At 43.1% G+C, this 137,881-nt stretch overlaps 1 protein-coding gene across 2 annotated transcripts; it reads left to right on the forward strand.

The window, feature by feature from the left end:
- Nucleotides 1–1,173: 1,173 nt before the first annotated feature.
- Nucleotides 1,174–89,501, forward strand: sugt1 (SGT1 homolog, MIS12 kinetochore complex assembly cochaperone). Of its 2 annotated transcripts, XM_055664842.1 has the most exons (14): nt 1,366–1,412; nt 2,270–2,316; nt 2,463–2,503; nt 5,995–6,085; nt 6,560–6,629; nt 18,888–18,958; nt 25,971–26,024; nt 28,450–28,484; nt 32,645–32,679; nt 59,156–59,252; nt 61,996–62,103; nt 75,070–75,154; nt 84,839–85,020; nt 89,154–89,501. In XM_055664842.1, exons 2-14 carry the CDS (start codon nt 2,283–2,285, stop codon nt 89,253–89,255), a joined length of 1,005 nt encoding a protein of 334 aa, XP_055520817.1. In that variant the 5' UTR covers nt 1,366–1,412; nt 2,270–2,282; the 3' UTR covers nt 89,256–89,501. The 2 variants fall into 2 exon arrangements, with proteins under 2 accessions (XP_055520818.1, XP_055520817.1); XM_055664843.1 differs by lacking the exons at nt 2,270–2,316; nt 2,463–2,503 and adding an exon at nt 1,174–1,274 and having other exon boundaries at nt 1,364–1,412.
- The last annotated feature ends 48,380 nt before the right edge of the window (nt 89,502–137,881 follow it).

Genomic DNA, 137,881 nt, shown 5'->3' on the forward strand with positions numbered 1-137,881 from the left:
GTTTTATGTGTATCCCCATTGATGGCTGATGGTCGGCTTTCGCCAGTACCGGGGATGTTGGTCGGCGGCCGCTGGATGGGGCGGGGGGAGCGTGTCCCTCTGGATTTGGAGCGGGAGTTGGGCTGGAATTGGCGCTTCTTCTCCGCGCTGGCTGTGGGCCTGGGGCCGCCGGTGTCTCCGGCCGCCCCTTAGGCGGGTATGGGACACTTGGGAGGGACAGGGCGGCCCAGTGGCGATTCGGTAGCGTTTGCGGAGCCAGGGACCCGGGTTCAATCTTGGCTGTGGATGAGGCACGGATCTGTGTGCATGCTCTCCGCTGTCTCCCACTCGCATCTGCCCCCTCTCTCTTGCTTGTTACTGCCCGCTCTCCCGCTACCTGGCACCCAGTTCCTCAGATTAAATATATTTTTACACATAAATTATGAATAAAGACAAGAATTTATACTCAAGTTGATACAGCCAGCACTTTGTTCGCCTTTTCTTTATGGCGAATGACCATTGACAAATCCCATGATTCCTTGCGTTTTTCGGGATACCGAACTCGCTTATTCAACGGCAATAAAGTCCTTCCTCAAATTAGGAGACCAGTTATATGCGGTGAGCTCTGCAGAGTAATGAGCCCCCACTTACACATGGTACACGACTCTTTCTGAGCCAACTGTTGCCTCCCCTCTGTGATTCCCCCGTCCCTCTACGGAGAGGGGAGAGAGAGGGATGGGATGGGATGGGGGGAGAGAGGGATCGGGAGAGAGACGGGGGAGGGAGGAGAGAGACGAGGGAGGGAGGAGAGAGACGAGGGAGGAGAGGGGGAGGAGGGAGGAGAGGAGAAGGGGTGGAGAGGAGACGAGGAGGGAGGAGAGAAGGGGGAGGAAGGGGGAGAAGGAGGGGGAGGAGGGGGGGGGAGAGAAGGGGTGGAGTGAGGGGGGGAGGGAGGGAGGAGAGAGAGAGAGAGAGAGAGAGAAAGAGAAAGGAAGGACGGGTCAATCCTCTATCCAGCGGCCCCCGGCTCCACTACAAAACGGCCGCCGGCAACCCTATAAAGATGGCCGCCGGCACCACTATAACGACATCCACCGCCACCTCTATAAAGATGGCCGCCCGCTCCTCTACAAACATGGCCGCCGCCACCTCTATAAAGATGGCCGCCCGCTCCTTTACAAACATGGCCGCCGCACAGTAGGCTCAGCAGGTCCTTCCGCGCGTGCGCAGCGCTTGTGTTCTGGCTCCAGAAGTTTCCAATTCGTCGGCGGCGGCGGCGCAATGGCGGATGAGCGGTGAGTGCTCTCGTTTGGCCGTTTGCTCTGGCAGGCCCGGCGGCGTTGACAACAAGTGCTTTACTTTCTGACGTTTCTTCTTTTGACAGTGTTTTTACGGACGAATGTGTAGCCGAGTGCCCGGAGAAAGCTGTGGAGGTGAGACACCGTCTTGTGTGGGAAGGCGAGGGCCTCGGGCTCCAGCGCAGCTGGGGTTGGCGGTGAACACGGCCGCTGGCTCTTCCCATCTGCCAACTTGTCGAGGAATAACGGCCAGTCCGCATTCGGGGCAGTAGAGTTACTGGATACAGTCTGAAGAAGGGTCTCGACCCGAAGCGTCACCCATTCCTTCTCTCCAGAGATGCTGCCTGTCCCGCTGAATTACTCCAGCATTTTGTGTCTAGTCTTCCAGTTATTGCGAAGATCTCCTGCAGTGTTTCCGAGTTGGAAATTCCAGAATTTGGACTTGGGGTTGAGTGTGACTTGAAGGACTAATAAGATAGACACAGAATTGTAGGTAGTGGCGTTTCCACATGTTTAACTACTTTGCTTTTGGTCCAGTGTTTAATTGTCATGAACAAAGCACAATGTACTGGGGAACTAATCTGGAGAGAATGGTAAAACAATGTTTCTGTCTGGGACCCTTCTGATTATAGGGTGATTTAACCAAATGTCAAATGAGCGTAGATCCCCCCTCACGTGACCGAAAATTTTAACTGGAGGACATATGTCAGTTCGGTACATGTTAGTGAATGGGGAAACACGCACTTTCCCACCCGATAAAAACATGGAAAACGGCCAATTTTTGGGGGCGTTTGCTCGCTGAATTTCATCATAAGTAAGTTAATAATGCCTTACTTTTGATGAAATTCAGCGAGCAAACGTGATAATTCCCGATATTTTGGACCTTTAAATCTCCACGGCAAATGTCGGCTGTTCACTTCCGCTGTTTTCTACCTTCAGTTCCCTCTTGTAATTACCTTACTTTCTATCTTTTTTTTTGCCTGAAAATTTAGGTCGCTGTGCTTCATGGTCACCCCGACTAGCACAGAAAATTTCAGCTCAAAAATCGGCCGTTTTCCATGTTTTTAACGGGTGGGAAAGTGCGTGTTTCCCCATTCACTAACATGTACCGAACTGACATATGTCCTCCAGTTAAAATTTTCGGTCACGTGAGGGGGGATCTACGCTCATTTGACATTTGGTGAAATCACCCTATAGAGAGAGCGGTGGGGGTGGGACAAACTCTGGTAAGTGATGAATGGATATCTGTGTGGATCCAGGGGATGACTGGCAGATGCGTGGAGTATGTGGCAAAGTTAGAGGTTAAAAAAAGACAAAGATATCAGATAAGGAAAGAAGAGGGAGGGATATTGGTGGAAGGCAACAGGGAGGGAAGAAAGGGTGATGGAAGGAAGATGAGTAACCTGTGGATGAGAGATTAATATTATGAAGGAGGCAAAGAGAGCAGGGTGACTGCGCTGGGATAGTGGGAGAAATGGGGGAGAAACTGGAAAAAGGAGGGGGATTGTTACTTAAAATTGGATAATCCAGTGTTCATACTATTGGGTTGTAAGCTGCCCAAGTGGATTATGAGGTGCTGTTCCTCTAGTTTACGTATGATCTTGGAGGAGGCCAAGGAGGCGAGAGTAGTTAAAATACTTAGCAACTGGGAGATCCAACAGACCTTGGCGGACATAGCATGAAACTGTTCAGCGAAGCTGTCACCTAGTCTAAGCTTGGTATCATGGATGCAACGGAGGCAACTTTGGTAGTAATGAATGCATAGATGACATTAGAAAAAAGTGCACTTTAAAACTGTCAGAAGGACTGGTGAGCTCCCTGGATGGAGGCAAGAGGAAGATGCAGGGATAGGTGTTACATTTCGTACAATTGCAAGGGAAAGTAGCTGGGGAGAGGGTGGGTTAGATGGGATGGAATGAGTTAACCAATGAGTTGAGGAAGGAGTGGCCTTTGCGGCAAGGGTTGGAGATGGGAAGATGTGATTGACGGTGGGATCACTTTTCAGGTGGCAAAAATATTGGAGATTAATGTGTTGGTTGTGGTAAGATTTCAGGAGGTAAGGTTTGCTACTTGCATTGGAAATCTCTGGATTCTTAAGATCTCTTTTCAGGAGATGGATTTAAAGTTGCCGTTGCTAGTACATGCTAGTAAGGTGGTGGTGATTACTAGCACCACCATAGGTCCACTCATTTTGGCAGGAAGGACAGAAATGGCCCAAAGGCAAGATTGTGTCCTTTAAGTTGGTACTCTAGTAAAGTTTGCATGTGTAACAAATGGAAGTAATTAATCCCTTCAAATTGGTAGCAAGATAATAATTTTACATTATTAGATAAGGTGTCTGATGGGAGAAAGAATGTTCAATTTACTTGTCACTTTACCAACCTGACCGAGAGTCGATATTTGCATCTTATAATTTGGTTCTGTTGGGTTGGATAAACCGGTATATTTTGAAATTTGAGCTTGGTATGAGATTCTGTAATTACAACCACAAATGTTGGTATCAATCAAATTATGACGCTAATTGATTGAAATGGACAATTGAGCTTAGTGGGTCTGCTTGCACGTGAATGGGGTACTAATCTAGTTTGCTTGAAGCTACGTTTTCTACGGATGCACCTCCCCACAAAAGAAACTGAATTTCTTGACTTGGTGGATACTTATGGACAAGGGCCACTGTCCGAAAATAAGCGCTCACCATTTAAGAAGCTTTCTCCGAACATTATGCTTCTTTTGGGGCATTTTTACTTTGGTGATCTGTGAAAAAAGAATCTTTAATGCAGATTTTATTTTAATTGAAAGGATGAAATGTGACAAAGGAGTTGAGATTGTAGTCAAGTCGGACATCATTTTATTGAATGGTACAACCGTTTGAGAGGCCGAGAAGTCTGCTTCTGGTTCATATGTAAGAGGAAGTGATTGATGGCTTTGCATATCAAGGGTAAGGCAGGGGAGATGAGAGTTGGAGTTGTTTCTGTACTTGGATAATATTGCTTGTGAATTTGTGCTTGATGGCATTTGAAATTGATGATTCTTCCTGTGACTCCCCGAGTGCCGGATGAAAAGGGAATTATAGAGCCTGTTGATAGACATATGGATACATTTTGATCTGTAAAAGCTCTTGATGGCAAAGCATCGAGTTTCCATTATGTAGCCATGTAAATCTACATTCCATGTTGGCATCATGGTCTTTGAAGATGACTATCGCTATGTGGAATGATGTGGAACATGCAGCTTTACTTTGCAGTGAGCAATTGTGATGGTGGTGGTATTGTAAGTAGTTCTCGCCCTTTAGTCTCTGTTACTCGTATTCTAATAGATCCCTATGTGTAATATCTCTGCCACAGTAGCTCTTTCATATTTTGATTTTTTTCATCCGCCTCATTTATCAATCTGACGATGTATTGGTGTTTTAATTAATATCTCCTATTGAAGTTGCATGGATGCTTCCACATAGTATAATTGTTGCAAGGTTTACATAGAACATAGCATAGCACATCACAGTGTGAGATTCAAAAATCACAAATACTCTTGAGACAAATTCAGACAAAGAAGTGTTTTTATTAATTTCATATTCTGCAGAATAGGTGCCTCTCCTCGGATGTCCCCTAGAGGCACAACGAAGATGGAGATGCTTTCTATCTTTATACATTTCTTTACTATGGTCACTACCTTGTGTCTCCCCATCGAGCTTCTGCCAATCAGAACACTAAGGTTTATATTCCCACGAGAACGTCTCGGAACGTCTCCTGACGTCAAAGACTCCTAAGGCTTCTCCTTAAGTTTCTATCTGTTTGCTACTTTTTATCTAGAATTTCTCTCTGTTCTGTATATTGTTACTTTCTTCTACAAGCAGTCTGGCTTCTGCTGACATCTTATTTCTTTCTAAGTTATATTTTTCAGAGTTCTAGTATAAATTAACCATCCCTTTTAACCCTTTTCTCACAACAGGAACAGGGCCTTCAACTCACAATGTCTGTACCGAACATAATGCTAAGACTAACCCTAGCTGTCTCCACTTAACCCATATGCCCCATTTCTCTGCATATCCATGATTAGATTTTAAGGAAGTTGGGAAGTGATGCTCTGGTAAAAGATTAGCTATGATCTTATGCAGATGATGGGTTTAGAGGTATGTGGGCCAAATGCAGGCAAATGGGACTAGCCCAGTATGCCAACTTGGTCGGTTTGAACTAGGTGGTTCAAAGGGACTGTTTCTGTGGTATTTATCTCTATGAATGGCAGAGTAGGCAATAGGGACTGAAGGGTCTGCTCTTACCTTTCAATTGACTTTCAAAAGCTTCAGCAGTGGGTTAGTCATCATGGATTATCAAGTCATTATGGAACAAACTCTTTTAAGAAAGGCAAATACTCTTGCTTTGTTGTCTAAATTCAGGAGCCTGAATACTATAACGTCCATATTCTTATTCCCCACAGCCATTAGACAATTAAACACTACAACCTCCAATAAGTTCTGAACTACATAGACTTCATAGACTATTATTGCACTGTGTATGTGTGTGTCTGTGTGTCGTTTATTATATTTACAGTGCATTTCATAGTTCTATCTGGAACATATGATAATAAAACACTGTTGACTCTTGAAGTTTTATGTTAGATTTTTAATTTGGCAAGATTTTTTTTCATGCTAGACCATTAGGATTTTGTTTACCGTGCTGTTGCTAAGCTACATTGTTCATGGATTTGTTTATTCTTCCAGGCGTTGAATGCAGCAGTGGAACTGGATTTGAATGTTGCAGAAAATTATTGCCAAAGAGCCTATGCACATATATTGCTTCGGAATTTCAAAGGTGTGTTTAATATATGATGAAGATTGCATCCTCACTAAGGCTTATTGATTAAGATGGTCTTTTGGTGAAGGGCAGGGGAGAGACAAATTACATTCAGGGTGTCGATTTATAGGCTGGCCTCCTTGGATTTTATTGCTGTTCAATTAATATGGATAGCGATATCAAGTGGTGTGCCACAGGATTGCACATTGTTAATATGTTACTGGCACCTATTTTTAGTCTAATTAAAAACCAGCCAATGACATTAAAGATTGTTGTGATAAATTCTTGCAATATGGACATTTTAAAACTGCTATTAAGAAAACAAAATAAATAGGTTTTCTTTGTTTAAAATAGCAAAATGCTGCATCTATTCTCAGTCCAAATAGCCTGCAAAAATAGCATTTTCAGGAACATGGCTTGGACTTTTTAAATTAAAATGATAATTGGAAAAATAAATGAATGTGATATCAAATTGCCTTTCTTGCTTTGTAGAGGTTGTGAAAGACGCCAGCAAAGCCCTCGAGTTGAAACCAAACTATGCTTTAGCACATCTTAGGAAAGGGTGAGTATGTTTTGTTTTGCATACTGCTTAACATTGCTACTTTATATCACATCCCACTTGTTCATCTGAACTGTTTGGATGAATTGATGCATTGGCATAACATGGTAATTTAATGTACTTGGAATGTTGGTTCTACCGTACAATAATTTCCCTATTTACAAATGCTGATTTAAAAATTAATATTATGCAGTCAATACTTTGAGGTGTGTATTTTCATTTTGCATAGTTTTTTTAAACTTTTAATACACTACACACTGCATGCTCCCTGTGCAGGAATACAGTGTATTGAAGTGCCATTAATGCGTTTCTACCATAATAAAATGCTCAACAATGATAAACATGCATGGCTGTACTTAGAATCAACTGATCAAGTGCGCATGATTGTTGAATGTAGGCATTTTTTAAACTTAAAGATAGAATGGAAAGGATTAAAATTTGTCTCCGAGAGAAATTGCTGGTGGAGGTATGTCAGTATAAATTTAAAGAAACAAACAGGAAATGATGAACAAAATGAATAAAAAGTTATCTTGTCAGAGAAATACAACTTTTTACTGTGACAGCCACATTACTTATAATTTAGCCAGAGCATGCTGATAGTGATTGATGGTTGTTCAGAGAACTGCCAAATGGCATCAGTGCATGCAGCAGCATGTTGTAGTTCACATGTGGAAAGGTCCGGAGCCTGCAGGTCTTGAACCTGTTGGAGTTCAAATCTGCTTATCAGCCATAGCTGCTGTAACAAGCATTGCCCTATTCATTTTAGTCATAGCCAACTATTTATTTGAATAAGTTAGATAGCTTTTTAAATTATTTTATTTTTTTAATTCTTACTCAATATCCTTGTATTTTAACTTGCTATGATTTTATTGTTTTAATTTGGACTATATTTTTGAACTATTTTTGAATATTGATCCAGGCCAATTATATTTGCTTGTGGTAGTCACTTATGAGCACAAATTGCTTTAAAATTCTTATTGATATATTTTAAATGTTTAGAAAGCCCAAGGTCTCTTTAATGCCTGACCTGATGAATAGAAAGCATTTCTATCACTATTATTTGGAGTTTTCCTTGGATATACTAGCTATCAAAAACAAATTGAGTTGATTTGCTTCGAGGCTTGACTAATTGTGAGTCTTTAGGTGGATGTGGTGTTTCATTTAATTTATTGGCATCAAAGATTTGAAGCTTCTATTACTTGATATGCTCAAGTGATTAGTCTTCACTTTTTTGTTTAGTTAAAGTGATATGTTTGTAGCCAGCAAGATCAAATTTCAGTCCTTTGAGAAGATGGTAGCGAGATGCTTTCTGAACCACTGCAGTCCATGTGAAAGTACTTTCACAGTGAAGGAATAGGTACAGAAAATCAAGAACACTACAAATGTTAGAGATTGGAAATCTGAAGCATAAACAAAATGCCAACATTAAGCAGGTTAGGCAGCATCCATGGAAGAGGAAGCAGTTAACATCTTAGGTCATAGGCCCTTCAACAAAATTTTGATTGTTTCTTCTTCCACAGATTCTGTCTGACCTGAGTTTTTTTCCGGTTTCTATTAAAATAATATTTAAAATGGCTTTAATTTGGAGAATTGGCAGGTCTCCTTGATGCCTTTTTATTCCTGTCCTTGTGCATATGACAATGTGTACCAGTAACTGCTCTAGTAGTCAGGAGTAAGAAATGTTTGTAGAAATATGTAATATCTAGTCAACTGAAATCTATATGGTTCACACCAAAGCTCTGTAGGTCCTTTGAAAATGCCTATATAATATTTTCTATTTTAGGAATTATGTTCTCACTATGAAATTCAGTTCAGTACAAAAATTGGGCCCTGGGAAGTGAGTTCATCCTTCCTATAAAATGACATTGTGTTATTATTTTTCTTTTTCTGACTATAGTATTGATCAGAGAATTGTAATATTTTTCTTTTTCTGACAATAGTATTGATCAGAGAATTATATCACAAAAATTTGGAAATCTTGTGCAGTTTGGAGTAGTGAGAGGATGGCGTGGACCAGATAGCAGGGATCATTGATGATAGATGCCACTTTCTTGAAGCAGCACCGCATGTAGTTGCATGGAATGGAGTGGAGTGTTTTACCCACATTGGACCACTCTCTGCAGCTTCTCTGGGTCCTTGTGAATTGAAATTGTAGTACCAAGTTCTAATCCAATCGGTCAGAATACTTTCAACAGCTCATCTGTACAAATTTGTTAGAGTATTCGGAGACATGCTCCAAGTAGAGGCGCTGTGGTTCAGTCTTCATGATTCCTCAATAATTTCTCCATAACGTATATTTCCATACCTGTGCACTAATTTTTAATAGCCATATTATTGGGTCATCGATTGTTCTCGCAGTATGACGATTGACATTTTGGGTTATTCGCATCCCTTTGCAACAGGATCCTCGATTTCTTCATCAACAGAATGGCATTGGTACGAATTGTCTACAATAGTTTCTCCTCGACAACTAACAGCACAGGCAACTCAGGGCTGTGTGCTCAGTCCCCCGGTCTACTCGTTCTATACCCATGACTATAGCCGGTCACAGTTCCAACTCCATCTTTAAATTTGCTGACTATGTCTCTATTGTTGGACGAATTATAGGTAATGTTGAGTCGGATTGTAGGAGGGAAATCGATCATTAGATGGGTACCGGAACAACAACTTTGCTGTTAACATCAGCAAGACCAAGGAGCTGATTCTTAATTTTAGAAGTGGAAGGCCGAGGATCCACGAACGTGTCATCATCGACAGGTCGGTGGTGTCAGCAACTTCAAGGTCTTGGGCGTGCATATCTCGAAGATCTGTCCTGGACCCAGCACATTGATGCAATGATAAAGAAAGCCTCTACTTTCTTAGAAGATTGAGAGATTTGATATGTCCACAAATCCTCTCTTAAACTTATACATGTGTACAGTAAAGAGCATATTAACTGTCAGCATCGCGGCAGGGTTTGTCAACTTGAATGCCCAGGAATGTAAGAACATCCAGAAAGTGGTGGACACTGTGCAGACCATCACAGATATTGTCTTCCTCGCAATCAAGGGGAACTACCTCAAACAGGTAGCCAACATCATTAAGGATCCACACCACTCTGGCCACACTTTCTTTTCACTCCTGCCATCGGGAAGAAGGTATAGGACTGAAAACCTCTTGGTTCATGAACAGCTTCTTCCCAACAGCCATCAAACTACTGAATGCTACAAGCACCAACAGATTTTTGAACTACAAACTCTTCATTGCACTAGAGACTTTGGGTTCTTGTTTTTTCCACTAAGACCTCTTATTTATTTAACTTTTATTGTTTGATATTTATGTTATCGAGTACTGTGTTTGCAGACCTGTAATGCTGCTGCAAATAAGTTCTGTTTCAGTACATATTACAATTAAACACTCTTGACTCTTAATTCAAACTACCTGTATCCACCTTAAAGGATGCGCAAGTGTCAGACCTGCAACCACCAGTACAATTTTCCTTGTATACAGTTATAGGCTTGCATCCACTTGCACAACACCCCTTGTTCAACCCTGGTCATTCCTCCTCCTTCCTGCTCCCAACTTGCAGAATCTTTAAAGTGCGCACCATCAGACTCAAGAACAGCTTCTTCCCCTCAGTTATCAGGCTTCTGAACGGTCTTTCCATAAGCTATGGCACTGTTCCATTTTCCTCTACCCCATTGCAGACAATGGACTTTGTCTATGGAACTGATGTATTATAATGCTAAGAACTGTGTTCTGCATGCTGCATCTTCCCCTTTGCACTACCTATAGTACTTGAGTTTGACTTGACTTGATTATATTTATGTTTAGTATCATAGAAACATAGAAATTAGGTGCAGGAGTAGGCCATTCGGCCCTTTGAGCCTGCACCGCCATTCAATATGATCATGGCTGATCATCCAACTCAGTATCCCGTACCTGCCTTCTCTCCATACCCCCTGATCCCCTTAGCCACAAGGGCCACATCTAACTCCCTCTTAAATATAGCCAACGAACTGGCCTCAACTACCCTCTGTGGCAGAGAGTTCCAGAGATTCACCACTCTCTGTGTGAAAAAAGTTCTTCTCATCTCGGTTTTAAAGGATTTCCCCTTTATCCTTAAGCTGTGACCCCTTGTCCTGGACTTCCCTAACATCGGGAACAATCTTCCTGCATCTAGCCTGTCCAACCCCTTAAGAATTTTGTAAGTTTCTATAAGATCCCCTCTCAATCTTCTAAATTCTAGAGAGTATAAACCAAGTCTATCCAGTCTTTCTTCATAAGACAGTCCTGACATCCCAGGAATCAGTCTGGTGAACCGTCTCTGCACTCCCTCTATGGCAATAATGTCCTTCCTCAGATTTGGAGACCAAAACTGTACGCAATACTCCAGGTGTGGTCTCACCAAGACCCTGTATCTGATCTAATTGGATACCATGCAAAGCAAAAATGTCACTATGTTAGTACATATGGCAATAATAACCTAAACATATTTACAATGTTGGCTTGTATCCATCCGTGCTGTAGTTATACAGTTACAACCTCCATCTAACTGTACTGTACTCTGTGACAGAGGCTCTGCGGTCTAGAGCTAGAGATATCAGTATAGAAACAGGCTGTTTGGTCCAACTTGCCTATGCCAACCATTATGCCCCGTCTATGCTAATCCTACCTGCCCGTGTTTGGCTCGTATCCCTCTAAAACTTTCCAATCCATATTCTGTCCAAATGTCTCAAATGTTGTTATAGTACTTTCTCAGCTATCCCCTCTGCAGGCACGCGCCGTGAGTAATTACTCAGGGTAGGCAGTCAGTCAGCTTAAAAAAAATCATAAACCGCGCATGATTGTTCTCTCCGTAAAAATAAAAAATAAAAATAATAATTCAATTTGCCCAAGGTTTCCAAATCTCCTTCATTTTTTAATTACTGAATGGGTGGGTGATGGAGGATGAAGGCAGGTGGAGAGATGGTGGGGAAAAACGGGAGCACACCGGGACAAGTTGAATCAGTTGTCATCTTATTGAATGACAATACTTGTTCAAGGGACCAATTGGAGGGAGAGTTCCTTTCACAGCGTGTGGAGAGTCTGTGCCAGTAGTTAAAGTTGCGGGGAGGCCGGAGTGTTGAGAAGGAGGGGGTTGGAGATCATGTCAGTAACTTACTCACCACTGCCGCAGCGCTCCGGGCGCGGACAGCAGAACTGGCCGCCACTTCCGGGGAAGGAAGCAGCTCGGGTGGCTGCGAGCGGCCGTTGGATCTGGACAGCAGAACTGCCCGCCACTTCAGCGCCTTCTGCTGGCCTGCTCACCTCTAGCAGTGCTCTCCGACTGAACATCTCTCACCTGCTGCTCGCCGGCTTCGCTCATGTCAGCAGCTTCCTGCAAATCCTTAAATTCCCACAGCCGAGTGATCTCAATCGCACATTCGGAATTTAAGGATTTGCGGGAAGCGGGTGACATGAGTGAGGCCGGCGAGCGGCAGGAGAGAGGTTTTCAGATGGAGAGCATTGCCAGAGATGAGCGGGGACCGGCAGAAGGGGCTGTCCGGTCCCGGCGGCCGCTCGCAGCCACACGAGCTAATTCACTCCCCGGCAACAATGCGGTGGCACCGTGCCCGGTTCTTGATTCCTTGGGTAAATGACTGAACATTCAACCTATCTATTTCCATCATGATCTTATATCTGAACGGTCCTGTAATATCACCCCTCGGCCTCATGCGCGCCAAGGAATAAAATCGTAGCCTGCTCAACTTCTTACAGCTCTGACCCTCAAGTCCTGGCAACATCCTCGGAAATCTTCTCTGCCCTCTTTCCAGCTTAACAATATCCTTACTCTAGCAGAGTAAAATCAGCCAGGAGATTGGACAAGACATAACAGGTTCCCGTGTCCCAAACTCACTTTGGTCACTGGTCATATAGAGTCATACAATGTGGAAATGGGCCCTTCAGCCCAACTTGCCCATATTGACTAACATGTCCTATCTACACTAATCCCACACCTGTATTTTGCCCATATCCCTCTAAACATGTCCTATCCATGTACCTGTCTAATTGCTTTTAAACGTTGCAATAGTCCTTGCCTTAACTTCCTCCTCTGGCAACTCGTTCCATACACCGACCACCCTTTGCGTGGAAAAGTTACCCCTCAGATTCCTATAACATCCTTCCCCCTTCACATTAAACCTATGCCGTCTGGTTCTCGATTATCCCACTCTGGGCATGAGACTCTGCATGTCTACCTGATCTATTCTCATGATTTTATATACCTCTATAAGATCACCCCTTATCCTCCTGCGCTCCAGGGAATGGAGTCCCAGCCAGCTCAGCCTTTCCCTGTAGTTCAGACCCTTGAGTCCTGGCAACATCCTTGAAGATCTTCTCTGCACCTTTTCCAACTTAACAACATATTTCCTGTAACGTGATGCCCAAAACTGTACACAATACTCTAAATGCAGCCTTACCGACATGACCTCCCAACTTCTATACCCAATACTCTGACTGATGAAGACCAATATGCCAAAAGCTTTCTTGACCACCTCGTCTACCTGTGACCCACTTTCAAAGAACTATGTTACCTAAACTCCTAGATCCCTCTGCTCTACAACACTCCCCAGAGCCTTGCCATTCACCATGTAGGTCCTTCTCACATTAGACTTTCCAAAATACAACTGTTATTTCTGTATTAAATTCCATCAACCATTCCTCAGCCCACCTGGCCAACCAATCAAGGTCCTGACGCAATTTTTGACATACGTGATCTTTATCTGCAATACCACCCACTTTTGTATTATCTGCAAACTTGCTAATCTAGCCACGTATATTCTCATCCAAATCAATGATAAAGATGACAAACAGTAATGGGCCCAGCACCGAACCCTGAGGCACACCTCTAGTCACAGGCCTCCAGTCCGAGAAGCAACCTTCCACCATCACCCTCTGTTTCTTCGATGAAGCCAATTTTCTATCCATTCAGCTATCTCTCCTTGGATCCCATGTGATCTAACCTTCCAGAGTAGCCTACTACATGCAACTTTATCGAATGCTTGCTGAACTCTATATATACTGCATCCACAGCTCTGCCCTCATCAACCTTTTTGGTCACGTCTTAAAAAAAAAAACCAAATCGGAGTCGTGAGACACTACATCCCACATGCATACGCTCGCTCGTGTGTCAGACGACGTTCTGCTATTGCTTTGCCACAGCCAGTGCTACATCTGTGCCTCTGCGAAGATTGTCCGCAGTGCATGCCTCTCCGCCACAAGTCAGTAGGTGGGCCATTGGCTGTACCTCTCCACAGTTGCACTTGTCAGAGTCCGAGAAGCCCCACTTCTTCAGGTTGAGTCCGCAACGTTCCACAGTTTAGGGCTTTCCAGGTAGTATAAGGCAGGTGGTGTCCTGGTGCCATCTGTTGTTTGGTTTTGCTGCCTGGCACGATTGGCTCTAGTTCCATGAAGCTGTTCCGACTCTTCAAGCGTTTCTTGGCATGTTGGCTTGGTGGTTGTGCAAGGGGTGACGGGGGTCTGTGTCCGCATTGAAGCGTTCTACTGCAGCTGCCTGATCAAGTCTTCGAGATGGTTCGTCGATGCCTGCCAGCTCGTACAGATGTTCAATCTTTGTCAGCTTCAGGCATCCTGTGGTTTTCCTGCAGGCAGTGTTGAGTGCAGAGTCCACCTGGCATGCATGTTTAGAGCGGCTCGTTGTTCGACGACAACAAAGCCATGCTAACTATTCCATATCATCGAAATGCATGTATATCCTATCCCTCGGAATACTCTACAGTAACTTTACGACTACAGATATTAAGCTCACTGGCCTATAGTTCCCAGTCCTTTCCCTACAGCCCTTCGTGAATAGAGGCACAACATTTGCCTCCGTCCAGTTTTCCAGCACCTTTCCTGTATTTAATGACGACTTGTAAATTTCAGCCAGGGTTCCTGCAATTTCCCCTAGTATCTAATTCTGCCCGGGAAATTTGTCTAACTTCATACATGTCAGGACCTTCAGCACATCTTCGACTGTAACACTGACTGCTCTTAAGACCCTTCCATTGACTGTCCTGCTGTCTTTTTCTACTGTAAAAACAGAGGAGAAATACTAATTGAAGGCCTTGTTCATCTCCTGTGGCTCCACACAGAGTTGACCGTTTTGATTCCTGAGAAGTCCCAATCTCCCTCTGGTTACTCTTTTTTTTTTCCTTTATGTTCTTATAAAATAAAATAATTTGTGATTATCCTTAATGCTATCTCCTGTCCCCTTTTCGCCCTACTGATATCCTTTTTTTAGATTGCTCCATAGTTCCCGAAACTCCTCCTGGGATACACTTCATCCCAGCTGCATATGCCTGTCCCGTGACTCGTTCTTCCTCTTGACCAAAGTCTCAATTTCTTCGTCATACAAGCTTCCATTTGTCTGCCTGCCCTGGCCTTCACTCTAACAGGGATGTGCATGTCCTGAGCTCTTGTCAGCACAGTTTTAAAAACATCTCACTTTCCTGACATTTCTTTTCCTTCAAACTTGAGCCAGTCCCTCCTCATACCATCAAAATTGGCCTGGTGCCCAGCCCAATCTGGTTCTGGATCCAGTTTTGTTTTCACGGTGTTTCTGATTATTCTCTTGGCTGCCATACGTCAGAGCCAAGTTCCTGCTTTGGATTTCCAGCCTCTTCCAGAGCTTATTCTAATCATTGTGTGGTGCTGGTTGTTTCAGTTTTCAATTACCTTGGCAGCAACGCCATCAGATACACCTTTTAAGGTTTTGGGGTAGCCCTGGAGAATCCCATCTATGCTCCAACAGTGTTTTGTTGGATGTACGAGTTAAAATAGGAGTCCCATTTCAAAATGATGCAGGATTGTCAATTTTCCTTTGAGGCAGACATTTCTCTGTCATGTGGATTATTGCATTATCACAAGATGGAAAGCATGCCAAGGCCATGGACTTGAATTGAGAAAACTACGGTAGAGACTTGATGCAGTAAATTATTATAGACATATACTGATCTAAACAAGAACATTATGACCAGGGAAAATTCCCAAATAAATAAAAATCTAAATAAAATCTGTACATTCCTTTAAAAGTCAGTGAGCTAGATTTTCTTTTGTGGCAAACTACCCAAGATTGAAATGGTAAGTGTGATCTTAAACCTTTCTGGAACTCTGGTTAGCCTGCTCACTTAAAGTGTCTTGATCACACAAAAACGCATTGGCAGTGGGTTAAGATACTCCTCGACACCCAACTGACTGCCAACGCTGTAAGGACTAGAAAGACTTCTGGATGTCTCTAAAATTCAGAAAAAGCATTACCATCAAACTCAATAATTAAAAAATAACACCTATGTTTGTGCTAAATAATCAAATACAGTGCACTCCATAATGTTTGGGCCAAAGACCCATCATTTATTTATTTGCCTCTGTACTCCACAATTTGAGATTTGTAATAGAAAAAAATCATGTGGTTAAAGTGCACATTGTCAGATTTTATTAAAGGGTATTTTTTATACATTTTGGTTTCACAATGTAGAAATTAAGCTGTGTTTATACATAGTTCCCCCCCCCCCCCCCCCCCCCCCCCCCCCCCCCCCCCCCCCCCCCCCCCCCCCCCCACCCCCCATGTCATGCCACCATAATGTTTGGGACACAGCAATGTCATGTAAATGAAAGTAGTCCTGTTTAGTATTTTGTTATATATCCATTGCATTGAATGACTGCTTGAAGTCTGCGATTAATGGGCATCACCGGTTGCTGGGTGACGTCTCTGGTTATGCTCTACCAGGCCTGTATTGCAGCCATCTTTAGCTTATGCTTGTTTTGGGGCTAGTCCTCTTCAGTTTTCTCTTCAGCATATAAAAGGCATGCTCAATGGGTTCAGATCGGGTGATTGACTTGGTCACTCAAGAATTGACAATTTTTTAGCTTTGAAAAACGATTTTGTTGCTTTAACAGTATGTTTGGGATCATTGTCTTGCTGTAGAATGAACTGCCGGCCAATGACTTTTGAGGGTTTTTTTTTTTTAACTCGAGCAGATAGGATGTATATACACTTCAGAATTAATTCTGCTACTGTCATCAGCAGTTGTATCATCAATGAAGATAAGTGAGCCAGTACCTTCAGCAGCCATACATGCCCTGACAATAACACCCCCACCACTGTTTCACAGATGAGGTGATATGCTTTGGATCTTGGGCATTTCCTTCTCCTCTTTGCTCCATCATCCTGATATAAGTTCATCTCTCCTCAATACTTTGCTCTTGCCATCACTCTGATACAAGTTAATCTTTGTCTCATCTGTCCACAAGACTTTTTTCCAGAACTGTGGTTGATCTTTTAAGTACTTGGCAAACTGTAACACAGCCATCCTATTTTTGCGGCTAACAAGTGGATTGCATTTTGCAGTGTGGCCTCTGTATTTCTGTTCCTGAAGTCTTCGGCAGACAGTGGTGATTGACAAATCCACACCTGACTCCTGAAGAGTGTTTCTGATCTGTTGTTGGTTTTAGGTGTTTAGGTTTTTTTCTTTAATATAGAGAGAATTATTCTGTCATCAGCTCTGGGGGTCTTCCTTGGCCTGCCAGTCCCTTTGCGATTAGTAAGCTCACCAGTGTTCTATTTATTCTTAATGATGTTCCAAACAGTTGATTTTGGTAAACTTAAGGTTTGGCTGATGTCTCTAACAGTTTTATTCATGTTTCTCAGTCTCATAATGGGTTCTTTGACTTTCATTGGCACAACTTTGGTCCTCATTGATAAACAGCAATAAAAGTTTCCAAAGGTGACGGAAAATCTGGTGGAAAGACTAGGTGCTGAGAGCTCTCTTATACCTGCATTAAGGAGGTAATTAAACACACCTGAGCAACTACAAACACCCATGAAGCCATGTGTCCCAAACATGATGGTGCCCTGAAATGGGGGGGACGATGGATAAGCACAGCTGTAATTTCTACGTGGTGAAACCAAAATGTATAAAATTGGCCTTTAATAAAATCTGACAATGTGCACTTTAACCACTTGATTTTTTTTCTGTTACAAGTCTCAAATTGTGGAGTAGAGAGGCAAATAAATAAATGAATTTGTCTTTGTCCCAAACATTTTGGAGGGCACTGTAGTTTAATTAGTTACTCAGTTAATCTAAATAAAGTCATGTTGGACAACATTGTCCCTATTTGTTTTGTCCTTCCATTGAAATGAATTTACTCATACAGGAAAACATCAGCAAATTGTGCTTTATCTGTTCATTGTTAAAATGCAGGAAGTTTAGTTACTTACACTTTTGCACAGGAAATGCACACTGAATAAATTAAATTTCTGAGCATTTAATAGAATTAGACTACTATTTCATAAGGCAGCTGACTGACTTTAGAATGACATCAAGTAATGCTGAATTTCGCTAGAAGTTTCAGGGCTTGTGAATAATATTGACCTGATCTTCTGACCAAATGCTAGTAATAATACGGGTCTTCCCCATGGTGGCCCCAATGTCCAGTGTGGGATCAACATATACCAATGGTGTAAGTTCTTGCCTTCTGTGTTGCTGGCTGTAAATTATTTGCACCAGTGGATGAATTATAAAGCCCAGTGAGGCAAGGCAAACTTTGGCAGGCTTCCCAGTCAAGCTGGAAAATCTGCCTGCTATATTTGTGTTAAGTCAAGTCTGGAGCAAGTAATGTGGTCCTATTCAAATGATTTGGAGAAATCAACTTGTAAGAGGTAAATTGATCTTTTTAAAAATTTGCTTAAATATACTTTACGGTTCTGTAATTAAGCTTAATTTATTTATTATTTAAGCTGGCTCTCAATGTTTTGGGATGATTTAATTTTAAGACCTTCTTTAACTTTGATAACTTCTGCTAACAGCTGGTGAACAAAGTGCCATTCCTCACTGGCTGTCAAAGCTATTATGTGAGTGCAGGTGGCTGCTTGTGCTGAGACTGTATGGGCCACGTGTAACTAGCAAGCAACCACCCAACAATAGAAAATCTGTCCTTTGTTTTGTAGGGTACAAACTTGTAATTGTGTAAAAAAAAAATGATGTTAGAATTACTTCAGTGTCTTAAGAGTTAGATGAATACTGGAGGGTTAACCAAATCCAACTCCAGTCAGATCTCATTTACAAAAGCCCCTCTCTTCAGAAAGATGCATTGAGACAGTGTTTTCTCCATAATATCTCTGATATTGCAGGAGCGTTTTTGACAATTGATAGTTAAAACAAAGTTTCAGCAGTAGATGTTTAGTTGATGAATAGTTTTTTCTTTAACTGGCACAATTTTAATATATTTATCTTTATTTAGAATTGCAGAATATCACTTAAAAATGTATCAGTCGTCACTGGAGTCTTTTACAAGAGGACATGAGCTAGATGGTAGGTGTTTTAATGCTTAATTATCTTGATATTTTGAGTTTGAAATGGGTATCTAGTAACCTGTGCCTTAACAGTATTTCATTGATTGAAAGTCACTGGATCCTTGTCGATTAAATATTATTTACATTGTCTTTCCTGATATCTGCTAGATTTGTAGTTTGATTTATGATTTGCATAAAGTTGGTTTGCTATGACAGTTAATTCTCATTAATCTCACTTCTTTGATCTATTTACCCTAATGATTTTTATTGATGTGTAGTGTGGCTTGCAGAATTGCAATATGAAAAGCTTAGCCAATTTTGACTAAGAGTAGCCAGCAATGTCCATGTTTGGAGATGTGGGGTGATAGAATTGAGCTAGAACATGACACATTGACCAAGTGACTCCCCACCACATTGTATAGGCTTAAGCATAAAGAAAAGTTGCTTGGATGGGGAAAATATGTTTTCTGTATAAGAATAACAGCTGCTTGAAAGAAGGGAATCACCCGTCCTCTCTCTCCCCAGCCAGTTCCTTAAATCATTTAGCTCCATTGAATGCAATAATATAGTTATGGGATTATACCTTTCTGATCAGTGTGGTCAGGTCGTGGATAATCCTTGGCCTCCACTCCACCCCTTGCTGGATTGTAGTCATGGAGGGCGGGGATAAAGCTGAAAAAGAGAGGCTGAAGATGGGACAAAGACTGGCAAGTGACCGGTAGATGCGTGTGTGCGCATGCGTGTGTGTGCGCGTGTGTAGTCGATTAGCAGATGGGTGGAGTAAACGGTAAAGGCTGGAGGTGAAAATGAGAAAAAGGTGTCAGGGTGACCTCTTATTCTGCTTGGGTATCTTACAACAGTGGTATAAACATTGAATTCTCCAATTTGAATTAATATACCTGGACTGGACAAGCTAGATGCAGGAAAAATGTTCCCAAAGTTGGGCGAGTCCAGAACCAGGGGCCCACAGTCTTAGAATAAAGGGGAGGCCATTTAAGACTGAGGTGAGAAAAAACGTTTTCACCCAGAGAGTTGTGATTTGTGGAATTCCCTGCCACAGAGGGCAGTGGAGGCCAAATCACTGGATGGATTTAAGAGAGAGTTATATAGACCTCTAGGGGCTAGTGGAATCGAGGGATATGGGGAGAAGGCAAGCACGCGTTATTGGTTGGCGACAATCAGCCATGATCACAAGGCCGAATTGGCTCGAAGGGCCGAATTGCCTCCTACCCCTATTTTCTATGTTTCTAGACACCCACCTCCCTCTGTGTGAAAAAGCTGATCATTAGATAACATTTAAATCTTTCTTCTCTCACTTTAAATGTATCCCCTCTTGTTTTGTATTCCCCCATCCTGGGAAAAATGTTTGTGACTGTTCACCTTGTCTCAGCTCCTCAGAATTTGATAAACCTCTCCGGTCACCTCCTTGGCATCCTACGATTGAGGAAAAAAAGCCTCTGCCTCCTGTTTTTGCTTATAATCAAGCCCTCCAAACTTAGTATCATTCTTGTGAATCTTTTCTGCACCCTTTCTAGGTTAATTACATCTTTCCTATAGCTAGATGAGCAACTTGCACACACTACTACAAGTGAGAAGTCACCAATGTCTTGGCAATTATAACACCACATCCCAACTCTCGTACTCAGTGACCTGACAGATGAAAGCAGGTGTGCCAAGCTCCACCTTCACCACCCTCTCTGCCCGTGTTACCACTGAGGGAACTGTACATGTACCCACAGGTTTCTCTGTTCTTCAACATTCTCTGGGTCTCCATCATTTACTGTGCGAGTCCTGTCCTCGTTTAACTTATCAAATGTAGCACTTCACATTTGTCCAAGTTAAATTCCATCAGCCAATGCATGATCCACTCTCCCAGTTGATTTAGAATCGGCTATAATCTTAGATAATCCTCCTCATTGTCTACCATAGCATCAATGTTGGTGTAATCCACAAATTTGCTAAACATGACAGTATATTCTCATTCAAATTGCTAATATAGTGCTAAGCTGTACTGGACCCATCACTGATTCCTGCAGGACACCCCTGGTCACAAGTCTTCAGTCTGGAAAAACAACCCTACTGCACTCTGACTTCAACCACCAAGCCCATTGGTGTCCACTTGGTTAGCTCGCCCTAGATCCTATGTGGTCTTGCTTTCTGTTCCAGCCTGTCATGGGGGACCTTGTCAAAGGATTTGAATTCAATGTAAACGCCATGCCCTTGTCAATTAACTTTGTAACCTCTTCATGAAACTCTTATCAAGTTTATAAGACGAGATATCCCATGTACAAAGCCATGCCGAGTATCCCTGATCAATTTTTGCCTTTCCAAGTGCTTGTAAATCTTGTCTCTCAGAATGTGCTCCAGTAATATTCTCACTACTGATGTTAAGCTTGCTACCCTGTAGTTCCCTGACTTATCCTTGCTGACCTTTTTAAAGGCACAACATTAGCTACATTCCTGTCTTACCTTAACCCTAAAATTGCTACCGGTGGCTAGCAATGATACAAATACCTCTGTCACAGTCCCAACTGTCTCTTCCCTAGTTCTAGTCGAATGTCTCTTACCCTGCAACCAGACTCTTCCGTAAATCATTGGAGCAGTATTAGGCCATTCAGTCTGAAAAAATCTACCCTTTCATTCAATCATGGCTGATATATCTTTCCCTCTCAACCCCATACCCATGCCTTCTACCCATAACTTTTGACAGCCTTTCAATCTATCTTTGCAAGTTCCTGTCTAATGTAATCAAAATTAGCTTTCCCACAACTTAGGACTTTAACTTTAACAGCGCTATGCTTTTCATTAACTATTGTAAAACTAATAAACTTGTAGGCACTGGTTCCCAAAGTGATCCCCCACTGACACTTGGGTCTCTCCCTGCCTTATTTTCCAACAGGTGGGTCCAATATTGCCCCTCTCAAGGCAGGCATCTATATAAAAGTTGAGGACATTTTCCTAGACACACTTAATTCTGCCCCACCCAATCCCTAGCACTACTGCGTTTAAAAAAAAATTAAAGTAATAAATTGCTTTTTTTTTTTTTTAAGACTTCCTAATATTGCAAAACCAGGTAAGCTTCAGTGTAACATGGAATCTGGGACCCTGGTGAATGGGAAGAAAGCATGGCAAATATCTGGTGAAACATACAAAATCAGGTGCAGGAGTAAGCAATTTGGCCCTTCGAGCCAGCACCGCTATTCAATATGATGGCTGATCATCTAAAATCAGCACCCTGTTCCTGGTTTTCCCCCATATCCCATGATTCCTTTAGCCCTAAGAACTAAGTCTCTTGAAAACATCTAGTGAATTGGCCTCCACTGCCTTCTGTGGCAGAGAATTCCACAGATTCGCAACTCTGGGTGGGGGAAAAAAAAAAATCCTCGTCTCAGTCCAAAATGGCCTACCCCTTATTCTTAAACTGTGACCCCTGGTTCTGGACTTCCCCCAACATCGGGAACATGTTGGGGGAGTCCAGTACCAGGGGTCACAGTTTAAGAATTTGGTGAGCCAAATATCAAACCATTGGGACTTTCGAATCATTGGCTAGTACATTATTAGCGGTTTGCTCAAAAGAGGTAGAAGTAGTTGTTGTAGTGAAGGGGTGAACAGGAGGTGTAAAGTTAATGTAAGGGTCAGATACAATGTGTAGTTGTGAATGTTTTTCATTTGAGGGCTCGTATATGGTGTTTGAAAACATGGGAGTCAATTGGTTTAATTTTCCCAGTATTGGAAGATATTTCTGTTTATGGAAAACTGATTTTCACATCGGCAGAACAGATATTGTTGAAGTCGAGAGCAGTTGTGTGAGAGGGTATGGAACGTTGTTAGCATACTTGGTTTGTTTTCAGATGGCAACGTGGAAATTAATGCCCTCAGAAATCTTTCCAGAGATCGCAGTGCCTGAATGGGAAGATGAATGATTATCTGGGTATAATTGGATGGATCACTCCACCTCCAACTGGAAGACTGAGATATTTAAGTAGGAAGACTATGAGATGGTTTTTAGTTTGTGTAATCAATACTGGTTAGAAACGTGGAAATTATTATAAATCTTTCCAGAGATCGCAGTGCCTGAATGGGAAGATGAATGATTATCTGGGTATAATTGGATGGATCACTCCACCTCCAACTGGAAGACTGAGATATTTAAGTAGGTGTATTATGAAGGATGATGTGGGTTTAGTTTATTAATCAAATGTTAGGAATGTCATTATAAACCTTGAAGAACTTTTCATAAAGTCATGAAGAGATTTGGAAAAGTGAGAATTTTAACCTCTGACTATAAACCTCATTGGATGAAAGTGGATATAATTTCAGGATAGATGGGCATGATTTAAGTAGCAGTAGTGTGTTTGAAGGCATTGAAAGAGCAGCGAGGGCACCCTACAAGTCCATTTGGATTAAGAGTTGGTTTGGGGGGGAAGTGGTTAAGGCAAGTCTGAAGGGGAGGGGTAATAAAGGTCTTTAGGATTGGGTTTATTGTTGTCATGTGTACCAAGGTACAGCGGAGAGCTTTCTTTTTCATGTGATCTGATCAGATAATATTATACATGAATAGAATCAAGCAAACTTGAGTACAATAGACAAAGCAAAATATTGGATACAGAGTGCAGAATATAGTTCTCAGTGTTGTAGGGCACAATTTCCATAGACAAGTCCATTGTGCGCAAAGGGTGAAAGGTGAATTAGGCAGCACCCCAGCTTATGGTAAGACTGTTCAGAAGCCCGATAACAGAGGAAAAGACGCTGTTACCGGTCTGGCAGTGAGCACTTTCAAGCTTCTGTACATTCTGCCGAACAGGAGCAGGAATGACCAGCTGGGACAAGTCTTTATGTTGGCTGCTTTTCTGAGACAGCATAAAGTGTCACTGGATTCAATGACAGGAAGTTTGGTCTGTATGATAAACTGGGCTACGTGTACATTTCTCTGCAATTTCTTGCGGTGTTTGGCAGAGCTGTTCCCAAACCAAGCTACAATGCAACCCGACAGTATGCTTGCGTTGCTGCTTCTTATAGAAGTTTGCAAGTGTCATTGGAAATATGCCAAATTTCCTTGCTGCACCTCCTTGGCTGTCGCCTTCTTGACGGATCACAGGTAATATTAACGCCAAGAAACTTGAAGCTCTCGACCATTTCTACTTCGGCACCATTGATGCTGACTGGGGCATGTACTCCACAATTCTTCATGAAGTCAATAACTAGCTCCTTCATCTCCCTGGCATTGAGCCAGAGGTTATTTTCCTGACACCATGTTACTAAGTTTTCTCTCTCCTTCCTCAATGTTGTTTCATCGTGGTTGGTGATCCAGCCCACCACAGTAGCGTCATCTGCAAACTTGTAGATGGACTTGGAGCCGATTATGGCCGTGCAGTCGTGAGTACAGTCGGATACTGAGAACGCATCCTTATGGGGCACCGGTGTTGAGAATTATTGTCCTCGCTGATCGTCAATGTTGCCTCTCCCATCTCCATTGTCACCTGCAAGATTTATGGATCTCTTCAAATCAAGGCTGAATCTTTATATCTCTATCACATACATGAACACTGGCCTACAATTCATTTCTCTTGTTCATTCAAGAGTATGGGTGTAGATTCTTAAATCTTCAGTCCCCCCACCGTGTCTTTCTGCAAGTTCATCTTATCCACAAGTTTCAAACCTGTAAAATTAATACTTCAGCCTTCAGAACTGCTGTTACAACTTAAAAAATGCCACTGTGGACCTTTCCCATCTTATAAACTGCTGCTAACCCTGTCCCTGCCCAATACAGGTTAATTAAAGTCTCCCAGTCCTGCTTCTGCTCTTGACTAACACCATACTGGCTTTGTTCATAGTCATGAATGGCCTTGGTGCACAAATCATTTCTCTCTGTGTCAGAATTGTTCAGCTGCGATGCAAGGTCATCCATTTCCAACAATAATTCCGTTTTTGTTCGCTCTCCACAGATACTGTCGAATGGGCTAGGAATTTCCACCATTTTCTCAGATTTCTAGCCAACACATTTCTTTGTTCTTTTACTATGATCAGCACTAAAAATATTTATGTTGCAGGGACAACCTTGGCCTTCCCTGTCACAGTTTCCTCTTTATTTCCATCTGGACTTTAAAACATGCTAGTTTTCTCACTGTTCCATTTCTGAATAAGTCACTGACCTGATTTTTGTAAGATGCTGCTTTTCCTGTTGAACGTTTCTAGTATTTCATGACCTCTAATTCGAGCATGCCTACCTGAGCACAGAACTTTCTTTCCTACCCATTATTGACCTCTCCTAGTTTTTTCTACATGAAAGCAGGTAGCAAAACAAATGTTTTCACGAGAGAGCTTGATTTAGCTCTTAGGGCTAACAGAATCAAGGGATATGGGGGGAAAAAAGCAGGAGTGCGGTGCTGATTTTGGATGATCAGCCATGATAATAGTGAATGGCGGTGCTGGCTCGAAGGGCTGAATGGTCTACTCCTGCACCAATTTTCTATGTTTCTATCTCCAGCCAGCTTCCATCGAAGAGGACTGGTAATATTGTATTGATGCCAGGATGGTCTAAATAGCCTTTTATTTGTTGTGTATTGAGAATTTCAATCCAGATTAAGTTATCTATTCAAGAGTTAGCATTCTGTATTCCATTTTGGCTGAATTATTTTTTGATTTTAGTATTCGGGCCTCAGTGGCTTCATCGTATCTTATTACTTGGATGCTGTCTACGATTTATGCAATCTTAGCATTTTCTTCATTTTTATTAATAATACCACTGTGACCTATGACTGATATGATGTAATAATTTTATTTCATTGTGTTGCTTGCTAGTATTCACCTTACTAATTTAAGCAGTTCCTCTTGTTACGCTCTAAATTAACATGTCTACAGTTAATGTGATAGAGGTTTAGATGCTTAAAAACCTGTTGGAATAGAAAGGTTTCTCTTGTTCCATAAGCTTTGATTTTGAATAGGTCCCATGTTAAGTCATTAATGTTTTAGTGTGGTATCCTACAACATGTATTTTAGGATAGTTAACTGTTTCCTCTTGTATATTACAGCTGAAAATGACAGCTTTAGCTCTTGGATCAAAACTTGCAAAGGACACATGGAATGTAAGTTTAATTCATTTGTAACCTCTAGTAATTAAAAGAACATTGATCATATTTAAATTGTTGGTCTTCTGTTATCACTTTGTAATGTCTAAAATTACGTTATTTATTGTTAATTAATGTTTTGTTGCTGTTTCTATTATCTTAATACTATATTTGATTAATTGTTTTGATGCACAGCCTCAGCTTCTAATCTTGGGTGCTTATTTATTGAGTTTCCAGATTCATCCTGTGACTATGTGGGATTTGCTCTGGTTTCCTCCCACGTGTCAAAGATGGGTGGGTTGATAGTTGAGTGGTAGAATCTTGACAAAATAGGATTAGTGTAAATGGCTTCTAGACGTTCAGCACAGGCTTTATGGGCTAAGGGGCCTCTTTCCAGTCTTATGTCTGTCATGAAGGCATAATTCTACAAAAGGCTACAGGTTTTAAATCATAACTTTCTGGATTTTGGCATCACGAGCAAGGCCAACATTTATTGCCCTTCCGATGGAAACAACCTTGATCCATCCGAATCCTTCTATCGAAGGTACTCTCGGACAGTTGATGGACAGTTTTGATGGATTTTGACCTAGTTATGTGGCAGCATGGGTGATATATTTGCAAGTTAAGATGGTACATGATATGGAAACAAACTCAGTTCTCAGATACTGAGATATGCCAGGAACTGTTATTGGCTAAAAATGTTATTCATGCTATTTGAGGCTTCTGTGCAATTCCAGCTATTATGCCTGGAGCAGTTGAGAAAAATTATCTATATTACTAAAAGTAAGATCTTGACCACTTCCCGTTTTTCACTCTCTGTGGTGCATAACACTAAACACATGTCTACTCAACTGTGAGTGCCCTTAATCTGGTTTGAAAATGTGGTTGCTTTGAAATGCTGCACTGCAAATGGTTGTTGGTGGTGGTAACCGCTTTGAAATGCTGCACTACAAATGGTTGTTGGTGGTGGTAAATACTTTGAAATGCTGCACTGCAAATGGTTGTTGGTGGTGGTAACTGCTTTGAAATGCTGCACTGCAGATGGTTGTTGGTGGTGGTAACTGCTTTGAAATGCTGCACTGCAAATGGTTGTTGGTGGTGGTAACTGCTTTAAAATGCTGCACTGCAGATGGTTGTTGGTGGTGGTAACTGCTTTGAAATGCTGCACTGCAGATGGTTGTTGGTGGTGGTAACTGCTTTGAAATGCTGCACTGCAGATGGTTGTTGGTGGTGGTAACTTGACAACTTCCTGTTTGCACTGTATATTGATTTTGGATAAAACGCTACCACTTACGGCTGTGACATTTGGCCATCTTACTAAGTCCCCCTCCGCCCATCAGGTGCAGAGGATTCTTCCCATGAATGAAAAATAAAAGTGTTATTAGTGTTTTAAAAAATGTTGAGGATCTCTTTCCTGTCAATCATGCCACGTAGGCCACAGCCCTTCTGGGGGAGGGATTATAAAACCCAGAAGTGTGGGTGTGGCTCAGTCTCTGCGAGATGGGGGTGGGAGAGGTCACGACTGTCTGAGCTGTGAATCAACTGAACACACTGAATGTCTATTGAATTGTGAGTGTGGTGTTTCTGTGGTGTTTTGTGTGTTTTTACGGTGGTTTCACACTGCATGAAATGCTATAAAACTGCATTTGAATTTGGTGGCCTTGCACCCTGCATGAAATGGTATGAAACTGCACTTGAATTTGGTGGCCTTGCACCCTGCTTGAAATGGTATGAATCGGCACTTGAATTGCGTTGGGGGACCAGCCCTCCTGTGTGACCATAGGCTACTTAGTCTATTCAATTATAAAAATTAGCAGTTTAAAGCACTCCTTGCCCTAAATGTTGCACATTCACCTGCTGCCAATGTGCCATAGTAGTTGCTTGTTTTGGTCATGGAGCATTTAAAATTGAAGCTAAGTTTTGTACGGCATTTGTAGTAATTGGTGATGGCGAATCTTTACATATAGTTACTAAACTATTCATGATATTTTAGTTTAGTTTGGAGATTCACTTCGGCCCACCGGGTCTGCGCCGACCAACGCTCCCCACACATTGGTTAGGAATGTCAATATGTTGGGTACTGACAGTTGTTTTGGCGTGCCCCTTCCTAAATTCCTTGATTCGGTTTTAAAGGCAAAAGTGCGGCTGCTTTGTATTTTAAAGCTATATGGCAATGTATTGAAATTGCATTTGAAAAATATTCTTCTCAATGCTTTACTTGGAAAAGGGAAAATGTGTCTTTAGTATTAGAAGTGATCTCAAGTGTTCGAAATTGGAGGTAAAGATTTTAATTGATATATATATTTAAAATATCACACGTATATATTATTTATACACATTTTACTTCCAAAATACCAAATATATTTGGTATTAAACAGAAGCTTCAAAATTTCAAGTCGTCAGTAACTTGCTATCTTAACAGATATTCCGATTTTAATTTCAGCAACGGGGCAACAGGATGGAAACAATGAAGAAGAGGTACATTTCAGATAGTTTAATTAATTTTTTTAAACAAACGTATTTTTTGCAAAGCAAGGTTTTTGAAAACAACAAACTTCAAATTTGTATTAGCATTAATGTTCTCCGTTTAAAGGAATTTTGGGAAGAATTGGAACTGAAAGCTCTTTGGTTATCCCTTTATCTGACCTATCTATTCACAGTTCCTATTCTTAATAGACCCATTTGACTATTTGCTTTGGACCCATATTTTATTGAATTTGTGAATTGCAATTCACTTGATCTTCATATTTGCTTCTGTGAATTAATTCCAAAGCTCTTAACCCATAGTGCAGCAAATGTAGGCAATCCAGCACCCAATTGTTCAGAAATCTTCATCATTCCACATTGTCAGATTTTATTAAAGGCCATTTTTAATCATTTTGTTTTCACCAGGTAGAAATTACAGCAGTGTATATACATTGTCCCCCTCCCCCCCCATTTCAGGGCACCATGATGCTTGGGGGACAGCAATGTCATATAAATGAAAGTAGTCATGTTTAGTATTTTGTTGCATATCCTTTGCATGAAATGACTGCTTGAAGCCTGCGATTCATGGACATCACCCGTTGCTGGGTGTCTTCTCTGGTGATGCTCTGCCAGGCCTGTATTGCAGCCATCTTTAGCTTAAGCTTGTTTTGGTGGCTAGTCCTCTTTAGTTTTCTCTTCAGCATATAAAAGACATGCTCAATTGGTTTCAGATCCGGTGATTGACTTGGCCACTCCTTTGTTCCTTTAGCAGTATGTTTGGGATCTTTATCTTGCTGTAGAATGAACCGCTGGCCAATGAGTTTTGAGGCATTTGTTTGAACTTGAGCAGATAGTATGTGTCTATACACTTCAGAATTCATTATGCTACTACCTTCAGCAGTTGTATCATCAATGAAGATAAGTGAGCCAATACCTTCAGCGACCATACATGCCCAGCCCATATCACCTCCCCACCACCGTGTTTCACAGATGAGGTGGTATGCTTTGGATCTTGGGCATTTCCTTCTCCTCCTTTGCTCTTGCCATCATCCTGATATAAGTTCATCTTTGTCTCATCTGTCCATAAGATCTTTTTTCCAGAATTGTGGTTGCTCTTTTAAGTACTTCTTGGCAAACTGTAACCCGGCCATCCTATTTTTGCGGCTAACCAGTGGTTTGTATCTTGCAGTGTAGCCAATGGATTCCTGTTCATGAAGTCTTCTGCGGACAGTGGTCATTGACAAATCCACTCTTGAGTGTTTCTGATCTGTCGGACGGGTGTTTGGGGGAGGGGTTTGTTTATTATAGAGATAATTCTTCTGTCATTAGCTGTTGAGGTCTTCCTTAGTTTGCCAGTCCCTTTGCGATTAGTAAGCTCACCAGTGCTCTCTTTCTTCTTAATGATGTTCCAAACAGTTGATTTTGGTAAGCCTATGGTTTGGCTGATGTCTCTAACAGTTTTATTCTTGTTTCTCAGTCTCATAATGGCTTCTTTGACTTTCATTGGCACAACATTGGTCCTCATGTAGATAAACAGCAATAAAAGTTTCCAAAGAGGATGGAAAGACTGGAAGAAAGACTAGGTGCTGAGAGCTCTCTTATACCTACATTAAGGAGGCATTTAAACACACATGAGCTATTACAAACACCTGTGAAGTCATGTGTCGCAAACATTATGGTGCCCTGAAATGGGGGGACGATGTATAAACACAGCTGTAATTTCTACAAGGTGAAACCTGCCAGTCTTTGTCCAGCCTCTCTTCCCTTCCAGGTTTTTCTTCTCCCCACCATCCTCTTTATCACTCTGAAGAAGGTTCCTGACTTAAAACGTAGCCTATCCATGTTCTCCAGAGATGCTGCCTAACCCACTGAGTTACTCCAGCACCATGTCTCTTTGTTTGGAAATTCGCATCTGCAGTTCCTTGTTTCTTCAAACATTTAATAACATTGCTTAAAAATAAATTGAGATGTTGATTTGTGCGATTTCTTTCCATGCAAAATCTCATCTTGGCAAATTCCAATATGCATAAATATCAAACTACCAGCAAAAATGAAGATTTACTGAAAAATGCAGCTTTAGGCCAGTATGTATGACCAGTGTCTAATGTGGCAGAGGCTTTTCATAGAAACATAGAAACATAGAAATTAGGTGCAGGAGTAGGCCATTCGGCCCTTCGAGCCTGCACCGCCATTCAATATGATCATGGCTGATCATCCAACTCAGTATCCCGTACCTGCCTTCTCTCCATACCCCCTGATCCCGTTAGCCACAAGGGCCACATCTAACTCCCTCTTAAATATAGCCAATGAACTGGCCTCAACTACCCTCTGGGTTTTCATGGGTATTCCTCTAAAATCAGCAAGTCGATTCATCAACATGTACCACAAAAGTCCCATAATTGGAATTGTATGAATGCTCATAAATTTGCAGGATGTTGTTCCTATTAATCCCCAACACGCCTTTACATATCACAAGGTATTATAATCCATTTTCCAATAAAATCTGAAGGTGTGAAGAGAAGTGCAGGAACTGGTACACCAGTTAGTTTTTAGGAACACAAGTTTAACAGAGTTTGACTGTGTCTTGCCAAGTCAACATGTCAGTCATATCATATCAATCTTGCACTTTCTAATGTGAGAATGTTTCTAATCAGTTTTGCTAGCGGGAAGGTTACACACTTAAATATTTTCCATCTCAGCAATTATATTATTCCTCCCATTCCTGTTGTAGAATGTGAACAGGCTAATTTTAGCTGTATTTTCTTGAATGTCAGCTTTCAACAAATTTTTTTAATTCTCCTTCCTTGTTTCAGTTCTTGCTCGAGAATCTTCCGTGTGGTCCTCAAATGATCATTGCTTAAACAAATTCAGGGATAATGTTCTCTTCTTCCTCGTGCTTCCTTTACATTGTAATTTACTTTGTGGTAACCATAGATGGATATCTTAGATGGATGAGATTACGATAGATGAGATGGATATCTAATTTTTATGTGCGATACACTATGTCAGTTGATGTCAGTTGATCTGAATAAAGAGATTTTGTTTTTAACTCCACAGAATGTTAGTATTTTTGTAAGCACCGGTTTCGGTGCATAGCTATTATTCAAATTTAAATGATACAAATTTGAAATATGTGCATTATTTGAATTTAATTACCCTGAGGGAAAGTTGATGTATCTTATTAATTGAAGTTTTCAATTATGTACATTGACTATTTCGCCAGACAATAACAAAAACCAGAGAAGCACTCTAGAACTGAACTAATAGGATAAAAAAATAAAAAATCAAGCTCAAGTAGAACAGGGATATCATTGCATGTGTTTAAGAAGGAACTGCAGATGCTGGAGAATCGAAGGTACACAAAAAAAGCTGGAGAAACTCAGCGGGTGCAGCAGCATCTATGGAGCGAAGGAAATAGGCAACGTTTCGGGCCGAAACCCTTCTTCAGACTGGTTACTTTAATTACGGGGTTCATTACATGTCTTTGGCACAGCATTTTAGTAAAAAGTTCTTACAAATTAATTGTGTTACTTGAATGTATTTTATGTGAGGAAAGAGTTAACAGACATGGTTGATTTAGACTAGGGATAGAAAAATAACTTAGAAAGAAATAAGGCAGAAGCCAGACTGCTAGTAGAATAGAAAGTAACTATATAAAGAACAGAGAAATTCTAGATAAAAAGTAGCAGTAGAAAGACTTCAGCAGGAGATAGTAGAGAAATTAGAACGAAGGGGAAAGGGACACGAAGTCACGCTCAACTACGCATGCTTGATGAGATTACATGAATATGTACACACACCCACTATGACAAGATGCCTAATTTAAATGCACATGCGATGCATGATAGGGGAGGTGTCTTTGTAGTTGTGTGGGCATTCCCAGACGTTCTCGTGGGAAACGGCTTTATGTTATGATTGGAAGAAGCTCAATGGGGAGGGATGAGAATGTGATAATAATGAAATGAAATGTATAAAGATAGAAAGCATCTCCATCTTCGGTGTGCCTCTAGGGGACATCAGAGGAGAGGCACCTATTCTGCAGAATATGAAATTAATAAAAACACTTCTTTGTCTGAATTTGTCTCAAGAGCATTTGTGATTTTTGAATCTCACATTTTATGTGTTTAAATTTTTCTCTCTTGCAAAACATTTGGATGGCTTTTGGAATATAGACACACAAACATCCGATGACAACACGCCAAATAAAGTAAGTTAGCTAAATAAATGTATTTAACCAAAATAACTATTTCACCAGTGTGTGAAGATAAATACCTCCATTGAGTTGGTGCTTAAAGTATAGATCATGGTGTTTATAAAATCATAAATAATCTCACTTAAATATGGCTTGATTTTCATACATTTGATTAAGTCTGCTTTTGACAAAGTAGCACATTTAGTACAGTTGTGAATTGCTGTGACTATATTTTTGATTTCATCATTGTTGCATTGTTGCATCTATTTAATTCCGGAAGCTGATGATTTAGCAGCGGAATTGTACTTGACCTTCTGTCATCATTTAATGCCATGCTCCATTCTTTATCAGTTATTCCTGCCAGCCCATGAGACTAAACCATGTAACAGTATGATATTGTGGCAGAATCTACATTTTCTGTTTCCGACTTGATGTGCACACCTGCACAAAAAGCCAGTTGCTGTGTTGCTCGAGGTACAGGTGCACAACCTTTTATCCGAAGATCCAAATAACGAAAACCTCCGAATAGCGGACATTTTTTCAGTCCTTGAAGAAAGGTCCTTGAAAACGTTCACCGAGAGCGGCCCGCAGAGGTGACAGCGGAACCTCCGGTCGGTCCTCGAAGAAAGGGGAACTAAATCCCCATTCATAAAAGAGGTGAGGGTATATTGCGCGGGAGGGTTAAAAATTGACAATATGCTGCTGTCTGCCCGCTGAGTTAAAAAGTTCCCACGGTAGACTCACGATACACAGTGTATCATGAGTCTTGCGTGGGAACTTTTTAACTCAGCGGGCAGGGAGCAACAGATTGTCGCTCCCTTCAGTTTCACCCCACCTACACCCCTCTGCTTCCCGGCCATGTGTGTGACCCCTTCCCTCCCCTCTCCAGCTCCCCGCCCATTGCACCGGCGTGGGGGCTTTGCACTGGTCTTCACGTTGGCGATGCCAGCATACGATGGCAGCATACAATGCCAGTCACCGGAGACGTCAGGACCAATGGGACACCGACCCCCAGGCCCACTGCAAGCACAGAGATCCCAGAGACCCACAGCCAGCAGCAGCCCAGCCCCGTTCCAACTCCAGAGGAAAACTGCAAACTAGCGGGAGACATCAGGACCACTAGAAGCCGCTCCCCGATAGGCCGCTACGGCGACAAGTGGCAGTTCGCCCACAGCCCGAGCTGTGCCCCCTCATCGGGACACCGACCCCCAGGCCCACTGCAAGCACGGAGATCCCAGATCAGCAACTCCAGCCTAGCCCCGCTCCAACTCCAGAGGAACACGTAGCGGCAGAAGCTGATGGTGTGCAAGGTGCATCTTGTTCTTGGGGTCACGCAGCTCGGGCTGTGGGCGAACTGCCACTTGTCGCCGTAGCGGCCCATCGGGGAGCGGATTCCTCTGGAGGGGGAGGGGGGTATTGTGCTGTTTGATCGCCCCCTGCTATCCCAGGGACAGGGAGACAGAACGTTCACCGAGGGCGGCCTGCAGAGGTGACAGCGGAACCTCCGGTCGGTCCTGGAAGAAAGGGGAACTAAATCCCCTTCATAAAAGAGAAGTGGAGGGTATATTGCCTGGGAGGGTATATCGCCTACCTGGAAGAAACCGGACATTTTTTCCAGGATGTCGTCTGCACACCAAAGCTCACGTTTGGCGCCAAACGCACGTCGCCTCTGCTGCACACGGATATAAGAGTGTGAAAATGTCGCCTTAGGCCGCCTAAGGGCATGTAGCCCCGCTAGGATGACATGAGTGCGAGAGGTGATTCAATGCTGCGGTCACATTTACAAATTCAGGAATTCATTCAACACACTGCATTTCATACAGACATTTATTCTGCAAGAAAAAACTACATTGAAGACTCAAACTCGCGCCCGAGGAACTGCCGGGATCAAGGCGCAAACTCGCGACCTTGCGCATATGAGCCGAGCACTCTACCACTGAGCCAGCCATTAAAATCTTCGCTAAAAAATTTCATTCCGAAGGCCGACAAATTCCGAATTATGAAAAGTGTCTGGTCCCAAGGCTGTCGGATAAAAGGTTGTGCACCTGTATAATATTTTTCTCTTCTTTCACAATCCTCCATCCCTTTTTCCCCTCTTTTTTTGTCCTGTCCCTTTCCCTCGGATTTTGCATTTGTCAATTAGAACACATTTTCAGTAGGCCCTCATCTATCTGGGTGAGGCAGAAGAAGCCTTACCGATACTAACAACACCCATCCATAACCTATCAGTTTTATTTGAAGTATAATATTGGGATCTTGGAGGAAACTTTACTGATACTTTACTAAATTGGAATGTAACCATGAACATCGTGTGTTATCAGCTCTAATATGTTTTTTCTTACTGGTGAGTGTGGCAACTGTGCCATCATTGGGATGTTTATCTCTGATGCAAGTGAGAATGGAATAAATTGGAAAAAGTTCTGAAATATTAATGTACTGAAAATATTAACTGATTATTAAAAGATGAAAGGAGTTTTTAAAAATGTAGAATTATTGTTCATGTTCTCATGAAATGTTTACAATACATTTTTCTCCATTATTTCTGATAACTAAATTTCTTTTTTCAGTGCTTTCTACATTTTGTATGTTCCCTTGACATGCACGTCCAGACTTTTGCGTCTTCCTTTGCTCTTGTATCTATGCTTCATCTTCTTGATCTATAATTTCATGCATTCCCTTGCATTCAACCTTGTTTACCAGTTTGTCATTTTGCAATCACTTCCAGGCGTACTTGCAGGGCATGGACGAAGTGAACGTTTTATACAGTATGAAGTGATTGGTTACATAGTAGCAATGTTACAAAATTTTGAGATTTAAAAAATCAAGTCTGCAATTTATCCCATCAGATAAAGCATAACAATAAGTTTAATTTGACACCTAATTCACTTTCATATCTCAAGTAATAAAAAAGTTATGGCCATTTTCATACTCGGAAATTAGCATCTTGTTCCCTATTGATTTTCTATGGACATAACAAAAAAGCTGTGATCGTGGACAGTCAAAAGCCCATAGCCTTCTTAAAAATTAAGAGAACTGAATGAAATGTTCAGTTATCATAGATTGAAGCATTCTGAAACAAATATAAAATAATCTTACTTGGATGACCTGAAATTAAAGCATATAATTAGTTAGTTACCCAATTGTAGCTAATTTCAAACTTCAATTACTAGATCTAAACATCTATCCATTTCTTAATAAATGATTAACATTTTTAAATAGCCCAAGTGTCCAAATAATATTCACAAATAATTCACAATAAAACATGATTTTTAAATCTCATTTACATCAATTTATAGGCCAAATGGAAGGAATTTAGTGTTCAATTGCTGTAAATTAAAGTCAATTTTAAATCGGCTTTCTAGTGGGTTCCTGTGAACGCGCTGGTTTAGAACGTTCACATTGCGCTGGATTTGTGCCCTCAAGTGCCCAGAAAAATACTGCGGGATATAAAGAGCCCAAAATGAACTACTCACTATAGAAAACTTTAATTACAGGGTTATATACAAGCCCCATTTAATGTAAAAATAAGGTACATACCTTTAATTGTTTGCTTTATAAAACCCTGGGGCTGCGAGAGGTTGCGGAGTGAGAGAGTGATTTTTAAACTACTATAACTATTATACAAGGCCATAAAAACTAATAATACCTTTTGCGACGGGGTCTTTCAGCGATTTTCCGTTAATGATTTACTAGGCTGAACATTTTCGATTGCAACAGCCTAGTAAAAATCGCGTTTTAAACCCACCCCCTCTAAACAGCGCCAAAATCGCGCACACGGGGTAGGGCAGATGCTCAGCCACGATTCAGGTAGGTTTTGTAACATACCTATACATTGTATAGAAAAGGGCTCTTCAGTCCAACTTGTCCATTCCGATCAAGTTGGCATTCTGGGTTAGTCCCATTTGCCTGCATTTGGCCCAATTGGCAGCTTTCCTGTTCAGCTCTCCATGGCTTAACCCCTTTTCCTTATTTTTTTCAGTTGTGAAGTCACTTAAGTATTTGAAGTTTCTTGTTTAAGCTTATTGTTGGTCTCGTAGAGATTATAATTAGGTAAAATGCATAAACCATTTTTCTCAAACTGAAGATTTTGGTCTTAAACTGTTGAAAGGAACAAAATGATCATTCTGAAAACATAAGAAACTGCAGATGCAAAAATGTTGAGCACAAAATAAAAGGCTGGAGGTACAGGGACGTCAGGTAGTATCTGTGGAGGGAATGAACAGGCAAGATTTCTGGTAAGGACCTTCCTTGAGAGTCTGAATAAGGGTCCTGACCTGCTGTGTTACTGCAGTCTTGTGTTTTTGCTCAAGTTGATTATTCTGCTGCATGGAGCTGTTTCTCTTTCTGTCTATGATGCTTTTTACTAACCCAATGTGGGAATACATCGTATTACAGTGAAATGATTGTTATAATTGTTTACATTACCTTATCGCCAGGTTTAACTTAAATAGCATACCTCTTCAATAAAATCCCACTGAGGGCCACACAGTGTGTCAGCAGTAGAGTTTCTGCCTTACATCGCCAGAGAGTCCAGGGTTCGATCCAGACTACGGGTGCTGTCTATACTAAGTTTGTACGTTCTCCCTGTGACCATGTGGGTGCTCCAATTTCCTCCAGGACAGTGCTAGTATATGGGGTGATTGCTGGTCGGCGCTGACGCGGTGGGCCGAAGGGCTTGTTTCCTCGCTGTATCTCCAAAGACTAAAGTCCAAAAGTTTAACATAGATAGTGGAATTAATATTTATAGTTTGGCATTATAATCAATTTAAATTAGATCTCTGAAAATTGTTTGTAAAATTATTTGGTTTTCCTGCATTTTAAACATTAATCGGCTAATTTTTTAAAAAAGATCACAGAAACTGCTGTTCGAGCTAAATAAACTATTTGTGTGGCACTTTTTCCTCATATTATTTTGTGTTTAAAATTAAAATGTTATATGCTTTGTTACTTGAAGTGGTGTTCAAGTAGTGGATTTTTGTTCCTCGTCTGTTCGACGTTGTTGGAAAAAATAAGAAACTACAAATCCCTTGGTCATACTAATTTTTTTAAGAATTTCAGGCAGATTCAACATCTTTCAGAGACTGAGGGGATTAAATTAGTTTTGAACTTGATGACGCTATTTGTACTTCTAACAGTTGAAGGTTGAAGGCTGATAAAGCATATTTTTTCAACACAGCATCCCATTAATCAAATAGGGATGACAAAATCAGCCAGTTGTGCGGCCTTGTGAGAGCTAGATTTAAAAATAAAATAAAGATAGTAAGACAAGTGAGAGTGAACAACTGTAGGCATAGACTTTGAACTTTTTTAAGTATCAGGTTTTGAAAATATGGATGTGATATAAGGTGAACATGTGTGCGAGAATCCATAATCAGGCAGTGAAGTTCGAGAAAGGGATTGGGGATGCATGGTAGTGGAGGAGAGAGAGTGAGGTAACATAAGTGAGCGAGATTACCACAGTTTAAAAAAAAATGTATCTGAACATGGATGACCAGGAACCAATATAAGGTTTTTGTGCAAAAAAAAACAAAGTGCTGGAGGGAGCATCAAGAATGGACATGATATTTTGTGATTGGACACTCCTTTAGACTGATTGGATAGTTATGGGGAACAAAGTTGGAAAGGGAGGAGAGGGTGGGTCAAGGCCTGGCAAGTAATGGTTTAGAGTTCGGTTTGGAGTTTGCATGTAAACAGGCCTTTCGGTCCACCAAGTCTCCACCTACCAATGATCATCTATACACTAGTTCAATCCTACACACTAGAGACAATTTACAATCTTTTACCAAAGCCAATGAACCTACAAATCTGTATGTCTTTGGAATGCGGGAGGAAACTGAAGCACCCGAAGAAAACCCATGCAGTCACATGGTGAACGTACAAACTCCATATAGACAACACCCATAGTCAGGATCGAACCTGGGTCTCTGGCGCTGTAAGATAGCAACACTGTCACTGCGCCAATAGGTGAATATAGGTGAGAGATACAGGTGAGAGGGTGTGGGGTGGGGGGGGAGGTGGTGATTGCCAAATGGTTGGAGTAAGCAACAAAGGTTGGAGTTGAAAAGGAGATGAAGGGGTGTCCAATGATAAAAGAGGGGTTGTGAAATGTGAAGCTGGAAGGAAGAATATGGGTGACAGGTAAAAGGGATGGGAGAATAAAAGGAAACTGGCACACAAAGATGGGAGTTGAGCATACATTGGAGGGGAAATTGTGTCTGAGGTGATGGGAAATAGTGGGAAAAATATGTGGGCCACTGAAGTGGTGTGGGGGCAAGGGGAAAATTTGGGCATGGGGGATGTATTACTTGAAATTGGAAAATAGATTTTTAATACTTTTAATTGTAAGCTACCCAGCATGCGTAATATTAGGTCCTGTTTGCGTGTGGCCTCACTGGCAACGGAGAACGTCAAGGACTGAAAGGTCGGTATAAAAATGGGAAGGCGAATTAAAATGCTTTGCACCCGGGTGCTCTCGCAGGCCTTAGCAGACCAAATGCAGGTATTCAGACACCCAAACTACACTTGGTCCCGCTAAAGTAAAGGAGGCACATCGAGATCATCAAAGACACGAGACGAGATTGGAAGAGGTGCACATGAACCTCGGTCTCAGCTGGAAGGGCTGACTGGGATCTCCTTTTCTTTTCACTATTTTTCTCTCTCAACTTTCTGGATGGAAGTTTTCTATCCTTTACTATCTAACCTCTTTTTCTTATTCTCATCTTTTTTCAGGTAACAAAAAAAAAAAAAGATGTAGGAAAATATATATTAGTTTGGTGCCATATGCATGCTTACTTCTAATAAAATAAATATGCCTGTAGGGAAAGGTGCACATGAACTGGTCTCAGTGGGGGTCTGCTGGGGTCCCTGATGGAAGTGGGGAGAAGATTAGATGAGATGAGTCGTAAAAAGTGCCTGAGGGGGGCAATTGTGGAGAGCGAAGTAGTTTCCATGCACATCGTAAAGGGAAGTGGATGAGAAGATGTGACTGGTGGTGGGATAACGGTGATCATTTTCCAATGTTCTATAGATTCAGGATCAGTTCCTGTGGATTGGAGGGTAGCTAATGTTATCACACTTTTTAAGAAAGGCGGGAGAGAGAAAACACGGAATTATAGATCAGTTAGCCAGACGTCGGTGGTGGGGAAGATGCTGGAGTCAATCATTAAAGATGAAATAGCGGCACATTTGGATAGCAGTAACAGGATTGGTCTGAGTCAGCATGGATTTACGAAGGGGAAATCATGTTTGACTAATCTTCTGGATTTTTTTTTCAGGATGTAACTAGGAAAATGGACATGGGAGAGCCAGTGGATGTAGTGTGCCTGGACTTTCAGAAAGTATTTGATAATGTCCCACATATGAGATTAGTGGGAAAAATTAGGGCACATGGCATTGGGGATAGAGTGCTGACATGGATAGAAAATTGGTTGGCAGACTGTAAACAAAGAGTAGGGATTAGCGGGTCCCATTCAGAAAACGCAGGCAGTGACTACTGGGGTACCGCAAGGCTTTGGTGTTGGGACCACAGCTATTTACAATATACATGAATGATTTATATGAAGGGATTCAAAGTAACATTTGCAAATTTGCAGATGACACAAAGTTGGGTGGCAGTGTGAACTGTGAGGAGGGAGCTATGAGAATGCAGGGTGACTTGGACAGGTTGGGTGAGTGGGCAGATGCATGGCAGGTGCAGTTTAATGTCGATAAATGTGAGGTTATCCACTTTGGTAGAAAAACAGGACGGCAGACTATTATCTAAATGATGTCAAGTTGTTAAAAGGGGAAGTACAACAGGATCTGGGGGTCCTTGTTCATCAGTCAAAGAAAGTAAGAATGCAGGTACAGCAGGCAGTGTAGAAAGCGAATGGCATGTTGGCCTTCATCACAAGGAGATGAGTATAGGAGCAAAGAGGTCCTCCTGCAGTCGTACAGGGCCCTAGTGAGACCACACCTGGGCTTGTATACTCTGGAATTTAGGATGAGAGGGTGTCGTATTGAAACATTTAAGATTATTGAGGGTTTGGACAAGCTAGAGGCAGGAAACATGTTCCAGATGTTGGGGGAGCCCAGAATCGGGAACCACGGTTTAAGAATAAGGGGTAAGCCATTTAGAACGGAGATGAGTTGTGGAATTCTCTGCCTCAGGGCAGTGGAGGCCGGTTCTCTGGATACTTTCAAGAGAGCTAGTTAGGGCTCTTAAAGACAGCAGTCAGGGGAAATGGGGAGAAGGCTGGAACGGGGTACTGATTGTGGATGATCAGCCATGATCACATTGAATGGTGGTGCTGACTTGAAGGGCCGAATGGCCTACTCCTGCACCTTTTGTCTATTGCCTATGTTTATTGAAGATGGCAGAAAGTTCAGAGAATTATATGTTGGATGTCGAGTCTGCTGCTGTGAAAGGTGAGGACCTCGGAATTGTATCGATATTCCATCTGAGAGGAGAGGGTGAGCGAGTTTAAATTCCACCTCCAGTTTAAATTCCATTTGGAATATTTTGGAGGACCAAGAAAACAAGAACCAAGAGAGCGAAACTATGGGATGCAGAGATAGTCCAAGTAATTTGAGAAGTAAAGTTGATGAAATCAACTCGTTCTGCACAGGTGCAGGAAGCAAACCCAATGTATTTGTCTGAGGAACCGAGAAAGTGTTGGGGAATGGTACCTCGGTCCATTTGGAACATGGCGCTCCAAAAAATACAGGCACGTTGGGGCCCGTGCAAGTGCCCGAGGCCGCACCATTTTACTTGAAGAAAGTGAGAGGAGTCAAAAAAGAAGTTCTTACAGGCAAAGACAAGTTCTGCCAGGCACAGGACCTTGTTAGTTGAGGGGGAATCGAAAGTTATGGAAGTGGTGAAATGTATGAGGCTTCTCGGAAGTAGGTCATTAGGGACTGCAGAAGGGGGGATAACAAGGAATTGAGGTATTTGGAATGAGTTTGGTGTGGCAGAAACTATGGATCTGACAGGGCAGGCCTGCATGTGGATTTTGGGAAGGAGATCTAAATGGGTAATGCATGGTTGGGAACTATAAGGTGGAGGGGAGATCACTAGAGGTGATATGCTTTGGGCGATGGTAGCCTGGTGTTTGTCTGAGGAGTCATGGTAAAGGGGCAGGTATGAGGAAGCGTCTGAGAGTTGACATTTGTCTTTAGCGTGGTAGTGGTCAGCCTGCCAGATTACAACTACAAGGCATTCCTTTGTCAGTGATTTTCATGGTAGCGGTCAGCCCTTCCCGAATTCTTATGGATTTAGGGTTTTTGAGGTCAGGGTGATAAGAAGATGGGGCTGGTCCGGCTTGCTTGACTAGCAGAGCAAGGAATGCACTGAAATTTATGAACAGTACATAAGAGAAAGCTGCCTGGACGACTAGCACAGCAGCAAAATTGAGTATACTAGTTTGAGCAGTAGGTGGGCTAAAGTGGAGTGTCACTTCATTGTAAGTGGAGTCTCACTTCATTGTCTTTAGGATGGAAGACATTTGTCATAATTTAAAACAATATTGATCGTAAAATAGAATGCAGAGGTTAAAAATATCCCAATTAAGGCTGCTGCGGTGGACAGGACAGGTTAATGTAAATGCAAAGGCATACACAAAATAAGTCTACCACATTTCCAGTGCTAAAACACAGCATGTCAGGTAAAAAAACACTCAGTGGGTCAGGCAGCATCTCTGGAGAACTTGGATAGGTGACGTTTTGGGTTGGGACCCTTCTTCAAACTGATAGGGGGGCAGGGGGTCATGCGGGTAAGAATGTTTGAAGAGAGGAAGAGCATGACAAAACCTGGCAAATATTAGTTGAATGCAGGAGAAGGAGAGGTGGAGGACTTTGATAGGCAGATGGACAAAGGCCAGGGATGAAAAGACCGTAGGTGTGAGACAAAATCATTGAATTGTGAAGTGAAAGAATGTAGTTGTAAAGGGAGAGGGAGGTGAGAAATAGGTGTGATTCCAGGTGGGGCACAGGGTAGAAGGGGGTGGGGAGAAACTCAGGGGTGCAGCAGGGGAGCGAAGGAAATAGGTAACGTTTCGGGCCGAAACCCTTCTTCAGAGAAGGGTTTCGGCCCGATACTGTTGCCTATTTCCTTCGCTCCATAGATGCTTGCACCCGCTGAGTCTTCCCAGCTTTTTTGTGTAACCTGATTCTCCAGCATCTGCAGTTCCCTCTTAAGGCCCAGGGTAGAAGGGGGGGGGGAAAATGGGAGTGGTTGGTATTCAAATTGGAGAGTTCATTGTTTGTTGGCTTGTAAGCTACGCAGGTTGAATACGAGGTCTTCCAGTTTGCGTGAGGCCTCACTCCAGCAAAGGCCCAGGACAGAAAGCCCAGTATCAAGAGTGTTTTATTGTCATATGTCCCAGATAGAACAATTAAATTCTTACTTGCAGCAACACAACAGAATATGTAAACATAGTACAGTGTAAACTCTTCAAAGTAACATTAGCAAATTTGCAGATGGCACAAAGCTGCGTGGCAGTGTGAACTGTGAGGAGGATGCTATGAGAATGCAGGGTGACTTGGACAGGGTGGGGGAGTGGGCAGATGCATGGCAGATGAAGTATAATGTGGATAAATGTGAGGTTATCCACTTTGGTGGCAAAAACAGAAGAGTAGACTATTATCTGAATGGTGGCCGATTAGGAAAAGGGGAGATACAACGAGACCTGGGTGTCATGGTACACCAGTCATTGAAAGTAGGCATGCAGGTGCAGCAGGCAGTGAAGAAAGCGAATGGTATGTTAGCATTCATAGCAAAAGGATTTGAGTATAAGAGCAGGGTGGTTCTACTGCAGTTGTACAGGGTCTTGGTGAGACCACACCTCGAGTATTGCGTACAGTTTTGGTCTCCTAATCTGAGGAAAGACATTCTTGCCACAGAGAAGGTTCACCAGACTGATTCCTGGGATGGCAGGACTTTCATATGAAGAAAGACTGGATAGACTCGGCTTGTACACACTAGAATTTAGAAGGTTGAGGGGGGATCTTATAAAAACTTTAAAAGTTCTTAAGGGGTTGGACAGGCTAGATGCAGGAAGATTATTCCCGATGTTGGGGAAGTCCAGAACAAGGGGTCACAGTTTAAGGATAAGAGGGAAATCTTTTAGGACCAAGATGAGAAAATCATTTTTTACACAGGTGAATCTGTGGAATTCTCTGCCACAGAAGGTAGTTGAGGCCAGTTCATTGGCTAGATTTAAGAGGGAGTTAGATGTGGCCCTTGTGGCTAAAGGGATCAGGGGGTATGGAGAGAAGGCAGGTATGGGATATTGATTTGGATGATCAGCCATGATCATATCGAATGGCGGTGCAGGCTGGAAGGGCCGAATGGCCTACTCCTGAACCTATTTTCTATGTTTCTATGAAATGTGTTTCCGATATTGGGGGAGTCCAGAACCAGGGGCCACAGTTTAAGAATAAGGGGTAAGCCATTTAGAACGGAGACGAGGAGACACTTTTTCTCACAGAGAGTTGTGAGTGTGGAATTCTCTGCCTCGGAGGGCGGTGTAGGCCGGTTCTCTGGATACTTTCAAGAGAGAGCTAGATATGGCTCTTGGTGGTAGCGTAGTCAGGGGATATGGGGAGACGGCAGGAATGGGGTACTGATTGGGATGATCAGCCATGATCACATTGAATGCTGGTGCTGGCACAAAGGGCCGAATGGCCTACTCCTGCACCTATTGTCTATAAACAATATAATAAATGAGAAAAAATGTTCAATGTACGCACACACGCACACGCCCATGCATACAGAGCAAACAATAATAGTGCAATATAACAATAATAGTCTATAGTTCAGAGCTTATTTGAGTAAGACTGAACTGCATATGCTGGTTTAAATCGAAGGTAGACACAAAATGCTGGAGTAACTCAGCGGGTGAGGCAACATCTCTGGAGAGAAGGAATGGGCGACGTTTCGATAAGAGATCCTCCTTCAGAGCTTATTGAAGTTGTAATGTTTAATAGCCTAATGGCTGTAGGGAAGAAGCAGTTCCTTAACCTGGACGTTACAGTTTACAAGCTCATGTACCTTCTTCCCGTTGGCAGGGGTGAAATGAGTGTATGGACCCTGATGATGTTGACTGCCTTTTTGATGCAGCATCTCTGGTAAATCCTTTCGATGGTGGGGATGTCAGAACCTGTGATGGACTGGGCAGTGCTCACAACGTTTTGCAGTCTTCTTCGTTCCTGGGCATTCAAGTTGCCGAACCAGGCCTTGATGCAACCAGTCAATATGCTCTCTACTGTACACCTGTGGAAGTTCAAGAGAATCCTCTCTGACATACCGAATCTCTGTCATCTTCTCAGGAAGTAGAGGTGTTGATGTGCTTTCTTTATAATTGGATCATTGCGCTGGGTCCAGGAAAGATCTTCAGAAATATACACGTCCAGGAATTTGAAGCTTTTGACTCTCTCCACCATTGTCCCTTCGATATAGACAGGTTTATGGGTCCTCATCCTTCCTCTTCCGAAGTCCACTATCAGCTCCTTGGTCTCACTGACATTGAGAGCCAGGTTGTTGTGCTGGCACCATTTGGTCAGTCGATCGATCTCACTTCTATACTCTGACTCATCACCATCTGTAATGATAACCAACTTGGAGGGGATAATGGTATTGACAGCCTGACATATGTGTTTTTATTTATTTTCGAATGGTAAGAGGACTTCAAATGGTTAGCAACCAGGAAATTGGAAACCAGGCCATAATGACTTTCGACCAATGGCTCTAACACCCATAGTAATGAAGTGCTTTGAGCGACTGGTTATGCAGCATATAAAAAATAGTCTAGCTGCTGACCTAGACCCACTGCAGTTCGCCTACAGAGCCAACCGATCCACAGAGGACGCAGTCTCAACAACACTGAACCTCGTACTGTCACACCTTGATCGGAAAAATACTTATGCCAGGATCCTCTTCATAGACTTCAGCTCTGCTTTTAATACAATCATTCCGCAGCAGCTGGTGGAGAGGTTGGAGCTATTGGGGGTTGATGCTGGCACATGCAACTGGGTCCTGAACTTTCTATCTTAACGGCAGCAGACAGTCAGGGTGGGCAGTAGGACATCAAAAACCATAGCCGTGAGCACTGGCTCACCCCAAGGCTGTGTCCTAAGCCCCCTGCTGTTTAGTCTGCTGACACATGACTGTACTGCTAGACTCAACAACAACTTCATCAACAAGTTCGCTGATGACACAACAGTGGTGGGTCTCATCAGTGACAATGATGAATCGGCGTACAGGATGGAGGTGGAGCTGCTCACAGGTTGGTGCAAATCCCACAACCTCATTCTCAACGTGGTAAAAACTAAGGAGATGGTGGTTGACTTCAGGAGGGCGGGGAAACAACACCATACACCTCTGCACATCGATGGAGCTGATGTGGAAAGGGTCAGCAGCGTGAAGTTCCTAGGACTACACCTGTCAGATGACCTGACGTCCACGGCCAACACCACAGCACTGGTCAAGAGAGCCCAGCAGCGACTACACCCTCTCCGAAGACTACGTAAAGCAGGTCTCCCCACTACACACCTACGGACTTTTTATAGGGGGACAATCGAGAGCACATTGACCTACGGCATCACTTCCTGGTTCGGGAGCTGCAAGGCGTACGAACGGCACCAACTAGACAGGATTGTGAAGACCGCCAGCAGGATTATTGGTGCTCCACTCCCTTTCCTGCTGAACTTATACAGGAAGAGATGTATCAGCAGAGCCATCTCCATCATCAAAGACCCCTACCACCCATCGCATCACATATTCTCCATCCTGCCATCTGGGAAGAGGTACAGGAGCATTAGCTGCAAAACCAGCAGGATGCTCCTCAGCTTCTTCCCGCAGGCTATAAGACTGCTAAACGGACTTTGCCCCCTGCCAAAGTATCGCGAACCAACCACCAACCTGGACACACTGCAGCAGAGCCACTGTTGTGCCGCTGCCGATCAGAACGCCTGTTGAATGTTTAGTAGAGTGTTAAATTTGTTCATGATATATGTATTTTTATTTCTATTTATTTTTAATGCACACCGAATGGACACTGGTTGAGCAACGTTTTTTTGTTTCCTCTGGGTATGTGAATACTCAGGAAATGACAATAAAGATATACAATACAATACAATACAATATACAATACAATACAATACAAAATCCAGGATGCCTTGGCAGACTGAGTGCAAATGTTCAGCCAAACTTGTCAAGTAAGTAGTTTGATAGCATGGAGACAGTAAAGACAATTTGACAAGTGATAGAAATTGCCACAGTTGGCAGTGACCAAGTTTTTCAATGTAACCGATGGGAATCATGTAAGAGGCACCAGGAGTTTGTTCTTGCTGAACATGGATTGATAGAGATTAGTAAAGTGAGAAGATACTTTAAATACAGATATATAGTTAATACTTAAACTCTAAGAATAAGCACTAAATAACGAGATGTCAGAAGGATATGTAGCTGACTTTGCTGAGTGCAAAATGCAGCATAATAAATGCATTTACAATCACATTGGCAGAATATGGGAATAGGGAGTATTTACTGTTGAATGAAAGCTGTTGAGAGTTATTTAAGCATGGGACTGAAGGAAATGTGCACATATTTGAAAACCAGCATTGTATTTTTGGTGAAGTTTAGAAAATAAATAAAATTGTGGATGGGTTAGGAATTGTTAGATCAATGTGTTGAGGAAATGTTCTCCAAGAAGTGAGGGAACTTTCAAAAGAAATAATGTCTGAAGGAAATGACTAATTCATAATTCTCAGCAAGCAATAAACTGGGGGAAATATTAAGGGGCAGAGGCAGATCTTTTGAGTTGAGAGAAGACAATAAGCCAAGTGGTTTGAAGATTTGCATGAATGAATTGAGAAGCTAGTTACCAGAATAACTGTTGTGAAAATGAGAACAACCCAAACTCAAAGGAATTTAATGAGTTAGATGGTAGTTCCCTCTGGGATGTTCATAGAAATAATTAATCCAGTCGAACCTGATGTAAAATGACCAAATGTAGCTTCTGATATGCTGACATTTGCATGATCTTTGAGAGTGATGGGGCATATTTCAGAGGGAATAATGTTTGGTACATCTAAGTTGTAAGTGAAGGAAAATGCTTGAATGAACTAACAAATGTAGGGGAGGTTTGGTGAATGGGGGCACAAGCAAGCTAGTTTATTTATATAGCACATTTCAGCAACATTAAAGAGCAATCAAAAGCAATTACAAAACAGTAATTAAAAAGAATAAAAAATAAAAACGAACTAAAATAGAATGACAATTATAAAACACAAGAATAAAAGTTACAGCGCAGTGTAAGAAATGAATAATTATTTTATTTAATTAAAGGCAGTGTCAAACAAAAGTCTTCAGCCTTGAGCTTAAAAGAGCTGAGAGTTACCTTCATTTTTCTGGAAGTTTGTTCCATATATGTGGTGCATAAAAACTAAATGCTGCTTCTCCATGTTTAGTTCTGAATCTGAGGACAGAAAGCAGACCTGTCCCAGATGACCTCAGAGTTCATTATGGTTCATAATGTAGCAGAAGGTCAGAAATGTATTTTGGCCCCAGTCAGTGCTTTAGGAACCAACAGTAATATTTTGAAATCAATTCTTTGACAGACTGGAAGCCAGTGTAAAGACCTCAAAACTGGAGTGATGTGATCCACTTTCTTGGTCTGAGAGAGGACTCGAGCAGCAGCGTTCTGAATCAGCTGCAGCTGTCTAATCAATTTTTTTGGGAGACCCGTGAAGACAGCATTTCAGTAGTCAAGTTTTTGAAGTTAAATGCATGGACACGTTTTTCCAAACCCTGCTGACCCATAAGTCCTTTAACCTTTGATATATCCTTAAGGTGATAGTAGGCTGACTTTGTAATTGTCTTAAAGTGGCTGTTGAAGTTCAGGTCTGAGTCCATGACCACCAGGAGTTCTGGTATCGTCTGTAGTTTTTAACATTGCCGATTGAAGCTGAGCACTGACTTTTAGTCGTCCGTCTTTGGCTCCAAAAACAACTACCTCAGTTTTGTCTTCGTTTAATTGAAGAAAGTTTTGGCACATTTGTACTCCCTGGCTTTTGACCATGCCTGAGGCTTTGCTTCTGTTTGTGGTGTTTTTGATGTTTCTTTATTTTACTTGTCTTTTCCTACTATTTCTTTTGATTGTTATTTTTGGTGTGTATTAACTTTTTTGTCAATGATTAGTGATGTACAGCACTTTGTTGCAGCTATGTTTGTTTTTAAGTGCTCTATAAATAAAATAATATTATTATTATTATTATCCAATCGTTGATTTGAACGATTCACTTATTCAGTATTCGTACTGGACCATAGTCCCCTGGTGATATGGTTATGTAAATTTGTGTGATGTCTGCATAATTATGTTAACTTATTTTGTTGTTTTTGAAAATCTGAGCCAGTGGTAGCATGTAGATGTTAAACAGAAGAGGCCCACAATGGAGCCCTGGGGAACTCCACATGGCATATTTGTTCGCGCTGATGTGTAATTACCTATGGACTACTTTCTTAGCCCCTGTAATTTAAGTAGGATTCAAACCAGTTTAGTACTGTGCCAGAAAGTCCAACCCAGTTTTCCAATCGGTCTAGTAATATGCTGTGGTCGGCCGTATCAAATGCAGCATTGAGATCCAGTAATACTAAGACTGAAATGTTGCCACTGTCTGTATTTAAGTGGATGTCATTGAAGACCTGAACAAGAACAGTCTCCGTGCTGTGGTGTGGTCAAAAACCCGACTGGAAAACATCAAAACTGTTGTTTAGTGACAAGAAGTTGTTAAGCTGTTGAAAAACAGCTTTTTCAATGATTCTACTTAAAAATGGAAGGTTTGATATCGGCCTGTAATTGCACATTAGTGACGTGTCTACATTGTTCTTTATTAAGAGTGGCTTGATGACTGTAGTTTCCAGGGCCTTTCGGACGACACCTGAGAGAAGATACGTGTTTACGATTTGTAGGAGATCTGAGGCCAAATAATTTGAAACATTTTTGAAAAAGCCTGTTGACAGAATATCAAGGCAGCAGGAGGAGGATTTCCAATGTTGTATAATGTCCTCCAGGTTTTTATGGTTGATTGTACAAAATGGCATTTAAATTGGTTTTACATGGACACACGGCCGACACATATCCTGTACCTGATATGGAGGCACTGACTGCTTGTCTAATTTTCTGAATTTTGTCAGTGAAGGAGGTAAATCCATTGCAGGCCCTGGTGGAAAGAAGTTCATAGGCTACTGACACAGGAGGGTTTGTTAGCCTGTCGACAGTAGCAAACAAGGCACGTGCATTATTATTGTTTTTGGCGATTATGTCAGAGAAGGACTGCCTGACATTTCTCAGCTCCATGCTATAAATGCAAAGTCTCTCCCTATAAATGTCATAGTTAACCTGGAGATTTATTTTTCGCCACCTACGTTCAGCTTTTCGACACTTCGTGGCATTTCTCCATGGAGATATTTTCTAACTAGAGACAGCCTTCACCTTAGTGGATGCAATGGCATCAATAACATTTGTAATTTTGGAATTGAAATGATCTACAAGCTGAGACCCAAGATGGGGCGGGAAAGGGAAAAGCTGAATAAATGTTTCTCTGGTGTTTTCAGTGATATACTGTTAAGCAACTATCTCTTTTTGAACATTTGTGTGCAGGGATATAGTGCTGTCAAAGAAAACACAGGGATGATCAGAGAGAGCCACATCAGTCACCACAACCTTAGAAATGTTCAGACCCTTGGAGATAATTAAGTCCAGAGTGTGCCCCTTGTGTGTGGGCTCCGTCACATGCCGAGTCAGTCCCTAGTTATCAAGAACACAACACAGTTCTTTAGTCCCTCTGTCCTGGGGGTTGTCAACATGAATGTTAAAATCACCACACAATCAAAGTCAATACAGGTTATAGACAGCAGTTCAGTAAACTCATCAAAGAAGCTGGCACAGTATTTGGGTGGCCTGTAGATATTTAGGAACATAACTCCTAGAGAGAAAGCAAGAAAATCACTCCTGTAACTGCTGTAATTTGAAGAGAATGTGCTTGCACCAGTACGGAGAAGGGATGTGGTGGTTAGTGGTAATAGAGATGAAATCCATAGATAATTGTAAGTTACAACCTGTGATGGGAATTAATATGTGGGATTTTAAATTGGAGTGGAAGCTTGGAAAAAAGAGGCTGGCAAATCTAGTGATGAGAGAAGAATGGTTGAGAGATTCTGATAAAAGTCGTATGGTCATTGTATTGCTGTGATTTCTATTTTGGTTGCTTCAACTGTATTCTCACAAAAGCAAAAATTAGCAATATTGTGTGAATTATATGAGAATATCTATATAAAAGTCAACTGAACTAGTTTTTCCACTAAAATGCAGATTTTTAATATTTAATTTACATCAGTATTGTAATTTGTCTTGCAACTCATTAGTATGAAAACATTAAAACAAACTATTCATGTGATTTATAAAGCCATTACATTTTATGAACCCCCGTTCAGTAAAGGAAGCTTAAATCCCTTGTGATAAGATTGTCAATTTTTGTAGACTGAAGTTAAATGAACCAGTGCTTTGGAAACAGTATTGTAAGATCGATATCTTTATTGTAATTGTGGCCATTAATGTAAAATCTGCAAGGGTCTAAGTAAAATTCCTACATTTGGATGTCGAAGTACTGTAAAACACCTTTGCAAATGCTCGAAATACTCAATATCCTGGGCAGCATATCTGAAAGATAAAATGTCAATATTTGAGACCTTTTATTGGAGCTGAAAATAACCTTGTACATTTGCAGGGAAGGCAAGAGATCTCTGACAGGGTAAAACTAGGGTGACAAGCTGCAAACATAGTTATCTGATAGTTAATAGACAATAGGTGCAGGAGTAGGACATTCGGCCCTTCGAGCCAGCACCGCCATTCAATGTGATCATGGCTGATCATCCCCTATCAGTACCCCGTTCCTGCCTTCTCCCCATATCCCCTGACTCCGCTATTTTTAAGAACCCTATCTAGCTCTTTCTTGAAAGCATCCAGAGAACCCGCCTCCACTGCCCTCTGAGGCAGAGAATTTCGCAGACTCGCCACTCTCTGTGAGAAAAAGCGTTTCCCCGTCTCCGTTCTAAATGGCTTACTCCTTATTCTTAAACTGTGGCCCCTGGTTCTGGACTCCCCCAACATCGGGAACATGTTTCCTGCCTCTAGCATGTCCAAACCCTTAACAATCTTACATGTTTCAATGAGATATCCTCTCATCCTTCTAAACTCCAGAGTGTACAAGCCCAGCTGCTCCATTCTCTCAGCATATGACAGTCCCGCCATCCCGGGAATTAACCTTGTAAACCTACGCTGCACTCCCTCAATAGCATGAATGTCCTTCATCAAATTATGGGACCAAAACTGCACACAATACTCCAAGTGTGGTCTCACTAGGGCTCTGTACAACTGCAGAAGGACTTCTTTGCTCCTATATTCGATTCCTCTTGTTATAAAGACCAACATGCCATTCGCTTTCTTCACTGCCTGCTGTGCCTGTATGCTTACTTTCATAGATTGATGTACAAAGACCCCCAGTCTGTAGGGGGCACTGCTCTGGCAGCAGCCATGTCAGCAGCGCGTCAGTTTTTTCAACCTTTTTTTATTTTTTAGTATGTTTTAAAGTATGTATTTAATGTTCCTTCATGTGTTTTGTGTGGAGGGGTAAGGGGGAAACCGCTTCGGTCGCCTCCTCCATGGAGAGGCGAGTTTTTTCAGGTCGCCTCCCCCGTGGCCTAACATCAAGGATCGGCGCGGCCTTTCCCGGAGACGCGCCCGGGGCTTCAGCGGCGGGCGCAGCGTGGACTCTCGTTGTGGAGCGGGTGAGCCCTCGCTGGAGGGGAGCGCTCCGTTTCGCTGGCCTGGGGCTGCCGGCAGACTAAAGTCGCAGCCTGAAGCCGCGGTCTGCAGAGCTCCAGCTGGTGCGGCGTCTACAGTTCGGGATCCCTCATGGGGGACCCGGGGGAAGAAGAAGCCATCACTGCCGGCCCGCGGCCAACTTCTACCGCGGGACCGGCATGGACTTACCATCACCCCTGGAGGGGAGCTTCAACCGCCGGCCCTGCAATCTACGGTGCTTCTGGCTGCGGCGGGGACTTTAAATCATGACCGCCGGCCTGCGGCCTACAACAACTTAAAGCCGCGGTCTCCGGTGAGGAAGAGCCGATCCTGGACTGATTCTGGACTCTGGTCCTGTCCACGGGGGGGAAATGGTGGAGGACTGGCCAAATTTTGTGCCTTCCACCATAGTGATGAATGCTGTGGTGGATGTTTGTGTTACAGTTTTATTGTGGTTGTGTGTTCTTTATTATTGTACTGCTGCTGACAACCCAAATTTCCACCGACCCTGGTTGTGTGGCAATAAATTATATCTATCTAAATTATATCTATCTATCCCGTTGTACTTTCCCTTTACCCAACTTGACGCCATTTAGATAGTAATCTGCCTTCCTGTTTTTGCTACCAAAGTGGATAACCTCACATTTATCCGCATTAAACTTCATCTGCCATGTATCTGCCCACTTCCCCAACCTGTCAAAGTCACCCTGCATTCTCATAACATTCACCTCACAGTTCACACTGCCACCCAGCTTTGTGTCATCTGCATGAATGGAAGCAATTGTGTCAATGGGAGTCATTGTGTGAATGGGAGCAATTAAAAGGTGAGAACAGATAAAATAACTTGGACCACAGTAATGTTGGATATATGCCCTTAATTTCCAGAGTAAAAAAAATAAAGAATAAGCAATCTAAGCTAATATTGAGGATATACTTAAAACAGTGCAATGCTACTTTTGCCAACCATGTGTTTGAAACCATGGTGCCAATCTTAATAACTCCACCTGCTTGCATGTGGTTGGTATCCCTGTAATCTGGGCCTGTTCATGTGTTTGTCCAAATGCCTCTTAAACATTGCTAGTGTATCTGTTTCCACCACCTTCTGTGGTTGGGTGTTCCAAGCGTCTAACACTCTTTGTAAAACAAAAAAACTTGACATCTACTTTAAACACACCCCCCCCCCCACCTTTAACTCCCTCTTACCTTTAAACATCCCGCCCCTCACCTTTAACCCCCTCTTACCTTTGAACAGTATTTGACGTTTCCACCGTGGGAGAAAGCTTTAACTATTTACCCAACTATGCCTTTGACCATTTTGTATATTCCTATCAAGTTACCCTTCAACCTCTGACATGGTTAAATGATAAGATAGATGGATAGAGATAGATAGATAGATAGATAGATAACCTAGATAGATAGATAGATGATACAAGCAATTTACCTTTGGATCCCTTGAGGTCCAAACGAAATGACGTTTCTGAGCCTGCTGACATACTGACACATTTACAGCATGTTTGGGATGGCCAAAAAAACGTATCTCTCCATGGCAGACAAAGGAGAGGCTGCAGAGGGTAACCATGCAGGTCGCACACAGGGTTCTTGATGTTAGAGCCCCCGGCGTGCGCTCGCAGAGTCCCGCAGCCATTCTAAGCCGCGCGGGGGCGGTGCTGTGAGGCCCTGCTACAGGAGCTCTCGCCCCCGCAACTCGGCGGGAGAAGTCGCCTTAGGGAGCCCTGAAAAGCGGTCTCCCTCCAGGGACCCGGGCTCCCGGTGCCGCCGTCCGCCAGACCCGCAGTTGCAGCCTCCGAATCTCTGGAGGTCGGGCCGCAGACAGCGCTCAACCACTGCTCCACCCGTTTGGACTCGTTCGCGACTGTGCTGCCCCCCGTCTTGCTGTTGGAGGCCGCTATAGTTGCATCCCCGACGACATCCAGGACAAACAAAAGACGGGTCAGGAATAAAAGTTACCCCCTTTCCGAGAACCCCACCCCCCCTACTATACCCCATTCAAAAACTACATAAAAATATAGACAAGAAATAATAAAAACGCAGACGGGCTGCAGAGGCCGCTGCTGACGAGAGTCGCGCCGCCTATCATTGTACATGTACTTTGGAAACTATTGTAAGATCGATACCTACACTGTAAAGTCAATTATGGCCATTAAGGTAAAATCCGGAGTCAAATCCTTATCAGGTTACCCTTAACCTCAGGGATGTAATGCTGCAGCTTCGTAAGGCACTGGTTGGACAACATTTGGAGTATTTTAAGCAGTTGTGGGCCCATATCTGAGGAGGGATGTGCTGGTGTAGGAGAGTGTCCAGAGGAGGTTTGCGAGAATAATTCCGGGGATTACGAGGTGATGAGCATTTGATGGTTCAAGGCCTGTTCTCGCTGGAGTTCTAAGAGGGGTTCTCAATAGAAACTTACGATGTAATGAAAGACCTGGATAGAGTGGACATGGAGAGAATGTTTCCATTAGTGGGAAAGTGTAGGGCCAGCGAACACAGCTTCAGAATTAAAGGACACTCTAGAAAGGAGATGAGAGGAATTTATTTAGCTAGAGGGTGATGAATCTGTGCAATTTATTGCCACAGACGGCAGTGGAGGCCAAATCTTTGGGTATGTTTAAAGCAGAGATTGACAGGTACTTGATTAGTAAAGGTATCAAAAGTTACAGGGAGAAGGCAGGCGAATAGTGTTGAGAGGAAAAGACAGATCAGCCATGATTGAATGGCAGAGTACACTCGATGGGCCAAATGGCCTACCTCTGCTCCTATAACATATGAAGTTATGACATTCCAGCAAAAACGGTCCAGTTTGTCCAACCTCTTATAGCTAATATGCTCCAATCCAGGTAACATCCTGCTGAGCCTCTTCTGCACCCTCACCAAAATTTCCCTATCCGTCCTGTAATGTGGCGCACAATACTCAAAACAAAAATGTGGCCTAACTACAGTTTTATACAGCTGGGACATCTTGCCAGCTGTAATATTCATTGCCCAAATCGATTGAAGGTAAGAATGCTATTCGTCACCTTTACCAACCTATGCACATGTGTGGCCACTGTCAGGGAGCTATGGCCTTGTATCTCAAGATCCCTATATATTACTGAGGGTCCTGCCATTTATTATATACTGTTCCCTCATGCACACCGAGAAATCAAGTTGGCTAAAATTATCAAATTCAATTTGAGTCCTGAAGTTTGCAACATGCCCAGATGAAACAGTCTACAATTTAAGACTTGTGTTAGATTTTTATTGTACCGCTGCTGGCAAGTTCATTTCACTGCACTGTATGTGCAAGTGACGAATAAAACTTGACTTGACGAAGTTAAAGTTCTTCAACTTGAGGTAATTTCATTTCTTGAAGTGAATTTCTTGAAGTGAATGTGCTTCATTTCTTGAAGTGCAATTTAAAATGTCTTGAAGGTGCAGCCTGACCTGCAGCTCCTGCATTCTTTTGCCAAAGTTTTTGTGTTTATGTTCTTGCCCTCTGACTGCTCCCATTCACTCACTAACCAGATACCCTTATTTACGGCTTATCCCATGGTCACCCTGGTTTTATCAGAACTGAGACAGTCCCATCACCAACCCCTTTCCAACTTTGATAGATTTTATCTCCATTTCATATCTGACGGCGTCTCTGACGTAGTGTTGACTCTTCCCACAGATGTAGCCTGACCTGCGTATTTCCCACCTTTTTGTCTAGAAATTGCCGTAGCTATAAATGATCTGCATCTTTTCAATGTGCCAACTTCAACACCGTGATAAATAATTGTTCTTTTGCCCTGCGAGTAAAATTGCAACATAAAATATGTACCTGCATAGTTTAGATGATTGGGCGCGCATTATTCTGTGTTATGCAGAATATCTGTATGCTGGACTTTTGGTTGTAACTTGACTGTCTTTTGGATAGTATCTTTTCTAATCAGACTTTTTTTCTTCTGGGGCTTAAAAAAATTCTTATAAAAAAAGTTCCTGGTAACCTTTCAAAGTCATAGAGCATGGAAACATGCCTTTCAGCCCAACTTGTCCATGCCGACTAAGATGCCCCCTAAACACCACTCCCTCCTGCCCGTGTTTGGGGCCAACCAAAATGCCCCATCTACACCAATCCCACCTGTCCGCTAAGCCCATATCCTTCTAAACCATTTCTATCCATGTACCTGTCCAAATGTCTTTTTAAGGTTGTTATTAGTACTTGAGCCAACTACCTCTGGCTTGTTCCATATACCCACCCACTCTCTGTGTGAGAAATCTGCATTCAGTTTCCTATTAAATCTTTTCCCTCTCATCTTAAACCTATGTCCTCTGGTTCTTGAATATCCTATTCTGGGTAAAAGACTGCATTTACCCAATCTATTCCCCTCATGATCTTTTACACTTCTATAAGATCACCCATCTTCCTTCTGCGCTCCAGGGGAAATGTCTTAGCCTGTCCTCTCCCTATCACTCAGGCCCTCAAGTGTTAACATAATTCTTGTAAATCTTCTCTACATTTGTTCCAGCTGAACAATATATTTTCTATAGTAATGATCAAAACTGAAGCATCCAAATGTGGCCTCACCAACATGTACAACTGTAACATAACCTCCCAACTTCTATACTTAATATCCTATCTGATGAAGGCCAATGTGCTGACATCATTCTTGACCACCCTATCTACCTGTGATGCAACTTTCAAGAAACTATGCCCTGCATTCCTAGATCCCTCAGCGGTGCAACACTCCCCAGAACTGTGCCATTCACAGTGAATGTCCTGCGATGTTTTTATTTCCCAAAATGCAACACCATGCACTTATCTGCATTAAACTCCATTAACCATTCCGCAGTCCACTTGCCCAACTGATCAAGAGCCTGTTGTAATTTTTGATAATAATGTTAAGGAATAGGATCACATAAGATCCTGCTGTAGAAATATACATCATCGAAACACCCTTTAGCCCAAATTGTCTGTGCCGATCAAGTTGCCCAACTGAGCTAGTCCCAGCTTTCTGTGCCAGGCCCTTCTCTCTCCTAACCTTTCCTTTTATGGACCCATCTTTTAAATGCCTTTTAAATGTTGTAATTATACCTGCCTCTACACTTCCTCTGGCAGCTTATTCCGTATATGCACTGTTCTCTCTATGGAAAAAGTTGACCTTCAGGCCGCAATAAATATTTCCCCCTCTCACCATGATCCCTCTAGTTTTGGACACTTCTACATGCACTCCTAAGTGCATGAACTCCAAGGTCCCTTTGTCCTACATCATTACCTTGGGTCCTATTGTTCGCTTGTGAAATCCCTACCATCGTTTCACTTCCCAAAATGTTGCAATTTAGTTTATTGTAGTTTACAGATACAGCATGAAAATGGGCCCTTCGTCTCACCGAATCAACGCCTACCATCAATTACCCCGTGCACTAGTTCAATGTTATCTCAGTTTTGCGTCCAACACACGAGGGGTGATTTCCAGAGTGAAGTAACCTACAAACCTGCACATCTTTGGAATGTGGGAGGAAACCAGACTACCCGGAGAAAACCTACGTGGTCACAGGGAGAACGTACAAACTCCTTTCTTAAACTGATGAAAACAGATACTACATTTGATCTTGAACAAAACAAAAATCTTGGATAATCTTAACTGACCAGAATACCATCAATTTTGGTCATCAGCAAATTTACTAACAATGCCACCCACATTCTTATCAAATTTACTAACGATGCCACCCACAGAGACGCTGCTTCAACGGCTGAATTACTCCAACACTTTGTGGAATTTTTGGAAAACAGCACCCTTGTGTCAACCAATATGAACTTTCCTGTTCCGTTGATACAAATTTTCTTTCAAATGACCTTCACATTTTAGCAGATTTTGTAAATAGGTATATTTGTAACAAACCAAGGCTCTTGGTTATGCTGCATTTGGCTTGGACCCATTATTTTTTGTGGACTTAATTTCAATTTTAAATTGATTTGCTGCTTCATAAAAATATAATTAGTCCCACATAACTAATTTTATAGAACTGAGATGATAATAAGCATTTAATAATTAAAATGGTTTCTGATAAATGATTATTTAAGATTAATCTATATTTATTGCACACAGAAATCTACAATATGCCTTGTTTGAACTGCACTGAACACAGGTTTTTGATCCATGAGAATTTTTAAATATTCCGTGGCAAGAAAATATGAGTTCAATATTATTGTCACTGCCCTCCATTGCTTAGCAACTGGCAATCTCCAACTCTGCATTTGCAACATAAAACATTTTATCTGTTTTAATTTAAATCGTCTACATGTGGAATAATCCCTTAATAAAATTGAAGCGTTTCATAACTGATGGTATTCTGTCCAAAAATTTGTAGGAAATTGAATTCAACAATTATAGCATAGAAGCAATAGTATATTGTGATAATTCTTTAAATTATTTTCTAAAACACTAAAGAAAAGTATGATCAATTGCTGCTTCCATGTAGCTTGTTAAAAAGTGTTTGCCTTTACCAATTAAACAAATGCTTTGTACAATTAAACCGTCATACTTTGTTTGCTGGTGCCGCACCTACATGCAGGCAAAGATTTGAAATATAAATTAATTAGCTATATTAATTTCCTGTAACTGTTAAGTAACTTAATGTTATTAATTAAATATTCCATTTTATTTTAGACATGATTGGTACCAGACAGATTCTCATATTATTATCACAATAATGATCAAGAATGCAAACAAGGATGATGTGAAAGTTGAATTTGCTGAAAAAAGCGTAAGTATCATGTAACAATGAAGCACTATATTTCTATCTTCACTGTGACTAATAAACACATGAACTAAAAACACATTTTATACCACTGATTTTTCTCCAGCGTTGCCACAGCAGTATTTGGAGAGTGATATAAATTCCTGAAAATGCAGGGTCAATTTTGGATTGTTCTCATTCCTACGATGTCGTGTACCCATTTTCTCGTAAACTATGTAAAATAATGCTGATGCAAAATTCTTATTTGTCAGCCTTGATCAAAACCTAGAAAAATCTGTTCTACAGATTGACATGTCACACTTTGCTCACTCAAAAATGTCATGCAGTGGAAAGGTATGTTTGCTATGTCATGCAGTGGAAAGGTCTGAACGTTTATTGTTGAAAAGCTCACTGGAAAAGATGTTGAGTGAAAGTGAGAAAAATTGCTAACCTTATGCATAGAAGATGATATTTAAGAAGCGTTGATTTTACCCTATTCTGTGCGCCTGTTTTCCAACCCATGTTCTTTCCATCCCCATGTTGATTTTTGCAATGCTAGTTTCCCCCCCATTGATTCTCTTTGCTTTATATCTTTTGTTTCTAACCCATAATTATATGCTAACATCCCAAAGAGCATTGATTTGTTGTATTGTTCTTGGTTCTGAGTTCCGGGCACACAATCTGAAGACATCAACTTGGCTACACACTTATGTGGGCAGTACAGCACAAATCTTGTCCTTCCAACTAAGCTTCTCATGTCCAGCTGTGGGGCAGTGAAATCACTCCTTTATTAATGTGAGAGTGGCAGCAGAGGCAGTGTTTACTCTGGGCTTCTGGCACAACTGCACTGACAGTGCCAAATCTCTCTGTATGTAATACTGCGATAATTCCTTTTAGCACTGATTCCATTCGCACCCTTTCCTGAGAATGCATCTTGAGCACCCAAGTGAGCTATCAATGTACAAATAACAGTTCATTCAGGTGGAGGCCTTTTGACTCATTGTTATTGTGCAGTTTTATTATATGATCGATGTCCCTGTTCTTTGTACTCATGGCACTGCATATTTCTCCATTTCCAAATTCTATCCATCAAACTTTAAAAGATTAAATTGATTCAATGACCCTTTACATTCAACTTGTATAGTTTTTTGTTCTGATGTGTCATCAGACTTTTTATTTTGCACTACAGGTAATTTGAAAGTCTTGATTAATGGTTTAAAACACCACCATGGGATTTAGATTATTTTAATATATTTAATCGCATTTTTGAAATTGTTAATATGCTCATATCAAATATGGTGATCAAAAAGTTGTTAGATCATCATAAAAATACATCCCGTTTTTTCATATCCATTAGAAAGGAAATTTGCCATCCTTTTCTGATCCGTTTTCTGTGATTTCAACTTCCTATACCCTTAACTAGCATCTGAAATGGCCTGACTATCCACTGAATTGTATTGAACTGTTATGTTTGTACACTGCAGCAAAAACATGCTTGATCAATCAACACATTAGATTTGGATGCAGTAGAGAACAAACTTCAGTCTTGACCTTGTAAAATGTTCTTTACAAACAATTTTGCGCTGGTGTTTAAGGGGAGCATTTCCACAAATTAGACCAATGGCGATCAGACCCACTGTACAGTCCCCACCATAATGTTTGTGACAAAGACCCATCATTTATTTATTTGCCTCTGTACTCCATAATTTGAGATTTGTTATAGAATAAAAAATCACATGTGGTTAAAGTGCACATTGTCAGATTTTATTAAAGGCCATTTTTATACATTTTGGTTTCACCATGTAGAAATTGCTGCAGTGTTTATACATAGTCCCCCCATTTCAGGGCACAAAAATGTTTTGGACACATGGCTTCACAGGTTTTTGTAATTGCTAAGGTGCGTCAATCTGAAAATTTATATGGATAAAATGTTGCTCTGGTTCCAAAAAAAAAACCGTACAACTTTGGTATCCAACATTTCTCCACATACATATTCCCCGGAGAGGTGCCTGTGGTGCTCTGCTGTCATAACCTATTTCATACATCAGCATCTGAAAATTCATAGTGAAACACCTGAATCTGAACTCAGCCAAACTTCTCAACTCTCACTTCAGGTCATTGATTTGCAGGCTGACAGGCAAATGTAAAAATTCAAATTAGCTGCCTGAAACTTTCCTCTGTTGGCATCTTCACATTTTTATTTTTATATTTTCTAATGATGGGGGAGGAGGCCATTCAGTCTATCAAGTCTGTGCTGGCTCTTAGAACAATATTTGTGACATTTCTCTGTAATCTATTTTACCTTGTGTCCATTAACTGCACAAGGAATAATTTACATTCTCCAGTTAACTTAACAGCCAGCAGGACCTTGGTATATAGCAGTACACCAGAACACGTAGTGTAAATTCTAGAAAGGATTGGATTCAACTTGCATCGCTGAAGTTGTGAGGTATCTTCACTACTTGCTGCACATACATGTTATTTTTTGACAAAAAATAAATCCATCTCTATCCAAATTGGTATCTTCATTCCTTAAATTGACATGAACAGGTGATGTGGAATCTTGGGGGGGGAGACATTTTTCATGGTGTCCTTTCAAAAGTGCAGGAAAAGCTAATAAGATACCCAATACCGATAGTTAATGATGTTTCCATGAAAGAGTAAACATTATATATATATGTTGCATATTTTGTGTAGGTTACTTTCAAATAGGCAGGTACAGGGTCAGTCTGCGTAAGAAAATAAGTGGGTGACTTTTAATTCTTTTTAGGTGAGTGCATCGGTGAAGTTTTCACCAGAAGATGAATATAGTTTGAAACTCCATCTTCTACATCCCGTTATAGTTCAGTGTTGTGCTGTCAAAGTGCTGGGAGCAAAGGTATGGTCTAACAGAAATTGATATAATAAGTTGTAATATCAGATTCAATATTATTAATTTGGAACTATTTTAAAGTTCCTGTAATTTAGTAACAGTCCTGATAAATGTTATACATGGCATCTGTTTTGAATTTTCCTAATTACAACTTTCCTGTACTTGTATATTTTATTCATTTATGTCGCACTTTATAGATGGATGGATGCTTGTAGCTTTCTGGTTGATGCCTATTGAATAACTTTGAATATGGGAATGCTAATCTTAATCCATCAATATTATTTTCTAAACTAATCTAATAATAACTTGTACTGCGCAGTTTAAGTATTTGTTCCAGAATCTGGTGATCATTTTAATACTTCCTTTCAGTTTAACGTGTTTGCAATTAACTTGTATGTATAGATGTAATTTTCCATGCATTGCATGTATTATCAGGCACAACAGCAGGTTACTAGTGGATTGCAGGGCTCTCACTTAACTTTTTTTCCCTGGTGCCAGCCAGGCAACCTAGGCAGTTTTTCAGGTTGCCTAATGACAGTTTAGGTGGTCATTTAAGACGGCTAGCATGACGCGTACGATAATGTGCTCGGACGAAGTGCGTAGTTGCCAGTCGGAATTATGCTCAATGAAGCATTCACATATTATTTTTGCTTCAAATAAAGTCACAAACTAACCCTATTCACCAATCAAGACATGGTATATACCACAGGTACACAAAAATGCTGGAGAAACTCAGCGGGTGCAGCAGCATCTATGGAGCGAAGGAAATAGGTAACGTTTCGGGCCAAAACCCTTCTTCAAACTGATAGGGGGTGGCGGGGAGAAGGAAGGAAAAAGGAGGAGGAGGAGCCCAAGCACTGGGGGATGGGAGGAGACCGCTCGAGGGCTAAGGAAGGGAAGGAGACAGCAAGGGCTAACAAAATTGGGAGAATTCAATGTTCATGCCCGCCGAATGCAGGCTCCCCAATATGAGGTGCTGTTCCTCCAATTTCCGGTGTTGCTCACTCTGGCAATGGAGGAGACCCAGGACAGAGAGGTCGGATTGAGAATCGGAGGGGGAGTTGAAGTGCTGAGCCCGACCGGGAGGTCAGGTAGGTTCTTGCGGACCGAGCGGAGGTGTTCGGCGAAACGATCGCCCAACCTCCGCTTAGTCTCACCAATGTAGATCAGCTGACATCTAGAGCAGTGGATGCAGTAGACGAGGTTGGAGGAGATACAGGTGAACCTCTGTCGCACCTGGAATGACTGCTTGGGTCCTTGAATGGACTCGAGGGGGGAGGTAAAGGGACAGGTGTTGCATTTCTTGCGGTTGCAACGGAAAGTGCCCGGGAGGGGGTTGTACGGGAGGGAAGGGAAGAATTGACAGGGGAGTTGCGGAGGGAGCGGTCTTTGCGGAAGGCAGACATTGGGGGAGATGGGAAGATGTGGCGAGTGGTGGGGTCACGTTGGAGGTGGCGAAAATGACGTAGGATTATTTGTTGTATGTGACGGCTGGTGGGGTGAAAGGTGAGGATTAGGGAGACTCTGCCCTTGTTGCGAGTGCGGGATGGGAAGAGAGAGCAGTGTTGCGGGGTATGGAAGAGACCCTGGTGCGAGCCTCATCTATGGTGGAGGAGGGGAATCCCCGTTCCCTGAAGAATTAGGACATTTCAGATGCCCTGGTGTGAAATACCTCATCCTGGGAGCTGATGCGGAGGAATTGGAAGTGGGGGATGGTGTCTTTACAGGAGGCTGGGTGGGAAGAAGTGTAGTCCAGATAGCCATGGGAGTCGGTGGGTTTGTAGTGGATGTCGGTCAGATGTCTATCACCTGCGATGGAGATAGTGAGGTCAAGGAATGGTAGGGAAGTGTCGGAAATAGTCCAGGTGTATTTGAGTGCCGGATGGAAGTTGGTGGTGAAGTGGTTGAAGTCAGTCAGTTGTGTGTGGGTGCAGGAGGTGGCCCCAAAGCAGTCGTCGATGTAACGGAGGTAGAGGTCGGGGATGGGGCCCTGGTAAGTATTGAACAAGGATTGTTCGACGAACCCGACAAAGAGGCTGGCGTAGCTGGGGCCCATGCGTGTGTCCATAGCTACGCCTTGTGTTTGGAGGAAATGGGAGGAGTCAAACGTGAAGTTATTGAGGGTAAGGACCAGCTCCACTAGGCGGAGGAGAGGGTCAGTGGCTGGGTATAGGTTGCTCCTCTGGACGAGGAAGAACCGGAGGGTTTTGAGGCCATCCTGGTGGGGGGTGGAGGTGTAGAGTGACTGGACGTCCATGGTGAAGATGAGGGGGTGAGGGCCTAGAGAATGGAATGCGCGGAGGCGGCGGAGAGTGTCTGAGGTGTCTTGAACATAGGTAGGTGTCAATAAATCCTGGACCACGGTAACATGTATGCTTAACCATGCACACTACAGATTGATGCAAGCATGTTCTCTGTGAAGGACCGAAAAATATCATGACATGACCATAGCATGGGTCGCTATTGCTATTGGTACAGAAACACTCTCGCTTCCCACATAATTTATCCACACAAAATATACAGGTTGCAAGGAAATATCAAAACTACATTTTATGATAATAGCTGTTAAAACCGACTATACCCATCTGACAGGTTATACATCACACTAACTGACAAGAGATGGTCAAAGGACATAACTGCAGCAAATGTTCTTTTGGTAATATGTTTAAGGTGTCAAAACGCCACGACATTCAGATTAGATGTACGTGTTATGAACAGCAATGAAGATACCCAGTTTGTACGCACCAAATTTAAAAAAAAGTTATTGATAAAAGCTGTTCCCATCATTCCCATTTCAGAATTAATGTTAAAATTTTAACTGAAATATCTCCTGACCAAATTTGTGATGTATATGACTAACTGTAAAAGTAAAATCTGGATAAATGCAACATATAGTTGTGAATGTTTTCATGAAATAACTACTGTACTGATACTCCATATTAAAAGTATTGATTTGCCAGTAAAATGAATTCTGTAATAACGTGTCAACGGTAGCAGTGACAATCGAACACTGCGGTTTTAATGTTTCACGTGTACTAGTTTATTAAACTTATTGTACATTAGGAATTTCTGTTGAATTGTTGAAACTTTGGAATCTATTTACTTGAGAATCCCCAAGTAAAAATTAGCTACACTTGAAATTGCGGGAAATTCAATATATTCTGTTTGTTCAATATATTCTGTCTGTCCAAGGTCTAAGCGGAAGCTCAGAGGGGATAGAGCCTTTTCTGTTGCTGCCCCGGCACTCTGGAACACCTTGCCGCTGCAGATCAGACAGGCCCCTTCACTGTCCATCTTTAAATCCTCCCTAAAAACTCACTTTTATTCACTGGCTTTCGACACTGGCTGAGACATTGTTCCTGTTTTTAGTGCTTTTAATGTCTTTTAATTTTTACTGTTTTTATAGTCCTGTCGTCTTAATGGTTTTAGTAGTTTGTAATAACTTTTTGTTGACTTCCCATGTACAGCACTTTGTGGTAACTGATGTTGTCTAAAAGCGCTTTATAAATAAAGTTATTATTATTATTGTTTATCCCCTTATTACTGAATTACTTTTCCCCATGTCGCTATAATTTAATAATGATTGTACATTTTATGGAATAAGCTTTAAATGGGTAGCTTGCTTAATTTTAGCATTTCTAGCTTTTGTTCATTTAGTAATGATTATGCATGTGACATTTTAGTATTAAAATCCTCTCCAATTAATAAGGACTATATTCCATTCAGTAAATGTCAGCGACATTTGAGGTTAAAGAACAGGTCAATTGTGAAATTTATTATAAAACCCATAATTAAATGTGTACTTGATGATAATTACAGTTAATGGTGCTATTACCTTAGTTTGAATTCTTCATTAATTGTAGAATTCTGCCAACAAATTGAGAAATAAGTTTGTTACACCGTGGAAATTTTGAATAGTGGGCTCCAAAGACCAACTGAATTTGATTCCTTTAAGTCGTGTTTAAACAGTAATCTTTGGGGTGATGTCAAAATGCTTCTGAAAACAAAATCTACATTTTTATTTGAGTAGTTTGTAAAAGTTTACAAGTTTCAGGAGTGAGAAACCCGAGGCTTGGAACTTGAATAACTGGTTATAACAAATTGAGAAAACAGATTGTTTTCCAATTGATAAACAATAAAATTTATTTTGAGATTCTTTACCAATTTGAAATTGTTAAGGCAGCAACAATTATTCTTTTTTTTGTTTAAAAATTTAGAGAAAAATTAGAATGTAATGGCATACCATTGAACTTTTGTAGCTACATGAAAAGGTATAATGCAGAAAAGGCTGTGGGTTCTATGCCATTTGACATTGTAATACATATTTAAAAAATGGAACAGTTAATAAACACTATCTCTGTCTTTTGGAAGTCATAGGTGTAGCAGAAATAAAGGGGAACATGTGTCTAATGTTGGGAAAACTTAAGAAGAATATCATTAAGGGTATAGTGGAGAAATTAACAGAACAAAAACTTGACAAAATTATTTGGGACAAAATTCTGATTCAGTAACAAAAATGATGTAGAGGGATTAAAAATTGGAAAGATACCAATTAACCTGTTCTAAGTAAGAGCAATTCTGCCAGTCTCACTCCCATCCTGCCATTTCTTTAATTTCAAATACTCATCCAACTCTTTTGAATGATACAATTGAATTTGCTTCCTCTACCATCTGTGGCAATGCATTTTAGATCCATATTCACTCATCAAGTCAAAACATCTCCCTTGTGCCACTTTGGAATTTTGCCAATTAACACATCTAGATGCTTGGTCTAGACACATCACATGCTTGGTCTAAGCATAGAGCAAAGAACTGGCTAAGTAGATACCCAGATGAAAAGAGTGATTTTAAAAATCAAGAAACATTGGACTGAGTGTGGGTGACTTCAAGGAGCCAAAGTTGACAAAAAAGGGGAAAACACTGCAGTGGTTGGAGGTCAATCATCCCCCCCCCCCCCCCCCCCCCCCCCCCCCCCCCCCCAAAAACCCCACTGCCCCCCCCCACCACCCACCCACCACCACCACGGGCATCATCACCACAGTGATGGTTTGCTAACCTTTGGATAATATTTGTACACATTTGCACAGAGGAATGAATGGCCAGAATTCTGGCCCCCAAATTTTAGAATTGGCAATGGCTAAATATTTGTTAATTCAGTCGAGGGTTATGCAGAACTTTCACAGAGGATTGAGAGGCCTGGCCAGATTATATGACCTTCAGGCTGTCTTCCTCTCTGCCCCAAAAGGGTGGTGGTGCTAGATGATTAGATACTTTTAAGGTGGCAATGGCTAAATATTTGCAAGATTGAGCCGTTGAGGGTTATGCAGAACTCTCACAGAAGATGAGTTGAGGCCTGCAATGATTATACTGAACTTCAGGGTTCTTCAACTCTCAAAAGTCTCAGCTAATGAAGAGATATTCTTCAAACACTCCTAAAAGACATTTGGGCAGATATATGGATTAAAAGGGTTTAGAGGGCTATAGGTCAAATACAGGCAAGTTGGGCCAACCCAGTATGCCAAATTGGTCAGCATGGATAAGGTAGTCTGAAGGGCTGTTTGCCTACTGGAAAGTTCTGTAAGGAGCAATGTCAACAGCTCAAAAGTGCCAGGCTTTGATCACAGGTGTGTTTAACCTTCAAAAGCATTAATATAATCAAATCCTCAACTATGAAAATGTTGAGGATCACCATGAACAGTACCTCAACTGTAAATAATGTGGCTTTAGAAGCATATCGAAAGAGATGGTAAATTACCTGCCACCTGTCGCTATGAAGCCCTTCTGGTGGAAGGAGTCCGAATTGTATCTGACATCCGAGGTGTAGATGGTGAACAGGAAGGAAGAGAGGACCATCCTGTGAGGCTCACTACCATGTCCGAGACACCGTTCTGTAGCCTGACATACTGTGGTCGTCCAGTCAGGTAGTTGGTGATCCAGGACACCAATGGAGGGAACATCCACTAGATGAAGATTCCTCTCCATTCTGATTTGGAAATGTATCCATTATTGTTGTAAGGTGGAAATCCTGGTATTCTCTACCAACAACACTGACATTACAGTGCCCTCATAATGTTTGGGACATAGACCCATCATTTATTTATTTGCCTCTGTGCTCCACAATTTGAGATTTATAATAGAAAAAAACACATTAAAGTGCACATTGTCAGATTTTTTTATAGGCCATTTTTATCCATTTTGGTTTCACCATGTAGAAATTACAGCTGTGTTTATACAGAGGCAAATAAATAAATGATGGGTCTTTGTCCCTAACATTGTGGAGGGCACTGTACCTTCATAAGAAGGACTGAGGCAGTTCATGGCAACAGTTCACCCACCACTGATCAGCAGCATTTCACGATTGCACCATCCAGCCCTGATGCAGCCTGTTGATCTGAAACTCATCCTTCGCTTTGCTTCCACAGATGATGCTCAACCCGTGGAGTTCTTCCTACATTATGTTTTTTTCCCCCCGAGATTCCAGCATCTGCAATTACCTGTGTTTCCAGTCTGATTTAAGCATATTGCTAAATTCAACACTGAATTCTGCCACTTCAAATTTCCTGTCCTTTCTAGTTCATTGAAAGGTCATTAATGTTAATTCTGTTGCTGAATATTTCCGTAATTCTGTTTTTATGACTAACAAGTTTTGGGGATACGACATCTAAAAACGTGTTCTTAATTTATCCTTTTTATCACATATATAAGGAGTGTTCTAATTTGGTTATAGTGTTTGTGCACTTTCTATTCCTACTTATTGGGGCTGATAAGCGAGAGGCCGACAAAATGTATTTTATTGAAAGCAGCAAACTGCCAAGGGATTCTGGTGACTGGTTCAAAATATCTATTGTGTACGCAATAGTACACAAAATATACTCATGTGTACTCCATTAAATAATAAACCTCTGAAATGTCTAGCAAGCCACTCTCTCCAGGGGCAGTTACAGTGGGCAATGAATACTGGCCCTACAGACAATGTGCACATTCATAAAGCAATTTAAATAACAACTCTACAGCAAACAATGCTGCAGATATTTTGCAACTCCAATACAGTTTATTTTTTAATGAATAATGTTGAATCTAATCCTGTATTACGCCTGATGGCATTGTTATAATTTCATCCAGATACCAAATCAGTATAAAATAAGCATATGTTGATGTAGAATGGTGCGTTGGTAGCCTCTGTATGAACTAATTTTGAACAATTAAACTTAGAATTTATACCAATCAACAACGGTTCAGAATTTATAATTTAAAAATTTAGAAATTTCATTTGTAAATGGTACTGAATATAATTATATACATTTAACATATAGTGAACTTATTCAGTATTCAGTATTTCTTTAATATAATTTTCACTGAGTACTCGCATATACAGAGGAAACGAAAAAAACGTTACTCGATCAGTTTCCATTCAGTGTAGTTAATAAAAAAGGATAAATATATAGAGCTTTAAAAACAAAATAAAATTACCATGTCTAAAAACAGAAAATAGGCCTAAAATTTACAATAGAATAAAAACAGACAATCCGACCGACAGTGGCTTTACAGTGGCTTTACTTTGACAGGTGCCTAACTGTCAAAGCATGGACGAGGTTGAATGTGTTGGTGAACGATATTTGGATAGGGGACAAAGTCCGTTAATCAGTCTTATTGCCTGTGGGAAGAAGCTGTGGAGCATCCTGCTGGTTTTGCAGCTGATGCTCCTGTACGTCTTCCCAGATGGCAGAATGGAGAAGATGTGGTGTGATGGGTGGTAAGGGTCCTGGATGATGGAGATGGCTCTACTGATGCTCCGCTTCTTGTATATCTCCAACAGGAAAGGGAGTGGGGCACCAATGATCCTGCTGGTGGTCTTCAGTATCCTGTTGAGTTAATATTGTTCATAAGCCTTGAACCAGGAAGTGATGCCGTAGGTCATTATGCTTTCGATTGTGCCCCTGTAGAAGGTTCTTAGATGAGCAGTAGGGAGACCTGCTTTCCTTAGTCTCCGGAGAGGGTGGAGCCGCTGCTGAGCTCTTTTGATCGCTGCTGTGGTATTGGTCGTAGAGGTAAAGTCATCCGCCAGGTGGAGTCCTAAGAACTTCACACTGCTGACCCTCTCCACAACAGCTCCATCAATATACAGCGGAGTGTGATGTTGTTTTCCCGCCCTCCTGAAGTTGATCACCATCTCCTTAGTTTTTTCCACATTAAGAGTGAGGTTGTGGGATCTGCACCATCCTGTGAGCAGCTCCACCTCCATCCTGTACACTGACTCATTATTGTCGCTGATGAGACCCACCACTGTTGTGTCATCAGCGAACTTGTTAATATAGTTGTTACTGAGTCTAGCAGTACAGTCATGTGTAAGCAGACTAAACAGCGGGGGGCTTAGGACACAGCCTTGGGGTGAGCCAGTGCTCACAGCGATGGTTCTTGATGTCCGACTGCCCACCCTGACTCTGCTGCCGTTGTGATAACAAGTTAAGAACCCAGTTGCAAGTGCCAGTATCCATCTTTAACAGCTTCAGCTTCTCCACCAGCTGCTGTGGGATGATTGTATTAAAAGCGGAGCTGAAGTCTATAAAGAGGATCCTGGCATAGGTATTTTTCCGTTCGAGATGTGACAGTGCGAGGTTGACCTGCCGAGTTACTCCAGTACTTGGTGTTTTGCTCAAGATTTCACCATCAACAGTTCCTATAGATAAAAAAAATTCTGACCCTTATTAACAAAAACTTGTTAACAATGCTTTCTATTTTGCTGCTGAAACAAGAATATTGGTATCTTTTAGTGATTTTAAATTTTGTTCTCATATCAGTAATAGAAACTCTTTGGGTCAGGATAAAAGTTATCTGTTCTTTACCAAATGAAAGTAATGGTATCAATAATAAATTGAGTAGATTTTCGAAAATATACAATTCCTCTTACCTACATGCATAAAGGATGATATGAAATGAAAGGGTGGTGAATCTTTCGAATTCATTGCTATGGAGGCCAAGTCATTGGGAATTTTTAAAGCAGAGATTGATAGATTCTCGATTTGTAATGGTGTCAAAGATTTCTAGGTGAAGGCAGGAGAATGGGCTTGAGAGGGCAAAATAGATCAGCCATGATCGAATGGCAGACGATGTATAGCCTAATTTTGCTCTTATGTCTTATGGTCTTATGAAATGTCTGTAGAACCCTTTTTTTCTAACATATGGCAGAGTTTAAAAAAATAATTTGCATTAGATACATTTGACTTCAATATTGGGCAGTAATATAATTAGTGAGGTCAGCATTTAATGCCCACCCTCGGATAAACCTGAGAACTTGATGGCTTTGAACCATTGCAGTCCTTTTCATGATGACGCTTTAACAACTATGTCTGATCTGCAGCTCAAGGACTTGTACCCTACAAGTTTAAAGAAGTGATGCTGTTTATAGTTTAGCAACAAAGAATGTGAATTAAGGGAATGCAGTAGACATTTGCTTCAGTCCCAGTAAAGCCCGGTTAGTATAATTGTGGCCCGTGGGTTTAAAGGGTCATTTGCAACATTGATGGTAATGAAGTCATAAGGCAGATTTTTCTGGTATAGGTTTGATTTTTAGATTAGTGGAAGGCAGGTAGTGAGGTTTTCCAGAAGTCAGCGGAATCAGTAATATTTTTTCCATGTTACAATGACTGAGGTGGGCTTGTCTCATAAAGCTAATTTTAAGATGTGTGATCCTTGAGGAGGGTCAGAATTTTTTTTATCTATAGGAACTGTTGATGGTGAAATCTTGAGCAAAACACCAAGTACTGGAGTAATGCGGCAGGTCAATTAGCATCTGTGGAGGGAATGGATAGGTGTCGATTTGTGTTGGGACCCTTCTTCAGATGGGTTTTAGTAGAGGACAAGAGAGGTAGGTGCAGGGTAAAGCTTGGCAGGTGATAGGTGGATAGACACAAAATGCTAGAGTAACTCAGCAGGCTGCATCTCTGGAGAGAACGAATGTGTGACATTTCCGATGGAATGCTGGTGGGGGGAGAACAGAAAAGATTTAACTGCTTGGTTTGAGTTTGTTATGCTTTTTCTTTCACCAGTTCTAATGAAAGGATCTGAAGCATTAACTGTTTACTGCACTGCACCTGACCATCTTTCTAAAATGTTACTTTTGTTTTAGGATAATTTTAATTTTATTATGATTTCTGCCATTCAGTGTCTTATTTTGGTGTAACCATGAACCACCTGCTCTTTTTTATTATAACCATGGGATGATGTTAATGTTATGCCAGATTTATAAGCTAATAAAGGCACTGGAGTTTCTTTCGAATGGGTATTGTGACAAACTTTCAATGCGTTTTAATTTCTTTGCTGTCAATTGGGGGACTATGAACACAGATTTGTGCTTTTTTGTCTTCACCGTAGGTAGTAATAATGTGATCTTTAAATGGAGGGCATTGTTAAAAACACTTGACTTTTACAATAGTGAATATCCTAAAACTTTGAAGGTTGGATAAATTCGTACAAATTTATTATACATATTCTGCAATAGATTATGAAAAATGCATGAGAAATGGGCTGATTAGCAGCATCCAAAACCAGGGGCCACAGTTTAAAAATAAGGAGTAAGCCATTTAGAACGGAGACGAGGAAACACTTTTTCTCACAGATAGTGGTGAGTCTGTGGAATTCTCTGCCTCAGAGGGCGGTGCTCTGGATGCTTTCAAGAAAGAGCTAGATAGGGCTCTTAAAAATAGAGTCGGGGGATATGGGGAGAAGACAGGAACGGGGTACTAAGGTACACAAAATTGCTGGAGAAACTCAGCGGGTGCAGCAGCCATCTATGGAGTGAAGGAAATAGGCGACGTTTCGGGCCGAAACCCTTCTTCAGAAGAAGAAGGGTTTCGGCCCGAAACGTTGCCTATTTCCTTCGCTCCATAGATGCTGCTGCACCCGCTGAGTTTCTCCAGCAATTTTGTGTACCTTCGATCTTCCAGCATCTGCAGTTCCTTCTTGAACAGGAACGGGGTACTGATTGGGGATGATCAGCCATGATCACATTGAATGGCTCAAAGGGCCGAATGGCCTACTCCTGCACCTATTGTCTATTTACTGATTACATTGCCGTTTTCAAATGATTTTACAGATATTACTGAGTACTTGTTACTATTTATTTTGGATTTATGTTCACCATCTACCAAGAAAAGTGTCTTCTATCAAAGGAAATATTATCGGCCCCTTTTTAAACTAATCCAAATTTTCAGGTGCTCAGTTAAGGGATTTTTTTTTAGTTTTACTGAGTTTAAGAAAGAATGGACTGCATTCAGTCGCACAAGGTTATCTGCTTTTGGTATGTCATAATTTAATGCTTCAGCTTTTCGTGCTGGTTAAATGTCTCAAGCCCGTTTATACAAAGATCTTCTGTTCTGAGGTCTAAATGGTTCCCTAGGTTTAGCTGGCAACTGCCAGTGATACATCTGAAGACTAAATACCATATACAAAATAAAATTATACCTCTCAATAAAATAATGAAACAAAAATCTAATTTTATTAATGTTATCACTTACTGTGGATTTTTTCTTTTAAAATTCAAATTAAACGGATAATACAGTTGAAAATTTGGTGAAATGAAATATTTCTAGTTTTCTTTGTCCTTGAATTAGTATCCTATAATGGCTTTCTCCTAGAGAGTAACTTGGCAGTTGAGGAGTGTGAATGAGAACACTAGAAGGAAAGGGAGTACATTTGATGTCACTTGGGGTCAAACATTTGCTGGAAATACTGAACAGATCAGATAGCATTTAGAGAGAGAAAAAGTTAGTCGTTAGTTCTCGTATAAACTGAGTTCAACAATTGGAATTGTTGAATTCAATATCTGAGATATGCAATATTTTTAGATGAAATAAAGATGCAAATCAGAGTAGGATGGGTCACAATGACAGATAACTGAATTTCAAAATCATTCTCAGAATCTGCAAAGTGGCATTCAACTTATTTTCCAGTGTAGAAGACACCACATTATGAGCATTACACTAAATAGAAAGAAGTGGAAGTGAATTACTGCTTCACCTGGAATGACTCTGGGTTCCTGGGTAGTGTGAATGGACAATATAAAAGTGTGCATGTTGTGTTTCCAGTGGCTGTATGCAAAGGTGCCAAGAGTAGTGGAGTAGATGGGGAGATGGAATTGTGAACCAGGTTGAAAGGGGAGGGAGAAGTTGTGTCTGGTGATGAACGTTGTTGATTGTGGCAGAAATAATAACGGCTGATTTGTTGAATATGAAACCTATGGATAAGGCGAGACAATGAAAGGAGTGAGAGCAGGTTCTGGAAATAGACACAGTTGAAAGCCCTAGGTAGACACAATGCTGGAGTAACACAGCGGGTGGAAAATCTATGGAGCGAAGGAATGGGCGACGTTTCAGATCGAGACCCTTCTTCAGTTGTAGAGTGGAATGAAAAGGAAGATATCTCAAGGCACTGGTGAGGAGAGTCTTGTCAACAGGACAGATGCAATTGAGCCAGAGTAACTGGGTGAAGACTAGAATCCAGTCCATTTACCCGGTTACTCTGGCTCAATTGCTTCAACAAAATGTTGGAGGAGATGTAGGTACGATTTGAAAAACCTATGGCTTCTAATAGATATTGGGCGCTTATTTATTCTCTGAGATGGTGATAGATAAGTTAGAGGAGATAAGGGTCAGATATGAGCCATGTGAAAGTGACAACAAGTTAATTTTCTGACAGTGCCTGACGAGATAAGAATGGAACTCAATGACGGTATTGCCTCAGCTCAACAGAACAGCAGGTATGATGGAAGGAAATTTAACCTTATTGCATACTGCAAGCAAGTCAGTAAAATTGAGGATGGATAGTTATGTAGAATTGGAGCGAGAATTCCCCATTTTTGTACTTTCATCACTTTCAATAAAAAAACAAGCTTGGGAGATTATATTTAACTTAAAGTGACAGTAGGTAATTGATTTATCGTGAAACAATCTTTGATATATTAATTATGTTTTGTAGATAGAGATAAAAATGAAGAAAACTGAAGCAATGCGGTGGGAAAAGCTGGAAGGAGTTGCACCAGATGTAAAACACATCATGCCAGGTGAAAATATGCCACAGTATGTTTGAACATTGAAAACAAATTATCCATTTTTTTTTAATGTCATTAATATTTTTCCACGAACCTGTTGCAATTTTCTCTGGCTAGAGGAATCTGTACATATAATTGCTTTATTTTGCCAAAGGGTAATAAATGCAGCTTTACAGATCTTTTTGTCATTAGTCAATAAAATATTTAGGTGAGGAAAAAGAAACAAACAAATGACAACCTTGAATATATATACCCACTGACTGAGCATCCACAATTCTCTGGAGTAGAACACTCCCAAGGTTCACAACCGTTAAGTAAAGCTTACATAACTGACCTTAAATGGCTCATTCCTTTGTTGTGAAATTGTGTAACTGGTACAATACAATACAATACCTTTATTTGTCATTTGAACCTCACATGAGGTTCAAACGAAATGTAGTTTCTGCAGCCATACAATACAATAAAAGAACCAAAACACACACCAACACCATTCACATAAACATCCATCACAGTGGCTCTCCTCCTCACTGTGATGGAAGGCAAAGTTCTTGTCTCTCCCCTGCACTCCATTTCCCTCCCGAAGTCGAGGTCAAAGCCCCCGGCGGGCGCTAGTCCGCGGCAAATTAAGGCCGCGCCGGGCGTTGTAGGGCCCCCCTCCAGGTCACTCTCAACCCCGCAATTCGGGCGGGAGAAGTCGCCGCTGCCGGTGCCCCGCAAAGCAGCCTCCCACCGGGGATCCGCGAGCTCCCGGTGTCACCATCCACCGGAGCCGGGCCGCATCAACGCGCCACCGCCGCTCTCCACGCCCCGAAGCCGGCCAGCTCCACGTAGGTAAGTCTGCAGCAGCTCCTCAGCAGCTCCACGGCAGGCTCCTCAGCAGCTCCACAGCAGCTCCACAGCAGCTCCACAGCAGCTCCACAGCAGCTCCACAGCTCCACAGCAGCTCCCCAGCAGCTCCTCAGCTCCACAGCAGGCTCCACAGGCTCCGCGGCTCCTCAGCAGCTCCCCAGCTCCACAGGCTCCGTGACTTGAGCCTCCAGGTCGTTCCGGTGGAGGCCGCCCCACGGCGCTAGGCCCCAACGGCAACGGAGCTCCGACAGGGAAAAGGTCGGGTCTCCATGCAGGGAAGAGATTTCAGCCAAACCAAACAGCCATTCTGCATCCATGTCATCCCTTTTCAGAATCCTATGTAATTCAATGAGGCATCATAATTTATTAGCTCGCAGCAAATGGAGGCCACTCTTATTCAATCTTATAAGGCACCCCAAGAAACATTCTGGTGAATATCTGCAACACTGTCTCAAGCAAATATCTTCCTTTAGTGTGGAGACATACCTCAGCACAAATTTATGCAGGGTTAAGGTAAGCTCCAGAACTGCAGAAAGATTTTGTTTTCCATGTAATCAACTCGTTTATTGTCATATGCACGTGTACAGCAAGGTACATGTTAACTGAAAATTTTGCATGCAGCGGTTCCACAAGTGCGCAAATTCATATTGCACACAAAAGCACAAATTATGCATAGATTGTGCATGACAGTAAAATCCTGCGTAACAGTAAAAAGGCTTCTGTGCAAAAGCAATTATGAAACAAGTCCATGGTAATACAAGAAAGTGAGCATTGTTGCCAATGCTGAATTAGAGTTGTGCAGCTTGGTTCAAGAACCTGATAGTTGTAGGAAAGCTGCTGTTACTTACCCAGATGGTAGAGATCCTTGATGATGGATGTCGGCTTCTTGAGGCAGTGCCTCATGGATACTTTTGATGGTTGGGAGAGCTGTGTCACTAATGGACTTGGCTGAGTGCCACTCTGCAGCCTCTTGCAATGCTGTTAATGGAATTTCCGTACCAGGCCACAATGCAACCAGTTAGGATACTTTCTGCAGTGCATTCGTTGAAGTTTGGTAGTATTCAGTGTAATGCCAAATTTTCTTTAATTTTGAAGAATGTAGATGTACCTGGGAGATACCTTCATGTTTACATCGATGTGCAGGGCCCGGGTTCGGTCATCCAAGATGTTAACACCTAGGAATGTCTTCTTCCTACTTGCCCTTTCTGAAGTCAATAGTTAGTTCCTTGGTTTTGTTGATATTTAGCGAGAGGTTGTTCTTGCGCACTCCTAAAGCAGATGTTCCATCTCGTATTTGTATGCCGACTCATCGTCAGTCATAATTCTTCTAATAGTGATGCCATTGGGAAACTTAGGAATGGCTTTGGAACTCTGCTTAGCCACATAGTCATGTGTGTAAAGAGTAGTACATCAACTCCTTTCATTATAAACAATGTATCATTTGTCTTCTCAAGTGCTTGCAATACCCTATCTGCATGTTAACTTCCTGTGTTTCATACACTGGCAGTCCAGTCCAGGAGGCTGCAGGGTGATTTGGGTGAGTGGGCGGATGCATGGCAGATGCAGTATAATGTGTATAAATGTGAGGTTATCCATTTTGGTTCTTCAGTGGATTTATTTGAGTATAAATCCACTCTTATTCAATCTTATAAGGCACCCCAAGAAACATTCTGGTGAATATCTACAACACTGTGTCAAGCAAATATCTTGCAGTTGTACAGGGCCCTGGTGAGGCCGCACCTGGAGTACTGTGTGCAGTTTTAGTCTCCTAATTTGAGGAAGGACATTCTTGCTATTGAGGGAGTGCAGCAAAGGTTCACCAGGTTAACTCCTGGGATGGCGGGACTGACATAGGATGAAAGAATGGATCAACTGGGCGTATATTCACTGGAATTTAGAATGAGAGTGGATCTTATAGAAACATACAAAATTCTTAAGGGATTGGACAGGCTAATCTTCCTGATGTTGGGGGAATCCAGAACCAGGGGTCACAATTTAAGAATAAAAGGTAGGCCATTTAGGACTGAGATGAGGAAAAACATTTTCATCCAGAAAATTGTGAATCTTTGGAATGCTCTGCCCCAGACAGTGCAGGCCAATTCACTGGATATATTCAAATGAGCGTTAGATATAGTTCTTAGCGCTAACGGAGTCGAGGGATATGGGGGGAAAAACAGAAACGTTGTACTGATTTTGGATGATCAGCCATGATCATATTGAATGGCGGTGCTGGCTCGAAGGTCCGAATGACCTCGTGCACCTAATTTCTATGTTTCTATATACCAACTTTAAAGTGTTGCATCTCAATTTTTTTTTCTATTTTTCCTATTAAAGTCAATAATCACATATTTTCCCAAGTTATGTTCCATCTTGCTCACTTAATTGGTTTATCATTTGGTTGTCTTTGCATCCTCTATATTTTTAGCATTGAATAATCTGTTATTTTATTCCTTATGTTGACACATATTGTAAATTCTGAGTAAATCAATTCCTGTTTTTATTGCCCCAAAGATTTAAAATAAGGGAATGTTAACCATTTTGTGATCATGTGCATTGTATTAAATGCAGTTCATGTGCTTTAGTTTGAGGTGTCTACAAAGACTATATTTTGCTGAGCAGGTTGATGGGCTTGCTTGCAAATTTCTATGTAGGTACTAGACTAAGTGGGACACGGGAGGACTGGTCCCCAAATGCAATATTCCACCTCTCCAACAATTCCAATATTGGTGGCCAGGTGGGGGGGGGGGGCGGATGCTTTCTGGAGCGCTAGTATGAGTGTTGTAGGCGGATGGGACTAGTTTCCAGAGGGCTAGAATGGACATTGTGGGCTAAATGGATTCTTGGGCTGACGGCTCCGTCACTCAAGCCTGTTGTGCTGGCAGCTCACACATTCACGGCTGGTGGGCTTGCAGTTGACTCACGGCTATGCCTTGAAATTCCATTTCAAGCAGGGTGCAAGGCCACTAAAGACAGCGAGCCGTGACCTCTCCCTCCCCCATCTTGCAGAGACTGAGCCACGCCCACACTTCTGGGTTTTATAGTCCCTCTCCCCCTCCCACCAGAAGGGGCGTGGCCTTCATGGCATGATTGACATGAGAGAGAATCTCAACATTTTGTAAACACTAATAACTATTATTTTTCATCTATGGGGAAAAATCCTCGGCACATGATGAGCGGAGGGGGACTGAGTAAGATGGCGAAAAATCACAGACGTACGTGGTAGCGTTTTTTCTAAAATCAATATAAAACGCAAACAGGAAGTGGTGAAGATTAGACTTCTAATTATATAGAAGGCAAGGCAACTTTAATTAGACAAGGCAACTTTAATTAGACAAGGCAACTTTAATTAGGCAAGGCAACTTTAAATAGGGAACACAGCTTAAGCATTTCCAAACGAAAGGCAACACAGCTTTAGCATTTCCAAACCAAAGGCAACACAACTTTACCATTTCCAAACCAAAGGCAACACTGCTTTAGCATTTCCAAACCAAAGGCAACACAGCTTTAACATTTCCAAAACCAAAGGCAACACAGCTTTAGCATTTCCAAACCAAAGGCAACACACTCACAATTTAGTAGACATGTGTTCAGTGTTATTCACAGCTCAGTCTGAGAGACGTGACCCTCGCTCCCCCATCTTGCAGAGACTGACTGAGGCACTCAACACTTACAGATTTTATAGTCCCTCCGGAAAGGGCGTGACCTTCAGGAGAGAGAATCTCAACATTTTTTAAACACTAATAACTCTTTTATTTTTCATCTATGGGAAAAATCCTCTTGTCCTGTGCAGCGGAGGGGGATTCTGAGTAAGATGGCCAAAATCACAGCCGTAAGTGACAGCGTTTTTTCTAAAATCAATATACAGAACAACAGGAAGTGGTCAAGATCAGACTTTTAATAATATAGATATAAATGCTGCCACAACTTTGAGGTTTTGAGAAGATGCAGGGAAACTGCTCAGAAATGTAATCAAAATACTGGGAAAATCTCTTGACCAAGTTGAGATCTAAAAACAGGTTAGGTGGTGAAGTATACTGAAATCACATCGCAGTCCATGATAGGACATGATGTATAAATTTTGATTTCTCCTTCATTTCATGTGGGATTGAGTCTAGTTAGACTTCCTTCATTCATTGCTCTGTTATTACATGCTGTCCAGGAAGTAAGCAAATTAATTATATCATTTCACCATGGATTATTTCTGTAATTAGAACATCTGGAAATGGAACAAATTAGTACATCCAGAAAAGTTTTTTTTAAGATCTAAAGGTTACCTTAAATACTTAGATTTTGTACATTATAAGATGTCTCTTAGGGCATGAATAACATATTTTATCTGAGAACATCGAAGGCTTATGCAGAACATACAACAATTACAAGTTTTAGAACAGATGAAGAACAGATTCTCAGTCCATCTTGACTGCAAAACGTGTCAAGTTTACAATTAAAAACACAAAATTTATAGCATAGAAAAACTCTATTGGTAAGGGTCTGTTCCCACTCAATGTAGCTTATCCCACTCCTCGGATAACAGTTTTATTGGACTTGAAGGTACAATTAGGTATGTGAAGAGGAAAACATTAGTGAAGACCAAAGTTGGACCCTTGAAGACTGAAAACGGTGAATTTATTATGGGGACAAGGAAATTGCAGATGAGGTACTTTGGATCCGCCTTCACTAAGGAGGACACAAACAATCTTCCTGATGTACTGGTGGCCAGAGGATCTGGGGTGACAGAGGAACTGAAGAAAATCCACATTAGGCAGGAAATGGTGTTGGGTAAACTGATGGGACTGAAGGCTGATAAATCCACAGGGCCTGATGGTCTGCATCCCAGGGTACTTATGGAAGTGGTTCTAGAAATTGTGGACACATTGGTGATCATTTTCCAATGTTCTATAGATTTAGGATCAGTTCCTGTGGATTGGAGGGTAGCTAATGTTATCCTACTTTTTAAGAAAGGCGGGAGAGAGAAAACAGGGTATTATAGACCCGTTAGCCTAACATCGGTGGTGGGGAAGATGCTGGAGTCAATCATAAAAGATGAAATAGTAGCACATTTGGATAGCAGTAACAGGACTGGTCCGCGTCAGCATGGATTTACGAAGGGGAAATCATGCTTGGCTAATCTTCGGTAATTTTTTGAGGATGTAACTAGGAAAATGGACAAGGGAGAGCCAGTGGATGTAAAAAGCATTTGATAAGATAAGATTAGTGGACAAAATTAGGGCACATGGTATTGGGGGTCGAGTGCTGACATGGATTGAAAATTGATTGGCAGACAGGAAACAGTAGGGATTAACGGGTCCCTTTCTGAATGGCAGGCAGTGACTAGTAGGGTACTGCAAGACTCGGTGCTGGGACCGCAGCTATTTACAATATACATCAATGATTTAGATGAAGGGATTCAAAGTAACATTAGCAAATTTGCATACGACACAAAGCTGGGTGGCAGTGTGAACTGTGAGGAGGATGCTATGAGAATGCAAGGTGACTTGAACAGGTTGGGTGAGTGGACAGATGCAGTTTAATGTGGATAATGTGAAGTTATCCACTTTGGAGGCAAAACCAGGAAGGCAGATTATTATCTAAATGTTGTCAAGTTGGGAAAAGGGAAGTACAATGGGATCTGGGGGTCCTTGTTCATCAGTCAATGCAAGTAAGCTTGCAGGTACAGCAGGCAATGAAGAAAGCGAATGGCATGTTGGCCTTCATAACAAGAGGAGTTGAGTATAAGAGCAAAGAGGTCCTTCTTCTTTAGTACAGGGCTCCAATGAGACCACGCCTGGAGTATTGTGTGCAGTTTTGGTCCCCTAATTTGAGGAAGGACATTCTTGCTATTGATTGAGTGCAGCGTAGGTTTTACAAGGTTAATTCCCAGGGATGACAGGACTGGCTTATGGGGATATGGGGAGAAAACCGGAACGGGGTACTGATTGTGGTGATCAGCCATGATCACATTGAATGGCGGTGATGGCTCGAAGGGCTGAATGGCCTACTCCTGCACCATGTCTATTGAATTGCTGTCCAATTATTGAATGTGAAAGAAAAATTATGGTGTTCAAATTGTGGACATTAACTAAGCACTTACATACTCATTACACTTTCTCAATTTTGTTCATTGTATTGATTGATAAATCTATTTAGTACTTGCTCCGACAAGATTGGTATGCTTGAACATACATGATGAGTATGATGAGAAAGTGAAGATATAACACCTCTGAATTGCTGAACTCATTCTGGGTGAACCTGGAAGATGGCATTTAAATAAAAGTTAGGAGTATTATGTCCATTTTGGGGCATTACAGCACTGTGGGCTTTAAACATAGCACTATGGCCACAGCTCTGTGGGTCACAGACTGTTGAGGAAAATTCTTGTATAACAATGAGTTTTGAAAGAATTCTCTTTGAACCTTTGATTATTTTTCATGCAGTAGTAGAATTCTGGATAAGTGGTGAAAGGTTACCAGTGGGATTGCAGTTACATTGGGATTGGCCTTGATTTTACAGAACGGTGGGTGGGCTCAAGGGTGAGAGGGAGGGTTGGAGATGGGAGAATTCTCTTTCAAAACTCATTGTTATACGAGAATAAGAGGGATGGAGAAAAAAAGGAAGGAGGAGGGGGGGGGGGGGGGGGGGGGGGGGGAGGGAGGAGGGAGGGGGAAAGGGAAAGAAGGAGAGGAGGGAGGCTTCAAAAATGGCTTCTATGTCATCTGGTGCTAAAAGCAGGAAGCAGCCATTCAAACTGCAGTACATAAAGAGATGGCAAAGAATGCACTGTCAAGTAAGGTGCGTAGAAGAATGTCAATTGGGAGCAAAGTTATGCATTCTTGTACTCTTACATGGATATGACCGCACATTTAAAAAAAAAAGAAATTCAGCAAAATAGCACCGCGTAAAATTACTGATTTCCTCAGCAAAATGCTGAGGAATACTGAAGAAGTACTAGAAAACTGAAATGCTCTGACAAAGCTTGGCAGCTCTGAACATTTAAGACATCTGCAGCAGGTAGATTGAGTTTGATTTATTGTCACATGTACCGAATACAGTGAAAAGATTTTGTTGCATGCTAACCAGTCAGCAGAAAAACAATACATGATAACAATTGAGTCATCCACAGTGATCAAATACATGATAAAGGGAAATGACGTTTAGTGCAAGATAAAGTCCAGTAAAGTCCCCATCAACGATAGTCCGAGGATCACCAATGAGGTAGATAGTAGCTCAGGACTGTGCTCTAGTTGTTGGTGGGATGGTTCAGTTGCCTAACAACAGCTGGGAAGAAACTGGCCCTGAATTTGGAGTTGTGCCTTTTCATACTTTTATACCTTTTGCTCAATGGGAGAGAGAAGAGTGAGTGGCCGTAGTGTGACTCGTCCTTGATTAGGCAGGTGGTCCTTACAACACAACATAAAGTGTAAATGGAGTCAATGGAAGGGAGGTTGGTTTGTGTGATGGTCTAGGCTGTGTCCACAGCTCTCTGCAATTTCTTGCAGTCTTGTATAGAGTTGATCCCTAGCCATGCTGTGATACATCCCGATAAAATGCTTTCTACGGCACATCTGTAGAAGTTGGTGAGAGTTGTTGGGAACATGCTGAACTTCCCAAGCCTTCGAGAGACATAGAGGCATTAGTGTGGTTTCTTCGCCATCGCTTCAATATGGGTGGTCCAGGACAAGTTGTTGGTGATATTGTTTGGTGATATGGAGGGGGTTATAATTTGAAACTTTCAACCATCTCTACTTTGGCGCCATCAATGTTAACCGCGGAATGTGTACAGCTTCGCTTCCTGAAGTCGATCACTATCTCTTGTGTCTTGCTGACATTGAGAGAAAAGTCAGGTCATGAAGTTCTCAATCTCCTCCTGTATTCCGTCTCATTATTGACATCTTGCCCACAATGGTGGTGATGTCTCCGAATTTGTAAATTCAATTGGATTTGTACTTGGTTGCACAGTTGTAGATGTAGAAGGAGGAAAGAAAGGGGCTGAGAATTATTGTAGAGGATAATTTGTTCCCTATCCTCACTGATTATGGTTTGTTTTGTAGGTGTACCCGAGTCCTTCATGTTGATGTAATTGACATACTCTATTAATTACACTGTATGCCCTTCCAGGTATTTTTTTACTTTAGTTCAGATTCATCTGCAGAGGAAGGAGAATATGTGATAATCAGTAGGTGGTTTCCTTGCATGTATTTGTCCTGATGCTACAACACATGTGAATCCAGAACATGAATTTTCAAGGTCCCCCTTCCTCTGCGTCACCACATCCCATAGGACAGGGGACACCCTGGTCGGGTGGTGGAAGAATCTTAGAGAATGTCTGAAAGATGTTTTACTTTTATTGTTTTGCTTAATTTTTTTTGAATAAATTTCCCAATTTTTGTATATCTTCTGGTGGACTTGGCAGGCTTGACTTGACTAAGTGGGTTTCTAATGTGTCCAATGCTACCTAGTTTTTTTGTTTTTTTCTTGCAATATTTGGTCCGTTTGACAATCACAATATTGTTTTTCCAGAATTTACAAGTAGCCCGAACATAACAATGGCACATTTCCTTCCCTAAGGTTTGCTTGATGGGTTTTTATGACAATAAGGTTATTTATTCACATTTAATTGGTTGAATTTAAATTGCTCACTACAGTGGTGAGATTTGAGCTAATCTTCAGATATTCTTCCACATTTCTAGATTATTTGTCGAGAGGTACAATCACAGTTATGTAGATAGTAACTCGTGTTATTCTATATTTGTTTTTTAAATGCATTTATTGAAAGCAGTGATGTTCAGGTTATTCACGTAACTTCAATCACCCCTTTAATTTAGCTTGTGTAATGATCTTTATCTTTAGAACAGCCGCAACCATATCCTTCCTCATCTCACAACACAAAGAATTGGGATAAACTGGTAATGGAGATTAAAAAGGAAGAGAATGATGAAAAACCAGAGGGAGATGCTGCTCTAAATCAGCTCTTTCAAAAGATCTATGCAGATGGCTCTGATGAAGTAAAGCGTGCTATGAATAAATCATTTGTAAGTATTACTATTTTATTATACACTGCGTGTGTGTGGGTGTATTTATTTATTATCCAATATATATGTCACCTAATAAATATTATGTACACAAATACAGAGTTTACAGCAGGAATTTTACCCTTGCTCCAAATCATTGGTGCTTCTAAATGGAAATAATTTGGAATGATGCACTTTGGGTATATTTGCACTCCAAATCACGAATTGACACAATCATCTCATTCCTGATACAGGTGCACAACCTTTTATCCGAAAGCCTTGGGACCAGACACTTTTCGTAATTCAGAATTTGTCGGTCTTCGGAATGGACATTTTTTAGCGTAGATTTTAATGGCTGGCTCAGTGGTAGAGTGTTCGGCTCATATCCGCAAGGTCGCGAGTTTGTGCCTTGATCCCGGCAGTTACTCGGTCGCGAGTTTGAGTCTTCAATGTCGTTTTTCTTGCAGAATAAATGTTTGTATGAAATGCAGTGTAGGAGAGGTGTACTGACTGTGTGGGCAGAACTTTGGAAGTGATTGCCCACCAGTCTAAAAAGCCGCTGTGTCTCCCTGTCCCTGGGATAGCAGGGGGCGATCAAACAGCACAATACCCCCCTCCCCCTCCAACTCCAGTGGAATCCTCTCCCCGATGGGCCGCTACGGCGACAAGTGGCAGTTTGCCCACAGCCCGAGCTGCGCCACCCCAAGAACACCTTGCACACCATCAGCTTCTGCCCCTACGTGTTCCTCTGGAGTTGGAGCGGGGCTGGGCTGGAGTTGCTGCTGGCTGTGGGTCTCTGGGATCTCCGTGCTTGCAGTGGGCCTGGTGGACGCTGTCCCGTTGGTCCTGACGTCTCCGGTCACTCCCCTGGACTGGAGCTGAGACTGGGAACTGTACCGCCCTTGCCCCCTCCCTCTGCAACTGCAAACAACCCCACTCTCCTGCAAGGGCGGTACAGTTCCCGGAGGATAGCAGGTGGCTGGAGACGTCAGGACCAACAGGAACCCGCTCCCCGATGGCCCCCTACGACGCCCCGAGCTGCGCCCCGTCATCCGCAACCCAGGTTCCTCTGTAGTTGGAGCGGGGCTGGGCTGGGCTGCTGTTGGCTGTGGGTCTCTGGGATCTCCGTGCTTGCGGTGGGCCTGGTGCTCGACGTCCAATTGGTCCTGACATCTCCGGTGACTCGCACCGATCTGCTGCCATCGCCGACGTGAAAACAGTACAAAGCCCCCGCGCCAGTGCAATGAGCGGGGAGCTGGAGAGGGGAGGGAAGGGGTCACACACATGGCCGGGGAGCAGAGGGGTGTAGGTGGGGTGAAACTGAAGGGAGCGACAATCTGCTGCTGCCTGCACGCTGAGTTAAAAGGTTCCCACGCAAGACTCACGATACACTGTGTATCGTGTCTACCGTATGAACTTTTTAACTCAGCGGACAGGTAGCAGCATATTGTCAATTATTAACCCTCCCGTGCAATATACCCTCACCTTCTCTTTTATGAATGGGGATTTAGTTCCCCTTTCTTCGAGGACCGACCGAAGGTTCCGCTGTCACCTCTGTGGGCCGCCCTCGGTGAATGTCCTGTCTCCCTGTCCCTGGGATAGCAGGGGGCGATCAAACAGCACAATACCCCCCTCCCCCTCCAACTCCAGAGGAATTCGCTCCCCGATGGGCCGCTACGGCGACAACTGGCAGTTCACCCACAGCCCGAGCTGCGCGACCCCAAGACCAAGACGTACCCCTTGCACACCATCAGCTTCTGCCCATACGGGGAGCGTGTTCCTCTGGAGTTGGAACGGGGCTGGGCTGGAGTTGCTGATCTGGGATCTCCGTGCTTGCAGTGGGCCTGGGGGTTGGTGTTCCGTTGGTCCTGACGTCTCCAGTGACTGCCACTGTGCTGCTAGCATCGCGATGTGAAGACAGTGCAAAGCCCCCGCGCCGGTGCAATGAGCGGGGAGCTGGAGAGGGGAGGGAAGGGGTCACACACATGGCCGGGAAGCAGAGGGGTGTAGGTGGGGTGAAACTGAAGGGAGCGACAATCTACTGCTGCCTGCACGCGGAGTTAAAAAGTTCCCACGCAAGACTCACGATACACTGTGTATCGTGAGTCTACCGTGGAAACTTTTTAACTCAGCTGGCAGGTAGCAGCGTATTGTCAATTATTAACCCTCCCGCGCAATATACCCTCACCTTCTCTTTTATGAATGGGGATTTAGTTCCCCTTTCTTCGAGGACCGACCGGAGGTTCCGCTGTCACCTCTGCGGGCCGCCCTCGGTGAACGTTTTCAAGGACCTTTCTTCAAGGACCGAAAAAAATGTCGCTATTCGGAGGTTTTCGTTATTTGGATCGTCGGATAAAAGGTTGTGCACCTGTAGTACCAAAATACGTTAAATGTATTGATTATCAATATCTGATTTTATTAGCTAGAAGATTAAACTCACTCTGCACACCTGTGATGTCCTGACTGTGTTTCATTTCAGAATATGCCGCCAGTGCAATGTTTTAATTATATATGCAAAATTCATTTTATTTAAGGAAGAAAAATCACAATGTAAAATTTGTCCTTTTTAACTTATCCTTGGTTGGTTCTTAGTATTCCTCATTCTTATGCAGAAATTCCTTATGTAAACCATGACTAGCTCAACAATATCCTTTTACTAATTATGATATTATGTATGTATCCATTTTTTCATGGATTTAATTTTTGTCAGTATTATATCACTAGTTTTTCCCAGTTAAATGTCTTTGTCTTTATTTGGCAAGTATGTAAATGATCCCTATTTCAGATCGCCGCCTTGCTGATGTTATTATCCAAGTCAAGTAATGGCAGCGAAGGAGGGAGCGCAGAGAGGGAGGGGGTAGAGAAGGTGGAGAGGGAGGGGGGTAGAGGGAGGGTGTTGGAGGGGGGAGGGGAGTAGAGAGGGAGGGAGTAGAGAAAGCGAGGGAGGTAGAAGGAGACGGAGGGTTCTCGTACTCTGCTTGGCCTTTACTATGTTCCAGCGGCGGGGTTTTTTTTCGGCCCCGGGCTCGGCTCTCACTCCAGCTCGAGCACCAGGCTCGGCTCCAGCCGGGGCCCCGCGGCACCACCCTCGCCACTAGGTGTCGGGCGCCGGCAGCGACTGCCACGCGAATGTGCCATAGTGCCCCTCCCTCCCAGCATTGTGACATCACTCGGAGGCGGTCGAATGCGACGTCACTCTGGGGTATTTTTTTCCGAAATAGGTGAGTTTTCTGCCTTTTTAAAAAACTTTAAACGATTAAAATGTGCGGAAATATAGGTGGGAATGCAACGGGAAGATATTTATTGCCTCGATGGCAAAAATGTGAGTAGAATGTGTTAAAATGGGAAGGCTGTAGCCTAGCGTTTGGAAGAAAATAGGAAAATAGAAATTGGCACGCACGCATACACACAGACAGCCACAAACAAGACAAAGAGTTTTAGTAATAATATAGATATAGATGAGTCTTGCTCTCCTGATTTATTTCAAGCACTCAATGCTTTAATGTATATTTGTGGTTAGAATTTTCCCTTTGTTGCTTTGCCAATATTTAATTTAATCCTCTTGTTGACCTTTTTTTTTTAAATGGCCTGATTATTGAAGCTTACTTTTATTTTTTTCCTTTGGATTTTTTTTCAGTTAATTTTTCCATGTAGCTTCAATTAACTTCCCTTCAACGAATGTCATTTTGTTTCTTTTTCGGTATAAATCTGTTCACTGCTAAGGTTTACTTGTACAAGGCTCCAGAATTTTATCACACCTATCTTGGGCACCATTTCAACCCATGCATGGTAGTGTAAGAGCAACTATAGTCAGAATATGAATCTTCCTTGCTTCCTGTGTCACTGTTTTGGAACTGTGATTTGTAGCTATTTTTATTTTGAACTGTGATTTGTGGCTATTTTTCATTATGCGTCTACTTTGCTTTTTAGCTCTGGGGCCTGACTCATGCTGCATTGTAGGGGATTTCTGAGTATAGGAACAATTGGTAACTTTTTTAAGGTGCTGTGACTACTACATTCCTGTACTCAGTTTACTCATCTTTTCACCTCCATTTCACGAAGAACCAGCTCATTCTGTCCGATTGTGGCTGTTTTTGCAAATTATTACCTTTGGAGCAATAATTAACCTGTACTTTTTCATGTGTTCTATGTAGACTGAATCTGGAGGCACTGTTCTGAGCACAAATTGGACAGAAGTAGGCACCAAACCAGTGGCTGTAAATCCCCCAGATGACATGGAATGGAAGAAGCTTTGAATACTGAACTTAGCATGTTGATTTCCACCAATAATTCAACTTTAAAAAGCGCATACAAATCTTGTGTCTGTCCAACACTCTAGTTGTCTTTGCCTTAGCCATAGATGATCTTTGCATGGTTTGGATGAATTCTTTGGCTTGACATTAGTGTTAGAGGAAATTAAAGATGTTTTTTCACTTTAGTTTTTAATTTTAAAAATGTGAACTGTTTCCTACCACAGAATAAATTGACTATATATCTATATATGACCTTATTGTGTGTGTGAGTAGTTTTATAGCAACCCTTGTTTGCAATGGCATTGATTTCATACACCTAAACGTGATTTTTCTTACCTCGTTGCAACAGAAACTTGATACTTTTGACAATGATGTGTTTCTATACAATGTGAGACAGATTAACACAGTTCACAATTCCCCCCCCCCCCCCCTTTTGATAAAATGGTATAGTAATTAAAAATATCAAATGAAGGGTTGGGTAAAAATCCAAAATGCAAATAACATGAAATTACACTTTTTTTTAGTTGAATATTTTCTGGTGCAATTTTGATAAGATTTTGCTTTTGTTGCTCATACTTAATGCTTGATGGCAAAAGTGAATACATTTACAACACTTATTGGCTTTTTAAAATGTCATTGTAGTGCTAGTATAAAATCTAAGAACTCAAATATAGATTCTTTTTGCTATGATTATATTTTGTGTTATCATTAATCTTAGTATTCCAGCTAAGATTTCCATTTACCAGTTCCTGAAATCAGCCGGTAAAAAACATACTCTTATTGGCCCCTTGAGCCTATTCTGCCATTCAATTATGATCTCAACACTGCCTCCCTGCTCTCTCCTGCATCCACTGGCTTGCTTATTGTTTAAACATGTCAATTTCCACTTTGAATATATTTAATGTCGCCACAGCCCACAGAATTACAAATAAGTATAACCCTCTGAGACTGATTTCCTTTCTTTTAGGAAGACACTTATCTTGATGCAAGGCCTTGGGGATAAATTAGGAGAAACATCCTCTCACTATCCACCCTATTATCCCCCCCTCAGAATCTTACTTGAGATAACCTCTTATACGATCATCACTTGTTCGTATACTCTAGTGACTATAGACTTTTTTGGTTTTAGAGAGTGTCACCATATAACCATCTCTGCACTGCCTCTGACATAAGCACATCCTTTGCAACATTGTGCAATCTCATTATCTTTAAATAATTTAACTTTTTCATTCTTTCCTACAATGTGAATTAATTGATATTTTCTCAAATTCTACTCCATCTTCCAACTTCTAGACTACTAAAGACCTTTCTGTATTGCTTTCCAGGCTCTTTGTATCCTCTTGCAAATTATCAAATCCACCTATTTTATATTCTTAGTACATTTACACTTACTTGATCCTGTAATTCATTGCTGATATAATTTATATAAAGCTGAGGCCTAGTCCCCATGGTGTCCAACTCAATCCTGGGTGCCAATGAGAAAATTATCAGTTTATCCTGACACTTTACTGTTAGTTGGCTGTATTACCTGCAACCGTCTGCCATCTTATTTTATGCAGTTGATTTTGTGATATTTTCTCAAAGACACAACGTCTACCGATTTCCCCATTTAAAAGCTAACGCATCTACAAAGTGTTGTGCACTGTTTTTCCTTCATCAAACCATGCTGATGCTCCTTGATTGTCTAATGATTTTTAAATGCCTTTCTATTGCCTCCTCAATACCCTGGATTCCAACATTTTCCCCATGAAAGATCATAGGCTAATTTACGTATGATTTCCAGCTTTCCGTCTCCCACTTTCTTGAATAGTGACATTACATGCAGTTTTCTTTATTGTTCTGGGATATTTCCAGAATTGGTAGATTACAAAGGAAGTATTCATAATCTCAAGCCACTTCTGTTACGATTCTAAACCAAATAATATTGTGTTCAAAGGAACTTGTCAGCCTTATTTGTCATTAGTTTGTGTAGTGTTTTTGTTGGTGGTAGCGATTGTTTTAAGTACATCTTTTTCTTTAGCAACTCATCTATTACTGGAATGTTTTTATTGTCATCTACATAGATAACAATCCAAATTAATTATTTAGAATCTTTGCCATTTATCTTTTTTCCATTGTTTAAATTTCTCAGTCTCCAGCCCTAAGGAGTCAATCTACCTTCTATCTATTCTATTCTATTATTTTTCTATCTATCTATACTTAACTAAAACTCTCATCTTGTCCGCTTCCGGTTTGTGTTTTTTTTTTACATTTGCGCAAAAACTGTACCTGATAGCGCTATGATTTTTCGCCACCTTACTCACCATTCTCCTGTGCTGCAAGTGCACCAAGTTTTGGTCCGATCGGTGAAATATTACAAAAGTTATTGGTCTTCTCTCCTGTCATTCGCTGAGGCGGAGACGCCCCTTCTGGCATCCGCTGTCAATCACCGAGCTGACTAAATCTGAAGGAGCAGAGTAGAGTGCTGTGCTGTGTGTAGCCGCGGGCGGGGCTGTGTGTGGCCGCGGGCGGGGCTGCGACAACCACCACCACGGGCAGGGAGCCGTTGAGTGAATCCGGGGCCGGGAGACGCTGAGTGCGGTCGGGACCGGTAGCTGCTGAGCCAACAACCCCCCCCCCCACCCCCCCTTCCCCCACCACACACCCCCCCTCCCCCACCACACACCCCCTTCCCCCCCCCCACCACACACCCCCTTCCTCCAACACACTCCCCTACCCCCACAATCTCCATCACCCACACACCCCCCCACCCACAACCCCCATGCCTCCCCCACACACCCCGTCCCCCTCACACACCCTCCCCCACACCTGTACTAACCCAAGATAAGTTCCTTCGGCCCACAATATCCTACTAGCCCTCTGGAAACCAGTCCCTTCGGCCCACAACTAGACTAGCCTTGCAGAAAGCATCCCCCCACTGGCCACCAACTGAAGTCCTCCCCCTCTTCCTCCCCTCTCCCCACCCGTAGCCATGCCCCCCCCCCCCCCCAACGGCGCCCCCCCACCCTCCCCCCCCCGCCCCCCCCTCCCGCCCTCCCCCCCCCCCCCCCACCCCCCCTGGCCCCCGACAGCCCCCACCTGAAGCCGTCCCCCCCCCCCCGGCTGCAGGACGCTCCCCGCCCACCGGCCGCCGACAGTGAGGAGCGACCAATAGGCCACGGCAACGGTAGGCCGTGGTTGGAGTAGGCTACGGCATTAGTAGGCCGTGGTTGTGGTAGGCTACAGCAGTGGTAGGCCAAGGCAGTGCTCCCCACCAGCCCCCAACAGGCCCTGCCTGAAGCCATCCGCATTGCCCCATTTTATAGAAGGCCGGTTCCTTGATAACTAACTATGGGGAAGAAACTGTCCTTTGTTGGTGCTGTGCACCTTCAAGCTCTGCAAGCAGATACAGAACTTAGTAACATGGTGTCATGATAACAACATCTCCCTCAATGTAAGCAAGACAAAGAGCCAGTTATCGATTTCAGGAAGCCTGGTGGAATGCATGCCTTATGGGCCTGTCCCACTTAGGCGATTTTTTTAGGTAACTACAGGCGACTAGTTTGTCGCCACATGTTCACCAGTTGTTGCCGGGAGTAGTCTCAGTTGCGCAAAATGTCGTAGAGCATTTCTGGTCGCCACTATATTTTCAACATGTATGTTTGACGCCAATGAGCGAAGCTTCACTTCTGACGGAGGTGCTTTAGTAGCTTGTCGCCAGGATGACGTAGGTTGTCGACGTTTTTTTTGGCGACCTGCTACGACTGACAGTCTCCAGCAGTTGCCTAAAAAATCGCCAAGTGGGACAGGCCCATTAATCAGCATTCATAGTGGACATAGTTGGGAGCTTCAAGTCCCTTGACTTAAATATTACCAACGATCGGTTATGGGACAACCGCAATGAAGTAGCAATGTGGGATTAAGATTATTAGAAAACATTTCATCATAAGTAATCACAACACTTTTTGTGTTTAACTAAGTTCCTTTTTGGTTTTGACCCTATTTTGTTCATCAACTTCACCATTTAATATGTTGTTGCACTGAGAATGTGAGAAATATAGATTGCAAATATTGTTAGGTTTTTTTTGAGCAATATGGTAGGCACCTCAACAGTACAAATGTATTTTTATACAATTTATATTAATGCCTGATAAAACAGTACCCAATGGGAACATTTTAAAATGAGCAATAAATAAACATAAATAATTAAACATCCATTTTTTAATGACTTTGAAGATTCTGAAAATTAAAGATAATCATAAAATTGCTGCAATTTTTGTAAGTTTAGCAATTCACAAGTTTGTATTGGGTAGTAATTTTACCTATGTAAACTAGAAAAAGTATTGGTTTACTGAGTGACTTGCAATTGCTTCCTTAATACTGTAGCGCGACGATAATCCCGTAAAGAAGGCGAGGAGCCATGTGTTTTTGGAGGTATTTTTAATCGCTGTCCTTCTGACCAGACGAGTCTGCAAGAGCAGGACAGCGATTTAAAAATGCCTCCCAAAACAAAATGCCAATTGTATCTCTGGGCCATGGCAATGTAGCATCCTGTTCATTCTTCATAATTTACTCTGTTAGATGAAAAAGAAGTGTGCCCTAATGCACAAAGAAGATTACAGTTTGGAACCTCAAGCAAAGAAGAAACAAAGCAATTCTCCTCCGCAAATATTGTATACGTTTCTTCATAGCAACATAGACCCCTGAATCATGACTGGAGGTGCAAAATGTGTGTCCAATACGCAAACTGAATTGAATGTGGGATTCCCTAAATGGAGGCCTGCATTCAAACTGTTCACTTTGAAATTGAGGCTGTTATCAATGCCATGAAATGGAAACATAAAAGAATGTAGATTATGGAATCTTGAGCCAAAAAAAAGGAAACCGCTGGAGGAACTCAAGATGTCAGGCAATATCTCAGGGGAATTGGACAGAAGGCTTTTTGGGTTCGGACTCTTCTTCAGACTGTTAAAGTGCGAGGAGATAGCTGGTTCAAGGATGATGGTAAGGGGAGAGGCGAGACCTGGGATGTGATAGAGGGATTCCAGTAAAAGAGTGCCCGATTGGCAGATGAGTCGGGTGGGAGAGAGAAGGATGTAGTAACCAAGTTTGGAATTGATAAATCTTGAATATCTAAAAAGGAAAAAGATTATCTTGGTAACATTGCAGGTGGCCGCATGATTTACTGGCCCTTCTGAGTTAGCCCAAGCATCCTTCCAAAATATCCAAATTGTTTTCCTAGCTAAGGTTTGACATGTAGTGCTGTTAATTTAGCTGATAGCACCATTTTAGCTGTTTAATCCTTGCAGCATATTGACTGGTTGCATCATGGCCTGGTTTGGCCACTCAAATGCCTAGGAACGAAGGAAAATATTAAATTGACAAGACCAAATACAGACTACCCCAACGCAAGATTCCACCACTCACCCGTTCCCCCAACGCAAGCCGTTCCCCAACACAATATTCCACCACTCACGCACAGTTCCCAACTGTGGAGGCACGGCTCGTTTCTCCTCATTCCACAGCACTCTCTCCACCTCCTCTTCACTCTCCCTCTTCAATCCCTAGGGAGGGAAGGGGCGGTAGAGAGGGAGGAGGAGGGGTAGAGAGGGAGGGAGGGTGAGGGAGGGGTGTACCTCCTCATTTCTCTCATCCTCCTCCCCTCCCATTCCCTGACCCAGCACCTACCCAGGTCGTAGAGCAGTGAAAGGGCCTGGTTCTTGTATTTGGCCCTGGCTGTAGACTCCAGCCATCAGCTCGGCCGCCGCCTGGGCTCCAGTCCAGGCCCTGGCTTCATCTCCAGGCTCGTCTCTGGCCCCAAGGCTTCTTTCTCGGCCCCGGTCATGGCCCCATCTCCATTCCAAGCCCCGGGCTCGGCCCTCAATCCAGATCCAGCACCAGGCTCGGCTCCAGCCCAGGCCCAATCCCCGGGCTTGGCCCGCGGCACCATCCTCCCCACCAGATACAGGGCAGCCCCTCCTCGTTCACTGTGAGCATTGGGGTGCCCCTCCCTCCCAGAGTGTCCCGTACTGCCTTGCGAGTGCATTGTGACGTCACTCGGATTTTCTTTCCGAAATGGGTGAGTTTTTGGGGCTGTTTTTTAAAATTTAAAGGGTTAATAACTTCCGATTTACAGGTGGGTATGCGACGGGAAGATGTTTATCACCATGACGGGAAAACTGAGTAGGGTGTGTGAAAATGGGAAGGCTGTGGCCTAGCGTTTGGCAGAAGATAGGAAAACCAGATTGACACATTGTGGGCACAAACAAGACGAAGACTTTTAGTTATATAGAGATAGAGATGGACAATGTTTATCCATCATGGTACTGACCCTCTCCCCCCCCCCCCCCCCCCTCCCCCCCCCCCCCCCCCCCCCCCCCCCCCCCCCTGCACCCCCCTCCCTCCCCCCCCCTCCCCCCCTCCCTCACACCCACCATCAAAGGGATATATAGGAGTATTGCCTCTGAAGGCAACCAGCATTATCAAAGACCCTCACCTCCCTGGCCACACTCTCATTTTACTTCTGCCATTGGGAAGAAGGTAAAGGTATCTGAAAACCATGACCTCCGGGTTCAAGAACAGCTTCTTTCCAACAACAATCGTGCTATTGAACACGACAAACACCAGATTATGAATTACAAACTGTCTTAATTGCACTAGGGACTGTGGCCTTTGTACTAGGTTTAGTTTCGCACTAATATTGTTTATTGAACTTTTGTATTATTAAGTTATCTATTGAGTACTGTGTTTACAGACCTGTAATGATGCAAGTAAGGATTTCATTTTTCCCTTTTGGTATATATGACAATTTTACTTCGGAGTCACGTGAGTGACTATGTGAAGAGTCCGTCAGCCCACATGCGCATCATTACGTCACATGCATGGCGCTCTGACTGGCTGGTTGGCGTATCGCTCCACCAGCGGTAAGTTTTAAAAGACCTGCAGGTAAATTCTTGAACTTAGTTTGCGGTTGTTTTGGCTTCCGTTCTTGTTGCAGCTTCAAGAACGGACCAGTATGGATAAGGTGAGGGTGAAGTCTCGACGGGCTGCAGGGAGAACTGCTTCAGAAGACCGCGGGAGTGCAGTCAGCGGGCGGCAGTCCATTTCACCATCGCGGTCGCTGACTGTACAGCCAGCACCTTTGGGCTCGGTGCCCATGGAGAGCACTGTGGCTACCCCGTGGGTCGGGAAAGCCAAGTACAAGTCCAACAGGCCGGTTGACTTGGATGAGTCTGGCCGGGAGGGTTCGCCTCCTCCAGCGGGGAGCGTTATCGGACGCCTTTCCAGAGTGGAGCATTTTATGGAGAAGATGCTCCAACATGATATGCTCCTCGGTCGGGAGTCTTATCAGAGCGGGTCTCGGGGGCCCGCAGCAGCGCCTGGTGCAGGGCTGCATTATGTCTCCCTATCCGAGGATGGGAGCATAGACCACCAGTCCTGGGCTGACTCGCATTGCACTGAGATGCGGGGGGAACGTTCGATACGGGACCCGCGAGAAGCGGAGGTGCAAACCATGGTCTCCAAGTTTGCAATGCCGTCGCTGGTTGGGGAGCCGCTGGACGAGGAGTTGGCGACCAGCATAAATTACCTCGCTTCCCACCAGCCTCAAGAGCAGGTGATGATGGGGAGAGCCATGAGGTACCACGCGCCCAGCAACTGCGCCTCCCTCAAGGTACCGGCGGTGAACAGCTCCATCTGGCGCTACATTGGTGGTGACATTAAGACCCAAGAGATCAAACTACAGCGTATCCTGAATCTACCGGCAACGGGGTTGACAACATTCACTAGGTCAGATTTATCTGAGGCTCAACGGGACGCAATTGCATTGTTGTGCAATGTACACTTTGAAATTAATTGCTGTCGCAAGAATGCCATTCGTCCTGTTCTCAAGCCCAAGTTTGAGGGGTTGTGCAAGTCCAGTAATGTGTAGCCACCCAATTTACTGTTTGGAGAAGACCTGTCCAGGCAGGTGAAGGACCTGGACGACGAGTCGAAGGCTGTGGGGCTAATTCGCGCTCCAACAGCAAGCAGTCAGTTGTCGTTTCGACGCCAGCACCCGTATGCCTCAACCAGCACTAGAATGTCTGCGGGAAACACCTACAGCTCGAAGACCGAAAGAACCGGCCGGCAGTCTTTTTTAGGACATGGCCCAAACCGGCCGACATCCAAGATGCGCAGCTGGCGCAACCCAGCACCTCAAATCACCAAACATCGGGGAAGGAAATAAATATCCATACTCCACCAACAACCATGGAGATAGGTGGTCTGGTTCGCTATGTAACATACGAGGTGTGGGTCTATCGCATTTTGCATGAATGGTTGTGGATAACGTCTGACTTGTTTATACTGCTCATTATAGAAGGGTTCCAAATTGAGTTTGCTGCCTCTCTGCCACCCACGCAGCATGCTCCAAACCGTACCTTTGTTCGTTCAAAACAGGATGGTTTGGAAGTTCAGGCTGAAATTGAGACATTATGGGCAAGAAGGGTAATTGAAAATACTAGCCATGAACCTCACCAATTCATGTCCAACATATTTACCAGAAGGATGGGGGGTGGGGGGTGCTGCATCATCTTGGACTTGACCAAACTTAACACCTTTGTGCAGCACAAACATTTCAAAATGGAAAGATTTGTTACTGCCAAACAATTGATTTCCAAGGGATGTTACATGACTTGCATCGATCTTAAGGATGATTATTATTCGGTGCCTGTTCACAAGGATCACAGGAAATACCTGAAATTTAACTGGATGGGGCAGTTTTGGCAGTTTAAAGCATTGCCTAATGGTTTAACCTCAGCTCCCAGGTTATTCACTAAAATATTGAAACCGGCTCTTGCTCTTTTACGAGTGCAGAAACACATAGTAATGGCTTGTTTGGATGATATCCTCATTGTGGGGGAAAACTCAGGAATTGGCTATTTCGGCGGTCTCAGCCACCAAACCTGTGTTTGAGCAGTTGGTTTTCCTAATTCACCCAGTAAAATCAAGGTTGACACCATCCAGAGTCATTATTTGGGATTTACTATTAACTCCAATCACCTGTCTGTGACTTTGCCTGAGGGCAAGAGATTGAAGTTCATAGAAGGCTGCAATCAACTTATCACGCAGCAGCTGCCTTCAATTCGGCAAGTGGCCAGCTTAATTGGGAAATTGGTGGCTGCCTTTCCAGCAGCTAAATATGGACCTTTGCATTATCAGCAATTACAAAGGGCAAACGTGCAGGCATTCAAACATAATTCGGGCCACTTTGATAGGGCTATGCAATTACCGGCTGAAGCTATTGCCAAGTTGCAGTGGTGGAAAGCCAATATTTTGCATTGTTCTGGCAATATTTCGATCGAAAGTCATTCTGTTATTTTACAGACCGATGCCAGTGCTCTGGGATTGGGTGCCACTGACACCATTTCTAGCTGCGGTGCAGATGGAATGTGCATGAGCTATCTTTTTGGCAGGTGCACGGTGTTAACTATTTGGAGTTGCTCGCAGCCCTCTATGGTCTGAAGGCTTATTGTGGGAAAATGCACCATCTGCATGTTCAATTACAGATAGATAACACCACTGCGGTGGCATACATAAATCACATGGGTGGAATAAAGTCAGTATCCTGTGATAAATTGGCTAACCTCATTTGGCACTGGTGCATCATTCAAAATATTTGGGTTTCAGCTACCTACCTCCCAGGTAGGTTCAACACGGTGGCGGACACCAAGTCACGTAAATTCAATGACAACACAGAATGGGTGTTGAATTATAGAGTGTTTAAGGAGATTGTTTCTAGGTATGGAACACCGGATATGGATTTGTTCACTTCAAGATTGAATCATCAGTTACCGAAGTATGTTGCATGGGAACCAGGGGCAGCAGCGGTAGATGCGTTCTCACTACATTGGGGTGGAATGTTTTTCTATGCATTCCCCCCATTCTGCCTTGTCAGTCGATGTCTTCAAAAAATTCAGCAGGACACTGCCTCCGGCATTCTGGTAGTCCCTGACTGGCCCACTCAGCCATGGTACCAAGAAGGGTTTCGGCCCGAAACATTGCCTATTTCCTTCGCTCCATAGATGCTGCTGCACCCGCTGAGTTTCTCCAGCGTTTTTGTGTACCCTCTTATCCTGGGCTAGGTTGTAGAACCTGTTATGAAGGTTCTCAAAAGCAGGTCTCTGCTAACTAATCCCATTTCTGGTGAAGTACATCCTCTGCATGATCGGCTGAACTTATTAACCATATAACCATATAACAATTTACAGCACGGAAACAGGCCATTTCGACCCTTCTAGTCCAGGCCGAACACATATTCTCCCCTAGTCCCATATACCTGCGCTCAGACCATAACCTCCATTCCCTTCCCGTCCATATAACTATCCAATTTATTTTTAAATGATAAAAACAAACCTGCCTCCACCACCTTCACTGGAAGCTCATTCCACACAGCCACCACTCTCTGAGTAAAGAAGTTCCCCCTCATGTTACCCCTAAACTTCAGTCCCTTAATTCTCAAGTCATGTCCCCTTGTTTGAATCTTCCCTACTCTCAGTGGGAAAAGCTTTTCCACGTCAACTCTGTCTATCCCTCTCATCATTTTAAAAACCTCTATCAAGTCCCCCCTTAACCTTCTGCGCTCCAAAGAATAAAGCCCTAACTTGTTCAACCTTTCTCTGTAACTTAGTTGCTGAAACCCAGGCAACATTCTAGTAAATTGATTTGCAGGTTTGAGAAGACCTTTACTTGGACTGGGACCACTTGATCGTACGGTGGATGTGCTAACAGTGGCCTGGAGAAACAGTACCCAAACAGTATCCAAAAACAATATGCCTCATACATAAGGAAATGGGAAGTGTTCTGTGCGCAGTCCGATATCTCGTATGATGCAGCACACATTACAGATGTTTTGGAGTTCCTCTCGAAATTGCATTTCGATGAGAAATTAAGCTACAGTGCTCTAAATTGTGCCAGAAGTGTGCTGTCGTCATACTTGCTGCTGAGTTCAGAACACCAGTCTGTGGGGTCTCACCCTTTAGTGTCAAGGTTCATGAAGGGTGTCTTCAATTCGAACTCTCCTAGGCCCAGATACACTGAAATTTGTGATGTAGGGGTGGTCCTAACTCTGCTTCGCTCATGGTCTCCAGCAACATCCTAGTCTCTACTCCGGCTTACGCACAAGGTGGCCATGCTCATGGCTTTAGTGTCAGCTCAACGGGCCCAGTCCCTTCAGAAGCTACGTCTAGACAGGATGCTCACCTCTGCCAGTGGTATCACCTTTTTTGTGTACAACCTTATCAAACAGAGTAGACCAGGTACCTCGGGTCTCAAAATTACAGTTCATGGCATACCCTTTGGATCCCAAATTATGTTTAGTTGCCCACATCCAGCAATACATCAAAGTCACCAAGGGGCTTAGTGGGTCTGAGTTAGAATTATTGGTCAGCCACAAGAAACCACATAAGAGGGTCTCAGCTCAGACCATTTCCAGGTGGCTGAAACAGGTTCTGACAGATGATGGGGTTTATACAAAAATGTTAAATCTCATTCCACCAGGGCTGCAGCCACGTCCGCAGCGAGGGTCATGGACGTCCCGCTAGACCAGATTTTATCGGCTGCAGGATGGTCCTCGGCACGCATGTTTCAAACATTTTATAATAGACCCTTAGCCAGACCGAGCATGTTTGCAAACTCAGTTTTAAGTACGGGTTCATAGTCCCTCTTGGGTAGAGAGGTGACTATTATTGTTGTTTTCTTTTGTACATTAAATTGTCAATTTGTTCATTTAATTCATGACTGAACAGTTTTTGTCCACTCTTCATTGGTCAACTATACAGTGTGTGATACATGGATTTGTTCCACGGCATGGAGTCACAGAGCTTTAAAATCTTCACGTAGTCACTCACGTGACTCCGAAGTAAAACAGTAAGATTAAACGAGAACTTACCAGTTTTAAGTTTGATCTTTATTTTATGAGGAGTTACGATGAGGAGTTATGAGGAGTTACGTGCCCTCCGCTCCCAACCCCTCTTCATAAAAATCAGCTGGTAGTTCTAGTTTCTCGAATCTTCCTATTCTCAGGTCAATGCTTGTTGTCTGTGATTCCACACCGCTACTTTGAAGGTTGACGCGCATGCGGGCTGACGGGCTCTTCACGTTATCCCTCATCGTAACTCCTCATAAAATAAAGATCAAACTTCAAACTGGTGAGTTCTCGTTTAATCTTACTATTAAACACTCTAAACATGCTCAAGGGTGCCCAACCTGGGGTAAATGTTGCCTACCCAGGGGGTAAATTTGTTGATTCTGGATTCAGTATTTTAAAATGTCTTCTTTGTCAGTTGCTTTATTCGGGTAGAAGTGTGAACTCAAATTACTCAAAACGATGGAAGTAAATTTACTTTCGAAAAGTTACCAGGGGTAAACGGAATGAAAAACGTTGGGATCACCTGCTCTTGCTATTTTAACCATCGGTGGTCAATGAAATGGTCATGTGATTGTTTTTATTGACATTGCTGCAATGATAATCTATTCAACAACATAACATAAAACCTTTAGTATTTTCAGCTTGCAGTAGCCAAAATTAACATTGCTACTAAAAAGACAATTATTTGTGAAAATCCTGCACCAAAAAATAACATTGTTATTGTGAATCCAAAACCCTCTAGCCTTGAACCCCCTTTCATCCATGCATTTGTTCTCATACCAATTTTTGATAATGTGAGATTTCTTAGAAATACATCTCATGTATCTGATCCCAGATAAGCTACAATTTTACTGAATGGGAGAACAGGTTCTAGGAGCAAAACACATTCATTCTCAAATTGCTATATAATTAGCACATATGCTCAAGCATGCCGGATATTTTTCAAAAATGACTATTTAGTTAATTGAAATCTGTTAAAATTATTTACGCAAACAAGTACAACGTGAAGTCTGAACACGCAACCAAATCCCTGGAAAAATCATATGAGAAGCAGTGTTGAATCTATAATTTTCAGATACTTAAAACTAAAATTAAGCAGAAGCAAAAACTGACAAGTAAATTAGAATTTTATGGAACTTGTTCTATTTTAATAGTTAACTACGTTTTCCTGAACAGACTTGAGGGACTGTGCATTTTTCATCAGCTGGTGATTTTCATTAACTTTGTCTCTGACAATTGAGTAGTTAAAAGTGTCTGCTGACACATTGTCTAAAATGAAATAGATTTTCACGGGTTTTATGGAATACATTTTCATCATGTACCAACTCTATAATTCTGACAGAAATAGCACCTTAAAGTGAAGGGAAATTTGAACTCGAATATACTCGAGAAATTGATTGTTGAGATAGAGGTGACTGCAATTACACATCTATTCATCTAAAACACAATCTGGAAGATTTGATGTAAATACATATGTTTTTTCTAATAATTTATTGTAATGCAAGAAGCCTGACAGCTAAGGTAGATGAACTAAAGGAATGGATCAGCGTATGGGATTGTGATATTATAGCTATTATATATATATAAATTTTATTTATTAGAAGTAAGTAGGGGGCGTTGCACTGGCGGCAGCCTGTCGGCAGCGTGTCCGTTTTTTTCAACTTTTTAAATTTTTTTAGTATGTTTAAAAGTCTGTTTTTAATGTTTCTTTGTGTGTTTTGTGTTGGGGGTGGTGTGGGGGGGTAAGAGGGAAACCGTTTCGGTCACCTCCTCCACGGAGAGGCGACATTTTTTCAGGTCGCCTCCCCCGTGGCCTAACATCGAGGATCGGGCTGCCTTTCCCGGAGACGCGCCCGGAGCTTCAGCGGCGGGTGCAGCGTGGACTCTCGGCTCGGAGCGGGTGAGACCTCGCTGGGGCTCACCGGAGGGGAGTGCTCCATTACGCTGGCCCGCGGCAGCCGGCAGCCTGAAGCAGCGGTCTGCAGAACTCCAGCTGGTGCGGCGTCTACAGCCCGGGATCTCTCGTGGGGGACCCGGGGGGAAGAAGAAGCTTCCACCGCCGGCCCGCGGCCTACACCAGCCTGAAGCCGCGGTATGGACTCACCATCTCCCCTGGAGGGGAGCTTCGACCGCCGGTCCTGCAGACTGCGGTGCTTGCGGCTGCAGCACGGCAGATACTTTAAAACTTTGACCGCCGGCCTGCGGCCTACACCAGCCTGAAGCCACGGTCTCTGGTTGGGAAGAGCCTATCCTGGACTCACCTTGACGTTGACTTTGTCCCTTACCATCTGGACGCCCGCAGCAACAGCTGTGGATGGTGGAGGTCCCGACCACGGGGGGAAATGGAGGAGGACTGGCCAAGTTCTGTGCCTTCCACCACAGTGATGAATGCTGTGGTGAATGTTTGTGTAAAATTTTTATTGTGGTTGTGTGTTCTTTATTACTGTACCGCTGCTGGCAACCCAAATTCCACCGACCCTGGTTGTGTGGCAATTAAATTATATCAAATTATATCAATACAGTCGTACCTTTTTTCAGGTGCCAAATATATGTTTACATGTTACATTCTATGTACACCTTCATTTAAAAAAAAAATTTGTTAAGAAATGAAAGAGAGAAAGATAATAGAGAGTAGAAAAATGTGTAGTGTGTGTAAAAAGAGAAAGAGTGAGGAAGAAAAGTAAGAAAGAAAAGTGAACAAGAAAGAGAGTAGCAAATAGAAGATAGGTGATGAGTATTTGTATTCTTGATCATCTTTCACCCAGGTCTGACACAGTTGGTTTTTATGATTCTGTAGCACCACATGTATCCAAGAAGTCAATAAATGGAGATCAACTCGTTAAGAATTGGTCTGGTTTATCTATTAGGAGGAATCGCATTTCTTAAAGGTGTGCTGTGTCCAACTTATTTATAATCCACCTTTTAAGCGTTGATATGGGTGTATTTTTCCAAAATTTGAGTATAAGATTTTTTGCAATTATTAACCCATAATTTAAAAATGAATTTTGAAATATGTTTAATTTATTCCCGTCTCCCGTTACTCCAAGTATAATCATTTCAGTTGGGCTCCATTTTTATCTTGAATAATTTTGTAAATATATCAAAAATATCGCACCAAAATTTATAAAGTTTTATGCAGGAAACAAAAGAGTGTTACATTGGCATTTTGAAATAGACATTTGTCATAAATGGGAGAAATATTTGGATAAAATTTATTCAGTCTAGTTTTTGAATAATATAATCTATGTACATTTTTGAACTGAATTGTGTCTTACATTAATCGAACATTTATGTATATATATCAAATACTTTTCCCATGTTTCTTTCGTGATTTTTATCATTAATTCTCGTTCCCAGTCTTCTCTGTGTTGATGGTAGTTCTCTATTTAAGATACTATTATATAGATATGATATTAATTTCTGTGCATCAGCCTTAATATTCATTGCTTCTTCCAGTGGGTCTAAAATTATAATTTGATGTCTTTGTATATATTTCTTCATAAAATCGCAAATCTGGAGATATTTAAAGTATTGGTTGGCATTAGTTTTAATTGGTGGAATGATAACAGATTTCCCATTTTATACATGTTGCCTACCCTTTTAATTCCCATTCTTTCCCATTATTTTTATGTTTTATCAATAAGAGATGGTTTAAATGAAGGATTATTCACTATTGGCGTTAACACTGATAGGTTTCTTAATTTTAAAGTTAATTTTATTTGTTTCCAAATTCTTATTGTATTATGAATAATTGGGTTATTCTTATATTGTGTTATTCAATTTTATCGGGGAGACGAGGCCCGCTCCTATATCACAGGGAGAACAATCCTCTTTCTCCATTCTTATCCATTATGTCTGTTGGGAGGGGCTATCCAGCAAATAAATTATATTCTTAATATGCACTGCCCAATAATAATACAAAAAAAAAAGCTATTATAGAAACATGGTGGAGCCTGATAGCTCAATGCTCCAGGGCACAAACACCCTTGTTGGCATTGCCCTAATTCAGAACTTTAACTTGTGGAGCAGTCCTGTCCTTATCAATAACTATTTCATAACTATTAGAACTGCCCCCAGACACTGGTCCCAAAAGACTCGCCCACCGACACTTCAGTTATTTCCTCTTTCCAATTTCCAAAGAGTAAATCAAGTTTTTCCCTTTCCCTTGTAAGACCCTCTACATATTTGCCATGGCAACATTCCTGATCACATTTGACAAATTCAACGCCATCCAAGCCCTTGACGCTGACAGTCCCAATCTATATTGGGAAGGTTAAAATCTCTTACTATACCAAGTCTCTTAGTCTTGCAGCTGCCTGCAATCTTCCAGATTATTTATTCTTCTAATTCCATTAGGATAGGTACATGGATAGGAAATGTTTAGAGGCGTGGGCTAAACACAGGCAGGTGGGACTCGTGTAGATGGGGCATGTTAGTCAGCAGAGTCGAGTTGGGCCAAAGGGTCTATTTCTGTGACCCTATGTATGACTCAATGACTCTGTGTATTCTAAGAAGAGATGTATTTGCCAAAGAAGGAATAATGCAAAGATTTATTAGATTGGTTCCAGGGAAACTTACACAAGTCTGAAAGAGACTAACAACCTAGAACCATAGGCAATGTTTTCTCTGACTGGGGAGTCAAGGACCAGGGGACACGATTTGAGAATAAATGTTAAGCTATTTAGAACAGGGATGAAGATAACTTTCTTCACACAGCACATTGTGAAACTTTGGAATTCTCTACCCTGGTTGGCTGTGTTAATTGGCATCAGGAGTTGATAGATTTCAGCGCATTAAGAGAATCAAGGGAATTGGGAATAATGTGGAGTTCATTTTTCATGATATGGGCATTGCTGCCACGATCTAGAATTTAGGAGATTGAGAGGGGATCTTATAGAAACTTACAAAATTCTTAAGGGGTTGGGCAGGCTAGATGCAGGAAGATTGTTCCCGATGTTGGGGAAGCCCAGGACAAGGGGTCACAGCTTAAGGATAAGGGGGAAATCCTTTAAAACCGAGATGAGGAGAACCTTGTTCACACAGAGAGTGGTGAATCTCTGGAACTCTCTGCCGCAGAAGGTAGTTGTGGCCAGTTCATTGGCTATATTTAAGAGGGAGTTAGATGCGGCCCTTGTGGCAAAGGGGATCAGAGGGTATGGAGAGAAGGCAGGTACGGGATACTGAGTTGGATGATCAGCCATGATCATATTGAATGGCGGTGCAGGCTCGAAGGGCCGAATGGCCTACTCCTGCACCTAATTTCTATGTTTCTATGACCAGTATTTGTTGTGCAGTCCTAATTGTCCTTGAGGATGTGCTCGTGAGCTGCCACCTTGAAATGTTGCCACCTTCTGATAAATATTCCCACAATGTGGGTGAGTATACAATTCCAGGATTTAAACCCACTGATGATGAAGAAGCTACATCTTTCCAAATCAGGGTTTTTGCAGCTTAGAGCGGAGCCTACATCTGGAGATTGTGCTGGCTTGACTTTGGCGGTAGAGGTGTTGAGTTCCTCTTCTTGCGTATGGCGTGCTATTTGATCTTATTTGATTGTGCACGCCAGGTTGATTGCATTCGTTGAAACCAGGTGGCCCACGTGAAGGTTGCAATCTCCCACCCCAAGTGTTGAGTTGAGGAATGTAGTTAGAGTAACCCAAGAGAGTAACAGAAGTGTATTTTGTCAATAGTATGCACTGTCGCCATGTTGTGATGCTGGTGGAGCCAATTAATAATTGGGCAAGTCAGAATTGCATTGGGAAAACATTGCAGTATCAGAGAATCTTTAGCCACAAAATCTCATCCTCTGGCCAGAATGTGGAATCGGTATGGGTAGAGCTGCGAAACACTAAGGGGCAGAAAACGCTGGTGGGTGTTGTGTACAGGCCACCTAACAGTAGTAGAGAAGTTGGAGATGGTATCAAACAGGAAATTAGAAATGCGTGCGACAAAGGCAAAGCAGTTATAATGGGTGACTTCAATCTACATATAGATTGGGTGAATCAAATTGGCAGGGGTGCTGAGGAAGAGGATTTCTTGGAATGTATGCAGGATAGTTATCTAAATCAACATGTAGAGGAACCAACGAGAGAGCAGGCTATTTTAGACTGGGTATTGAGTAATGAGGAAGGGTTAGTTAGTAATCTTGTTGTACGTGCCCCCTTGGGCAAGAGTGACCATAATATGGTTGAGTTCTTCATTAGGATGGAGAGTGACATTGTTAATTCTGAAACAATGGTTCTGAACTTAAAGAAAGGTAATTTTGAGGGTATGAGACTGGAATTGGCCAAGATTGACTGGCAATTAATTCTAAAAGGGTTTACGGTGGATATGCAATGGGAGACATTTAAAGGCTGCATGGATGAACTACAAAAATTGTTCATCCCAGTTTGGCAAAAGAATAAATCAGGGAAGGTAGTACATCCGTGGATAACAAGGGAAATCAGGGATAGTATCAAAGCGAAGGATGATGCGTACAAATTAGCCAGAAAAAGCAGCATACCGGAGGACTTAGAGAAATTCAGAGACCAGCAGAGGAGGACAAAGGGCTTAATTAGGAAAGGAAAAATAGATTATGAAAGAAAACTGGCAGGGAACATAAAAACTGACTGCAAACGTTTTTATAGATATGTGATAAGAAAGAGATTAGTTAAAACAAATGTAGGTCCCTTGCAGTCAGAAACAGGTGAGTTGATCATGGGGTACAAGGATATGGCGGACCAATTGAATAACTACTTTGGTTCCGTCTTCACTAAGGAAGACAAATAATTTTCCGGGAATAACAGGGGTCAAAGGAGTGGGAGGAATTGAGTGAAATCCAGGTTAGCCGGGAAGTGGTGTTGGGTAAATTGAATGGATTAAAGGCCGATAATTCCCCAGGGCCAGATAGGCTGAATCCCAGAGTACTTAAGGAAGTTGCTCCAGAAATTGTGGATGCATTAGTAATAATATTTCAAAACTCTTTAGATTCTGGAGTAGTTCCTGAGGATTGGCGGGTAGCAAACGTAACCCCACTTTTTAAGAAGGGAAGGAGAGAGAAAACAGGGAATTACAGACCAGTTAGTCTAACATCGGTAGTGGGGAAACTGCTAGAGTCAGTTATTAAAGATGGGATAGCAGCACATTTGGAAAGTGGTGAAATCAATGGACAAAGTCAGCATGGATTTACGAAAGGTAAATCGTGTCTGACGAATCTTATAGAATTTTTCGAGGATGTAACTAGTAGCGTGGATAGGGGAGAACCAGTGGATGTGGTGTATCTGGACTTCCAGAAGGCTTTCGACAAGGTCCCACATAAGAGATTAGTATACAAACTTAAAGTACACGGCATTGGGGGTTCAGTGTTGATGTGGATAGAGAACTGGCTGGCAAACAGGAAGCAAAGAGTAGGAGTAAACGGGTCCTTTTCACAATGGCAGGCAGTGACTAGTGGGGTACCGCAAGGCTCAGTGCTGGGACCCCAGCTATTTACAATATATATTAATGATCTGGATGAGGGAATTGAAGGCAATATTGCCAAGTTTGCGGATGACACTAAGCTAGGGGGCAGTGTTAGCTGTGAGGAGGATGCTAGGAGACTGCAAGGTGATTTGGATAGGCTGGGTGAGTGGGCAAATGTTTGGCAGATGCAGTATAATGTGGATAAATGTGAGGTTATCCATTTTGGTGGCAAAAACAGGAAAGCAGACTATTATCTAAATGGTGGCCAACTAGGAAAAGGGGAGATGAATACGTGGCTTGAAAAATGGTGCAAGGGGGAGGGATTCAAATTTTTAGGGCATTGGAACCAGTTCTGGGGGAGGTGGGACCAGTACAAACAGGATGGTCTGCACCTGGGCTGGAATGGAACCAATGTCCTTGGGGGGGTGTTTGCTACTGCTGTCGGGGAGGATTTAAACTAATGTGGCAGGGGGATGGGTACAACAGCAGAGGGGCAGGGGGGTGTAAAATGAAGGTAGAAGCAATAGGTAGCAAGGTGAAAAGTAAAAGTGGCAGGCAGACAAAACCAGGGCAAAAATCAAAAAGGGCCACTTTTCAGCATAATTGTATAAGGGGTAAGAGTGTTGTAAAAACAAGCCTGAAGGCTTTGTGTCTCAATGCAAGGAGTATTCGTAATAAGGTGGATGAGTTGAACGTGCAGATAGCAATTAATGATTATGATATAGTTGGGATCACGGAGACATGGCTCCAGGGTGACCAAGGCTGGGAGCTGAACATCCCGGGATATTCAATATTCAGGAGGGATAGAGAGAAAGGAAAAGGAGGTGGGGTAGTGTTGCTGGTTAGAGAGGAGATTAACACAATGGAAAGGAAGGACATTAGTTTGGAGGATGTGGAATCGGTATGGGTAGAGCTGCGAAACAATAAGGGGCAGAAAAACGCTGGTGGGTGTTGTGTACAGGCCACCTAACAGTAGTAGTGAAGTTGGGGATGGCATCAAACAGGAAATTAGAAATGCTTGCGACAAAGGCAAAGCAGTTATAATGGGTGACTTCAATCTACATATAGATTGGGTGAATCAAACTGGCAGGGGTGCTGAGGAAGAGGATTTCTTGGAATGTATGCGGGATAGTTATCTAAACCAACATGTAGAGGAACCAACGAGAGAGCTGGCTATTTTAGACTGGGTATTGAGTAATGAGGAAGGGTTAGTTAGTAGTCTTGTTGTGCGTGGCCCCTTGGGCAAGAGTGACCATAATATGGTTGAGTTCTTCATTAGGATGGAGAGTGACATTGTTAATTCAGAAACAATGGTTTTGAACTTAAAGAAAGGTAACTTTGAGGGTATGAGACGTGAATTGGCCAAGATTGACTGGCAATTAATTCTAAAAGGGTTGACGGTGGATATGCAATGGAAGGCATTTAAAGACTGCATGGATGAACTACAAAAATTGTTCATCCCAGTTTGGCAAAAGAATAAATCAGGGAAGGTAGTGCATCCATGGATAACAAGGGAAATCAGGGATAGTATCAAAGCAAAGGATGATGCGTACAAACTAGCCAGAAAAAGCAGCATACCGGAGGACTGGGAGAAATTCAGAGACCAGCAGAGGAGGACGAAGGGCTTAATTAGAAAAGGAAAAATGGATTATGAAAGAAAACTGGCAGTGAACATAAAAACTGACTGCAAACGTTTTTATAGATATGTGAAAAGAAAGAGATTAGTTAAAACAAATGTAGGTCCCTTGCAGTCAGAAACAGGTGAGTTGATCATGGGGAACCAGGATATGGCGGACCAATTGAATAACTACTTTGGTTCCGTCTTCACTAAGGAAGACATAAATGATCTGCCGGAAATAGCAGGGGCCCGCGGGTCAAAGGAGGTGGAGGAATTGAGTGAAATCCAGGTTAGTCGGGAAGTGGTGTTGGGTAAATTGAATGGATTAAAGGCCGATAATTCCCCAGGGCCAGATAGGCTGCATCCCAGAGTACTTAAGGAAGTAGCTCCAGAAATAGTGGATGCATTAGTAATAATCTTTCAAAACTCTTTAGATTCTGGAGTAGTTCCAGAGGATTGGGCGGGTAGCAAACGTAACCCCACTTTTTAAGAAGGGAGGGAGAGAGAAAACGGGGAATTACAGACCAGTTAGCCTAACATCGGTAGTGGGGAAACTGCTAGAGTCAGTTATTAAAGATGGGATAGCAGCACATTTAGAAAGTGGTGAAATCATTGGACAAAGTCAGCATGGATTTACGAAAGGTAAATCATGTCTGACGAATCTTATAGAATTTTTCGAGGATGTAACTAGTAGCGTGGATAGGGGAGAACCAGTGGATGTGGTGTATCTGGACTTCCAGAAGGCTTTCGACAAGGTCCCACATAAGAGATTAGTATACAAACTTAAAGCACATGGCATTGGGGGTTCAGTATTGATGTGGATAGAGAACTGGCTGGCAAACAGGAAGCAAAGAGTAGGAGTAAACGGGTCCTTTTCACAATGGCAGGCAGTGACTAGTGGGGTGCCGCAAGGCTCAGTACTGGGACCCCAGCTATTTACAATATATATTAATGATCTGGATGAGGGAATTGAAGGCAATATCTCCAAGTTTGCGGATGACACTAAGCTGGGGGGCAGTGTTAGGTGTGAGGAGGATGCTAGGAGACTGCAAGGTGACTTGGATAGGCTGGGTGAGTGGGCAAATGTTTGGCAGATGCAGTTTAATGTGGATAAATGTGAGGTTATCCATTTTGGTGGCAAAAACGGGAAAGCAGATTATTATCTAAACGGTGGCCGATTGGGAAAGGGGGAGATGCAGCGAGACCTGGGTGTCATGGTACACCAGTCATTGAAGGTAGGCATGCAGGTGCAGCAGGCAGTAAAGAAAGCGAATGGCATGTTGGCTTTCATAGCAAGAGGATTTGAGTATAGGAGCAGGGAGGTTCTACTGCAGTTGTATAGGGTCTTGGTGAGACCACACCTGGAGTATTCCGTGCAGTTTTGGTCTCCAAATCTGAGGAAGGACATTATTGCCATAGAGGGAGTGCAGAGAAGGTTCACCAGACTGATTCCTGGGATGTCAGGACTGTCTTATGAAGAAAGACTGGATAGACTTGGTTTATACTCTCTAGAGTTTAGGAGATTGAGAGGGGATCTTATAGAAACTTACAAAATTCTTAAGGGGTTGGACAGGCTAGATGCAGGAAGATTGTTCCCGATGTTGGGGAAGTCCAGGACAAGGGGTCACAGCTTAAGGATAAGGGGGAAATCCTTTAAAACCGAGATGAGGAGAACTTTTTTCACACAGAGGGTGGTGAATCTCTGGAACTCTCTGCCACAGAGGGTAGTTGAGGCCAGTTCATTGGCTATATTTAAGAGGGAGTTAGATGTGGCCCTTGTGGCCAAGGGGATCAGAGGGTATGGAGAGAAGGCAGGTACGGGATACTGAGTTGGATGATCAGCCATGATCATATTAAATGGCGGTGCAGGCTCGAAGGGCCGAATGGCCTACTCCTGCACCTAATTTCTATGTTTCTATGAGATGCAGCGAGACCTGGGTGTCATGGTACATCAGTCATTGAAAGTAGGCATGCAGGTGCAGCAGGCAGTGAAGAAAGCGAATGATATGTTAGCTTTCATAGCAAAAGGATTTGAGTATAGGAGCAAGGAGGTTCTACTGCAGTTGTACAGGGTCTTGGTGAGACCACACCTGGAGTATTGCGTACAGTTTTGGTCTCCCAAAAGGACATTATTGCCATAGAGGGAGTGCAGAGAAGGTTCACCAGACTGATTCCTGGGATGTCAGGACTGTCTTATGAAGAAAGACTGGATAGACTTGGTTTATACTCTCTAGAATTTAGGAGATTGAGAGGGGATCTTATAGAAACTTACAAAATTCTTAAGGGGTTGGACAGGCTAGATGCAGGAAGATTGCTCCCGATGTTGGGGAAGTCCAGGACAAGGGTTCACAGCTTAAGGATAAGGGGGAAATCCTTTAAAACCGAGATGAGAAGAACTTTTTTCACACAGAGAGTGGTGAATCTCTGGAACTCTTTGCCGCAGAGGGTAGTCGAGGCCAGTTCATTGGCTATATTTAAGAGGGAGTTAGATGTGGCCCTTGTGGCTAAGGGGATCAGGGGGTATGGAGAGAAGGCAGGTACGGGATACTGAGTTGGATGATCAGCCATGATCATATTGAATGGCGGTGCAGGCTTGAAGGGCCGAATGGCCTACTCCTGCACCTAATTTCTATGTTTCTAATACATATGTGGCTGGTCTATTTGCATTTCTGTTCAATATTGGCCCAAAGAACGTTGATGTTAGGAAACATTCTAATGGTAATGTTGTTGTTGAAGAATATTTCTTGACATTTTAGGTAATGTGTTATTGGCCAATTGTCAGACCCTGCTTGGATGTGCTTGCATCATCCTTCTTGTGGAGAGAGAACCTAACATTCGAAAAGAGGAAAGATCGTCAGTCTGAACCGTTAACTCTGCTGTGCTCTCCATGTACCTTGCTTCAACTGTTCAAATGTTACAGCATTTTCAGTTAATTTCCTTTCCCCTGTAATATCTAGCTGCCATACCTAGCACCGTTTATGCGTCTACCTGTAGGCAAACACTTCTGAGTTCCAAATCATTCATATCTCTAGACTAACAGAAATCTATCAATCTCACTTTACAAATTTTGAATGAATCCATTTCCACAACAATTTACAAATTTCATTGAACCATGTGAACAAATATGCTTCCTGACATTGTTTCTGAATGGCTTATCTCACAATTAAGAAGGTGACAATAGACAATAGGTGCAGGAGTAGGTCATTTGGCCCTTCGAGCCAGCACCGCCATTCAATGTGATCATGGCTGATCATCCCCAATCAGTACCCCGTTCCTGCATTCTCCCCATATCCCCTGACTCCACTATCTTTAAGAGCCCCATCTAGCTCTCTCTTGAAAGTATCCAGAGAACCGGCCTCCACCGCCCTCTGAGGCAGGGAATTTCACAGGCTCACAACTCTCTGTGAGAAAAAGTGTTTCCTCGTCTCCGTTCTAAATGGCCGACCCCTTATTCTTAAACTGTGGCCCCTGGTTCTAGACTCCCCCAACATCAGGAACATGCCACCTTTTATGAGCCTGGACAGGCAACATCTGTCCACCTCACAGACCAAGTCCTTTAATCATCATATAGACGTTAATTATCAGATGACACATCATCCCTTGAAGATCTTAACTCAGTTACCTTTCCCACCTTTTTCACACAATTAGATTGTTAAGCCCCACTGTCATTATCATTAAGGTGCATCTGTACTGAGCACAAGACCTCATGGTGGCAGTGTGTAGATCAGAGGTGCGTTACAAACCATCCATTTCTGCTCCGGTGAACATGCCAAGTTGAAATCCGTGCACTCTCAGACAGATGTTAGTAGCTCAGGCGGTGCAGTCTTTGGACTGTATCTTCTGTTAGTATGATTATACAGTATGATTCTGTTAATTTAGGATTTTAATATTGAAACCAGGAAATTCCCAGAGATATCAGCGGCAATTAGAATAAAATCTACGTGTTCCCCAGAATATTTCTCTTTCAGTGTTGATTATTTTATGCAATATACACACACGGTTGATTATGTGGAGGTGAGGCAAACAAGCTAGAGGAATAATGGAATTGAAAGAAACATGATATGAAATTTAAAATAATTACTAGAGCCAGGATGTTTAGGCAATAAAAAACTGAAATAGGCAGGCAAAAAGGCATAATAAAATTACAATAAAGGCACGAAAAAGGCTTTTATTGACAAAAAAAAAAGGCATAAAAAGGCTAGTATTTCCACCACTTTTTTCCGTTTTTCCAATATGGTTGAAAATTATAATCTAAAGGTATACTACATTAAATGACAAAAGTTGCCTGGTTGCACATAATTACTACAATTTTTTTCAAATTATCTGGTGTTAAACTATTTATTTTTCATCGATAGGAAAAATCCTCTTGTCCTGCGCAGCGGAGAGGGACTCTGAGTTAGATGGCCAAAAATCACAGCCATAAGTAGCAGTGTTTTTTCTAAAATCAATATACAGAACAACAGGAAGTGGTCAAGATCAGACTTTTAGTAATATAGATGAATGACCGATATGAAAGAAAGCACATAGATACATAGAAAATAGGTGCAGAAGAAGGCCATTCGGCCCTTCGGGCCAGCACCGCCATTCAATGTGATCATGGTTGATCATCCACAATCAGTACTGTGTTCCTGCCTTCTTCCCATATCCCTTGATTCCACTAGCCCTAAGAGTTCTATCTAACTCTCTTTTGAATGCATCCAGTGAAATGGCTTCCAATGCCTTCTGAGGCAGAGAATTCCACAAATTCCCAACTCTCTGGACAAAAAACATTTTCCTCATCTCCGTTCTAAATGTCCTCCCACTGCCTGCCACGACCCAGAGAACTGGCCCGACGCGCCGCCTCGGAGGGGAGGGGGGCAGCCACCTGGTGAGCCCGCTTTTACGGGGTCTCTTGCCTGGCGCTTCTCAGCTGCTGCCGGACCAACCCCTCCCGGAAGATGCAGAGCGCTGCCTACCTGCTGCAACCCGGAGAAGTGGCCCGACGCGCTGCCTCGGAGGGGAGGGGGGCAGCCACCAGGTGAACCAGCTGCTTCAGGCTACTCCTTTCTCCCCCCCCCCCCCCCCCCCCCCCCCCCCCCCCCACCCTCTCGGATACGAGCTGAGGCTGCAGCTGGACCTTTTCCGCTCCGCCTGCTCCCCTCGGCCCCGCCATCGCGGGGTGAACACCCGGAACCTGCGGACACTGCCCCAGGCTCCCCGTTCTGCAGACCTAAAGATTCCATCCCCTTCCCGGGTTGGCCTGGTGAATGCCAGATCGCTGGCTAATAAAACGTTTATCTTGAGGGATTTCTTCCTCTCCCGAGACCTGGACTTCCTCTGGGTGACAGAGACTTGGATCAGTCCTGGTGAGTCCAGCACTTTTGTTGAACTTCTACCGGCAGGCTGCTCTTATTTCAACACACCGCGGATGTCGGGCTGTGGTGGTGGAACTGCAGTCGTTTTTAAAAGCAATTTTAAATGCAAACAATGCACTACATTATCAACTTTTTCCAGCTTTGAAGCTACTTTGGTTGAGGTGGGTCACCCCGGCACGGTGCTGTGTGGTGTCATCTACCGACCCCCCAAATACCATACGGACTTTGTGAGTGACTTTTCTGAGTTTCTAGCTGGGATTATGCCCAACTATGACCGTATCCTCATGGTTGGGGACTTTAATATTCACGTGTGCTGTCCCGATAAACCGTTGGTGAAGGACTTTTTAAATCTTATTGATTCTTTTAATTTTGCACAGTGTGTCTGGTCCCACACACGAACAGGGACATACATTGGACCTTGTACTATCTTATGGTTTGCCCGTGTTAAACTTGGAGGTCTGTGATGGTGTGTTTTCTGATCACATGCCGGTAATATTTGATGTTGGTTTCTCCAGTGCTGCAGTTAGACCTGTTGCATCTGCTCGGCGCTGTCGGACCTTTAACCCCTCTGCTGCTGGCCAGTTCTCTACCGCCTTCAATCAGCTCTGTGCCCCCTCTGCGTCCATTTCCATCGGTACGGAGGAGATTAGTTCTTGGTTCCACTCTTCCTGTAGAACTATTCTCGACTCTGTGGCCCCATTAAAAACTTTGCAGCCCAGAGCTAAACCCGAGCCCTGGTTCTGTGACGTATCTCGTACAGCTCGACGGGAGTGTCGCAGAGCTGAGCGAATGTGGAAGAAGGACAGGCTACAGGTTTCATCGCAAATCCTAAAGGACAGCTGGCGAAACGACCAAAATACTGTTAAAGAGGCAAAAAGATATTATCTCTCTAATATAATAGTGTCTAAGCGTCACGATCCACGTGCGTTATTCAAAACTATTGATTCTGTTTTAAATGCCCCACAGCCTGTCTGCCTGGAAGCATCGCCCGAATTGTGCAACGACTTCCTGCACTTCTTTATAAACAAGGTTGTTTCTATTAGGGCTCTTATCTCAGCTCCTGCCTCAGACCCACCTGTTCCGGCCCCTTGCCTGGTGGCATTTGATAAGTTTGTTCCCCTGACGCTGTCGGGTCTAGAGGATGTGGTTACCCATATCAAGCCGTCGGGCTCCCCATGTGATGCTGTCCCTCCTCTTCTTTTTAAAGAGGTCTTCCCGAGCATAGGGCATTCGGTCCTCGCCATCATAAACAGTAGCTTGTCTTCTGGGGTTGTCCCCGTAAAATTTAAACATGCTGTAGTGCAACCACTACTCAAGAAACCTGGCCTGGACCAGACTGTCCTGGCCAATTTTAGGCCAATCTCCAAGCTGCCATTTATCTCGAAAATCATGGAGAAAGTAGTTTATGCTCAGCTGAAACTCTTCCTGGATGAGCACAACATCCGGGAGGTCTTTCAGTCTGGCTTCAAGGCTATGCATAGCACAGAGTCGGCTTTGCTAAGGGTCTCTAACGACATCCTCCTGGCAAACGACTCCGGTAATTATGTGGTTCTTGTCTTGCTGGACCTATCTGCCGCCTTCGACACTGTGGACCATGGAATATTAATTTCCCGATTACAGCAACAAGTGGGCATCTGTGGCAGTGCCCTGGGATGGTTCAGGTCCTATCTGGCAGATAGAACCATGCGTGTAAGCCTTGGTGGCTTTGAATCCTCCTCTGCTCCCTTGGCATATGGGGTTCCACAGGGCTCAATTTTAGGGCCCCTGCTTTTCTCCCTTTATCTACTTCCACTGGGCTCAATTTTAAGAAGGCATGGCATCTCCTTTCACTTTTACGCGGATGATAGCCAGTTGTATATGCCACTCAGGAAAGAAGATAATTATTCCCTAAAATCACTTCTGTCTTGTCTTGAGGACATTAAGTCCTGGATGGCCTTAAACTTTCTGGGACTTAACGAAAAAAAGACAGAAGTGATTTTGTTCGGACCTAATGGCTGCCGTGAACCTCCCTTTGTTGACTTGGGTCCACTGGCAGTGTTCGTAAAGTCAACAGTTTTAAACCTGGGTTTTATGATGGACGGTGATTTTAAATTAGATAAACAAATAGGCGCAGTGTTTAAGTCCAGCTTCTTTCACCTAAGGAAGCTGGCAAAGGTGAAGCCCATTCTCGAGCGGCAGCATTTTGAAACAGTAATCCATGCCTTTATTTCATCTCGGCTGGATTACTCTACTCTAACGCACTCTACTCTGGAGTCTCACGAGCTTCGTTGGCTCGTCTCCAGTTGGTCCAAAATGCTGCCGCTCGCATTTTAACCGGAACTCGAAAGAGGGAGCACATTACGCCAATTTTGGCCTCCCTTCACTGGCTCCCAGTGCACTTTCGAGTTCATTTTAAAATTATTTTATTTGTTTTTAAATCATTGAATGGCCTCGCCCCGCCTTACCTCTCTGAGCTGCTCCACCTATATGCTCCTGCCCGGTGCCTCAGGTCAGCGGATCAGCTGCTCCTTGAGGTACCAAGGTCTAAGCGGAAGCTCAGAGGGGATAGAGCCTTTTCTGTTGCTGCCCCGGCACTCTGGAACACCTTGCCGCTGCAGATCAGACAGGCCCCTTCACTGTCCATCTTTAAATCCTCCCTAAAAACTCACTTTTATTCATTGGCTTTCGACACTGGCTGAGACTTTGTTCCTGTTTTAGTGCTTTTAATGTCTTTTAATTTTTACTGTTTTTATAGTCCTGTCGTCTTAATGGTTTTAGTAGTTTGTAATAACTTTTTGTTGACTTCCCATGTACAGCACTTTGTGGTAACTGATGTTGTCTAAAAGCGCTTTATAAATAAAGTTATTATTATTATTATTATTATTATTATTCCTGGTTCTGGACTCCCCCAACATCAGGAACATGTTAACTGCATCTAGCGTGTCCAATCCCTTAATAATTTTATATGTTTCTATAAGAAACCCTCTCATCCTTCTAAATTCCAGCGAATACAAGCCCAGTCGTTCCATAAGACAGTCCCGCCATCCCGGGAATTAACCTCATGAACCTGTCCAAGTCACCTTCATCCTCATAGCATTCCCCTCACAGTTCACACTGCCACCCAGCTTTGTGTCATCTGCAAATTTGCTAACGTTATTTTTAATTCCTTCATCTAAATCATTAATATATATCTAAATAGCTGCCGTCTCAGCACTGAGCCTTGCCGCACCCCACTAGTCACTACCTGCCATTCTGAAAGGAACCTGTTAATTCCTCCTCTTTGTTTCCTGTCTGCCAACCAATATTCTATCCATGTCAATACCCTATCCCCAATACCATATGCTCTAATTTTGCCCACTAATCTCCTGTGTGGGACCTTATCAAAGGCTTTTTGAAAGTCCAGATGCACTACATGAGTAACGATGATAAAGGAAACTGGCCATTGTTAGTTGTGGGCTAGGTGAAAATGAGTTACAGACAACGAGTTTCAACAAGATGATTAAAGCTAATATGAAGATTGCTTTGTGGTGTTGGTTTTAATTTGGTGGAGAATTAAATTGAATTTATGTCTGAATTTCAGCGTCAAGGTTTTCTTTTAATCAATTTTTATTTTTCGAGACAATTAACGGTATTGAGGTAAAGGAATGCTTCATGAATATACACCATATAATTTCAACAGCGTTTTCCAAAAGTATAAATAATTGCTTGTACTCCAATGTTCTGTTTTGCTGGTTTACCAACAGTGCAGCAATGCAATTTGTTTCTTCTGTTGTTTGAATTTTCCATCCAATTGATTTATAGTTTTTCTCTGAGATAATATTATTTTCCGAGCAATTGCAGAGATTTAAATGAGATAACGCAATGTTCATGTTTCATAGCTGTAATGATGACAAATTATCAGCATTTGACATCTTTACTCCATGAAATTGACATTAACCTTCTGGAGAATGCAAATATATAACTTATGTAGATATCTGGATATTGCTGATAATAACAATTAAACCGCAAACAAAAATAGGGACACGATCAGGATTTTTTACAGCAAGATTTAATAAATACCTGAATTCTTTATCAATGCACTAAAAATGATAAGTGATTCTTTGCTTCTCCGAAAGGTGTATATTTTTAACTAATCGTTAGGAACTCTCTGCCACAGAGGGTAGTTGAGGCCAGTTCATTGGCTATATTTAAGAGGGAGTTAGATGTGGCCCTTGTGGCTAAGGGGATCAGGGGGTATGGAGAGAAGGCAGGTACGGGATACTGAGTTGGATGATCAGCCATGATCATATTGATCGCAGGCTCGAAGGGCCGAATGGCCTACTCCTGCACCTAATTTCTATGTTTCTATGTGTCCCTATTTTTGTTTACGGTTTAATTGTTATTAATGACAGGCTAAACCTTAATTACCATTTGCCAAACTCTCGAAAGGGTAATGAATTTACATATGTGCATTCTAATCCTTTCCAAAAAATATTTCACTATATAATGGACCTTAAAATTATAAATCAGTTTGTTTGAACTGTGAATTGTTTATTTTCACTTCTTGGTTTACCGGGTGTCTGTTTTTCAACACGGGCTGTTCAGGTTAGTTTGACAGCATCGTCATTGCTGCATAGCATGACCCCTTTTGAATTGTTGGTTGACAGGGACAGGTCACACAAAAGAGAAGGCTCATCCCACATAGAACCATGTTGGTACCTTTCTTCCAGTCAGTGATGAACACGGTCAACTGAGCATACAATCAAACTCATTGTTTCCAGCTCAATGGTTAAAGAATTTTTATTCCGAGAGTTGCTCACTATCACAGTTTAGTTTATGCATACCAATTGCACAGTAAATGTATCTGGTTAGATCCTGAATTGTAACTAGTGGTAATAATAGCTTAGATGGCAAATGCACTGCCTGTGTAGTGTTGCGTATATTATGGACAGGCAGGTTTCTGTGTGACAATTCCATTGTGCAAATTAAATAATGTCAGTAGTGAATGCATGACAATCCCTCCAAATAGCCAATAGATTACTTGCTTCTTATTGTTATCCCGTCACACTTATCATAGAAGCCAGGGAAACTCTTGAGCTGTGTGCCCCAAAAATGGCTCATTTAGATTGCTATCATAGATTTGTCAAATGTAATAAGCATGTGTGAGGAATGGTCATATGGGACTCGAGAACTATTGACACATCTAAAACCATACCTGCACAATAGTTTGAAAATGAAAGACCAAAAATGAAAGAGGAGAGGGTTCTTTCCATGAAGAAAATACAAAAAAAATCATTTTACATTTGGGAAATAGCACTAAATGCAAATATCGATATATATTGCAATGGGGTGCCACACTCATTAGAAAACAATGTATTTGTCCATTTTTACTTCAGCATTCATATTTTCAGCATTTTTGTTCCTGGAATTGTGAGTTACTAAGATAATCACATTTTCATGGCAGGAATAAATCCCATGTTGCAGAATGCAGAATGCTACTTTTGAACAATGAGTGAAGTATTAATAATTGGATGGTTATTGATGACAACAGAAGATTTCGAACAGCGGTAAGTCTTCCTATAATATATGTTATAGATTTTTTTCCTAAAGCAGATTAAATGAAATAAATTTAAATAATATCATATTTACTAAATGGGAAGTCTGACAATTCTTTAATTCCATACTTCAAAGTGGACATATTGATAGTAACAGCATTTTAAAGACAAGAAAGAGCATACAGCTGTCACCACATTATTTCACCACAATTGGTTTGTAGAAAAACTAATTAGCAATTAAGGAAATATGTTGTGATCTGTACAGAGAGTCACAGATCTCATACTTTGAGATGGCCTTGAAGGCATAAGGATATTCTGTTACATGAGGCAATTTCTAATATTATTTGGGATAATATTTTGCAGGTAACACGCAGTGTGTTTTTACAGCTCTGCTTGATTTCCTTCAGGTTACCAGATTATTTACGAGCCAAAGTTGATCTTTTCTCTGCTACGCATCAAAGTTGTGTGAGAACATACATTTTTGATTTGTTTCACTCTGGATATGTTCATGAAAAATGTTATGCTTTTTAGTTTTTTAATCCTTATTATTTCCTTGGGATCAATGTTAATAACTACTACATGTTTTATATCTCTGATACGTGGATTGTACCTTTTTTGCCTAACATCAAGGTAAACAATGAGGAGGCATGGGGATCCCAGCAGAGTATTCCCTGTATTTCAGGGGAACTGTTGGAATTGGCTGATTGCCACATAATTTTCATCTCTTCAAAATCCTGACACATCAAGCATGTTAAGCTACATACCATTTAAATAAAAAAGAGCATAATTTAAAAAAAAAAATCTATTCATTTTTTTAAAACTACCTGTATTATAAAATTTAATTTATGGTAAGAATCATTTTTAATGAACACAATACCTTTGACAAAAAAGGTCTGAGGTGTCTTCACCATCATGGAAGTTTAACTATCCACCAATTTGGTTGACACCATGTGATATAATGAATCAAATGAGCACGGGGACTATAGCTAAATCAAATGCCAGCTGCATAACTAGATCTGCTCCAGAAATAGTCATGCCTCTGAATGAGCAGTCCCTCTATAGTTACAGTATAGTAAACCCTCATTATTAAAGACTCTTTACAATTGATTTTGTTTATAGAGGACAGAGCATCCCCACAGCAGTCAGACACCACCATCTCTCGAAGAACACAGGGTGTGAGCTACACTGCAGAGGTAATGGAAATTGACAAGCAGTTGCTTCGTTCAACACTTGTGCAATGATGAAGGATACAGAGTGATGGAGTAACTCAGCAGGTCAGGCAGCATCTCTGGAGAGCATGGTTGAGACCCACAGCTGGATCTCACCATGCACCCATCCACCACGTGGCCTCCCGACCCGCACCACCACCCCAGGCCAGTCGTACCGACCTTCACTGCGAGACCAGGCTGCCAACACCAATTCTCGGCCCGAACTGCCTCCCCGGCTGCTTCCAGGCCATTCCTACTGAACTTGACCATGCGGCTGAGCTGCTGATGCCAGGCTGCACTGCCTCCCCGGCCACTTCCAGGCCGGACCTACTGCCGCCACCGCCAGCCCACACAGCTCCTAAGAGAACATTCCTCCTCTAGAATCCGGAGGACCTGAAGACCCCACGGCAGACCGTGGCCTGTCAAGGGAAGCCGGCAGTCCCGGGCCCTGCTGGTCCCCCAAAGACAGGCGAACCGAAGAGGAGGGAGCTGCTGGAGATGGCGGACATGAGGAGCAAGGGCCGGTAAGAGGGTGAACCAGGGTAATGCCTCCAGTGCCTTTATGGTCGACTCTAACTCTGACTCCTCTGCCTCTGCCTCTGCCTCTGCCCTTGTTTAAAAGGATATTGGGATGAGGATAGGTGATTGTGATATTTGTTATACTGATTGTATTGGGAAGGCTGATTATAGAATGATGGGTTGTAAATATGACTAAGATACTGTATAGTATATGCGGGTTTTTTCTTTTCTTTTTCTTTTTTGTATGGCTTTGTAAATATTTGATTAGTGCTCAAGTGTAAATAATTTGGTGTACATATAGTGGCTGGTATACATATGGTGTACATATAACTGCTAAATTTGTATAAGATAATTACAAGCAGTTGAATAAGGGGTGGTAATTAATAAGCTTTGGCTTCTTCCTGCTCCTTTTCGGACACATATGATTTCATTTATTTATAGATATTGTTTATGACACTATAAATAATTTTTTGTTTTTTGTATGCTGTTTCACATTTGCTTTTTATTCTTTTATTATGTTCGAAATAAATAATATTTATGTCCATGCCCGTGTCCCCGTCCCCATGTGTCCATGTGTCCATGTGCCCGTGTCCATGTGCCCTTGTCCATGTGTCCATGTCCCCGTGTCCATGTGTCCATGTGTTCATGTCCATGTGTTCATGTCCCCGTGTCCATGTGTCCATGTCCCCTTGTCCATGTGTTCATGTCCATGTGTCCATGTGTTCATGTCCCCGTGTCCATGTGTCCATGTCCCCGTGTCCATGTGTCCATGTCCCCGTGTCCATGTGTCCATGTCCCCTTGTCCATGTGTTCATGTCCATGTGTCCATGTGTTCATGTCCCCGTGTCCATGTGTTCATGTCCCCGTGTCCATGTGTCCATGTCCCCGTGTCCATGTGTCCATGTCCCTGTGTCCATGTGTCCATGTCCCCTTGTCCATGTGTCCATGTGCCCATGTCCATGTGTTCATGTCCATGTGTCCATGTCCCCGTGTTCATGTCCCCATGTCCATGTCCCCATGTCTATGTGTCCATGGACCCATGCTGACGGACCCATGCCCATGCCGACGGACCCATGCCTTTGTCCATGTAGACGGACCCATGCCCATGCCGACGGACCCATGTCCATGTAGACGGACCCATGTCCATGTAGACGGACCCATGTCCATGTAGACGGACCCATGTCCATGTAGACGGACCCATGCCCATGTAGACGGACCCATGCCCATGTCCATGTAGACGGACCCATGCCCATGCCGACGGACCCATGCCTTTGTCCATGTAGACGGACCCATGCCCATGCCGACGGACCCATGCCTTTGTCCATGTAGACGGACCCATGTCCATGTAGATGGACCCATGTCCATGTAGACGGACCCATGCCCATGCCGACGGACCCATGCCTTTGTCCATGTAGATGGACCCATGTCCATGTAGACGGACCCATGTCCATGTAGACGGACCCATGTCCATGTAGACGGACCCATGTCCATGTAGACGGACCCATGTCCATGCCGACGGACCCATGTCCATGTCCATGTAGACGGACCCATGTCCATGTAGACGGACCCATGTCCATGCCGACGGACCCATGCCCATGTAGACGGACCCATGCCCATGTAGACGGACCCATGCCCATGTCCATGTAGACGGACCCATGCCCATGTCCATGTAGACGGACCCATGCCCATGTCCATGTAGACGGACCCATGCCCATGTCCATGTAGACGGACCCATGTCCATGTAGACGGACCCATGCCCATGTCCATGTCCACGGACCCATGTCCATGTTCATTTCCGCAGAAAGGCAGACAGACCCATCTCCATGTCTATGTCCATGTCCGCAGACGCAGAAAGGCAGACGGGTCCCTGTCCCTGTCCCTGTCCACGTCCACGTCCGTCTCTAGCGGCGGACATTTTTGAATGGTGCGGAAAGCACTACCTCGTTCTAGTCGACTCCTTTTCTAACTGGTTTGAACTGGACCCGCCGACCTCCCTCACGTCTGAGGTTGTCATCTGGAAACTTGTAAAGGAGCTTAGTCTGACACAATGTAACCTTTACTAAAGCCTTCATTAAAGCACATGGCACACACGTCCCAGCACTGCATCCAGGCATACCAGGACCAAAATGGGAGGAAGAGTGGGGAGGATATCATAGTTATACTGATATGATGGGGCGTGTTAATGGTGATGAGGTAGCTACATTATAGGTTGCATGCATAAACCATCTACATCCTTTCCAATACAATTTAAACAAAGTTACAATAGTAGCAGGTTGATTATCCAGGACCTGCAAAACTAAACAAAGTCTCCATATCGTGCCGGAGCTTTGACAATCCGACCTGAGCGAGTGCGCACTGCACCCTCACCCTCCCCACCTGAAAGAAGAGGAGGCAGAACGGGAACAGGAACAGGTGGGAGGGAAAAGGCCGGCGGGGATCCCAGCTGTAAAGGAGAGCTGGGAGGCACCGGTGAACCAGGTGAAATAGAAGGGGTGAACACCAGCAGGTAAAGAGGTGCGTTTGACAGGCCAACCACGCTTGATGACAGCGGCAAGCTGCTGTAGATCGGGGTCGTCGGCGGTGTGCGCAGCCAGGCATTGGAGCTGCTTGGAAGGGACGAAGTTCACGTTCAGCACCTGTAGGTCATCCTGCTCGAAGGGGTGCTGGGTCACATGAGGTCCGGGGGGCCTGTGACGGCGCGCCCGCCACATGCATCTCGGTGCCCCTTTTGTAGACGATTTTAAAGTCAAACCGCTGTAGCTGCAGCATCATCCGCTGTAGCCTTGCTGGAGCGATGTGTATAGGTTTGTTTAGGATCGTTACCAGGGGTTGGTGGTTCGTCTCCACAGTGAAGTTGTTGCCAAAGAGGAAGTCTCTAAACTTTGAACAAGCGAACACAACTGCCAGCAGTTCCTTCTCTATCTGCGTGTAGCGCTGCTCCGTGTCCGTCATGGTCCTAGAGGCATAGGAGAGCGGCTGTAGAGAACCATCATCGTGCGGCTGCAGGCAAGCAGCACCCAGACCAAAGCGGGAAGCGTCACACGTCACCACCACCGGACGCTGCAAATCAAAGAACCTCAGAGTGGGCGTGCTGACCAGCTTCTTCTTCAGTAGGTCGAAAGCTTGCTGGTGGTGTGGGAACCAGGACCAAGCAATGTCTTTTTTAGTAAGCTGTCTCAGAGGTGCACTTAACTCGCTGAGGTCAGGGATGAACTTGCCCAGGTAGTTGATCATGCCCAGGAAGCGCTGCAGACCAGCAATATCTGTGGGGGCAGGCAGTTCGGAGATGGCATTCGTCTTTTGCGGGTCGGGTTTCTACCTGTTGGCCGTGAAAATGTGGCCAACATACGGGACCTCAGGTACCCGGAACCGTCATTTTGACGGGTTCAACTTGAGATTGATCTGCCGTGCGCGGTCCAGGATTCTGCGGAGATGGCGGTCATGCTCAGCCACATCTCTGCCGTAGACCAGAATGTCGTCCACAATAATCGCACAGGGCAGACCTGCAAACAGTTGCTCCATAGATCGCTGGAATACCTCACTAGCGGAGTTGATGCCGAACGGCATCCGCAAGAATTTGAACTGCCGAATGGTGTACCGAAGGTTGTTAAGTCAGAGGAGCGTTTGTCCAGGGGTATTTGCCAAAATGAACTCCTGGCATCGAGGACGGAAAACACCGTGGCTTGTCCGACCTGGGCGGCGACGTCTTCAACGGTCCGCATTGGGTAGTGGGGCCGCTTGATTGCCAAGTTCAAGTCCTTGGGGTTGATGCACACCCGTATCTCGTCTTTTCCTTTTTTCATCGTGGCGACCATGGTGGAGACCCACTCGGTGGGCTCGCTGACAGACGCCAGGACTCCCATGTTGACCATGTCCTTTAGCATAGCCTCCACCTTGCCCTTCATGGCGAACGACACTCTGTGCGGCGGACGGATCACAGGCACCATGGAGGGGTCAGTTGCAATCTTATACACCAGCGGCAGCTTCTCCAGCTTGCCGTCAAAAAGGTCTGGATACTCGGATAGCGGATCCATCACAGCTTGTACCTCGTGGACCGTCTGGTCGAAAGACACCAGACCGAGATCCTGGCAGGTCTGGTTGCTCAGCAAAGTGACACACTCGCAATCGAGAATAAAGAAGGACAGGTCACGGGATGATTTCTGCAGCACACAGTGGAAGGTAGCCCTCCCCACAGGTGTTAGTTCCTCTCCCCCATAGGCACGCAAAACAGAGCGATCGGCAGTCAACAGCTCATTATTCCTTATCTGGTTGAAAAGTGATGTTGACATAACGTTGACTTTTGCACCAGTATCGAGCTTAGCAGAAAATGACTTGTTGTTCACCGTAATGAGCACAGAAGGATCGGGGAGGCGAGAGCGGCTGTGAAGGACTGTGTAAACACTTGCCTCTCCCATGGAATATCCGAGCTCAGAGTCGGGGGCAGTGTCGACAGAGGACTGAGAATCCATCTCACTATCAAGTTGCTGAAGGTTGTTTAGGATTCGCCTAGTAGCTGGTGGCACATTCCCACGGGAGCGGCAGGCAGCTGAAAAATGGTTCATTTTTTTACAGAAATTGCAGGATTTTCCGAAAGCCGGGCACTGGGACTGCACGGGGTGGACATAGTTACAATTAGGACACTTTTGAGACCGCGGGTCCCGAGATGTATGAGCGGGCCGCGTTGGAGGGCGAGAGTTGTCTTGCATATGGCGTGGCCCTACAACGCCAGTCAGATGGACAGCCCGGCTGTCAGATCCCCTCACCCCATGCGTAGGGGCTACCACTTCGGCGATGCGGCACGCATGCATTGCCTGAGTCAGGGTCAGGTCAGGCCGTTGCAGCAAATCAGCACGTAGTTTCTGGTCCAACATGCCAGTAACGAGAATGTCCCTGGTGAGCTGGTCGCGCATATTCTCAAAACGGCACCGCTGAGCAAGGTAGCGCAGGTCAGCGATGAAACACTCGACAGGTTCATCCGGCTGTTGCTTCCGTGAGAAAAACCGAGCCCGCTCCAATATGCGGTTGGAGGGCAGGTCGCAAATCTCGGCAAATTTGCACAAAAGACATACCGGGTCATCGGCAGATTCAGTTGGCTCGACGGGTTGGCCGTTGTCATCCAGGACCGCTGGATCGTAGAAGAAAGCCTGAGCTCTTTTCATAGCGTCAGGACCTGCCAGGTTAAGCAGGAGGGAGGCACGGACCGCAGCTGGGTCATTCCTGTGCACAATGTTAACGAAGTGGGTGTAATCCATCACAAAAGTAGCCCATCACTCCGCAATGTCAGCATCAAAGACCAGGGGAGATGGTTTTCGGCACGAGGATGCCATTTCAAGGGAACACCGGGCAACAATGAAAAGAAAACCGGTAAACAGGAGGCGCGAGTGTATCTAGCTGACACCATGTAAAGGAGCTTAGTCTGACACACTGTAACTTTTACTAAAGCCTTTATTAAAGCACATGGCACACACATCCCAGCACTGGCTGCATCCAGCCTACAGGCATACCAGGACCAAAATGGGAGGAAGAAAGGGGAGGATATCATAGTTATACTGATATGATGGGGCGTGTTAATGGTGATGAGGTAGCTACATTATAGGTTGCATGCATAAACCATCTACAAAACTGAAGAGACACTTCTCTACTTTCGGCTCACCCATGTTCAAGCTGTTCGCATACCGATGGAACTTCCAACACATCACGAGCAGCCCCGAGTACCCACAGAGTAATGGACTCACTGAGCGTGCCGTCAAAAGCGCCAAGCAACTGTTAGAGAACGCACGTTTTCAAACTCTGATGTGTATCTCGATCTCCTGAATCTCAGAAATATTGCCAGAGATGGAACCCTGGGATCGCCAGCTCAACAAATTATGCCCAGATCGATAAGATCGCACAACAACAGCTGGTCTCTCGGGTGCTGAAGCCTGCTACTGTCCAGAAACGTATCCAGGAGAAGAATGACATCCAGAGACGATCATGAAGATACAGAAAACCACTTAGGCCTCTACTGCCGGGCCAGGTAGTCTGCTTACAATTCCAACTGGACATTCCCGTCTGGGCACCATTGTTAACCTGGCTGACGAAAAACAATCCTACCTTGTATGTCCACATATCCGGGAGCGGTATACCGGAGAAGTCAACTCTCGGATATTACGACTTTCCCAGATATGACAACATCTCGGACATGACGACATTACCGGCTATGATGACATTTCCGGATATGATGACGTTCCCAAATATGATGACATTCCTGGAGATGCCGATATTCCCAGATATGAGGACATACCCGGATATGGCAACATACCCAGATATGGCGACCTTCCCGGATATGGCGACATTCCCAGATATGACAACATTCCTAGAGATGACGAATTACCTGGATATGACGACATTCCCGGATATGACGACATTCCCAGAGATGACGAATTACCTGGATATGACGACATACCCGGGTATGACAACATACCCGGTTATGACGACTTTCCCGGATATGCCAACATTTTCGGATGACGACATTCCCGGATATGATGACATTCCCGGATATGTCTACGTACCCGGATATGACAACATTTCCGGATATGTGGACATACCCGGATATGGCGACATTCCCAGATATGATGACATTCCCGGATACTTCGACATTCCCGGATATGACGACATTCCCCCGGATATGACGACATCGATGGCAACATTCCCGGATATGACAACATTTACGGATGTCATTCTCGGATATGCTGACATTCCCAGATATGAAGCCATTCCCGGAGATGGCGACATTCCCGGATATGTGGACATACCCAGATATGGTGACATTCCCGGATATGGCAACATTCCCGGATATGACGACATTCCCGGTTATGACAACATTCCTGGATATGACAACATACCCGGCTATGACGACATACCCGGATATGATGACATACCCGGATATGGCAACATTCCCGCATATGGCGACATTACCCGATATGCCAACATTCCCAGATATGATGACATTTCTGGACATGATGACATACCTGGATATGACAACATTCTCAGACATGATGACATACCCGGATATGACGACATTCCTGGATATTACGACTTTCCCAGATATGACAACATCTCGGACATGACGACATTACCGGCTATGATGACATTTCCGGATATGATGACGTTCCCAAATATGATGACATTCCTGGAGATGCCGATATTCCCGGATATGAGGACATACCCGGATATGGCAACATACCCAGATATGGCGACCTTCCCGGATATGGCGACATTCCCAGATATGACAACATTCCTAGAGATGACGAATTACCTGGATATGACGACATTCCCGGATATTACGACATACCCGGTTATGACGACTTTCCCGGATATGTGGACATACCCGGATATGGCGACATACAGTGATATGGTGACATTCCCGGATATGGCGACATTCCCAGATATAACGACATTTCCGGATACCACGACATTCCCGGACATGACGACATTTCTGCATATGACGACATACCCGGATATGATGACAGACCTAGATAGGATGACCTTCCCAGGTATGACGACTTTCCCAGATATGACAACATCTCGGACATGACGATATTACCGGATAAGACAACATTACCGGATATGACGACATTTCCAAATATGACATTCCCGGAGATGGCGATATTCCCGGATATGAGGACATACCCGGATATGGCAACATATCTAGATATGGCAACATTCCCGGATATTACAACATACCCGGATATGACGTCATTCTCGGATATGTCGACATTCCCAGATAGGAAGCCATTCCCGGAGATTTCGACATTCCCGGATATGTGGACATACCCAGATATGGTGACATTCCCGGATATGGCGACATTCCCGGATATGACGACATTCCCGGATATGATGACATTCCTGGATATGACGACATACCCGGTTATGACTACATACCCGGATATGATGACATAACCAGAAATGACGTCATACCCGGATATGACAACATTCCCGGATATGACGACATACCCGGATATACGACATGATATGACGACATACCCAGATATTGCATAGCCGGATATGACGACATACCCAGATATGGCAACATTCCCGGATATGGCGACATTACCGGATATGCCGACATTCCCGGATATGACGACATTTCCCAGTGGACATGATGACATACCCGGATATGACAACATTCCCAGACATGACGACATTCCCGGATATGACGACATACCCGGATATGACGACATACCCAGATATTGCATACCCGGATATGACGACATTACCGGTTATGATGACATTCCTGGATATGATGACATTTCCTAATATGACATTCCCGGATATGGCGACATTCCCAGATATGACGACATTCCCGGATACTACGACATTCCCGGATATGACGACATTCACGGATATGACGACATTCCTGGATATGACGTCATACCCGGATATGGCAACATTCCTGGATATAACATACCCAGATATGGTGACATTCCCGGATATGACGACATTTCTGGACATGATGACATACCCGGGTATGACAACATTCTCAGACATGACGACATACCTGGATATGACAACATTCCCGGATATGTGGACATACCCGGATATGGCGACATACCCAGATATGTTGACATTCCCGGATATGGCGATATTCCCAGATATGACGACATTCCCGACATTCCCAGATATGACGATACTACGACATTCCTGGATATGACGACATTCCTGGAAATGATGACATACCCGGATATGATGACATTTCTGGACATGATGACACACCCGGATATGACAACATTCCCAGGTATGGTGACATTCCCGGATATGACGACATTCCCGGATATGACGACATTCCCGGGTATGACGACATACCCAGATATGACAACATACCTGCATATGACTATCTTCCCGGATATGATGACATACCCGGTTATGACGACATACCCAGATATGGCATATCCGGATATGACGAAATACCCAGATATAGCAACATTCCCGGATATGGCGACATTACCGGAAATGCCGACATTCCCGGATATGAAGACATTTCTGGACATGATGACACACCCGGATATAACAACATTCTCAGACATGATGACATACCCGGATATGACGACATTCCCGGATATGACGACTTTTCCAGATATGACAACATCTCGGACATGACAACATTACCGGTTATAACGACATTCCCGGATATGATGACATTCCCAAATATGATGACATTCCTGGAGATGGCGATATTCCCGGATATGAGGACATACCCGGATATGGCAACATACCCAGATATGGCAACATTCCCGGATATGGCGACATTCCCGGATATGACGACATTCCATATATGACAACATTCCTAGAGATGACGAATTATCTGGATATGACGACATTCCCGGATATTACGACATACCCGGGCAATGACAACATACCCGGTTATGACGACTTTCCCAGATATGCCAACATTGCCAGATGATGACATTCCCGGATATGATGACATTCCCGGATATGACTACATACCCGGATTTGACAACATTCCCAGATGTGTGGACATACTCGGATATGGCTATATACCCAGATATGGTGACATACCCAGATATGGCATTCCCAGATATGACGACATTCCCGGATATGCCGACATTCCCGGATATGACGACATTTCTGGACATGATGACATACCCGGATATGACAACATTCTCAGACATGATGACATACCCGGATATGATGACATTCCCGGATATGACGACATTCCCGGATATGACGACTTTTCCAGATATGACAACATCTCGGACATGACGACATTCCCGGATATGACAACATACACGGATATGACGTCATTCTCGGATATGCAGACATTCCCAGATAGGAAGCCATACCCGGATATTTCGACATTCCCGGATATGTGCACATACCCAGATATGGTGACATTCCCAGATATGACAACGTCCCAGATATGGCCACATTCCAGGATATGACAACATTCCTGGATATGAGGACATACCCGGATATGACTACATACCCGCATATGACGATCTTCCCGGATATGATGACATACCCGGGTATGACGACATACCCAGATATGGCATTCCCGGATATGACGACATACCCAGATATGGCAACATTCCCGGATATGGCGACATTACCGGGTATGCCGACATTCCCGGATATGACGACTTTTCTGGACATGTTGACATACCCGGATATAACAACATTCTCAGACATGATGACATACCCGGATATGACGACATTCCCGGATATGACGACTTTTCCAGATATGACAACATCTCGGACATGATGACATTACCGGATATGACGATATTCCCGGATATGATGACATTCCCAAATATGATGACATGCTTGGAGATGGCAATATTCCCGGATATGAGGACATACTCGGATATGGCAACATACCCAGATATGACGACATTCCCGGATATGACAACATTCCCGGATATGACAACATTCCTAGAGATGACAAATTACCTGGATATGACGACATTCCCGGACATTACGACATACCCGGATATGACAACATCAGATTCAGATTCAGATTCAATTTTAATTGTCATTGTCAGTGTACAGTACAGAGACAACGAAATGCATTTAGCATCTCCCTGGAAGAGCGACATAGCAAACGATTTGAATAAATAATAATAAGTGTCCGGGGGGGGTTGTGATTGGCAGTCACCGAGGTACGTTGTTGAGTAGAGTGACAGCCGCCGGAAAGAAGCTGTTCCTCGACCTGCTAGTTCGGCAATGGAGAGACCTGTAGCGCCTCCCGGATGGTAGGAGGGTAAACAGTCCATGGTTGGGGTGAGAGCAGTCCTTGGCGATGCTGAGCGCCCTCCGCAGACAGCGCTTGCTTTGGACAGACTCAATGGAGGGGAGCGAGGAACCGGTGATGCGTAGGGCAATTTTCACCACCCTCTGCAATGCCTTCCGGTCGGAGACAGAGCAGTTGCCATACCATACTGTGATGCAGTTGGTAAGGATGCTCTCGATGGTGCAGCGGTAGAAGTTCACCAGGATCTGAGGAGACAGATGGACCTTCTTCAGTCTCCTCAGGAAGAAGAGACGCTGATGAGCTTTCTTGATCAGAGTAGAGGTATTGTGGGTCCAAGAGAGGTCATCGGAGATGTTGACTCCCAGGAACCTGAAGCTAGAAACACGTTCCACCTCCGTCCCGTTAATGTGGATGGGGGTGTGCGTGCCGCCTCTGGACTTCCTGAAGTCTACAATGAGCTCCTTGGTCTTCTTGGAGTTAAGGGCCAGGTTGTTGTCAGCGCACCATGCTGCTAAGTGCTGGACCTCCTCCCTGTAGGCCAGCTCATCGTTGTTGCTGATGAGGCCAATCACCGTTGTATCATCTGCATACTTGATGATGGTGTTAGTACCATGTACAGGTGTGCAGTCATAGGTGAAGAGGGAGTATAGGGGGCTCAGCACACAGCCCTGTGGAACGCCGGTGTTCAGGGTGAGGGTTGAAGAGGTGTGCTTGTCTAACCTCACAGACTGTTGGTTAGAAAGTCCATAATCCAGTTGCAGAGGGAGGGGTCGATGCCCAGGTTACCGAGTTTGGTGATCAGTTTTGATGGTATAATGGTGTTGAATGCTGAGCTGTAATCGATGAACAGCATTCTTACGTAAGTGTCTCTGCTGTCGAGGTGGGAGAGGGCGGAGTGAAGTGCCGTTGAGATGGCATCCTCCGTACTCCTGTTCTTGCGGTAGGCAAACTGATAGGGATCCAGTGTGGGGGGTAGGCAGCTTTTGAGGTGTGCCAGGACCAGCCTCTCGAAGCACTTGGTGATGATGGAGGTAAGTGCAACTGGGCGGAAGTCATTGAGGCTTGCCGCAGTGGAGTGTTTTGGCACTGGCACGATGGAGGTGGTTTTAAGGCAAGTGGGGACAACTGCTTGGGCAAGTGACAGGTTGAAGATGTCAGTCCAGACGTCTGTCAGCTGCGCAGCACAGGCCCTGAGCACGCGCCCGGGGATGCCGTCAAGGCCAGCAGCTTTACCAACATCCCCGGTTATGACGACTTTCCCGGATATGTCAACATTCCCGGAGGGCGACATTCCCGGATATGGCGACATCCCGAATATGACGACATTCCCGGATATGACAGCATTCCCGGATATGACGACATTCCCGGATATGACGACATTCCCGGATATGACAACATACCCGGATATGACGTAATTCTCGGATATGCCAACATTCCCAGATAGGAAGCCATTCCCGGAGATTTCGACATTCCCGGATATGTGGACACCCACATATGGTGACATTCCCGGATATGGCGACATTCCCGGATATGAGGACATTCCCGGATATGACGACATTCCCGGATATGACGACATTCCCGGATATGACTACATACCCGGTTATGATGACATAACCGGAAATTACGTCATACCCGGATATAACAACATACCCGCATATGACGATCTGCCCGGATATGACGACATACCAGGATATGATGACATACCCGGAGACGTCATGGCAACATTCCCGGATATGGCGACATTACCAGATATGCCGACATTCCCGGATATGACGACATTTCTGGACATGACAAACCCGGATATGACAACATTCTCAGACATGACGACATACCCGGATATGACGACATACCCGGATATGAAGACATACCCGGATATGGCAACATTCCCGGATATGACAACATACCCGGATATGACGTCATTCTCGGATATGCCGTCATTCCCAGATAGGAAGCCATTCCCGGAGATTTCGACATTCCCGGATATGTGGACATATCCAGATATGGTGACATTCCTGGATATGGCGACATTCCCGGAGATTTCAACATTCCTGGATATGTGGACATACCCAGATATGGTGACATTCCCGGATATGGCGACATTCCCGGATATGGCGACATTCCCGACATTCCCGGATATGACGACATTCCTGGATATGACGACATACCCAGATATGACTACATACCCGGATATGATGACATAACCGGATATGACTTCATACCCGGATATGACATCATACCCGCATATGACGATCTTCCCGGATATGACGTCATACACGGATATGGCGACATACCCAGATATGACATACCCAGATATGACGACATACCCAGATATGGCAACATTCCCGTATATGGCGATATTACCGGTTATGCCGACATTCCCGGATATGACGACATTTCTGGACATGATGACATACCCGGATATGACAACATTCTCAGACATGACGACATACCCAGATATGATGACATACCCGGACATGACGACATACCCGGTTATGACTTCATTCTCGGATATGCCGACATTCCCAGATAGGAAGCCATTCCCAGAGATTTCGACATTCCCGGATATGTGGACATACCCAGACATGGTGACATTCCCGGATATGACGACATTTCTGGACATGATGACGTACCCGGATATCACAACATTCTCAGACATGACGACATACCCGTTTATGATGACATACCCGGATATGACAACCTTATCGGATATGACGTCATACCCAGAATGACGACATACCCGGATACGACGGATGTTACGACTCCCGAATGCAGGTACTTCAGAGCCGCGTAACACAAGTCAAAAACTAGGTTCACGTCACAAAAATAGTCTTAATTATTCAATGGAACACAAAACCCAAACCTGATTTAAACAACCCAGTCAGGGATATGGATGAACTGACAAACAATTTAACAATGCTCCAGCCAGTCACGTGATGGACCGTCGAACCGGAGATTGTAAAACCTGCCTAAAGAGATATAACCCTGAAACAAAATACACGAAAACACTACGGTCAGCCCTTATCCGTCCCAATTCAATGTTTGTTAACAAGAATGGTGAAAGTACACAAAGTTCTATGCCATGTGGCCAGGCCTTCCTCAGCTCACACCAGCAGGCTGCTCATCAGTCAGGGTCAATGAAGAATAGAGAGAATCCTGGGAAGCTCTGGTATTTAAGCTTCAAATGAGTCACCCGGATATGACAACATTCCCGGATATGACGACATTCCCGGATATGATGACATACCCGGATATGACGACATTCCCTGATATGATGACATACGCGGATGTCACGACATTCCCAGATATGACGACATACCCGGATATGACAACATTGACAACATTCCCAGATATGATGACATACCCAGATATGACGTCATTCCCGGATATGATGACATTCCCAGATATGACGACATACCCAGATATGATGACATTCCCGGATATGACGACTTTCCCAGATATGATAACATCTCGGACATGACGACATTACTGGATATGACGACATTCCCGGATATGATGACATTCCCAAATATGATGACATTCCTGGAGATGGCGATATTCCCGGATATGAGGACATCCGTCACCTGACGCAGCTTAGCCAATCGGGTACAGGAGCCTTTAACCCCGTGATTCCTGACTCACAGCCACGAGGCCTGTACTCGGGAGAGAAACAGAGAAAGGTAAGTACCCTATAACAGCAGCAGAGGGAGCGCATACACCCCCACCCTAAGATACTGAATAAGTTTCTGAAAATGAACTAAAAAACACCACCAAATCCCAGAAACTATTCAGTAGCACAAACACTACTGGCATGACAAGGCGTCAGCCAAGGCATTATCCTTGCCACGGATATGCCTGATCTCCAGGTTGTAGTCTTGCAGCTGCAGACTCCAGCTCATTAACTGCCGGTTCTTATTCTTCATACTCTGCAAAAATACCAAAGGATTATGATCCGTGAGTACGATGACAGGGACATTCCAGGAGCCAACATTAACCTCGAAATGATTCAGAGACATTAAAACAGCAAGGGCTTCTTTCTCAATGGTGGCTTACCACTTCTGATGACAATTAAACTTCTTAGAGAAGTACGAAACTGGATGCTCCACCCCATCTGAATCATCCTGTAGAAGAACTCCACCAACCCCAGGATCACTAGCATCCACTGCCAGCTTAAATGGATGCTCATAATCAGGTGCCGCAAGCACAGGTGCGCACACCAGAAGACTTTTAGTATGATCAAAGGCTTGTTGACACCCTGCGGACCACACAAAAGCTACCTTCGGACTCAGCAAATCCGTCAAAGGGGCAGCCACCGCAGAGAAGTTTGGACAGAATCCTCTATA

Source organism: Leucoraja erinacea, chromosome 47 (assembly GCF_028641065.1).
Source record: "Leucoraja erinacea ecotype New England chromosome 47, Leri_hhj_1, whole genome shotgun sequence".
In the NCBI taxonomy this organism is placed as follows: domain Eukaryota; kingdom Metazoa; phylum Chordata; class Chondrichthyes; order Rajiformes; family Rajidae; genus Leucoraja; species Leucoraja erinaceus.

What these genes read in the sequence shown, in the direction of transcription:
- sugt1 (XM_055664842.1), top strand. Translation starts at nt 2,283, where the DNA reads ATGGTCACCCCGACTAGCACAGAAAATTTCAGCT. An exon ending in ATGGAAACAATGAAGAAGAG is followed by an intron (nt 28,485 to 32,644) that starts GTACATTTCAGA and finishes TTTGGAATATAG; the next exon opens with ACACACAAACATCCGATGAC. An exon ending in TGTAAAACACATCATGCCAG is followed by an intron (nt 75,155 to 84,838) that starts GTGAAAATATGC and finishes CTTTATCTTTAG; the next exon opens with AACAGCCGCAACCATATCCT.